Raw genomic sequence first — 143474 nt, 5'->3', positions numbered from 1 at the left:
TTTGTGTTTCAGTTTTAGAAAAATTATTTTATTTTTTATATCAATTAATAAATATTTTTTATATTAATAATTCTTGTCTAATTATATTTTCTTTTATTAAAAATCCATAATAAATAAATAAATAGGTAATTGTGTTAAAGTTTTATATAGAAACTCTTTTAAAAATTCTTTTTAAATCAATAAATAATTATTTTTTTATGTTAATAATTCTTGTCTAATTAGATTTTATTTATTAAAAAACTCCTAATAAGTAGATAAATAGGTAAATTGTGTTAGATTTTTATATAAACACTTTTGAAACCTCTTTTTTATATCAATTAATAAATATTGTGTTAGAGTTATATAGAAACTCTTTAAATATATCTTTGTCTAATGTGATTGAGTTTTGTTGGAAAAAAAAATAGGTAATATGTGATAGAGTTTTATAACAATTATTTTATTTTCTTTAAATATATCATTGTCTAATTAGATTTCCTTCTATTAAAAAATCATAATCAAAGGTAATTTGTAATAGAATTTTTGAATTTTTTTTTATTTTATATATCAATTAATAAATATTATTTATATTAATAATTTTTGTCTAATTAGATTTTCTTTTATTAAAAAAAATGCAAAATAATAAATAGATAAATAGGTAATTTATGTTAGAGTTTTATAGAAACTCTTTAAATATATCTTTATCTAATATGATTGAGTTTTATTGGAAAAAAAAAGGTAATTTTTTATTGATTTTATTGAAATTATTTTATTTTCTTTAAAAGTATCCTTATCTAATTAGATTTCCTTTTATTAAAAAATCATAATAAAAGGTAATTTGTGATAGAATTTTAGAAAAATTATTTTACTTTAAATATCAATTAATAAATATTTTTTATATTAATAATTCTTGTCTAGTCTAATTAGCTTTTCTTTTATTAAAAAACTTATAATAAATAAATAAATAGGTAATTTGTGCTAGAGTTTAATAGAAACTCTTTTTATTTCAATTAATAAATATTTTTTATATTAATATTTCTTGTCTAATTAGATTTCCTTTTACTAAAAAAACTCATAATAAATAGGTAATTTGTATTAGACTTTTATAGAAACTCTTTTAAAACCTCTTTTTAGATCAATTAATAATTTTTTTTTTATATTAATAATACTAATCTAATTAGATTTTCTTTTATTAAAAACCTCTTAATAAATATATAAATAGGTAATTTGTGTTACAATTTTATAAAACTGTTTAAATATTATATCTTTGCCTACTGTGGTAGAGTTTTATTGAAAATAAAATATGTAATTTGTGATTGATTTTTATACAAATTATTTTACTTTCTTTAAATATATCTTTGTCAAATTAGATTTTGTTTTATTAAGAAACTCATAATAAACGTTAATTTTTGGTAGAGTTTTAGAAAAATTATTTTATTTTATATATCAATTAATAAGTATTTTTTATATTAATAATTCTTTTCTAATTAGATTTTCTTTTATTAAAAAATTCATATTAATAAATAGATAAATAGGTTAATTTTAATTTTATTAAATAGATTTTAGAGTTTGATAGAGATTAGTATTTTTTTATTTTTTATTTTTTTTATAAAAGCTCTTTTCATATCAATTAATAAATATATTTTTTACACAAATAGATACATAAATACGGAAACTCTTTGCACATTTAATAATAACTAGGAAAAGGCGCGTGCAATGCACGTGATTAATACTTAATTTGTGGTAAAGTTTTGGTAATTTGTATTACACTTTTATAAAAACTATTTAAATATATCCTTATCTAATGTGATAAAGTTTCATTACAAATAAAATAGATAATTTGTGATAGAATTTTATATAAATTATTTATTTTCTTTAAATATATATATCCTTGTCTAATTAGATTTTTTTTCTTATTAAAAAACTCATAATAAAAGATAATTTGTGGTAGAGTTTTAGAAATATTATTTTATTTTTTATACCAATTATTAAATATTTTTTATAATAATAATTCTTGTCAAGCTATATTATATTTTATTAAAAAATTCATAATAAATACATAAATAGGTAATTTTTATTACAATTTTATATAAACTCTTTTAAAATAATATTTTATTTTCTTTAAATATACCGTTGTCTAATTAGATTTCCTTCATAAAAAAACTCACAATAAATAGATAAAAATAAGTTATATGTGATAGAGTTTTAAAGAAAATAAAATAGTTAATTTGTGGTAGAGCTTTGTAGAAATTATTATATTTTCTGGAAATTTGTTTATAATAAATAAATAAATAGGTAATTTGTGTTACAGTTTAATAGAAATTCTTTAAAAAACACTTTTTATATCAATTAATAAATATTTTTTTATATTAATAATTCTTGTCTAATTATATTTTCTTTTATTAAAAAAATCATAATAAATAGATAAATAGGTAATTTGTGTTAGAGTTTTATAGAAACTCTTTTCAAACCTCTTTTTATATTAATTAATAAATATTTTTTTATCTTAATAATGCTTGTCTAATTAGATTTTCTTTTATTAAAAAAACTCATAATAAATAGATAAATAGGTAATTTGTGATATAGTGTTATAGAAAATCTTTTAAAAGCTTTTTTTAGACCAATCAATAAATAATTATTTATATTAATAATACTTGTCTAATTAGATTTCCTTTTATTAAAAAACACTTAATAAATATATAAAGAGAAAATTTGAGTTAAAATTTTATAGAAACTCTTTAAATATTATATCTTTGTCTACTGTAATAGAGTTTTATTGAAAATAAAATTTGTGATTTGTGATAGAGTTTTACAAAAATTATTTTATTTTCTTTAAATATATCCTTATTTAATTAGATTTAATTTTAATAAGAAACTCATAATTAGAAAAATTATTTTATTTTATATATCAATTAATAAATATTTTTTATATTAATAATTCTAGTCTAATTAGATTTTCGTTTATTAAAAAATTCATAATAATAAATAGATAAATAGATTAACTTAAATTTTATTAGATAGATTTTAGTGTTTGATTGAAATTTTTTTTAATTTTTTTTTATAAAAACTCTTTGCATATTAATTAATAATTAATTTTTTTTTATAAAAATAGATAATCAAATACTGGAACTCTTTGCACATGCAATAATACTATAAATAAAAACTTTTTGCATATCAATTAATAAATATTTTGTTATATAAATAAATAAATACTTAAACACCTTGGCACAACTTCTGTATTTTACTCAGGAAATTAGGTTTTCTTTTATTAAAAAATTCATAATAATAAATAGGTTAATTTGAATTTTATTAGGTAGATTTTAAAGTTTTATAAATATTTTTTTTCTATAAAAACTCTTTTCATATCAAAAAATAAATATTTTTTTTATATAAACAAATAAATACTGAAACTTTTTCCACATTTAATAAATATTTTTTAAATAAATAAATAAATACTGAAACTTTAGATTTACTTTTATTAAAAAATTCATAATAATAAATAGATTAATAGGTTAATTTGAAATTTATTAGGTAGATTTTAGAGTTTTATAGAGTTTTTTTTTTCCTTTATTTATTTTTTTTATAAAAACTCTTTTCATATCAATTAATAAATATTTTTTATATAAATAAATAAATACTGAAACTCTTTGCACATTTAATATTTTATTTTCTTTAAATATATCCTTGTCTAATTTAATTTAATTTTATTAAGAAAGTCATAATAAAAGTTAATTTGTGGTAGAGTTTTAGAAAAATTATTTTATTTTATATATTAATTAATAAGTATTTTTTATATTAATAATTCTTGTCTAATTTAATTTTCTTTTATTAAAAAATTCATAATAATAAATAGATAAATAATTTAATTGAAATTTTATTAGATAGATTTTGGAGTTTGATAGAGATTGTTATTTTTTTATTTTTTTTATTTTTTATTTTTTTTATAAAAGCTCTTTTCATATCAATTAATAAATATATTTTTTACATAAATAGATACATAAATACGGAAACTCTTTGCACATTTAATAATAACTAGAAAAAGGCGCATGCGATGCACGTGGTTAATACTTAATTTGTGGTACAGTTTTGGTAATTTGTGTTAGACTTTTATAAAAACTATTTAAATATATCCTTATCTAATGTGATAGAGTTTCATTACAAATAAAATAGATAATTTGTTATAGAATTTTATGTAAATTATTTATTTTCTTTAAATATATATATCCTTGTCTAATTAGATTTTTTTTTTATTTATTAAAAAACTCATAATAAAAGATAATTTGTGGTAGAGTTTTAGAAATATTATTTTATTTTTTATACAAATTATTTAATATTTTTTATAATAATAATTCTTGTCAAGTTATATTATATTTTATTAAAAAATTCATAATAAATACATAAATAGGTAATTTTTATTACAATATTATATAACTCTTTTAAAAAAATATTTTATTTTCTTTAAATATACCGTTGTCTAATTAGATTTCCTTCATAAAAAAACTCACAATAAATAGATAAAAATAAGTTATATGTGATAGAGTTTTAAAGAAAATAAAATAGTTAATTTGTGGTAGAGCTTTGTAGAAATTATTATATTTTCTGAAATTTGTTTATAATAAATAAATAAATAGGTAATTTGTGTTACAGTTTAATAGAAATTCTTTAAAAAACACTTTTTATATCAATTAATAAATATTTTTTTATATTAATAATTCTTGTCTAATTATATTTTCTTTTATTAAAAAAATCATAATAAATAGATAAATAGGTAATTTGTGTTAGAGTTTTATAGAAACTCTTTTCAAACCTCTTTTTATATTAATTAATAAATATTTTTTTATCTTAATAATGCTTGTCTAATTAGATTTTCTTTTATTAAAAAAACTCATAATAAATAGATAAATAGGTAATTTGTGATATAGTGTCATAGAAACTCTTTTAAAAGCTTTTTTTAGATCAATCAATAAATAATTATTTATATTAATAATACTTGTCTAATTAGATCTCCTTTTATTAAAAAACACTTAATAAATATATAAAGAGAAAATTTGAGTTAAAATTTTATAGAAACTCTTTAAATATTATATCTTTGTCTACTGTAATAGAGTTTTATTGAAAATAAAATTTGTGATTTGTGATAGAGTTTTACAAAAATTATTTTATTTTCTTTAAATATATCCTTATTTAATTAGATTTAATTTTAATAAGAAACTCATAATTAGAAAAATTATTTTATTTTATATATCAATTAATAAATATTTTTTATATTAATAATTCTAGTCTAATTAGATTTTCGTTTATTAAAAAATTCATAATAATAAATAGATAAATAGATTAACTTAAATTTTATTAGATAGATTTTAGTGTTTGATTGACATTTTTTTTTATTTTTTTTTATAAAAACTCTTTGCATATTAATTAATAATTAATTTTTTTTTATAAAAATAGATAATCAAATACTGGAACTCTTTGCACATGCAATAATACTATAAATAAAAACTTTTTGCATATCAATTAATAAATATTTTGTTATATAAATAAATAAATACTTAAACACCTTGGCACAACTTCTGTATTTTACTCAGGAAATTAGGTTTTCTTTTATTAAAAAATTCATAATAATAAATAGGTTAATTTGAATTTTATTAGGTAGATTTTAAAGTTTTATAAATATTTTTTTTCTATAAAAACTCTTTTCATATCAAAAAAAAATATTTTTTTTATATAAACAAATAAATACTAAAACTTTTTCCACATTTAATAAATATTTTTTAAATAAATAAATAAATACTGAAACTTTAGATTTACTTTTATTAAAAAATTCATAATAATAAATAGATTAATAGGTTAATTTGAAATTTATTAGGTAGATTTTAGAGTTTTATAGAGTTTTTTTTTTTCCTTTATTTATTTTTTTTATAAAAACTCTTTTCATATCAATTAATAAATATTTTTTATACAAATAAATAAATACTGAAACTCTTTGCACATTTAATATTTTATTTTCTTTAAATATATCCTTGTCTAATTTAATTTAATTTTATTAAGAAAGTCATAATAAAAGTTAATTTGTGGTAGAGTTTTAGAAAAAATATTTTATTTTATATATTAATTAATAAGTATTTTTTATATTATTAATTCTTGTCTAATTTAATTTTCTTTTATTAAAAAATTCATAATAATAAATAGATAAATAATTTAATTGAAATTTTATTAGATAGATTTTAGTGTTTGATAGAGATTGTTATTTTTTTATTTTTTTGATTTTTTATTTTTTTTATAAAAGCTCTTTTCATATCAATTAATAAATATATTTTTTACATAAATAGATACATAAATACGGAAACTCTTTGCACATTTAATAATAACTAGAAAAAGGCGCATGCGATGCACGTGGTTAATACTTAATTTGTGGTAAAGTTTTGGTAATTTGTGTTCGACTTTTATAAAAACTATTTAAATATATCCTTATCTAATGTGATAGAGTTTCATTACAAATAAAATAGATAATTTGTTATAGAATTTTATGTAAATTATTTATTTTCTTTAAATATATATATCCTTGTCTAATTAGATTTTTTTTATTTATTAAAAAACTCATAATAAAAGATAATTTGTGGTAGAGTTTTAGAAATATTATTTTATTTTTTATACCAATTATTTAATATTTTTTATAATAATAATTCTTGTCAAGTTATATTATATTTTATTAAAAAATTCATAATAAATACATAAATAGGTAATTTTTATTACAATTTTATATAACTCTTTTAAAAAAATATTTTATTTTCTTTAAATATACCGTTGTCTAATTAGATTTCCTTCATAAAAAAACTCACAATAAATAGATAAAAACAAGTTATATGTGATAGAATTTTGAAGAAAATAAAATAGATAATTTGTGGTAAAGTTTTGTAGAAATTATTATATTTTCTAGAAATCTGTTTATAATAAATAAATAAATAGGTAATTTGTGTTACAGTTTAATAAAAATTCTTTAAAAAACACTTTTTATATCAATTAATAAATATTTTTTTTATATTAATAATTCTTGTCTAATTAGATTTTCTTTTATTAAAAAAATCATAATAAATAGATAAATAGGTAATTTGTGTTAGAGTTTTATAGAAACTCTTTGCAAACCTCTTTTTATATTAATTAATAAATATTTTTTTATCTTAATAATGCTTGTCTAATTAGATTTTCTTTTATTAAAAAAACTCTTAATAAATAGATAAATAGGTAATTTGTGATATAGTGTTATAGAAACTCTTTTAAAAACTTTTTTTAGATCAATTAATAAATAATTATTTATATTAATAATACTTGTCTAATTAGATCTCCTTTTATTAAAAAACACTTAATAAATATATAAATAGAAAATTTGAGTTAAAATTATATAGAAACTCTTTAAATATTATATCTTTGTCTACTGTAATAGAGTTTTATTGAAACATAAAATTTGTGATTTGTGATAGAGTTTTACAAAAATTATTTTATTTTCTTTAAATATATCCTTATTTAATTAGATTTAATTTTATTAAGAAACTCATAATAAAAGTTAATTTGTGGCAGAGTTTTAGAAAAATTGTTTTATTTTATATATCAATTAATAAATATTTTTTATATTAATAATTCTAGTCTAATTAGATTTTCTTTTATTAAAAAATTCATAATAATAAATAGATAAATAGATTAACTTAAATTTTATTAGATAGATTTTAGTGTTTGATTGGCATTTTTTTTTTTTTATAAAAACTCTTTGCATATTAATTAATAAATATTTTTTTTTACAAAAATAGATAGTCAAATACTGAAACTCTTTGCACATGCAATAATACTATAGATAAAAACTTTTTTTATATCAATTAATAAATATTTTGTTATATAAATAAATAAATACTTAAACACCTTGGCACAATTTCTGTATTTTACTCAAAAAATTTGGTTTTCTTTTATTAAAAAATTCATAATAATAAATAGGTTAATTTGAATTTTATTAGGTAGATTTTAGAGTTTTATAAATATTTTTTTTCTATAAAAACTCTTTTCATATCAAAAAATAAATATTTTTTTTATATAAACAAATAAATACTGAAACTCTTTCCACATTAAATAAATATTTTTTAAATAAATAAATAAATACTGAAAGTTTAGATTTACTTTTATTAAAAAATTCATAATAATAAATAGATTAATAGGTTAATTTGAAATTTATTAGGTAGATTTTAGAGTTTTATAGAGTTTTTTTTTCCTTTATTTTTTTTATTTATAAAAACTCTTTTCATATCAATTAATAAAATTTTTTTATATAAATAAATAAATACTGAAACTCTTTACACATTTAATATTTTATTTTTTTTAAATATATCCTTGTCTAATTTAATTTAATTTTATTAAGAAAGTCATAATAAAAGTTAATTTGTGGTAGAGTTTTAGAAAAATTATTTTATTTTATATATCAATTAATAAGTATTTTTTATATTAATAATTCTTGTCTAATTCAATTTTCTTTTATTAAAAATTTCATAATAATAAATAGATAAATAATTTAATTGAAATTTTACTAGATAGATTTTGGAGTTTGATAGAGTTTTTTTTTTTTTTTTTTTTAATAATACTTTTCATATTAATTAATAAATATATTTTTTTATAAATAGATACTTAAATACTGAAACTCTTTGCACATTTAATAGTAGTATAGATATAATCTTTTTTTATATTAATTAATAAATTTTTTTTCATATAATTAAATAAATACTGAAACACTTTGGTAGAACTTTTGTATTTTACTCTGAAAATTAGATTTTCTTTTATTAAAAAATTGTAATTTGTAATACGTGTTAAAGTATTATAGAAAATATTTTTTAACTCTTTTTACATGAATTAATATATATTTTTATATTTGAATAATTCCTATCTAATTAGATTAGCTTTTATTAAAAAAAAAAACTCATAATAAAAGGTAATTTGTGGTAGAATTTTAGAAAAATTATTTTATTTTTTATATCAATTAATAATTCTTGTCTACTTAGATTTTCTTTTATTAAAAAACTTATAATAAATAATTAGGTAATTTGTGTTAGAGTTTAATATAAATTTTTTTAAAAACTCTTTTTATATCAATTAATAAATATTTTTTATTTTAATAATTATTGTCTAATTACATTTAGTTTCATTAAAAACTAATAATAAATAGATAAGTAGGTAATTTGTGTTAGAGTTTTTTAAAAACTCTTTTAAAACCTCTTTTTGTATCAGTTAATAAATAATTTTTTATATTAATAATTGTTGTTTAATTAGGTTACTTTTTATTAAAAAACTCATAATAAATAGATAAACAGGTATTTTGTGTTAGAGTTTTATAGAAACTCTGTTGATAGAGTTTTATGGAAAATAAAATAGGTAATTTGTAATACAGTTTTATAGAAATTATTTTATTTTCTTTAAATATATACTTGTCTAATTAGATTTAATTTTTTTAAGAAACTCATAGTAGAGTTATATAAAAATTATTTTCTTTTATATATCAATTAATAAATATTTTTTATACTAATAATTCTTGTCTAATTAGATTTATTTTATTAAAAAATTGATAATAATAAATAGATAGATAGGTTAATTTAAATTTTATTATGTAGATTTAAGTATTTTATCATATTATTTAATAAATATTTTTTTACATAAATAAATAAATACTGACACTCTTTACACATCTAATAATAGTATAGATAAAAACTCTTTTTATATCAATTAATAAATATTTTTTTATATAAATAAATAAATATCGAAATACTCAAACTCTTTGACAAAGTTTCTGTATTTTAATCTAAAATTCAACTCTTTTTATATCAATTAATAAATATATTTTTTATATAAATAAATAAATACTGAAACTCTTTAATAGAAATTCTTTATTTTACTCTGAAATTCTAGATTTCTAGAATTCTCAATTTCTGTACCCCTTCCTCCTTCCTCATGCCTCTATTTATAGGCTTCTTGGATGAATAGGATAATGACATGTGTCCTTTTCTGATAATGACATAATCATAACTGGACCGGGCCGGTTATATTGTGATAATTATCTATAAAAAATAACTAAAAATAAGAGTTTTATATAGAATATGATTGATTTTATTAGGTAATTTTTAAATTTTTATAAAATTATAATTATCCATAAAAAAACTAAAAATAAGAGTTTTATATAGAATGTGATTGGTTTTATTAGGTAAATTAGATTTCTTTTATTAAAAAACTTGTAATAAATAAATAAATAGGTAATTCGTGTTAGAGTTTAATATAAACTCTTTTAAAAACTCTTTTTATATCAATTAATAAATATTTTTTATTTTAATAATTCTTGTCTAATTATATTTACTTTTAGTAAAAAAAAAACTCAAAATAAATAGATAAATAGGTAATTTGTGTTTTAAAAACTCTTTAAAAACCTCCTTTTGTATCGGTTAATAAATAATTTTTTACATTAATAATACTTGTCTAATTAGGTTTCCTTTTATTAAAAAACTCATGATAAATTGATAAATTGGTAATTTGTGTTAGAGTTTTATACAAACTCTTTAAATATATCTTTGTTGATAGAGTTTTATTGATAATAAAATAGGTAATTTGTAATAGAGTTTTATTGAAATTATTTTATTTTCTTTAAATATATACTTATCTAATTAGTTTTAATTTTATTAAGATACTCATAATAAAAACTAATTTGTGGTAGAGTTTTATAAAAATTATTTTATTTTATATATCCATTAATAAATATTTTTTATATTAATAAATCTTGTCTAATTAGATTTTCTTTTATTAAAAATGGATAATAATAAATAGATAAATAGGTTAATTTAAATTTTATTATGTAGATTTTACTGTTTTATAGATTTTTTTTTTTTTTTTTTTTTTTTTTTTTTTTGTTTTAGTAAAAACTCTTTTCATATCATTTAATAAATATTTTTTTATATAAATAAATAATGAGACTCTTTACACATCTAATAATAATATAGATAAAAACTCTTTTTATATCAATTAATAAATATATTTTTTTTATATAAATAAATAAATACTGAAAACTCTTGACAGAGCTTTTGTATTTTACTGAAATAGTGAAACTCTTTGGTAGAGCTTCTGTATTTTACTCTAGAATTCTGAATTTCTAGAATTCTCAATTTTTGTACCCCTTCCTCCTTCCTCCATGCCTCTATTTATAGGCTTCTTGGATGAATAGGATGACATGTGTCCTTTTCGGATAATGACATAATCATAATTGGGCCGGGCCGGTTATATTGTGATAATTATCTATAAAAAATAACTAAAAATACGAGTTTTATATAAAATGTGATTGATTTTATTAGGTAATTTTTAGAGTTTTATAGAAACTATAATTATCCATAAAAAATAACTAAAAATAAGAGTTTTATATAGAATGTGATTGATTTTATTAGGTAATTTTTAAAGTTTTATAGAAACTATTTTTATATCAATTAATAAATTTTTTTTTATATAAATAAATAAATACTGAAATACTGAAACACTTTGCACATTTAATAATAGTATAGTTATATATTCGGCTCTATATGTAAATGAATAATTCTTTTTTTTTTTTTTTTTTTGCTAATATCTCAAGTATTTTATTTTTAAAATAAGATTGTTGGAATAAATTTTAGATTGCTTATTTATCTCTGGTTATGAAGGTTTATTATACAAATTTTATATTTCTAGAATCCTTATTTCATAAGCTTTCCGTGCATATATTATTTATAATTTTTAAATATATGATTTGTGACATATAAATATTTGAAGTTAGGGAAAATTAAGATTTAAATAAAATGACATTTTGGTCAAAATATAACTCTTTTATCCCATTCGGATAGTTGAGGGGGGTTCTTTGGTAAAAACTAGATAAGAGAGATTTATTGGAAAAAAAAAGGTTATAAGTCGAGGGGGAGGGGGGGAGGGTTCTTGGTAAAAAAATAGATAAGAGGGTTTCCTAGAAAATACTACAAATCGAAGGGATTTTGTGTACTTTGCCCATGCATGTATACAAGCATAACTTGAATCGATTAACACAGCAAAAAAATATTGATGAATAGACTGATCACACATCCAATATTTGATTAATAGAACAAGGAAGAGAGCACAGGAGATGCTTAATTGGATGACATTGGTTAATTGAAGACTAAGGAAGAAAGCACTAAAAGCTTTTATTATACTTCAAAATTAAAATACAATTCATCTAACTTCATTGATTTGGTCTGCGAGCCCACCAATAATTTTTAAATAATTGATACTACAACCACAAAAAATACTGACTTTTTTTTTTTTCCTTCTCATTTTCCCTCTTTGTTAGAGAACTCGATCATTTCAATTCAATTTCCTAGACTCAAGGAAGTTCTTCTTCTTGGGTTCACAAGATGCAATGTATTCAAGAAATGCAGAAAAATTCGTGTCCTTGTAACGTCTTGGATTCGCGCCATTGATGAGTTTGGACGATGGCTGAATCATGCTCTTGAAAGGAAGACTGTGCAAAGAAGCCACTGAAATGCGAGATTTCATTGAATTCACTACAACTCTGTGTAACACACTCTTGTACTTCCCATTGCTAAATATCTGATCATACATCATCAAATTAATCATCACAATCACACCAACTAGGAAAAAAGGACACATATAATTCAGGTTGAAGGTAATATACTAGCAGGTGGATAAATTTTATGCCCTCAAAATAAAGCGCAATGAAAACATATAATTCATGTAGCAGACCTCAAAATTAAGAAAAGACTACGTTGTTAATGTTGTAAATTGTGATACTTGGCATATAGTATACCTCTAGATGATCGCCTACATTGATGACAAAAGCATTAGGAATTGGTTCAACCGTGGCCCATTTTTCTTGGAACTGTATTTGCAAACCCTCAACCTCGTCTTGGAGAAGAAGTGTGAGAAACCCATAATCAGAATGGGGCGGTATGCCTAGCGTCAGGTCTGGTTCTGGGCATGGCGGGTAGCAATTGACCACCATTAGCTGACTTCCATCTTCGAATTCTTCTAAAATATTATCATCCTTGTCATCATCATGCCCTGTTTTGTTCTTGGTGGTTGTTAGCTCAAGGCTCTCTAGGATGGCCTCCATTACCATTAGAAACAAAAATTTGGTCTGATTCGCGTAGGTAACCGCCAATTCCCTGTTCGAGTATTAATTTTTTTTAGTAAAATTGCCATTCAATAATTTGTTGTTAGCATTATTAATATATACTATAATATGTTACAGGTAATTAAACTAGTTATATATATATATATATGTTGACATGCATGTTGGTAATATATATCATAACATGCTTAAGGCACGCAGCTGATGCATGTATGTGTGTGTTTTAGAAAGAGAGAGAGAGTATTAATTCAATTGTTAGGTGAGGTGTCTGACCTGAAGTGGAAGGGAGAAGAAGGCCAATGAGGAAGGACATCTGATAAGGGATGACATACTAACTTCAAAAAGTCTCTCCAACAAAAGACACCATCTTTGCTTTGGTTAAAGCTAGTCCCATATCGAACAGGCGACCCCATATCCGCAGACATGTACTTCTCTCTCTCCTCCAATGGAAGCTCAAAAAATCTTCTGCTCACTTCCATCATACTGCTTAGAACATCGTCAGCAATGTTGTGATTCACCAGCTGCATCAATCCACAAATTAAAAACCATCATCATTGAAATTTGAGTTCAAATCGTGGATTTGGTGCTCCTAAACGTAATATAAGCTTAACTTTAATTGAACTAGGACAGACCTGGAAGAATCCATAATGTTGACAAGCGTGAGCGAGGGACTTGAGAACTTGGGACCGGTTGGAGCCTTGTAATTCAGCGAAATCGATGATGGGCAAATTAAAATTAACATTAAGGTTGGGCTGATGATCAAATATTGTATTTGGTCGTTCAGAAACAGGCAAAACGTACTTGTTAGGTACTTTAGTAATGCCATGTTCACATAAATTCTTCACTCCTTTCTGGTATTGGCTTTCATCATCCTCCCTATTAGTCTCACTTGACATTACCAAACCAGCAGGAGACATCTATATATATACACACAAATGGCCTGTAACATACATACAATATATATATATATATATATTAGAGAGAGAAGCTAGGATTGGAAGAGCTAGTACCCGTGTTCTAAGAAGAAGCTAGCTAGATATTGATATACATGAAGCTAGTGAGGATTTTGATGGAGAAGGGATTGGTGTGTATTTATAAGGGATACTCAAGGAATTAATTAAGACAATGGTAGCTAACCAGTTTTCCGAAACCGGCTTCGGATTAATTAATTTGTGAAATTTCCATGTACTGTTGGTTTCCATATTAACGATGCGTTGACAATATTCAGTCAGTCATACCACAATTATATTATATAAAGTTGTGGAATTTATAAAAATGCTACATTGTCCTCTTTCCCATGTAAGTATTATGTATATTTGTATAAATGATGGGATAGTATGGCTGACTTTTGGTGATCACCTCAGCTAATGAAGTGCAATCTCTTTCTAACATTTTGTCATTACACATATAGTCTAACTATTGAACTCCCAAACAGTATTTGTATTCGAATTTCTCTCCTCTAATTTATCAAGAAAAAAATAAAAAATAATTGAATCAAAATTTTGATTAATTAACACATGAGATGAGAAATTTGATTAAGCTTAATTTTAGGTAACTTTGGTACTACTTTTTTTCTTTTTCCCCAAATAGTCAAGTAAGTATATATCTGTTGCTTTGATTTAAAAAAAAAAAAAGTAAGTAAATATCTGCTAAAAAAAATGGTAAGTATATATACTGAGTAAAACATATACAAAGGCGCGAGGTACACCAAAGCGGGCTCCATGCATTACATGAATATCCTCCTCTTTGAGCAACTACAAAAAAAAAAAAAAAAAAAGAAAAAGAAAAAGAAAAAGAAACATGTATTTTTTAAATATCAAGTGACTAGGTGTAATATGTGGGCGCTGTCGATTTATTCAAAAGATTAAATAATTGAATAATATTATATAATCACCTATTTATATTATTTTTATTTTTCATTCAAATTCTACGCGAGACAAATACTCCTTTTAACATTAGGGTTTAACAAACTACTTCTTCCCCTAAAAGTAAGATATAAAATGGGGATCACTACTGTATACCATTAAAGTTGTCACTTTCAAGTTCATCTATTCTTCACGTAATTTAAAGTAGAACACATCACTGGCAATATCAAGACCGGCACCTATCTTTGCAATACACGTGGATTTATATATATATATTCACTACATAAAAATTAAAAATAATTATTTAAAAGCGTTGAAATTTATCCTCTACACCACCCTAAACATAAAAACTAAGATTATCCGTGCATCATTGCAAGATAGCCATTGACCTAAACATTTATTCATACTTTATTGTATAATAATAATACAATATTGGTTGTATGATAATAATACAATAATTAATGGTATCTAATAAGTTAGTCTACTAAAACCTATTTAATTTGAAAACCATAAAACCTATTGATAGCAAAGCATTGTTTGTTGTTAGGCCCTCGCTTGTTGGATCTATCAGGGTAAGACTAAGCACCCTCCAACAAATAGACCAAACTTGTCCCCATGGTCTCGTGGAGTCTTTTGTGTGACAACTTTTTTTATACTACCACTTGTCAAAGCAACATTACTATTGTTAGAATCAGCATTCACTCCAACAGTGAAGTGTGTGTGTGTGTATATATATATATATATATTTTGGGCAATGAATTTTAATTTTTGTCACAAGTTTCTTTTCCGCCTATTCGACAACGCCAAACATTTTGTGATAACTTTTTATGATGACCATATTTTATTGCCAAAGTCACGAAAAAATTCTGCAACAATGTTTGCTTTCTGGGAAAAATAATTCAAATATATGTTTTTGAAATATTTTTGTTCTTCACTAAGAATGTCATAGTAAGGTGATTGTTGTATAACATAGCTTTCTTCTTTTGCCGTTATACATTATTACTAGCTATTACACAAAGAGTGAAGAGTTGACAATAAAAACAATAACATTTTTAATTCAAAACAACTAAATTAATACCATATCACCTCTCGGCGGTTGGTTTAAGAGACTGAAAAAATTGTCACTACGTAGTATATTATTTATTTTTGTTCAGCCGTTGGTAATTATGTTTTTAAAATATTCAATTACAACACGAGAGACCTAACTGTACCCTCTTCACACTTTCCTGGCTCATATATAATATACGTATATACTCTGTACTACTTATCTATATATATAATACGCACACTCTGTACTGTTGTTATTAATTAGTATATATAAGTCCTAATGGTTCGTTAGCTAGCCTTTGTTCTCTGAATGGCTGCTTTTATAATTTTATTATCAGTAATTATTGTACACAGTACTCTTGTTATCATCAAAGTGTCGTTAATTAATTAGTAATACATTAGATGTATATTTAATTATAATATTGCTGTCTTAGCACGAGTGACCTATATATATATATTTTGAAAGGTGAGTGACCTATTATATATTGTTGTGCAAAAGCAACGTCTTTTGATAAAGTTGATGATGAGCTGGTCAATAGTCCAACAGTGTTCTGCTCACGTGTTGCTTGATTTGTCCTTTGTTCTCTATTCATTGCATGGTTTAGGACCAGGTCAGCTTTGCAATATTGTATGTGTTGTACATGTAATCTACATGTATTCCTACGTATTCTTTTGGAAAAATTATATAAAAATGGATTTTGAAAAGTTTTATTATCTAAGAGATGAAGTCAAAGTCGAACACATTTTAAATTTATAGACTTTGACCAAAATCTAATATAGATATGAAAAATCACTGTTTATTTGCCCACACTATTCTTAGAGGTTGTTTGGCATGTGTTTTGTTTTGTTTTGTTTTAGACTTGCTATAGTAGCCATTTTCAAGCCCAAAACATGTTTGATTGGGTTTGTTGTGTTTTAAACAATTGCAAAACAATTTCGAAAATGGGCCCAAAATATGAAACACCATTTTGGTGTTTTTGGTTGATTCTGTACTGTTTGGGCTATATTACACTGTGGCGGAGGAAATAATTTGCTCATTCAACTGTAGCGGAGGAAACAATTTGCTCATTTAACTGTACCGGAGGAAACACATATAAAAGCCAAAATTGGTCATTTTCTAGGATTTTGGGTGCAGCTTCTCTTTGGGCGATTTTGGGCGACTCGTAAATCATCTCAGTCTCCCCAATCGCCTCCAACTCTATTGTTGTTCTCAACTCTGAACTTGCCATCTCTCTGTCTCTGCAACTGCAAACTACTGTAGTCCACAAGAATCAGAAGTTCAAAACCCATTTACTTTAGTGCATGAATCAAAAGTTCAAACCTATATCAAAACCCATATCGGCATATCACTTCAGATTGTTTAAAAAATCAAAACCCATATCTTTTAGTTTCCATCGCCTGCTGTTCCAGTTCGAGTTCGCCGTTCGCAAGTTTCCGCCGCTGGCTCGCTGTCTCTCAACTCTCAAAACCCATATCGACGTATCATTTCAGATTATTTTAATTTTTTTTTCTATGTGAAATCAAGGTCTGTAATTCTTGTTTTAATTTTTTTTTTTTTTGGCTAAATTAATTAATCTATTGAAATAAAATTTTTTTTTTTTGGCTAAATCTATTTGAAATCAAGGTCTGTAATTCTTGTTTTAATTTTTTTTTTTTTTTTGGCTAAATCAATTAGTCTATCGAAATAATTTTTTTTTTTTTTTTGGCTAAATCTATTTGAAATCAAGGTCTGTAATTCTTGTTTTAATATTTTTTTTTTTGGCTAAATCAATTAATCTATTGAAATAATTTTTTTTTGGCTAAGTCTGTTTTAATTTATAATCTTTTTTATATAATTTTTTATTTTTATTTTATGAATTTTAGTTATAAATATTTGTGAAGATAATGACTGAAACAAGATTTCCTAGCAGGATTTGCAAACAATTTGTAAACAGGATAATAAAATTGAAAATAGGTTATTGCAAAAAAAATTTAGGGCTTTTATATGAAAAAAATATTGACAATATTTGAATTATTAAAATGTGTTTTTTGACATTTCTGTAAATAACTTATAAAATTTAATGATATAAATTTATTATTTCATAAAATGTGACATTGTAACAGTTAGAGTGACAAACATGTTTTTGTTTCTTACATTTCCACAGCATAACATAGTTCCCAAATGTGCTTCTGAATTTTTTCCAAAACACTCCTACAACAAAAACACTATTTCTGTTTTAACCAAAAATAAAACGCCAAAAACAAAGCGCATGCCAAACGGACCCTTAGTATCTTTGGGTATTACTTTTGTGAGTATAACTACTATTTTTGTATATAGAGGTATCACTTTTGCACACATAGGTACCATTTTTTGTGCAAATCAAATAATCAAAATGTTCTGCACAAAAGTGGTACTTGCATACACAAGAGTGGTACTTGCATACATAAACGTGATACCTCTGTACAAAAGTGGTGCTTACCTATATAAAAGTGGTACATATGTGCACAAAAGTGGTACTTCTAATCATAAGACTACATTTGATCACAAAAGTAGTACTTATATGCACAAAAATAATACCCATATGCATAAAGGTAGTACTTACATGCACAAAAGTAATGCCCATATGCACAAAAGTAGTACTTACATGTACAAAAGTGATATTCGAAAATACTAGGCAAAAGTGCAAAGAAACCCCTGAACCATTCACTTTGTTGCAGTACCCCCCTGAACTAGAAAAGGTTGCATAAAGGACCCTGAGATTACTGGATTAACTTTTCCGGTATATGTTGATTTGAAATGACCGAAATAATCTTACTTATTACATTATATTAAAAAAAAAAAGCCTAATTATAAAATACCAATTATATCCCCACTAACTTAAGTTGCCCTAAATTCTAAATTTGTTGATTATGTTAGAGAGAGAGAAAAAAAGAGAGAAATATAGAGAGTTAGAGAAAGATGGAGGCATAGATCAAAACTTAGGGTTTTTTTTATATATAATTTAAAGGGAGATGTAGCAAACACAACTCGTGTGATTTCCTCTGCTTGTTACCGGCGATTTCAAACCTCAACACAAACACTGCAGCGAAAAAATTGGTAGAGATTTATACAAATTTATTGAGGGAGAGAGTTTAAAGAGAGAAAATATTGTTGGTTCTAAAACCGAGAGTCGATTAATTTGTGGAATTGTTACAGAAACTCCAGAGATGAAATTTCCCTAATTTTGAATGGAAACCCTAGCCCTAAACCCAATCAAACCTATCGGATCTTCCGAATGTGGCGGTTTTCGAATCATCTGGACATATCGTCACTTCTCTCTCTTCTTTTTCAGTGGCTAAGCAATCGCTATCTCTCTAGTTTTTCAAGGATATCGTCTATAATTCGTTCTGTTTAGATTTTAGGGTTTTGATTTTTAGAGAAAGAAATTAGAGAAATTGGGCAACTGTGTCTCTGAGCTCGTCAAGGATCATCAACAGTAGTAACAAATAGAGAGAGTAGAGAATTTTGATCGGAGAATCGAATTAGAGATAGCAAAGTGAATTATATATAGAGAGAGAAGAGATGGGAAGTTCGGATAAGGGAACTAGTGTTGTCGATTGAATTATATATAAATTTTGATCTGTGTCTCCATCTCTCTCTAAACTAAAAAACCCTAAATTTTGATCTATGCCTCCATCTCTCTCTAACATAATCAACGAATTCAGAATTTAGGGCAACTCAAGTTAGTGGTGTATAATTGGTATTTTACAATTAGGCTTTTATTATTATTATTATTATTATTATTATTATTATTATTTTATATAATGTAATAAGTAAGGTTATTTCGGTCATTTCAAATCAACATATGCCGGAAAAGTTGATCCGGTGAATCTCAGGGTCTTTTATGCAACCTTTTATAGTTCAGAGGTTATTTGCAACAAAGTGAATAGTTCAGATGTTTTTTGCACTTTTGCCAAAATACTAAGGATAGTTTAGGCAAATGAACAATATTTTTTCATATCCATATCAGATTTTGGTCCAAGTCCATAAATTTAAAAAAAAATTGACTTTGACTTCATTTACGGGTAATAAAACCTCCCAAAGTCCACTTATTTATAATTTTTCCTATTCTTTTAGGAAGCCCTCAAGTTTTGTACTTTTTTATTTATTTATTTATTTATTTATTTTTATGGTAGTTTCTTGTATGTCTTTAAATTTGCTTGTTGTCAACTGCACCACTCCCATTGTTAAATCATTTTGATTTGTTTTTGTCGCTCATGATTTACGTTTGTCGAAATGTTTGGGCTGCTCTTGCATAAAGAACTCAAAAAATAAATAAAAAATAGTTTTCCAGAAAATTATAAAAATAAAAAATAATAAAAAGACGGAATTAGAGTTTTTGTACAATTTTTTGATTTTTAGTTTTGTAAAAAAAATTTAATTCTCTGAAATTAGAAAATATATTGTTTTCTAAATGACAAAAACAATCTTCTACTTTGCTTTCAGTATACTTTAAAAAATCATATGGTATTTTGAAAATGATAAAAACAATAAATTAAAGATTTAATCTTAATCTTAATTTTTTATTAAATACAAATTTATTATTCTGAGTCAATTCACCTCGTTTTGAATTTAATTGCAGTGTTAAATATTCTATATGATATCAAATGAAATGAAATGGCAAAACTGCAGATATTTGATCTCCTATCAGAAATCATCTGAAATCAAACGAAATGCTGTAGAATAAGACATTCGACAGCCAATTAACTAGCAAAATGGTTTAGTTACAAAATGGTTTACTGGTGATGGGTGAAATTCACATGTACAATAATTCACCTATAGGATTATGTCACAAGTTCTCAATCTCTTGGTCTCACTCGGTTTATTACACTTTTGATGGTGGTAGCTTGTTGGTTACAAATGATATCCATATCTTATATATAGGACTCTTGTTTACTCTCTAAAGCTTTCTAAACGAATATCACGAATATCTACAAAACTTCGTACGCTTCTAATATATGTAGTATATTTTAATATATTCTATACATACATACAAATTATCCGATGTTGTAAAATCTTCCAAACTTTCCCAGCAATAATAATCTACAACCTTCGCATCAATGTGGAATACTCGTTTCTGTCATTTTTCTTCAAAACCCTTTTTGTTATTTATGTAACACATTTATTATATCTATATTTTTTTGCTTGTAAATTAATTAGATTAAAATTCATGATTTTTTTTTTTTTTTTTTTAAATGCATTATATCTACTAAAATACGAGTATATAATTGCAAATTCAGGTCCAACCCATGAGCTGACTTCATCTTGGGTGGCCCAGCCCAACTTACAACTAGGAATAATTTCAATTTCTCTGACGCTCAGATCTAGAAAGGTCATTTGGGCCTGTTAGCCATGGTCATCAATTTACAGTGAACCCAAGATTCAAAAACTTCTAATGGACATGCATTATAAAAGGAGACTTGTCCTACAACGGAGTGAGATTTTGGATAAATGAAAAAGCGATCACCCCTTTGGTATCAGAGCCAGAGCCAGATCCAGTCCTTGATCCAATGTCAAGCCAAGTGTCCGGCCCGAAGGGCGTCCAAGTCTTCACCCCGGGTAGGCAAGGTGGTCTGATCGCAATGAGGGTGTTGCGTGGATTCAGGTAGGGGAGAATGTTACAAGGCGAGAATTGTCCACATCAGATCAGGATGAGAAGTGACATGGATATAAAGGGATGGGTTTGCATCGCTACTTAACAGTTTGAGTTTTTGAATAAATAGACAAGCGTCCACTCGTTACTACATGCTTCTAGTATTCGGGTGAAAATTTCTTTCACCTCGTCTACCTACTTCTAGCAGAACATATTTGGTAAGCTCCTAAATGGAGTAGTGAATATGGTAGAAATTAAAATTAGTCTCGAGTTGGCCATGGGGTAGATTTAGTATTTAACCCAATTCGTTCTAAACTCAACTATATATATATATATATATCATTTTCATGTTAGAGTCGGTCCGATGCTATACGAATTAAAAACATTCTGATTCCTTGATGGAGCACATTATATTCCTTGATGGAGCACATTGGTGTTATAACGTGGCATAATATGTTGAAACACAAAACAATTATATTGAAAATGAATTGATGACACGCAGTGAAATTCACGCACTCGTCACGAGTGTCAAATATTTTGAAGAATTTCAGCTAGGATCACGTTTCTTCCCATAAATGCAAGAGGAGAGTTTTTCACAAAATATTATAGTAGCTGCTGGATTAGCGTATATCACCTGCGTGAGACCAGATGTGACACAGTACACGTGCAAAATGTGTTATTCTCTCTTTCCGGCACATTATTACGTGAAACATTAGGCAACACGCACATGTACAGTTCATCAATTTCTCGTTACACTAACCCCCCATTTTATTTAACCAAATTGAAGATTAATTTCTTTTTCAAAGCACTGTTATTTTAAGAACAACAACTACTATTTTAACTGTTGTTTGAGCATGTCGCCAATTAAGGGAAGCATTAACCCAATCACATTATATCTGGTTATATAATAATATAAACTAGTACCATACTACCATGTGTTAAAAACTTCAAAAACAAGAATATAAACTAAACTGGTTGACTTTTTGGAACCATTTCTATTCTGATATGGTGGGTGTTCACCAATTTTTCTGCCGTACTCCTACTATAACTTGCCATTACAAGTTTATTTTCACTTTATCTATCTTGCACCACCATATTATATTTCCATTTTATTTATTTATTATTTAATTATAATCTATGAATTAACAATCAATAACTCCTACTACTATATGCAGAGCTGATGAAACTGTTTTGATTGTCCATGTGGTCTGTCTGGTTTTATTTATTTATATATCTCTTTAAAAATTCATGTAATTTTTACAAATCACAAGAGAGTATTAATATCATTATATATATATGTGTGTGTGGAAATGCTAATATACGGTGTATAACACCAATTACTTAAGTATCAATGGGTCCTTATCCTAGGCTGTGAAATCTATATGCAATATTCTTTTTATACACCAACTTGTTCGGCTCCAATCTCTCTCTCCACATACCTATCATCTTAAATATTAAAAAAAGAAGGAAACAATAAAGAAATGGAATTTCATTGAGAAATCCAAGCTAGGTAACAATCATATAAAAGTTGATTTGCCCCGTTACGTGTATTTAACAATAAAAAGTTGTTTCCTTTTGTAAACGGCCCATGTGGGTTGGTGGGCCAATGAAAAGTATAAAACGGACTCCACAAAGACTTGCTTTTTATATTTCTTAATTAATTGCATGTACAACCTTGCAACTATCAATAACAATGTTGCATTATTATTGCCTTTTGTTTCTTTAATTTTGATTTGGACCCCACCCCACCCTATAACAAAAGAGAATTAAACCTTTATCACCCTTTTGTTCATCCCTATCCCATAGGGTGACCTACGAATACAATTGTTTTGGGACAGTAACCCCCCCAAAAGAAGGGTTAATATTTGTGCAACAAATAATTAACAATGAGTTGTGTATATATATATTTATATATATATATATATATATATATATGATTAAAATAATTAGGAGGCAAAGGGTGCTCTATGTGGAATGCCCTTTCTTCTCCTTGCAGTAGAAGGAGGTGGAGGTGGCGTGGGCGGGTACATGTCTTGTTGTGAGCCTTCACGCAATTCTTCATCCTCTCTTGATGATGATGATGATATCACTCTTCTTGACATCCCCCCTTCACCTCCCATTAATGTAAATCTTGCATCCCCATTTCTCTTTATTCCTACAAGCTAACTCATTTTATTAAAAAAAAAAAAAAAAAAAAAAAAAAAAAAAAAAAAACCATTTTAGTAAATTTTAAAAAAAAAATGGCAAATAATTATTAACATAAACATATGATGGTGATGATGATAATGATGGCTATTGGACGGGTTAATTATGTGATAATAGTGATGGTGAATAAAACCCATTCTATATATATATATATATATATATATATATATATGAATGTGGATCAATATACATGATAATGGGTTGTGACCATTTGATGATGATGAGAATTATTGTGGATGATAATGACGAGGATGGTGACGGTTTTATGAGTCTTATGCCTTTATGACCACATTATGTATGATGATTTGTGATGATCAATGTATGTATGTATGTATGAAGATACATGGAAGAGAAATGCTAACCTTACAGCCCAAAGAACAGAAACGAAAAGGGTCCAAGAGGCTCCTCCCACAGATTTCACAAATGTGAGAAACTCCTTTCCCTGTCTTTGGTTGAGGCCTCTCATTCAGAAACAAAACCCTTGCACTGTTTATCACATACGTTTGTACTCCACTTATATCCAAAACCTTCTCAATCTCTGACACCCTCACCACATCATGATATGAAGATCTCCTTATCTGATCCAGGAATTAAACAAAAAAATCAATTACACCAAAATCGATCATATATATAATGTGAGTGATATAATACACCAAAATCATTGTATATATATGTACCCACCTGTATCACTTGATGCTCCTTGTGTTTTGATGATCTGCAATAAAAGCAAAATGAATTTTCATTGCAATTTAAGCAGTACATGTTGCACTCACTCCTGGCGGCGTCACCGTGTGTCCGGCAAATGGAGAAGAAGGCTGTGTTTAGCAATCGTTCTAGCCATGGAGGTACCAGCATTGTGTCCTGTAATTAGATACACACAATTAGATACACATAATCGATACACAGATATATATATATATATATATATATATCTTAACACAACATTACCAATAATACTGTATATATATATATAGGACTCACTGTATATATAGATAATCAACATTACCATTGTCGGATTTGGATTTGGATTTGGATTGGTGAAATGGTTATCGAAACAATGTGTGTATTGGTTAGGCAAGTGTTAGATTCTGCTAATGATAATGGAGAATTTGCAGGGAAAATTACAGATGAAAATGCTAGAGAGAGAGAGGGAAAATGCTAGAGAGAGAGACTAAACAACCTGCAACTTAGAATTCAACAACACAACAACGCCTAGACTAGATTAGAGGACAAGGCTACTAAACAAAATTTTGCTAAGACAACCCATGAACGGTTGAGATCAACGGTGGTGGCTGAGGTTTATTATCAGCCATCCGATTGGTGTGGAGAGAGAGGAAGGGTTTGGCGCTTACGCTACTTTGGTGTTTTGGATCTTCTTTGCGTCTCTACGTTGGCACATAGGTCGGCCACTATGCTACGCCTCTTATAAATAGACCTTTGATCTTCTGCCACGTGTACATCACGACACTTGGCGACATCGCAGATGGACCGATGGGTCCCACAATATTGTTGATGACGTATTTGAAGCCCGGAAAAAGGTAAAAGCTTTTCTATTAGCAGATAAACCCTTCAAGTTTTGCAAAATATTACAATGTTTTAACTTATGTAGTGATGTGATGCCCACAGTTAACTCAATTTTTAGTTTTTATATTTTCTCATTAGGTTTTTATGTTTTGATGTGAAAATTTGTTAGGAGGATTTAAATATTAAAGTTAAGTTATATTTAATGTTTAAGTTTTTAAAGTAGATAATCAATATATATATATATATATATATATATATATATATAATCTATTATCTGAATCATAAAAGTCATTGTCGGATATAATTGTAAAAATATGACTAATAACAATTATTTTATAAAAATAAGAATAAACTATTAGGTCTAATTTATTTATTTATTCATTTTCATGGTACACCATAACCATAAGTGATTAATTTATTAAAAATAAATAAATCATGTACACATAAATTTCTGATTAACCAGTGGAATAATTTAAAAAGAATAACTCAATTTTATGAAAATATCCTTGTATATATCTAAAATATAACTGGCATAAACTAAAAATAATAATCAGAAAAGAATAATAGATCTATCTTCCTTCCCAACACTTTGCTTAAGCTTGACATAAACCCCCTTTTAGTGAAAATCATTTAGAATCTCTCAATGACATAAATTTGTTACCAAGAAGTGAAATATTCTAAAAAGTAGTTGACATCAATTTAAAATACTAACCAATAAGATTTAAAAAAAATTATTGATTCCATTCATAGGAAGAATGATTTTCATATGACAAGGGTATTCTTGTAAAAGAATTTATCCTTCAAACAATGTATCAACATCAAACTTTTTAATTTTATGTTGAAATGGATAATGAGTCGTTTAATTTTATATTTTATTTATAAAATATATATATAACAAAAATAATTAATAGACATACAAGTTGTACAACATATATGTATGGGGGAGCTGCCGGCATTATAAAGTTTGGTGATTGGGTGCGTTTGGGCATTACGCAGAAAGTTCCATGTGCTAATACCATATTAATCTTTAGTGGGACCCTTGACTATTAATATGATCCACAATTAAAGAATCCATAAGCATGCAACTTGACTGTTTAAATAAACAATGGAAGTATCAGATTTCTAAATCTAATAGGTCACATTTATCTCTGTAACATAAGAATATCGTTACATAGTAAAAAAAAGAATTAAAATCTAGATTGACTGGGTAATTAAATGATATTCTATTATTAATTATACTACTGACCCAAAAAAATTAAGGACAATCAATCGAGTTTAAATATTTTCTGGTTTACTGGTTTCAGTAATTAATTATTTATTCAATTTATTTGAGAAGGGACAGTATGTATTTGGAAAGATTAATAAATACTTAAAAAAATTTAAATACCTCATTAATTGAAAAAAAAATTATTGGTTACAACGAGTATGCCAAGTCGTTGATACAATCAATCAATATAAAAATTTCATTCATTTCACAATGGTTCACAAAAGCTTATAAATTATTTGTATTGGTGTAAATAGGTCCCTCTGACAAATTTAAACCTAAAGTTGACTAAATTACCTTTATTGAACCATTTTATAAAATATATAAAAATAAATAATTTTGTAAAATGACTGAAAATGACACTATTAAAGGATACACATCTCGTGCAAAAAATATCCCTAAAGTTTCAATCTTGTACAAATAGGTCCCTCTGACAAATTTAAACCCAAAGTTGACTAAATTATATAGAAAAAAAAAGGTAATGTGTACATAACACCCATATACTATGAGATTAGTAGCATATATACCCCTCTTAAGTATTTTCTGAAGAGTAAAAGAGCAAAATGGGTATTAACGCACTAATTTATATCAAAGGGAATATTTTTGCATAATATGAAAAATTAGGAATATTTTTTGCATATTTTTTTAAAATAAAAGGTAAAATTGCTACATAGAGTATTCTTTAAGAGTGTTATGTACACTTGTCCTTATATACATAAGTTGGATGAAGTAAATTTCAAAGCACACGCGACTTGAAATAGATTGGAATCTTGTTCTATGCAATATTTGCATCAAATGGCAAGTTGCTTTCTACATTTGGAGAGTTTAATATTCTTTAATTCTTATCCAAACTCCTATTGTGACTATTGTCTTTAAATAACACATCAAATATTGAATAATAATAATAAAATAGTGCATCAAATGTTTTGTTTTTACATGAACTCCAACCTCAATATTTATTTCGGTCCATCTATTTTAGGAGTATCGGTGCTGAGGGGGGCATATTAGTTTTCCACCTTTATAAATATAAAGAAGCATGTCAAGGTAATGGATTGGCGCGATTAAATGATTTAGCGTAGCTCGCTTCTATGGTGGTGTTGGACTAGCTATTTATATTACATTTTGTATTTTTAATTTGGTTTTAAAGGAAAAAGGGTAGGGAGGGAGAGAAAGAGGAGGGAGGGAGGTAGGCGGACTAGCCATAATATTCTCTTTGTGTGGTGAGTGTTTTGCTAGACAAGGGACTTGATATGTGGCAAACCCTACGATAACAAATATCGTGGCAAACTCCACTCACCGCATTATGTGTGTGCAGAGTGTTTCGCTAGCCAAGGGGCTTGCCATGTGGCAAATCCCACACCAACAAACTCCACTCACCACATATGCATTCGCTCATCCATTATGAATATATTAAATTTTCACTCACAGGTTTAAGTCTCACAGGAGATATGTGAATTTGATTTCCCTCTTGAGAAAGAAAAAAAGCTTTTTGTTCCCAACCTCCCCTTTTTGTGTGTGTGTGTACACTCCATTATTTAGTACTAATAACCAATTATAAAAAATGATAGAAAATCCTAAATATTTTGTCTAACATTACAGACCTAGATTTGATTAGGTATGACTCAGGAGAGGAGAACACATTATCCCAATTCCCATGTTACTACACTTCATCAAAATTCAAAAACGAAAAAAGGCCATCTATTTTAGTAGTAATTATTTGCTTTCATTGGGATCTGCCAAGATTGTAAGGATAGTAGATACATGAGTGAATGTATTGTAAAAGAATCACAAGCTTTTAAACTAGCGTAAAAGTAACAAACTTAAAGCATGAATGAAAAGTCCCAAAAAAACGAATGAGAAAGAGAGGACCTAAATTAGGGGGGTGATTGTATTCCTCTTGAGAAAGGCATAAGTTTTCCGTGATAGAAGGAAATGATAAAAAAGAAGAGAAAGGTGAATTTGGGTTGATTGACCGGGAAACAAATGCACATGAAATGAGATCCGAAGCTTTGTATCCAAACAAAAGAAAGAAGAAAAGGAAATGGAAGAATGACACATTTTGGGGGTTTCGGATTAAGAAATGCTTTGCGTTAATAATGGAAAAAGGAATATGGGTAGCCCACTCCACCTTTACGTCATTATTAAAGAAACTCACATGTTTTAACTTATTATTTTATTATTTTTCATGTACTTTTCGAATGCATGAGCCAAAAGATTTTTATTATTTGCTTAAAATATTATTATTATTATTATTATTATTATTATGACAGCAACAGGATGTCCCTATGACTTAGAGGGGAAGCTATTAGTTAATTTATTGTAAGGTAAATTACATTAACCTTCTATATTTACGTAGACCGTTAAAGATTTTATACGTTTAACCTTTTTTAAATCCGTTATTTGATTATCAAAAAATAATTTAAGTGTGAAAAGTCAGTAATGTTCTTATATTATAATAATATAATATATTACATTTTATACCAGAGATAAATAACATTATCATTTTATAAAAATTAGTCAACACTATGTTTGTTAAGGATGCAATTGAGCATATCTGTCAAATATCATAGGATGTTAAAATTATAAATGATGAATGATTGATCCTTTGTGTAAGCCCAAACCTAAGTGGAAGTCGGTATAATTTATCCTTCATTAAAGTAAATATATAGTGTTTGATTGTTAATTATGATAGTGATAGATTTAGGTACTGGAATCATCCCCCGTCTCGTCATTTTTTTGTAATTAAAAAATTTTATAGATAAATGATAGAATTTTATTTCTATAATGGTGATAATTCATAATTAAACAAATAAAAATATACATTATTTCATCATTATAATAGTAAAATTCACCATCATAAAATTTATCAACGGCAAAGATCAAACGGTACAAATGTAATCCTTATTGCGGTGAATCTGGTGATATGGTTGCTAGCTACAGTTGATTCCTAATGCAAGTGAGGTGAGAAGACAGGTGATCGATAATGGGAACAATACACGTGCATCACAATACACTTTTTATTTGGTTCTATAAGTTTACCTAGGAGCAGGATTGCATATTACTACTATTTTATAATACTATGATTTATTCATAAAGCTAACATTTATCATATCAAGTAGCTAATTCTGTGGGATATGACTCATTGTCGTGAACCACCACTTGCACTTTTTATCCTAATCATGGTACAACTTTAAGGAGCTTTTGAGAGCCCTAAAATAGGCTTTTCAATCTTTAGGAAAAAAATCTTAGAATTCCTTTCTCAAAAAAATAATAATAAAATCTGTTTTTTGTAATGTCAAATTGAAGGAATTCTACAAGCAAAAGTGATTTAATTGATAATAATCTTCAATTAAATCTTAATAATAATAATTATTATTATTATAATCTTATTATTGTTATTATTATTAGGAGTGCATAGGCTTCTTTATGGTTGCAATGTATCCCAATATTGAGAGTTCATTTCTCAATTTCTTGCGGCTGAAAAAATGAAAATGTTGACACTGCAACCAACCACATGGCAGGACTGAAACAAGCTAGCTTAGACTATCTATTTATGTATTTCAACTAGACTCGTTAACGGATCGAATTCAGATCGGATTGGATTTAGCCTGAACCGGTCTAAATTTGATAAACATTTTACTCGATCCGATTCGATAATTCCACGAATTTTCTGCAAGTGAATTCATATCTGATTTGTTACTTAGACTAATATAAAAGGCGCAACGTGGAAGTCACATAATGAAAGACACCTAGAGACACTTGAACCTGGAGTGCTATGATACCAACTGTGATACCCCCTAATTTTAGAGATATGGATTGATCAAGTTCATACTAAAAAAACAGGGGATATCTACAAAAATATACAAAGGAGACTATCTCTTTGAAATGAAAAATCCTAACATAGTCGTTTTGCATAAATAATGTACTAAAATAATAGGTAAAAAGATTTAGAAAAATTGTTAGGCTATGTTTCGCAGATATGGAATTAGAGTTTGAAATTGAGATTTGTGGAATTAAAGAAAAGTACCTCATAAAATTGAATTAAAATTTTCTTCAATTTCAAAATTTCAATTTCTTGCCGCTTATTAGAAAATGGTTATTTTGATCTTTCAAAAGGGAAATGTGACGTTTCACATCACATCGTTCAGGGGAGATATTGTGACTTATATGTGTTAATATTTCTTAATTATTTTTACGCATCTTAAAAATTATTAACATCGAAAGATAAATATGCAAACTTGATAAGAATAACACATTCTTAAACGACAAGAGCCGGTTATTAGATATTATAATCTTACAATAAAAAATACAAACAAATTTAAGTGATAATACAAATTGACTATGAAGATAAAAAGTAAAATAGAATTGATCCTTTTGTCATCATTCATTTGTTAATTAAAGACCATTCTTATTTTTGACTAAATCACCATGTTGTTTGGAAATGGATGGTGTGGTTTGTATTTAGTAATACGTCAAAGTCCTGAGGTCGTGACCGTGACCCAACAACTACCTTTTCCTGAAGGCTAGGATAATGAAACCAAGTCAAAAACACCTAATTTAAAAGAGACTTTTCAATAAGACCATGTGCCACAAAATTAATTATCAGGATCAGGATAATCATTAGATTCGAACCCAACAAATTGAATCATATATATACATCTAACAATAACAATTTTTTAAATCGTATGTATTTACAAGATCTCGATCAGATTGATTTTAAGATGGACGGCTTGATTGATTTCTAATGTGCCACAACAGAAGAAGACCCTACCTCAATTTGTATTTTGTTCTGCTCAATTAATAACCAGATGCCACTATCCATTTTTACACGTCTTGCAAATGCTGATTCCAAATTATTTAATATCACTATAAGGGCTATATATATATAGAAATAAATTAAAGTAATTAAAGAGAGTATGTGTTTTATTTGACCAGATAACAAATAAAATTAATTAAATAATAAATACTTACCTATTCACCCGTAATTGTAAATTAATAACTCTTCCTCACTATTACATTTGGTGTAACATAGAGATTTGTTTTGAATTTAACATATACACACACACACATACGAGAGAGAATTAAAAAAAAAAATCATTATTATTTTGAAATATATTTTAAGATTAATTTCATTGACACCCCTTCAGCTTTAACTAAATATCACATTAAAATATTTTTCTAAAATTATTATTACTAACAGCCCAAATCATTTTTCCTTTATTAACATTGTCATAATAAATGTGAAATAACATTTTTACCCTCATTTTTTTAATATCTTTAATTTAATCTAAAATATCATAATTATAAAAAGACGAAATTACCCCATTAATTACCCAACACCCTCACCTCACCACCATTGCCAGTTGAAATTTTGTTGTAAGTTTTGGAATTGGGAATTGTGGTTCACTCGATTATCATTGGAATTTCATTGGGTGCCTCTAAAATTCCCAAAACAATAAAGCCTCTTGTAGCTGCCCTCACCTTCCATCAATTTTTTGACGCCATGGGACTTGGTGGATGTATCTCTCAGGTAGTACCCAATTTCATTACTATTTGAATAAAGATGTTGGTGGTAAAACTGGTGCATATCTATTTTTATATTTGATTAGGCATAGGATTTCGTAGAGATGGTGAACAATCACCAAATAAATAAGATATTTGTTAACAACACTTTGCCTTGATTGATTCTGAAGTGTAGTCAAATGGCTTGTTTTATCAAAGTCTACATCTCTAAAGAAGTCAACTGGTAAAAAATTTCTCTTCTTTACTAATTACGTGCAAGACTTTTTTGAATTTCATCTTTTAAAATATCAAGCATAAATAAATAAATATCTTTTAAATAAAATAGTGTTGCTAACTTGCTATTGTTAAATCTGGATCATATTGTTGGCCAAAACAATCTCAACACCATTTAGGAGAAAAAAAAAATTGATGCCACATTAGGAAAGTGACAAAGGATGGAGGAGTATTTCCAATGGGTGGTGATTGGTGAAGGTGTTGGGCTTGTGTGATCTCGACATGATGAATCCACTTATTTGGAAAAGGCAAACTTGCAGTGGGTATTTTGGTCTTTTAAATAATTTTTTTAGGGATAAAAGTATTTTTACAAAATCAAATAAATAATAATGTCATTTTGTACTCTGACATCGTTGAAAAGGAATGTTTGAAATATGATTATATGAGTGAAAAAAAAACAAGAAATGTTATGATAGTAATTTTTGAAAAATATTTAATTAAATTTGAAAGAATGTATGTAAAATTAACCATATATTTTAAATTCAAATAGACACGTGCCACATTAAAAGTGAGGTCCATGAAGAGTATCCAGTCACCCTCACCCAGTAGGCACGCAAGAGAATTTAATGCGTCATTAAGAAAGGAGGATATCTTCTCACCTTGTAGCCAAAATATATACGGAGTCTTAGTGAAATTATATAATGGGGCACACTCAACGTATCTCACACGGGTGGGGCACACTATGGGCCTTACATAGCAGTTCTGTACAGAAAATGTAAAACCAAACAAATCTTTGAATTAACTGACTTTACTATGTTCCTCTTAGATTTCTTCAATTTGGAATTTTAATCCGATTTTGTTTAAATGCATGGTCGTATATATGCCTAGTCATTCTTAGTTTCTCATCCAAATCTGTTTTCTTTTTGCTGTCATTTTCTTATGCCATGTCTTTGTCTATATAATCTTGTCCTAGCCATCTCAATTGGACACTACAAATGGCTGCTACTGACGCCCTTTTTCTTCTTCTTTTTGTCTCTCTACTGTTCTCTTCTTCCTTGGTTCATGCAGACTTTGGTATTACTGCAGGAACAGATGATGGGTCTGAACAATGGGGTTATGTTGAAGTTCGACCTAGTATGTCTTAATCTTATGTTGAGTTCACAAACAATGTCCCATTTTTGTTGCTATGAAATGTGAAAATACTTTAGTTCTTTTAATAACTAGTACATTTGTTACTTTCTTGCGTTTTATTGTAGAGGCCCACATGTTTTGGTGGCTTTATAGAAGTCCTAATAGAATTGAAGATCCATCCAACCCATGGCCAATACTTCTATGGCTCCAAGGAGGTCCCGTGAGTACATTGCAACACACGAAAAAACATTAAAAAGACTTACATATACATATATATACACACACACACACACACACACACACACACAGAAATGATCTCTTACTTGCTTTAAATTTTGATTTGTGAATTCAGGGCGTTTCTGGAGTTGGGTTTGGAAATTTCATAGAAATAGGACCATTAGATGGGAATTTGAATCCCCGGAATTCAACTTGGCTCCTCAAAGCTGATCTCTTATTTGTGGTAAAATTTTATGTGCTTTTGTAATAAGAACTTATTTTGGTAGCCTTTTAACACAAACTGAACCACATTGTTTCTTTTATGTAATTGTAGGATAGCCCTGTTGGAACTGGTTTTAGTTATGTGGAAGATAAGAATTTGTTGGTTAAAACTGATGAAGAGGCTGCAGCTGATCTAACTACATTGTTGAAGGAAATCTTCAATGGAAATGAGAGCCTCCAAACAAGTCCTCTCTTCATTTTTGGAGAATCGTATGGAGGAAAATTTGCAGTTACCCTTGGGGTTTTGGCACTTAAAGCAATTCAAGCAGGAGAACTAAAGCTTCAACTTGGAGGTAATGAGTCTATTTTCTACTGTTTGGGTATCACAGAGTCATCTTTGGCTTGTAATTTAATTACTTTTCTTGCTTTAAGAACAAAATTTCTCAAATTTCACTCTCTGAAAAGGAACAAAAAAAAACCAATTTTAGGCAGGAGAAATCATTTGACTTACCTAGTAATCAAGCTCCACACATAACTTTTCTATGTCTAAATCTATGCTTTATATGTTCCAAGTATAGGAGTTGCTTTGGGAAACAGTTGGATTTCTCCTGAAGATTTCGTGGTACATTTCTGTGTCCAAAAAAGTGTTTCTACTTAAAATCTTGTTATTTCACAATTGGACAATTTTTTTGGTTTCATATCATTTAGGCTTATGAACTGAAATGCAGTTTTCATGGGGACCACTTCTTAAGGACGTGTCGCGGATTGACAACAATGGTTTAAACAAATCAAACAGGTTCGACAAATGCTAATTTCAAAAACTCTGTATACGCCACTGTGTAATTGGTAATTATAAATTAAAAACGAACAAAAGAAATATGAGAGATTCTGACCAATTTAACATTAAACTTTGGAAGAACAGCTTAGCCCAAGAGATTCAGCAGCAGCTTGCCGAAGGGAAGTATGAAGATGCTACAAACACATGGGATGAGCTAGAGGGTGTGATTTTAAGCAGCAGTAACAATGTGGTATCTCTCTCGCTCTCTTTCTATATATATATATATATATATCAATGGCAGTCAGAATATTGGAAGAGTTGAGTGGATTACTTGCAATGTTGCAGAACTTCTATAACTTCATGTTGGACGATTTTGGAGCTGAAACTTTCAAAACAGAGAAAGGACTAATGGCAGAAAGGTATTCAAAACATCTTAGCACCAAACTGCTTTCATCATCATTTAATGGTGTTTCCAGCTTGATGAATGGACCTATTAAAGAGAAGCTAAAGATTATTCCCAACAATGTATCGTAAGTATCTATTTATTACATATTTGTAGTCTGTATCGATAATTGACTAGGCAGCATTTGATTATTAACATTCTCCTCTAGACCGCTGACTAAAATTGTTTATGATTATGTCCTTGTATCGCTGTTATGTAGATGGGGAGGACAGGAAGACATTGTTTTTCTAGCCATGACTGGAGATTTCATGAAGCCGAGAATCAAAGAGGTAACAATGACTCTGTAAATGTCTCTAATTTTCTCTTTAACATCGAAAAAAAAGAAAAGAAAAAAAAAAACAAGGTATAGGAAAATGAAATACACTACTAGGAGTTGTTTGTTTGTCTGCAGAATTTAATCTTTCATAATATATTTCCAGGTTGATGAGCTCTTAGCCAAAGGCATAAATGTAACAGTATACAGTGGACAGGTATGAATACCTAATAATGTGTCTCTCAATGGATCTAGATGAACATGAAAGATAATAAACAATGAGTACACATGATGATCAATGAACCTAATTTTAGTATCTTAATGTCCTCGAAATGTCTAAAATGATGTTTGGTGTCCTCCAATTCATTGTCTTGAACTATCTCCTATAAAATATGATCTGATGGTTGCTAATGGCAGCTTGATCTCATATGCGCAACCAAAGGAGCAGAAGCATGGGTCAACAAACTCGAGTAATTTCATGCTTCTCCGATTTACATCTACGATTAGGTTAAGTTGGAATGAAATTTAAAGTTAAATTGATTAAATTTTCAGGTGGGATGGTTTGAAAAATTATTTGAGCTTGGACCGAACTCCTTTGTACTGTGGAAAAGATGATACAACTACAAAAGGGTTCGCGAGGTCATACAAAAACCTGTTCTTCTATTGGATTCTTGGAGCTGGCCACTTAGTAAGTAATCCCACATTGTTTTTGTCATGATTATTGTCTCTTCTCATCGGTAGTATTATTTTGCCAGACACTAACAACATCAGTTCTTTAATCAATAAATTTTAGGTGTATTAGGAATTTAGAATTAGAAAACACATATATAAAAAACCAGAAAACAAAGATCCAAATTATAAAGCATTAAAATTATAAAGCATGTCTACACCGCAAGCATGAAAAAGTGGCACTAAAGCCAAATTCAACACACTACATTTCCAAACTGATATTATGCATTAATGTGAGTGAGGCTTACTAAAATTCAAATTATATGACTTGTTCTGTTTTATACCTTCAGGTTCCAGTAGAACAGCCCTGTGTTTCCCTGCAGATGGCCGGAAGCATTACTCGATCACCAAATATTTGTAATAAATTGTGAAGACAAAGAAGTATCGCAAGGGACAACCCGGAGACAGTCATGAATGAAGTTTAAGTAAAAAAGCCAATGTTATGAAAAATCTCTCAACTTGTAGATGATAAAATGCAAAATTCCAAAGAATGAGAATTTATATATTAATTGCACAAAACTTTCTTCAGATTAGGGTTTAGGGTTGAAATTGAAAATGATTCTAAACTTCTATATGTGTCACTTTGTCCTAACACCGCAAGTTTGCAAACTAGTGAAGGATGCGAAAAGAAAGGGAGGTGTAATGTTAATCATCAAATCAAAAGCTTACTACATGAGTTTGAAGTTCAATCCCAAACCATTGTTATACAAGTTAATTAACGCATTTCACTTTGCCCATTTTGGGGTTGAAACTCATAAAACCAAGACATTAGCTTTTATAAGATGGTGATCAAAATTCAAATTATTTGGCCACACAATAGAGGATACAAATTGAAGTGATAAAACAAATTGACTATGAAGATTAAAAAAAAATGGAATTGCTGTTTTCATTATCATTTGTCAATTAAATAACACTCTTATTTTTTTGAGGTAGTAATAAATTAAGGTTGATCCAACAACCACCTCTTCCTGAAGGCCAGGATAATGAAAGAAAGTGAAAAAAACCTAACCAAAGAGACTATTCTATAGACTACAGCCACAAAAGATAACTAGAGTTAGTTAGTCTGTCTTATACCTATGTCCAAAGTACATACATATATGTATAATTTTCAATAGACATGGCCACCAATATATGCTAGTACTTTTCAATAGACCTTACCCACAAAAAATTATTTAGAATCATTTTCAATTTCAAAGGACAACTTATCTTTGGAGCCAAAATATAGAAGTTGACCAAACTAAGCTTTGAAATTAACGATTTTACTATGTTCCTCTTTAGTTTTTCAGTTTGGAACTTATGTTTACATTCATGGTTGTATATGACTTGCCATTCTTGGTTTTTCATCCAAATTTGGTTTCTTTTTGGTGTTCTTTTCCTAGTTACTTAAAGACAAACAGGTGAAGCTTCTTATGCCATGTCTTTGCTGTATATATAATCTTGTCCTAGCCATCTCAATTGGACACTAAAAATGGCTGCTAGTGACACCCTTTTTCTTCTTCTTTCTGTCTCTCTACTGCTCTCTCTTTCCTTGGTTCATGCGGACTTTAGTATTGCTGCTGGAACTGATGATGGGTCTGAACAATGGGGATACGTTGAAGTTCGACCTCGTATGTCTTAATCTTCTATTAAGTTCACAAACAATGTCCCATTTTTTTTGCTATGAAATGTGAATACTGTATAGTTCTTTTAATAACTAGTCCATTTGTTATTTAGATTTATAAAAAAATAACTAGTCCATTTGTTACTTTTTTGTGTTGTATTGTAGAGGCACACATGTTTTGGTGGCTTTATAGAAGTCCTAATAGAGTTGAAGATCCATCTAACCCATGGCCAATACTTCTATGGCTCCAAGGAGGACCAGTGAGTACTTATTCTAACACAAGAAAAACATTATACAGGCACAGTATATTACTTAAATATGGATATATAATTCATCACACTTTGAATTTTTATTTGTGAATTTAGGGTGGCTCTGGAGTTGGGTTCGGAAATTTCTTAGAAATAGGACCATTAGACGGGAATTTGAATCCCCGGAATTCAACTTGGCTCCTCAAAGCTGATCTCTTATTTGTGGTAAAATTTCATGTGCTTTCGTAGTAGGAAGTTGTTTTGGTAGCTTTCAAAACAGAGTGAACATTCATTTTTTCCTTTCATGTTATTGTAGGATAACCCCGTTGGAACGGGTTTTAGCTATGTGGAAGACGAGAATTTGGCAGTTAAGACTGATGAAGAAGCCGCAACTGATCTAACTACATTGTTGAAAGAACTCTTCAATGGAAATGAGAGCCTCCAAAAAAGTCCTCTCTTCATTTTTGGAGAATCATATGGTGGAAAATTTGTTGTTACTCTTGCTGTTTCGGCTCTTAAAGCTATTCAAGCAGGGGAACTAAAGCTTCAACTTGGAGGTAATAATTTTTTTTTCTACTGTTTGGGTAATAATTTAGATACTTTTCTTGCTTTTAAGAACAAAATTTCAACTTCCAAGCACTACTTTCATTTTTTAAATCTATGTTTATATGTCCAAGTATAGGAGTTGCTTTGGGAAACAGTTGGATTTCTCCTGAAGATTTCGTGGTACCAATCTCTACGCAAATTTGGTTATTTAATAGTTGGACAAATTTTTGGTTTCATCTCATTTAGATTTATGAACTGAAATGCAGTTTTCATGGGGACCTCTTCTTAAGGACGTGTCGCGGATTGACAACAATGGTTTGAATGAATCAATCAGGTTCGACAAATGCTACTTTCTAAAACAAAGTTTAAATAAATAATTCAAAAATTCTTTACATGACACTGTATAGTTGGTAATTATGAATTAAAAATGAACAAAGAAATATGAAAGAGATTGACCAGTTCGAGGAATCAGGACATTCAAACAGAAGGAATTGTACTAATTATAAAATCCCGCAGCAATTAGGCCATTACAGTTGTCATAAATGTCTACTAGTAGCTCTAGGCAGCAACAAGAGAACTAACAATCAAGTTACTAGCAGCAACAATAGTTTAAGCCTAGGGGGATTAGAAGATAAGTTTATACATTGAACGTGTTATATTCTTCGCACATTGTCAAGAAGAAAATATTGGATTTTATCAAATTTAACATTAAACTTTGGAAGAACAGCTTAGCCCAAGTGATCCAGCAGCAGCTTGCGGAAGGGAAGTATGAAGATGCTACAAACACATGGTCGGATCTTGAGGGTGTGGTTTTGGACAGCAGTAACAATGTGGTATCTCTCTCTCTCTTTATGTGTGTGTGTGTGTGTGTGTGTGTGTGTGTGTGTGTATCAATGGCAGTCAGAATATTAGATCAGTTGAGTGGAGTACTCGCAATGTTGCAGAACTTCTATAACTTCATGTTGGATTCTGGAACTGCAATTGTGCAATCAGAGGAACAGAAAGGACTAATGGCAGAAAGGTATTCAAAATATCTAAGCACCAAAATGTTTTTGTCATCCATTAATGGCGCACGGACTGGTGACTTTGCTAGCCTGATGAATGGACCTATTAAAGAGAAGCTAAAGATTATTCCCAATAATGTAACGTAAGTACCTTCATACTTGATAAATAATATAAAAAAAAACAGAATATTTGTAATCTATATTGTTTTATTGTATACATATATGAAGAAACAAATTGACTAAGCATTGATAATTAACATTTTCCTTTAGACTGATGACTAAAATGGTCTATGATCATGTCTTTATATCGCTGTTATGCAGATGGGGAGGACAGGGTAACATTGTTTTTCCGGCCATGACTGGAGATTTCATGAATCCAAGAATCAAAGAGGTAACAATCACTTTGTAAATGTCTTAGTTAATTCTTACTTGCACACACTAGGAGTTGTTTGTGTCTGTCTGCAAGAATTTAACTTTCATAATATATTTCCAGGTTGATGAGCTCTTAGCCCAAGGCATAAATGTAACCGTATACAGTGGACAGGTATGAATATCTAATGTTGTTTCTCTCAATATATATATATATATATATATATATATATATATATATATATATGAACATGAAAGATGATAAATAAGTACATATGATGATCGATGAATGTAATATTGGAATTAACTATGAAATAAAAATTAAGTACGGAGTTGTCTAGTGCCGGATTATTTCAGTGTATGAATTTCCTTGAAATGTCTAAATGGTGTTTGGTGCCCTCCAATTCATTGTCTTAAACTGTCTCCTATAAAATATGATCTGATGGTTGCTAATGGCAGCTTGATCTCATCTGCGCAACAAAAGGAGCAGAAGCATGGATGAACAAACTCCAGTAATTTAATGCTTCTCTGATTTATATCTTACAATTAAGTTCAGTTGAACGAAATTTATAGTGAAATCAATTAAATTTTCAGGTGGGATGGTTTGAAAAATTACTTGAGCTCAGACCGAACTCCTTTGTACTGTGGAGGAGATGATACAATTACAAAAGGGTTTGTGAGTTCATACAAAAACCTGTTCTTCTATTGGATTCTTGGTGCTGGCCACTTTGTAAGTAAACCTGCATCGTTGTTGTCATTATCATTGTCTCTTTTCATTGTTAGTATTTTGTTATCGTCAAAGATGCTAAACAACATCGATTATATAATCAATTTATACAAAAGTTTAGGTGCATTAGGAATTTAGGATTCCGAAACTCATATAAAAAAACCAGTACACAAAGATCCAAAACATTTGCTGGCCGTGTAAACAAATATTGTTCAGTCTTTAAAAACTTGGGTTCCATTTGGTAACCATATAAGCTGAAATTGAATACATTGCCACAGCATAAGAGGATTTTTTTATTTTTAATTAACCCTTTCTTCCAATGGAAGGTCACTTTTGGAAAGAGAATGCCACTTTTTATAATAGTAAAAGATTTCAACGTACACAAAAAGAATAGGAGTTCATATTCTGTTGGTGTCAACTCTTAACACTTATTCTTCAACACTAAAATCATGAAAACAAAGTGGCACTAAGACCAAAATCAACACTACATTTCTAAACAGATATTTTGCATTAATGTGAATGATGCTTAATAAAGTTCACATTTTATGACCAGTTTTGTTTTATACCTGCCAGGTTCCCGTAGAACAGCCCTGTGTTTCTCTACAGATGGCCGGAAGCATTACTCGATCACCAAATTCTTCACCATAAATTATGAAGACAAAGAAGCACTGCAACAGACCACAAAGAGACACTCATGAAGTTTTTTAAGTAATAATGCGAATGTAATGAAAAAATCTCTCTAACTTGTAGAAGGCAAAATGAGAAATTCCGAAAATTTAGAATTTATATATTTATTGCAGATTACTTTCTTCAGATCAGATATGCCTTTGTCCTGAGACTGAAAACTAGTGAAGGAGGGGAAAAGAAAGGAATATGTTATGTTAATTCTTTAAATTGAATGCTTACATGACAACTAATTCACCAACCTGGGTTTGAAGTTCAATCCCAAAACTCTTGTTCCAAATTGCTCATAATGAGGTTAGGTCAGGGTAGGCTAAATGAGTGATTGTCACAGTGAATGAATCTGCATAAGCAGGCAATGATAAGTAAACTGACACAGCCCATGAGGTACCCCATGAATAATAAGTTTCAGAAATCAAAAAAATCTGCAACTCTCAAAATTTACAAACAATTCTCAACACTCTATTTTACTTCTACTTTTGAACTCTGTTACACTTGAGTCTGTTAAGTTTTTTCTTTTCTACACATCTCTTCTCCCAATTCCAATGGCATCTCTCTCTGGCAGTCTGGCACTCAACAATTTCTCACAGTGAATGGTGCATTGAGTAGAATTGAGTAATTACAATAGCCGGCCAAATCAGTTTAACGTTACTTTATTTGGATACTGCCAAGGAGATATGGGACAAATTGCAGCAATTGTATTCTGGGACAGGTAATATCACTCGTGTCTATGAACTCTGTAAGCAGTACTTCAATCTTGAACAAGAGACTCAAAGTATAGAAGAGTATTATTCCAAAGTTATGGGAGTCTGTGAAGAGCTGAATATGTATTAGCCCATTACTACTGATGTTTGCAGTATGCAACAACAGCGTGCGGACTTTAATGTTGTCCGTTTTCTTACTGGTTTATCATCAGCATATGAGCCTTTTCGTGCACAGATTATGGGCAGTCCAACACTTCCCTCTCTTGCTGAGGTGTTTTCTCGCCTTCAGCGTGCTACACTAGCAATTGATACATCAAATTTGAATGCTAGACAGAGTAGTGAGCGTTCAGCATTGGTAGTTTCAAAGGGTGAACATAATGCTTACCGTGGAGGTCGTGAGGGACGCTCCACACGTGGTGGTCGTGATTCACGAGGAGGATGTGGCCATGGCAAGGAATTAAGAAAATGTACTCATTGTGGTCTTTCTAATCATTCTGTGAACTTTTGTTGGGACCTTCATGGGAAACCATCTAGTTATGCAATCAAGTTTCCTCTTCTCCGAATGATGTTGCTTCTGGATCTCACAACGTGGCTGAATCAGATACGGTCCCTGTTCCACGGGATGAGTGTACTCAGTTTTTGTCTTATAAGCAAGCATCTAATTCATCTTCCACAGCTACCTTTGCCCAGTCAGGTACTGCACACACATGTCTATTGTCTTCCACTCGCAGTCCTTGGATCATAAACACTGGAGCATCTGATCATATGACTGGATGTTCTTCTCTTCTATCTGGTTTTCATTCTGTACCTCCTTCTCAAGGAGTTACTCTTGCTAATGGTTCATCCACTCAGGTTTCAGGTTTGGGGACAACTCAACTTAGTGATTCATTGTCTTTCTCGTCCGTTTTATATGTTCCGCAGTTTCCCTTTAATTTAATGTCTATCAGTAAGCTTACTAAATCTCTCCAGTGCTCTGTTACATTTGATCCTACTTCTTGTGTGTTTCAGGATCTCAAGACAAAGAAGAAGATTGGTACGGGACATGAAGCTGGTGGCTTATATTATTTTGATTTCGAAACCTTATCCTGTGGCTCTTCAGTCTTCTCTGCCTCCATTCCAGTGGCACTGTCGACTTGGTCACCCGTCACTTCAAGTTTTGAAGCGTCAAGTTCCTAGTCTTAGTCATTTGAAATTCTTATTATGTGAAGTTTGTCAACTTAGTAAGCACCATCGCGTGTCTTTCAAGTCTAGGGTTAATAATCGTGTCTTTAGTCCTTTTCATTTGGTTCATTCAGATGTTTGAGGTCCAATAAAACATTCTTTAATCAATAAATTTCATTATTTTGTGACATTTGTGGATGATTATTCTCGCCTGACTTGGTTGTTTCTAATGAAAGATCGTTCTGAGTTGTTTTTAATTTTTCAAAAATTTCGCAAAGAAATCAAAACTCTGTTTGGATGTCCAATTCGTATTCTACGTTCTGATAATGCTAAGGAATATTCGTCAACTCCATTTGATACATATCTTAGTGATAAAGGAATTATTCATCAAAATTCATGTGTTTATACTCCTCAACAAAATGGAGTTGCAGAACGTAAGAATCGACATCTCTTAGAAGTAACTCGTGCTCTTTTGTTTCATATGCGTATGCCTAAACGGTTTTGAGGTGATGCTGTTCTTACTGCCTGTCATCTTATTAACCGTATGCCGTCATTTGTATTAGATGGCAAATTTCCACATTCTATTTTATTTCCTGATTCTCCCTTGTTTTCTTTTCCTCCTAGGGTTTTTGGATGTGTATGTTATGTCCACAATCTTGGTCCTGGTTTTGACAAACTAGACCCACGTGCCATAAAGTGTGTATTTCTTGGCTACTCTCGTTCTCATAAAGGTTATCGCTGCTATAGTCCTGTTTCTCAACAGTAGCGCGGATGTCACATTTTGTGAATCCATCCCATATTTTTCAGATACTGATTCACTTCTTGATATCACTCTTGAGTCATCTCTTTCTGCAGTTCCTCTTCCCTCACTTTCCCTTCAACCTCGATCTCTGGTTCCTTCGCCTGCCCCGTTACAGGTGTACACTCGAAGACCAAAGCCATCTGCTGTCGTGCCTCCTCCATCGTCTTCAAAGTCTTTGGATCCTACAACTTCCACTGTGTCTGACTCCTTACCTATTGCACTTCGTAAAGCTCCTCTCTCGTGTGTTACTAAACATCCCATTGCTCAGTATGTCTCTTATAATTCCTTATCGCCATCTTTCTCATGTTTTTCCTCTAAGTTGTCTACTACATTTGTTCTTAAGACTGTGCAGGATGCTTTGTCTGATTCGGGCTGGAGGAAAGCAATGCAAGATGAAATGGATGCTTTGCATAAGAATGGCACGTAAAATCTTGTTCCATTACCTCCAGGTGCTAAACCTGTTGGTTGTCGCTGGGTATATACTGTGAAGTATCTTCCAGATGGGTCTATTGAGCGTCTAAAAGCACTTCTTGTTGCCAAAGGTTATACCCAGACTTATGGTATTGACTATGATGAGACATTTGCCCCCGTTGCTAAGATTTCTTCTATTCGTGTTTTGATTTCTCTTGCTGCTAATCGCCATTGGCCTCTGTTTCAGTTAGACGTTAAAAATGCTTTTTTGCATGGTGACTTAGCAGAAAAGGTTTATATGGAGCAACCACCTGGGTGTGTTGCTCAGGGGAGTATCTTCACACTGTTTGTCGCCTTAAAAAGGCCCTGTATGGATTGAAACAATCTCCACGGGCTTGGTTTGGGAAATTCTCTGAGGTGGCATTAAAATTTGGTCTTAACAGATGTCAGACCGACCATTCGGTGTTTTACCAGCGCACTAAAGCTGGCTTCATATTTCTTGTGGTGTATATAGATGATATTGTGATCACAGGTGATGATTCTGAAGGCATTGCTAAGTTGAAGTTGTTTCTGCAATATCGATTCCACACTAAAGACTTGGGTAAACTTAGGTATTTCTTGGGTATTGAAGTTGCTAGATCCAAGAAGGGTATAAGTTTATCTCAACGGAAATATGTGTTGAACTTATTAGAAAAAACAGGTATGTTGGGTTGATGCTCCTATGGATTCAAATACAAAACTTGTGTCTGATGAGGGTGATCTATTTAATGACCCGGGCAGATTTCGTCGCTTTGTTGGGAAATTAATTTATCTCACTATGACTCGACCTGACATTTCATATGCAGTTAGTGTTGTAAGTCAGTTCATGGGAGTCCCTAGAATGCCACATTGGATTGTTGTTCTTCGGATTATCCGATATCTCAAGCAAGCTCCAGGTTTAGGGTTACTATATAAATCAAATGGTCATCTCAGGGTGAAAGGTTTTACAAATGCTGACTGGGCTGGTTCTCCTTCAGATAGGAGATCTACTACAGGATACTGCACATTTGTAGGAGGAAATCTCGTTACATGGCGAAGTAAAAAGCAAACGGTGGTAGCTCGATCTAGTGCTGAAGCTGAGTATAGGGCAATGGCTCATACCACTAGTGAGTTGACATGGATATAACATTTTCTAAAAGAACTTGGGTTGACAGTTGAAGCTCCTACTCCATTGTTCTGTGATAATCAAGCAACAGTTCACATTGCATCAAATCCTGTGTTTCATAAGAGGACCAAACATATTAAAGTTGATTCTCACTTCATTCGAGAAAAACTATTAAGTGGGAGCATCTCTACTCCATTTGTGATTTCTGAAAATCAATTAGCTGATATGTTTACCAAAGCATTGGGTCATAACCGGTTAAGAACTATCTGTTCCAAGCTGGGATTATTTGATATATATTCTCCAGCTTGAGGGGGAGTGTTCGAATGTTATATATATATAAGTGTTGGGTCATTATGTAATTACAGAAAGTTGATAGGGCCCTTGTGTTATTAAGTAAGACTTGTAATCATTATATAAGCCTGCATAGGCTTATTAGGTCTGTTATGTTGAATATACAAGATACAATCTCTCTCTCTCTCATATGATTATGAACAGGAACTTATGTCTGTCTATGTTTACATGCATGGTTGTATATGCCTAGTAATTCTTCTTGGTTTTCCATCCAATTTTGTTTTCTTTTTGGTGTTCTTTTCCTAGTTAATTAAAGACGAACAGGTGAAGCTTCTTAAACCATGTATTGGCTCTATATATAATCTTTTGCTAGCCATCTCAATCAAACACTAAAAATGGCTGCTAGGGACACCCTTTTTCTTCTTCTTTCTGTCTGTCTACTGGTTTCTCTTTCCTTGGTTCATGCAGACTTTAATATTACTGCTGGAACTGATGATGGGTCTGAACAATGGGGATATGTTGAATTTCGACCTAGTATGTCTTAATCTTCTATTAGGTTCACAGACAATGTCCCATTTTTGTTGCTATGAAATGTGAAAACTATAGTTCTTTTAATAACTAGTCTATTTATTACTTTCTTGTGTTGTATTATAGAGGCACACATGTTTTGGTGGCTTTATAGAAGTCCTAATAGAGTTGAAGATCCATCTAACCCATAGCCAATACTTCTATGGCTCCAAGGAGGCCCAGTGAGTACTTATTCTAACACACGAAAAACATTGTAAACGCACAGTATATTACATAAATATAGATATATAATTCATCTCACTTTGAGTTCTGATTTGTGAATTTAGGGCGCCCCTGGAGTTGGAATCGGGAATTTCTTAGAAATAGGACCATTAGACGGGAATTTGAATCCCCGGAATTCAACTTGGCTCCTCAAAGCTGATCTTTTATTTGTGGTAAATTTCATGTGCTTTTGTAGTAAGAAGTTGTTTTGGTTGCTTTTAACACAAACTGAATCTTCAATTTTTCTTTCTTTTTATTCATGTAATTGTAGGATAGTCCTGTTGGAACCAGTTTTAGCTATGTGGAGGATGAGAATTTGGAAGTCATGACTGATGAAGAGGCTGCAGCTGATCTAACTACATTGTTGAAGGAAATTTTCAATGGAAATGAGAGCCTCCAAAAAAGTCCTCTCTTCATTTTTGGAGAATCATATGGAGGAAAATTTGTCGTTACTCTTGGGGTTTCGGCTCTTAAAGCAATTCAAGCAGAGGAACTAAAGCTTCAACTTGGAGGTAATAATTTTTTTTCCTACTATTTGGGTATCACTGAGACATCATTGGCTTGTAATTAAGATACTTTTCTTGCTTTTAAGAACAAAATTTTAACCTCCAAACGCAAATGGTTTTGTTTAAACCTAGGAGTTGCTTTGGGAAACAGTTGGATTTCTCCTGAAGATTTCGTGGTACGTTAGTGTCAAAAAAAATGTCTACTCAAATTTTGTTATTTCATAGTTGCACAAATTTTTGGTTCCATCTCATTTAGATTTATGAACTGAAATGCAGCTTTCATGGGGACCTCTTCTTAAGGCCGTGTCGCGGATTGACAACAATGGTTTGAATAAATCAAACAGGTTCGGCAAATGCTACTTTCTAAAACTAAGTATAAAGAAAGAGAATTCAAAAAATCTTTACACTATAGTTGGTAATTATGAATTAAAATTGAACAAAGAAATACAAAAGAGAGTGACAAGTCTGAGGGATCAGGACATTCAAACAGAAGGAATTGTATTAATCCTCAAATGCCCAGTAACATAAATGTCTACTAGTAGCTCTAGGCAGCAAAAAGAGAATTAACAATTTAGTTACTAGCAGCAACAATACTAAGCCTAGGATCGGAGGATGAGTTCATACATTGAACATGTTATAATCTTCACATGTTGTCAAGAAGAAAATATTGGATTTTATCAAATTTAACATTAAACTTTTGAAGAACAGCTTAGCCCAAGAGATTCAGCAGCAGCTTGCGGAAGGGAAGTATGGAGATGCTACAAACACATGGTTTGTTCTTGAGAATGTGATTTCGGACAGCAGTAACAATGTGGTGTCTCTCTCTCTCTCTTTTTATATATATATATATATATCAATGGCAGTCAGAATATTAGAACAGTTGAGTGGAGTACTTGCAATGTTGCAGAACTTCTATAACTTTATGTTGGATTCTGGAACTCCAATTATTAAATCAGAGAAACAGAAAGGACTAATGGCAGAAAGGTATTCAAAACATCTAAGCACCAAAATGTTTTCGTCATCCATTAATGGTGCATGGACTGGTAACTTTGCTAGCTTGATGAATGGACCTATTAAAGAGAAGCTAAAGATTATTCCCAGTTATGTAACGTAAGTACCTTCATACTTGATACAAAATAAAATAAATAGCATATTCATAGTCTCTATTGTTTTATTTATATATACATATGAAGAAACAAATTGACTAAGCATTGATAATTAACATTTTCCTTTAGAATGATGACTAAAATGGTTTACGATCATGTCTTTATATCACTGTTATGCAAATGGGGAGGACAGAATTACCTTGTTTTGATGGCCCTGATTGAAGATTTCATAAATCCAAGAATCACAGAGGTAACAATGACTTTGTAAATGTCTTACATAATTCTTACTTGCACACACTAGGCAAATAGTACTTGGTTATTTTCCTCTGATATGTTCCCACTGCAAGAATTTAACCTTCATATATAAATTTACATGTTGATGAGCTCTTAGCCCAAGGCATAAATGTAACCATATACAATGGACAGGTAATGTTGTTTCTCTCAATGGATATAGATGAACATGAAAGATAATAAATAAGGACACATCATGATCGATGAATCTAATTCTGGAATTAACTTTGAAATAAAAATTAAGGACAGAGTTGGCTGGTGCTGGATTATTTTAGTGTCCTTGAAATGTCTAAATGATGTTTGGTGTCCTCCTAAATCCAATAAAAATATGATCTGATGGTTGCTAATGGCAGCTTGATCTCATCTGTGCAACAAAAGGAGCAGAAGCATGGGTCAACAAACTCCAGTAATTTAATGCTTCTCTGATTTATATTCTACAATGAAGTTCAGTTGAATGAAATTAAAGTTAAATCGATTAAATTTTCAGGTGGGATGGTTTGAAAAATTATTTGAGCTCAGACCGAACTCCTTTGTACTGTGGAGGAGATGAAACAATTACAAAAGGGTTTGTGAGTTCACACAAAAACCTGTTCTTCTATTGGATTCTTGGTGCTGGCCACTTTGTAAGTAATCCTGCATCATTGTTGTCATTTATCATCGTCACTTCTCATTGTTAGTATTTTGTTATCATCAAAGACGCTAAACAACATCGATTATATAATAAATTTGTACAAAATTTTAGGTGCATTAGGAATTTAGGATTCCAAAACTCATATATAAAAACCAGTACACAAAGCTCCAAAACATTTGCTGGCGGTGTAAACAAATATTGGTTGGTCTTAAAAAACTTGAGTTCCATTTGGTACCATATAAGCTGAAATTGAATACATTGCCATAGCATAAGAGGATTTTTTTATTATTATTATTATTATATATATTTTTTAACCCTTTCTTCCAATAGTAAAAGATTTCTACACAAAAAGAATAGGAGTTCATACTCTCTGTTGGTGTCAACTCTTAACACTTATTCTTCAACATCCTTTTTTCTATTTTTTTTATTTATCTATAAATATGGATATGCATCACACTAGTGCAAAATCAAGTGATGACTTGAGATATGATTCAACTATAGCAGTAACAGAAGTCTTGTTATGACCTAAAAATTCAGAGAAAGAGGGAGGGAGTGAGAAAGAAGGATGAACAACTAGCTAATGTAATGGAAGCCCTTAAAATAATAAAGCATGCCAACACCAAAATCATGAAAAAGAGGCACTAAAACCAAATTTAACACACTACATTTCCAAAATGATATTCTGCATAAATGTGAACGAGGAGGCTTAATAAAATTCATATTTTATGACCTGCAGGTTCCCGTAGAACAGCCTTGTGTTTCTCTGCAGATGGCCGGAAGCATTACTCGATCACCAAATTCTTCACCATAAATTATGAAGACAAAGAAGCACTGCAAGGGACCACAAAGAGACGGTGATGAAGTTTTTTTAAGTAATAATACAATGTAATGAAAAATCTCTCTAATTTGTACAAGACAAAATGAGAAATTCCCAAAATTTAGAATTTATATATTTATTGCAGATTACTTTATTCAGATCAGATATGGACGTGTCACTTTGTCCTGAGACTGAAAACTAGTGAAGGAGGGGAAAAGAAAGGAATGTGTTATGTTAAAATTCTTTAGATTGAATGCTTACATGATAACAAATTCACCAACCTGGTTTTGAAGTTCAATCCCAAACTCTAGTTATACAAGTTTCAAATCCTCATCATGAGATCAGGTCAGAGTAGGCTAAATGAGTGATTGCCACAGTAAGTGTGTTTGAATAGGGTAAATTTGGAGCGATACGGAGATAAATGAAAAGAAAGGATGGGGGAAAACTTATCCCTCCTTATCCCTCATTTTCTCTCTCTTATTAAAGAGAGGATAGGGAGAGAAATTATATTATTTAAGTAATATATTTATAATTTTAAAATTATTCATAACAATTAAAAAGAAGAATATCTCATCTATTTAAAAGAATATAATAATAATTTAATTGTTATATTTTTTTCTTTTTTTCTCCCTCACCATCCAATCTATGCTTATCTAAATAAGAATATTATCATTTTTTTTTTCTTTCCTATCCATCTAAATATAAATAAAAATTATTATTATCCTTTTTTCTCTCGTAATTAATACTATCTTTTCTTTTTTTCCTATGCATCCAAACAAAGCTTAAATAAAGGATAATATTTAGACCCTCACTAATGAGAATCTATAATATATTCACCATTGATGTGGATCAATAATAAATTGATATGTGATCTTTAATTAACAAATCAAAGATAATAGGTAAATATTTAGCTATTAAATTGATTATCATTTATAAATTGGTAATTAAAATAGGACTTATCCATTTATTATTGGCCTATATCACTAGTATGTTATAAATCCTCCCTAACGAGGACCTATTGTCCCTAAATAGATCTGACTTTCTTGGTCTGACGGGCATGCCCCAATTAACCGTTAGCTTCTCAACGGTACAATAACGGCAGGGGGTTTGCTAAATAAACGGAATAATTTAAGGTCTAAAATGTAATTAAATATAATTTAGAGCGTTATTTGCGGTAAAGGAGGGGGTTTGTTGCAATTAATCCTATATGATACACACACGTAACGTAACTATGAATATGTTGTTCATACGCGCTTATTACAACATTGAGAAAAACACACCTGTATAATTTTTTTTTCGAAATTTCACACATCTTTATAATTACAACGCGAACAAAATCTGAGAAAGGGAGCTCTGATCATCTCGCCTTGTGTGTCTCTGTTTCCTTTCGGCGATTCGCATTAGTTTCGATTCAGATATATATTTCGATTAATCGGACGACCAACGATCTCTTCAAGTCATGTTCAAATCGTTCTGGTAATTTTTTTATAAATAATTAATTTTTCAGTTATAATTTAGGGTTTGCGTTAGTCAAATCGTTGTATCAGTTATCTATTATGAAATTCTACTTAGGGCTATTTGCATATCGTATTTGTAAATGGCGGCTCTTTAGTTAATTGTTTAGGTTATATGGTTGCCTGTTTTGTTATAAATTTATATTGATAATTTTTTCAGATAGAAATTTGAATTGCTGCTGTGTTATTGGACAATTTCGTTGATTTTATTCCCATTTTTAGTATATTACGGTTCTATAGTTTTTATTTATCAAACCGAATGTTTGTGCTTTAGCTTCTGATGCATATTATATAACCCTGGAATCAAGCATAGTGTTCAATGCCCTGGAAGTAAATTGTGCATGTGCATGTGCATCTGCTAGTTCATCTATGTTTGATTGGGCAAAAAAATGAACTATTCTAGAGCATTAAATATTATTTTTGCTGCTGTGAGTCTATGACCCCAATTGAGTTTTAACTGCACTGTAATAGATGAATGGCAGATTGCTCAGCACTTGTATAGACGTTAGTGTTATGAATTCTGTATTACTATTTAAATTCTACAGTCCATTCGTATCGATAAACACTATCTAAACCTTGGGTTGCTTACAGGGGTTCACAAGAGCAACAAGCTCAGCCACCTCCTCAGGAGATTTCTACAGGCTCATGGTATCCTCCATCTGTTGTCAATTCACCAAGTTCTTCCCGCCCCTCAACACCTGGTAGCAACTCTTCTAGCAACTTTGGTCCACAAAGGCCAACAGATCAGCCTTCAACTCCATCTCATGTTTCGCCTGCGGAAGCTGCAGGCATCATTGCTCTATTAAAAGACAAGAAGTAAGTTTCCTGGTATTTAATGTCTTTTGTTGTTATCTCAGCATGAAGTAAGTTTCCTACTTACTTCTTGTTGCTTTGCTTATTGAAATTGGATTATCACCATAAGGCTCTGGATGACATTATTCATTTTCTTTTCCCAATTTACCTATTGTTTCACTTTTTTTCCACTTTAAGAAGTTGTGAACTTTGTATAATTTGCCATTATCTATCATCAGATCACTTGATGTCAACTAGATCTATATGATTATATCCATTTTTTGTCTAGGAAAGTAGCTGTATTTTTGTAAGACTAGTGGATCTTTGATTTAATTTTTTTCTTCATTTGGCTATGTAATGTGGTTGTGAATACTATTTCAAATTCTGACATTGTTATGGAAGTTAAACTCAGAAACCCTTCAAAATTTATGCATCGGGCATTGCTACATATCTGCTTCATAGCAAGCGTTTTTTATGTGTGTATATTGATTTTGTGCATCTGTGGTAAGATTTTGATGATCATATTAAATATACTTATCATATGATAAGTTAGAGAACATGTACCTGTTTGGCATTGATGCATTATAAAAAAAATAATGCCTTTATAACAAGTTCCATTATGGAATATTATCTTACTCATCCGTTTGCTCTTTGAGGGTGAACCCTTGTATAGATGTTGAAACGTGTGAAAAAAATCTGGTATTGAAAAAGATTTCGACATACCAGTGAGTGATTGACTGGAAGTGATGCCATTGAGGAAAAAGATGGTCATCTACTGTTATTTTCCAAAGAGAGAATATGCTTAGCATTTCAGTTGCAAGTGAAAAAGGGCGATTCAAAGACACTTTAACATGTATATTGAATGATGGAAATATAGATGGTCAACATTAGTTGTCAGTTATTTTATATGCGGTCACTAGGCCAGTGGCGATGTTTTTTTTTTTTTTTTTTTTTTCTTTCCCTTTTTGATGTGGGAGTTTTGGAATCATTGAAATTAGAATTCTGGACATCAAATTTCGAAAGCTAAATTCTTAGACTTATTTTTTTCTATTTCTATAGTGTGTGATAATTTTTTTGCTTTGTTGTCAATTCATTTAGTGTTGATGAGTTACGAAAGCTTCTATCTGACAAGGATGCGTACCAGAAATTCTTACTTTCACTTGATCAGGTGAAAATACAAAACAATGTGAGTGGCAGTGTTTCCTTTTTATGCTTTCACCCAGTTTTGTACTTGTTGCAATTGTTCATTGTTTGCTTTAATGTACTGTATATTATAAGCCATTTTAGACGGCTCATTATAACTAGAACTAGATAGTCTGGCCCTATGAAGAAATGTGAGAAAGATATATACTCTCTCTCCCTCTCTCTCTCCCTCTCTCTCTCTCTCTCTCTCTCTCCTCAATGCCAACATGGCTTAATCGAGTCTTGGTTATATAGATTGTGGACACTCATGTGCTGGGATTATGTAGGTAATAGTGCTTTGAGACATGTTGGTCTAGAAGTAAATGGTAGGAATTGTAGGAGACTCTAAATAGCAAGTACATAATGTAAAAAATTTATGTGCAGTTGTTCGTGAGAGGTGGTGAAAGGTTCTGTTGGAGATAGAACTAGGATTGAAGAGTTGTAGACAAAGTTGGTGAGATTTTAAAAAGTCACTAGTCTGTGTTGGTGTCCATTTATGTGGAGTGTCGGGAGGGCAAATTGATCACTAGTCCATCTAAAAGGTCACTTACTGTAAGTTACTCCAAATGATCATCTGTTTGCTCCTGTGACTTACATGAGGTGGTGCCTCATAGAATACTGCTAATTGTGGATGTGCGGGTTCTACATGTAATATACTCATTTTATTTTAGCCATTTTTCCTAGTTGACTTCCCCTCCTCCTCCTTTCGCAGTTGTTTCTAATCATTTTTCTTATTCTTTGTTTGATTACATTAGGTAAGAGATGAACTTCGAAAGGAAACTCTGCAGCTTGCCAGTGAGTTCATATCTAATTTGTTTCTTATATGTAATTGTCTTTTTTATCTTGACACATGCACGCAGAGACATACATTATCACGTCTCACAGGCAATTGAACCATATATAGAATAAGGTTATAAATAATTGCTTTCTGCAGGAGGAAACTTGGAGAAAGAACCCCGCATACTGGAGCTGAGAAATCAGGTAAGATTTTTAATCCTTTTTTTTTTGTACCCTGAATATTTGTAAGCTGTCTTTCATGTCCTCTACCTGAAACCCTTCCACGAAACTGCATTGTAAAATGTTCTCTCTTTGCTCCCCCGTTTTTTTTTTTGTTTGTTTGTTTGTTTGAATGGTAACAGTGCAGAATCATCCGGACAACTGAATTGGCTGCTGCTCAAGAGAAGTTGCATGATCTAGAGAAGCAAAAGCAAGAGACTTTGAAGTTCTACTCCCCAGTATCCTTCCTCCACAGGCTTGAAGGTAATAAATAATGGCAACAACAATTACTGCTTCTACTACTATTGTTGTTTTTGTTGTCGTCCTCGCTATTATTATTAAGGCAGATTTACCTGACATCCAACACAGTTAGTCCTAATTACAGGAAACTTGGCTCTTTTTACCTCTTTTTTTTCTCTTTCTTCTTTTATTTTTTTATTTTTTTGAAATTTTTGCATGTTGTCGGCTCAATCCTTTTGGTCAACTCCGGGACAGATCTAATGTATAGTCAGTTCCGATTTTTATTTTTAGTATTATATAATAGTAATTTTTTCTTTGTTGACGTCGTCTCCCCCCCCCCCCCCCCCCCCCCTCAAAAAAAAAAAAAAAAAATCCCACTTTTGCCCCCTCACAATTTTCTGGATCCGTCCCTGGGTGAACTGATTGATGAACAGACTGGAACCTTATACGCCAAACCGATTTGGGTATAATGTTTCAAACAAATGGCTACCTGTAATTAGTCCTAAGCACCACCGCCATTACTGTTACGATTTTCCACACCGTCTTTGATTGCTCATGATTGAGTTTGAGAGGACATGTAGAGCTTTCTGTTGCATCATTGATGTAAAGATGTTTGTTGTTTGCAGAGGCCATGAGCAAGACAGAAGAGGAATCTGAAGCCCTGCACCAGCAGCTTCTTGATAGAGAGATTGATCTTGGGGTTTTTGTGCAGAAGTACAAGAAGCTTCGCAACACTTACCACAGACGTGCAAGTATCCATCTTGCTGCCAAGACATCCTTAACAGTGTAAGTAGAACTTTGTTTGTACATGTGTATGCTGAGAAAGGAGACATAATCGCAGTTAGAACTGTGAAATTTATTGTTTGGCACTTGTTGCCCTCTTCCTATTTCGGTGAGAGCTTTTTAGTTGAAGATATTTTTAGCAGATGAGAGTGCCACTGTTATGGCAATAAAAAAACGTATTCATTTTGACGATAGTCTTGTATTTTCCAAATTTGGTGCAAAAACCAAAGCCCAAATTTTCTTCCCTGGTTCTCTTGAATCCCTCCTCCCTCTGCAGATTTCATGATCAATTGGCTTTGATCTCTGATTGTTCGGGTTAAAATATATGTGCAATACTGTGGGAGGAACAATGTTGATTTTTACCAAATTGAACACCCTTGTAGATGCATGTATGTAGGTGGGGGAGACAGAAAAAGAGTGAATTTTTGGCGTCTAATTTGTGAGTGTTATATATGTGTATATATATGCGTTGCCGATTTTCCAAAGCTGTGAACTTTTTTTGGATTGCGAAATTGAAATTATGACACTTTTTTATGCCCAGAATTTTTCTAAGAATTCTGTACAAGTTAACACTTCTGCTTATGGATCGGAACAATTCATACCAAAGAAATGCATTTTCATATGGAGGAAGAAAATCAAAGGCTTAAATAAATTAACTCAATTAGAAACGAACAAGAACAAAACAATGAAGAAAAAATAAAATGATAAAACTTTAGTAGGTGTTTCCTTTGCCATGAGATTCGCTCACATCAGGTTCATCACACATCGGGGTTGTGTAGTAGAATGGACCGAGCACATGTTTGATGATGTCTCTGTACACCAAGGTAGGTCTGCTGAGTTTCACTCCTGACCGTCCACCGGCAAAGTTGGTGGGAAGGTTGCATACAGGGTCCGGTGATGACACCAGCCTAACGGAGCATTTTTTGGCATTCAATTCCTTGCCATTGATGAATTTGTTAATGGTCATCTCAAAATCGCCGCCTTCATCAGTTTGATCACTTCCATAGTACACAACTCTGCTCCTATCATCCATGCATGTTATTGATACCTTGCACCCTGCATGACACCAGCTACATTATTTGATTTGTCCCACTAGACGATACCAATTTTCTAAATAAATTAATTCATCCCTAGCAAATGAAAAGTTGTGTGTGTGTGTGTATCGTGTGTTTGTTTTTTTTTTTTTTTTTTTGGCCATCTTAGTGGATAAATATGATAAAGTATGATCATATTCTACAAAAGAAGATAAATATGTAATTTCATAATCGGACTAATTCGGCTCTTTTATATGAGTAGAGAGGAGTAGAGAGGATGATGTCATGACGATCTTATAATAATGGCAATTCCTATTTACATATATGTCAGTCCGATGCGTCTTAACTTTCGAACAATGTATCACGACTCTTCTACAAATTGTTCACAGGGACAAAAATACCTTTGATAGGCTTAGCACCATGGAGCCATTCATTCCAGCCCTGGGTGCAGTCTTGACACAGCACTTTCCCGCCCACGTGTATGACTTTAGTTTCCTCCTTCCAAGCTTCTGCAACATTGATGGAACCCATCAAAAGTGAAGTTGCAATTATCATCAATACCGCTGCACCCATCTCTCTTAACTTCTTCTTCTCTCTCTCTCTCTCTCTCTCTCTCAACAAAATTTAGGGAAAATGAATACACAAATCCACACATAAATATTCATAAACACCGCATAGTCTAGGACCAAGGTGGAAGGGCACTACTTGTGACGTGCAAACCACTTGGCATATCTTTTTAATATACTCCAATTAAATATTCCACGTTCCTAGTAGGCCAATTGGCACTCATTCCATGAATTAAAAATCTTGTTTCATGACATCTTGGCCTATCTTTAAGAATGGGAAAGTCCCTCAACTATGAACAGTGTAAACTTATTCTAAAATCATACCTTATGAATTTAAATTTGAAATTTAATTATATTGTCACCGTTGAAGTAGGTAAAAATAACTAAGCACGGGACTTCCATCACTACAAATTCTCAAAGAACGTACACATTTGTTTCTCAAAAAAAAAAAATACACAGTTAATGCGTTATGATTAAGTACACTTATATCCCCTAAAGTTGACCCTAATTACAAAAACAAAATTTATTATGCCCATTGCAAAGTGCAATGGAGTTACGAGGGCACCCAATCGGTTTTTACCACGCGTGTATTACACGGACGATCCGAACTTGCCTGTTGCACTGTGCAACGAGGCGCAAGGAAGTTTTTTTTCCCTAATTACACACAAATAAAACTTTTCGAAAATCTTCTACTTGCTTCCCTTTTAGAGTGATTTTGCCATTATACTGGAATAATTTAATAATAAAAAGAAGGGTTTAGTATAAAAAAAAATCCCTTAATTATGTCTGAACTTGCTAATAATCCTCTTAAAATATATTTTGTACACAATATCCTGAACTATCACATTTTGTTACAAAATGCCCCAATACCTAAACTATTTATTATTAAATGACCATAATACTCAATTTCACTTCATCTAGTTTTTTTATTAAGATAAATTATGAAAAAAATATATATACTAATTACCTTTAATTTTTTATATTAATTGCTTAAATAGAAGTCCTAAGTAGAAAATTTAAAACAATTTATGTAATTTCTTAATTTCACGAAAGAGAAAGTAATTTTTATTGGAGCAATTTATTAATTTTTTCATGGATATATTGTATAAAAAATAAGGTATTTTTTTACTAAATATATTTATTATAAATATTGAAGTTGTAATAATAAATTAATAATTTTAGAAAATAGTAGTTCAAATCTATTTATTTTTTTTTTATTTTGGTATAATTAATATTTAGATAAGTTAAGAGAGAAAAAAAATAATAAGAAATGATAAATTTAATGAGCAAGAGTAAACAGTGTAATAAGTTTGTCCTTAATGGACAATACTTGCATCCTTACACCATGTTCATTTGCTATTGATCCACATCTGATTGATGTTCATTTGCTATTGGTCCACATCTGCAATCAGATGGCGTACATGATCCAATCCAACCAAGGTGAGAAGCCAAGTGTTGTCCAACCAAAATACATAGCAAACATGACTTTTAAAAATGTGGGGAAAACTGTTCTATCAATTCTACAATGGGCTTGCATTCCAACCAAATATAGAAGAGACTAGATTAAATGTAGTCCACAAATAAACCACATAACATCGACTTCAAATTGCTATACAACAAGATCAATCATCTGTTTAAACCCAAAATCAACATCCAAAAACTGATTTGGGGGCTGATATTTATATCCAACGTACCAGATAACCGAATATCCAACAGTACCAGATAACCAAAACCACATGTTGTTTGGAAGAATAATCTTTCCCAATAACACACAAATCTTTAAAAGAGACCAGCTTTTTTTAAAGCAGCCTCAAAATCCTCCTCGCTGTTCCAGGACGGGACCTGCATTACATAGCACCAACATAAGCATAAGGTGGTGATATAACTTCTATCAAAGTTTCTCATACCCATCTTACAACTACTACATTTATACTGTATTATTACCAGAAAAGTATAGGAACATAAAACTTCAAATCTTACTACAGCTACTCCTACAACTAGTTTCGGATTCCAAAGTATTCCATAATCCTTCCCCACATTATTTTAAGTCATAAAAGGAGTCTCACCTCTTCCACATGGGTGTTAAAGTGCTTCTCTATCTTCTCCATTAGCATAACATCTCTATCAAAGCACAACAAGTTGAATACGGCTCCTGTAGAATTATATACAAAACAGGAAACAAATACTGCTTAATATTCCATTAGAGGCTTCAAATCTTCTAATAATATTACATTATAGTATTATACTTGAACAAGGAGAGCATAAAAAATAAACAAGCCGCCAACAACTAGCTGCAGTTTATAAATGTTTAAACCAGAACCATATATATATATATATATATATATATATATATATATATTGTAAGACCTCATTTCATATACAAGCCTACAAATCCAACCTACAAGGTTGGAGTCAACCTGTGAGGCTTTGACAGCTAGCTAGAAGCAGATTCATGACTCCAGGAAGCCTAGGTAAAGAAAAATCCTAACCAAGAGGAGACTTAATCAATATGAAGTTCTTCCTTAATTCCACACAATGTTTTGGTTAGGCCAGGCTGATCATGTGGAATGTCCACAAAAGAGGGAACTCACATACCAAAATATACTCCCCAAGTTCTGGATTGCATGCAGGAAAACAAAAATACAGCTGAAGTTCTTTAGGCAAGACTGAGCAAAATCATAGGTTAGTATAATTTCAGCATTCCAAATCCAAGGATCTGACTGTCAAACAATTATTCAAGACCTGGACTTCCCAGAAGTTAAAAAAACACCACACTTGATATTTACCCCCAGCCCAATAAAAAAATAAAAATGACATTGATATCCATAGCCCAGAAAGTTTTCTTTGAAGAATTCCAATCACAGCTGCAGTTTCAAACACCTTAAAAATTAGCCACCGAACAATATTTAACAGTGATTACACATTGAAGCCACTGGTTCAGTTCACTGATTATTCCAATTTCCACGTTAAGATTCAGCTGCTGTACTACTTGATTGGTAAAAAGCTTCTGCAGGATCTGGAAGACCCTTGCTTGTACACAAAGTAACACTCCTTTTCATTATTGTTGGGCTTTTGCACATAAAGGGCAACAAAATATATGTTTCTTAGCGAGTTAAGCACCCAGCTCTCTCTTAGCAACAGAGGGGCAGCCCTTAAACAAGTTCAGTTGAAATCCTAAGCCAATTTACAATAAGAACACATGGGCCCTAAAAAGAAACCAGGTTTTATACATGCAACTAAAAATTTCATTCACTTCAACAAGTTCCTAGCCTCTACAGCTACTATAAAAGAACATTACCCACAAGTAGAAATTTTCATGCATAAAATTTTTATTTAACAATTTCCGACGTATTTATATCATACAAACACAGTAAGCTTAATGTAGGAATTGCACGGTACTTTGTATATGGTGTATCTCGAGGAACCTATGTCATGCTTTTAGACACGAAATTATAATCAGTGATCAATCTGAACGTCTCTAGGAGGAAAGTACGCTAAATGAGTCAACAGTATTTCTACGACCACACAAAAAAAAAAAAAAAAAGATACTCCCAAGTCAAGAGACTTTACCCTTGCGGCCGAAACGTCCTGCCCTGCCAATCCGATGCAAGTATACCTCATAGTCAGGCTCCGATGGAGTTTCGTACTTCACGGGAAGATCATAATTGACAACCAGATTAACCTGAAATAAAACATGTTATGATGTCAATATTTTGTGCAGTAAAAAGAAAAATAAAAATAGGTAAAAAGAGATAAAAGTGAGCACCTCTGCTTGATCAAAACCCCGGGCGAGGAGGTCAGTTGAAATAAGAACTTGAGTCAGTCCCTTTTTAAATTCCTTGATTATCTTGTCTCTGTCATCTTGCTTAAGAGCACCTTGAATGGTAGTCACCTCATAGCCATATTCCACAAGTGCTTGATGCAACATGCTCGCGCTATTTCTTGTGCGAACAAAAATAATTCTCTGCCCCACCTTATTTCCCAATTCAAAAATTCTGTCTTTAATTACCTTTATCTTTGAAAGTTCATCGGGACAGTTCACCTTGTACTGCTTCACAGACTCCAAGGACAGCTCTTCTTTGTTCACAAACATTTGATTGTAATCTTTCTTGAAGAGATCTTTAACAATTTTTGATACAAAATTTCTGACAGCATCATCAAAAGTTGCAGAAAACAAAAGCACCTGGTAATAATTTGCGACAAAAGGTAGAAGGGTGTCAGACATGCAGTCCCATCTTGAAAGCACAAAGAAATTATTGGGGAGGGTCAGTGTAATTTACCCAAAATAACATAATATAGTATAATATAAATATATTTGCATTAATAAAGGGAAGAATAAGACAATCTCTAAATAATTAAAACATGTGTCAGCAACTTATTTTTTCTGCAGCAAACCACAATGCACTAAAATTCACTCATATAAACTCCTTTTTCTCTTTGCTTTAACAAGAAAGAGAATTATTACAGCAAAGAAATACAAAGAAAGGGGCAATAAAAGGAGCAAACCTAAAAAATAAAATACTGTCACTTTGGCTGAAGAAAAATCTCTATTCGTTCTCTATATTTTCACACATGGATTTCATTTTTCCCCTCAAATAAGAAATGATATTGAAGGGGATATAATCATTTTCCAAAAGCTCTAAAGTAATTCAATTAAACAAATACATTGTAAGTTGCACGAAGTTCATAATTTAAAATCTATAGAAGAAGACATGTACCACGGGAAACAAGCATATCCTTCTATATCACAACTGGATTGAAAGATATATAAGATCTTAAAACCTACACAACTGTTGAAAAGAGAACTACATCTACTTTAATCCCAGTCATAATAAACTGGCCCTCTCAGATACCACATTCAAATCAAATCTGAAATTATGGAAACAAGATCCATCATATGTGCATGATTATATATTTTCATTTATTATTAAATATTGTGACTACATTATTTTACAAATTTATGAAGTTTTATAATAGAATTTTAATGGTGTTAGAACAGTTGGTTCCCCTTAACTACCGTTTGAATATTCAAAACACAACTCTCAAAAAGTTTCGTTTCAAAAAGTACCATACTGAAATATCCAGAAACTCTCAAATATGATACATATGCATATATATTCCTATCCAGATCTAGAAACCATCATATTTTACCGTTCTTAGTTTGGGTCAACACCTCTTTTCCAGAATCCTATTCTACGAAATCAAAAACCTGTACCATAAAATACAACAAAAATACCATTTTTCCCAACAACTTGAGGTGTACATGAATTCTATTTTTTCATTTCCCTCTCTAAGGTCATTGCCCAAGTCAAACCACGTTTTATCATATCCTACCTTGCTAACTCTACCCACTTAACTTTGGACTTCCCCTTCACTTAGTATTACCTTCAATGTTCACTATGCCATTCTTCCTAATTGGCACACTTATCCAAACCATCTTAATCGATTTTCTCCATCTCCAATTGGTGCTACTTTAGCCATTTCACGAATCTATCATTTCTTGTCTAGCCGTACGTCCATCTCAAAGTTTGCATTTATATCACACTCGCTTTATGCATATATTGTTCTTAGTTGCCCAAAATGTTTCTCCAGTTGTCCAATATATGTTTCGTTTGAACTGAAAAACATTTGCGCTAGCCTCATGAAAATACGAGGAAGTAGAAACTAGTTGGTGTATTGAGCCTTAACTAATTACATTGAACTTAGTGTTCATCCCCTTTATTTCTTTAGTTAAAGGAGTTTTGATGGAAGTAGTCTTGACAAGAAGTATATAGAACAAAAAGTAAAAATTCAAGCTAAGCTCCCCCTCTAGCATCATTTAGACTTTTAAAACAAGATTCAAACTACAATATGTTCAAACTGTCTGTGACATGAAATATAACAAGCTAAGTAGTCATACATCATAGTGCGTTCGAAGTGAACTAGCAGTATATTTATCTATCCGTATTATTCTACTCAAGAGTCATCGCTACTGTTTCCAACTCAGAGAAGGCTTTACCATATATCCAAAAAATACTCTACTATTGTTGAGCCTCTTTACCCAGCCAATGAGAAGAGGGAAAAGGGGGGAGAGAGAGAGAGAAAGGGGAACTCAAGATCATATTTTTCCAATTACACCATAAAGTAGAACGTAAAAAAAAAAAATTACAAGTGGGTGTGCAAAAAGCAAGCTTACTATTAAATCACTTAGTTCAAGAAGTATAATAACAGATAAGTGCAACAAACCTGGCAGTCAGAATTGCATCTAACAATCGCCTTCATAATCCTCAAGGAGTCGTCTTTAAAGCCAGTCTGCACAGAAACAATCTTGATAAGTAATCAAGGATTAACAGAAAGTTTATAGAACATAAAAATTATTTTGCTAGTCAAACCCATTTTCATATACAACTTAAATTTTCTGCAGTGTGTAATTACTTACAGAATTAACAAAAAGTAATGAATCATTACTTGAATAATAGTTAGGACCATTGATTGGTGTGGTGACAAACGCTAGGCTGCCAATAAGCCAAAGGTCAATCATATACCTTGTATACCCAGTCCACCAATCCCAACACCCATGACAAATGTGAACCACGTTAGGAAATGGTCTTTATTCCTTATATAAATACATTTCCTTATACGATAAATCAATCAAGGTAAAAGCATCTTTGCTTAATGCTACTAAGCAACTAATAGTAAGTGGACTAAAATTGCATGCTAACCTAGATATAAAAGATTGGGTATCATTCCAATATCGATGACATATTCACTTTCACTATATTCAGCACCATGCTCTAAGACAATATAAAATATACATCAAATAACTTGGCAAGCTCAGCCTAACTCTAACAAACCACTTAATTGTTCAATAAGACCTAAAGGTTTGTAACATTAAATTCTTGTTCAGGCAATGAGATACAACCAGTACAATTTGGCACAACACTTAAAGAGATGCAAAAGATTGCTCCAAAACAGCAATTCAAGAGATAAGTAAAGGACGGGTTGAACCTAAGAAAAGTGTGTACACCATATCCTGTTCTTGATCCCACGTGCTCGACTCAATGATTGAAGAAGCAAAATACTTGACACACTAAGGAATTCTTCTCTACAGGTACACTTCAACATTTATGAAGTATAAAGAACCACTTGACTATGTGTGTCTTAAAAGGACACACAACCAATAGCATCCATTATTAAAATACTTTTGGCTGTTTCAAAGCCTTGAGAGGATTGAAGGTTGAAAAGTATAATGATTTCAATAACACATAGTATTACCACAGTGATGACTACCAGGGACAAATCATGAGGGCCTTCCACAGTTCCACTAGCATATTTGTTTCTTCCTGTTCTAAATTATGGACTTACTTTATGCAATAAAATATGTAAGGACTACAATTTCAATCAAGTTATCTAGTTGCATGTATTTGTATATATACAAATATATTATATAGAAAGTTTCTAATTAGAATTGCTCTGTAGAGAGGAGAAGATGTTGACAAGATAGGGAAGACATGAACTTGGGATGATTGTAACCCCAAAAAAAAAAAAATGCAGGGGATAAAAATGGGCATGACAAAAAAGGGTAATATTTTGAGGATGCACCAAGCAATATTCTTTTTTTTTTTTTTTTTTTTTTTTTTGACAAAACAATAAAGGAACACTATCTAGATAACATTACTAAAGAAAAAATTATACAATAAACTCCATGTATTAATTTCAGCCTCCTGGGATAAATTAGTAATTAAAGCTTATCCTATTTAAATCTTACATATTTACGTAATATGGCAAAAATTGGGAAAAGATGAAGACAAGATCGAAGTTAAGAATTCCAGGAACATCACCAAAGGGATACATATGCAATCATGCATCTGGACATCTGGGAAAAAAATAAAAAGAGGAAAAAAAGGTACACTATCTTAAATTTCTATGGTTTTTGTCTTTCTTGGATGTCATAACATATTGATTGCTAAATTTTTTTGGTAATGAATCAGTGCATAGAACTCAGCATTTACAATTCTATGAGGTAGACATATTAACAGCTCCATAATGCAAAATCTTATTAGAGGGTCCACAATCCACACCAGTAGACACTGTGCGTGACTTATGCAAGTCCAAATTTATTAGAACTCGACGTCCCAACATAAAAGATGTACACTCTAGTTGAGTTGAGGAAGTCCTAATATACTTTCTAAAAAGGCCCCCAAAAGATTTGAATTTCATTATAAGCATTACAAATAATAGAATATAATTTTAAGAAAATGTGTACCTCAGCCAACATGTGGTCAGCCTCATCAAAAACAAGAATCTTCATATAACTCATGCCCAATTTTTTTGCCTCCACCCATTTATTTATAGTTCCAGGCGTGCCAATCACCACTTGCGCCGTCACTGGTGCGCGCTTCTTAATTGGAATATAATTAGAGCTATCCATTGGCACAGCACATTCGGCAGTAATTCCTGTGAACTTTCCCATCTTCTGAAGAACTTCCATGTTCTGCACCATCACTCGCTACCATTAATAAAAATCCAGACCTCATAAAACTAAAGAAAACAAGCAAAATTATATATGCATCCATATGGTATACATATACACCAATCATCCCTCCTGCTACTACTGATTAAAACCTCAACTCAAACCCTAAAGAACCAACATCAATTAAACCGTGAACACACAAATATCAATTAAACCGTGAACACACAAATATGCCAAAGAACCATCTACGTTAATTAAATTCATAAACATTTCAAAGATCCAGCAGAATTGAACTATACATTATGAATCACACATTACTGCACTGATAATAAATCAACACTGAAGTCTGAACTCAGTGTATTAAGAGTACATCCTGCGCACAAAGAGAACCATCCACCCACTAGAATTAATTAAAACACATATATCTTATCTTTAAAATATCATCATTTAAACCATAAACTTGCAAAACCAAAGATCCATGTAGTCCCTTAAAACATAACCAAGAAATACATATATTTATATATAGAAAGAACACGTAAATGAAGTGCAATTTAAGACTGAAATCTGACCTAAGGAGTACCATTAACTAATAATTTCACAAGCACTTCAAGGAACAATCAGGATTCAAACACAAATACCATATAAAGATCAATACGTATTTACTGTGTATATATTCCAAACCTGAATGGCCAATTCTCTGGTAGGGCATATGCAAAGCGCCTGGGGAGCATTAAGCTTCGCATCTATACGGCTGAGCATGCCGAGCACGAAACAAGTGGTTTTACCAGAACCATTGTGTGCCTGAGCGATCAGGTTCTTGTAAGGCGGGGTGAGAATCATCGGCAGACTGATGGCTTGAATCTTGCTTGGCCTCTCGAACTGCATCCCCACATATAAACCTTTCAACAATTCTGGCGATAGATTCAAGTCCTCGAACTTCTTTGCAGACGAATACATTGTATCGCCGGTCGTGACCTGAAACGAAACAAACCCTAAATTAATCAAACTCGAAATCAAAAACCCCAAAATTAAGGAGATAAAGGAAAAATAGAGCATACGGCTTTGATATTGGAATCCTCGGGTTCCTCGAGGAACTTGTTCACTTTCTTCGAGTCGTCGATCACCAAGGAGTCGATCTCGAGGGATGAGCCGACTTTGTCATCGGAGGTTGAAGGAACATCCGGTTCTTCTTCAGCTTCTTCACCCCATGACCGCTTTATCTCTGGTGCGGCGGGCTTTATCTCTGGTGCGGCGGTGTCGGCCATTGTAGTTTTTGGCGAGTGTATTCCCGAATCTTACTTTTTCGGCCTTCTTTGGTCCTGTAAATAAGTGTTGGGGGTTATGAGATCCGGATGGTCGTCGTCGCCGATGCTTTGCTTGAATCGGATTAGGTCGTGACTGAGGAAATAGAGGGATTAGGGGTTTAGGGTTATGCAAATGGAATATCTGCCCTAACAAGCAACTTTAAAAGGTCAAGCATAAAAGTGCCACAAAACAATATGCTCAACACGCTTATATTATTTATACAAGATTAAATCTTGGAAAGTTGATGTATTCTTCTACAATTCTTCCATATAGGAATACTATATAAAGGCAATTAAGTCGGTGAATTTACACCGGTGAGCTTTCTTTATGGCAGATTATGGATTGGCCCGAGGATGAGCAAATGGCATGCTTACTTGTTGGGCTGAGAGATGAAATTCTCCCACTCGGCTTACTTCATTGGGCTTTCAGGGTCGGTCGCCCCAAGAGAATTATGGTGACAAAATGTCTCGTGATGAGGTGGTTGATTCTAATTGGACAGCGAGATTTTTCCTCAAATTTATTATAGTCTGAAAAAAATATATATATACTTTAAGAAATATTATTTATCTACTTAAAATCATATTTATAAAATTATTATATACATATGTTTTCGACTCAAAACTAGCATGTTTGCAAGTTTGTTTAGGAACGACGATTTTACAAAATAACGATTTGGGAGATTGATTTGTTTATTAATAGGGTTTATAAATTTTATTTAAATTTACTTATCAAAAAAAAAAAAAAAAATTATTTAAATTTAGTTCATTTATTAAATAACCTGATGTGAAACGAATCCTTAACATATCAAGCTCAAACTAACTGTTTGGTATAGTTACAGTCATGGACACAGACAGTTGAATTTTTTTGTTTTTTTAATTCTTCTTCTTTGCCCTTGAAGTTTAACGTGATTGTGTTCAATGCAAGTCCATAGATGAAATTTGGCTTGATCAAATTTTTTTTTTTTATTGGCAAGAAATGCAGAATCACTTTGTCACTTTGTGGACTCTAATCCCACAATTCATTTTGAAAGGAAATGAGCCACTAAATTACAAGTCTTGGACTATTAATTAATTAAATGATGATTAGACTATTAGTATTTAATGTATAATAAAAATGTGTATACAGAGTATACATATAAATAAATAAAGGGTAAATTACACCTAGATTCCTTGAAGTTAGGTTATTTTACACCCAGACGATTTGGGTTTTAACTTTCACTTACACTTCAAGTTACTTTTTGAATTCTGACCCATGTGAATTGACCATTTTACCCTTAATTTTTTAATACAAAAAAAATTCTGCAACTCTAAAAGACAAAACTACCCCTCTCATTGTATACACGTTAAATACACACCAAACAAACACCCAACACACCTCTCTGCATCTCTCTCTCCGAGCCAAATACATACCTAGCCACCAACCGACGCATGAAGAGGCGAAAAGAAGCAACTGGACCGGGAAGATCAAAGCAGAATGTGTTCCGGTGAGGAAGAAAGCCCTCACTAAACAATAGCTAGCTGAATACACTTTTCTCTCTCCGTCTCTCTCTCATCGGAATACACCTCTCGTTCTCTCTCTCACTGGAGTTCATGGATGTTGACCTTGTAGCAGATTGGGCAAATAGTCTTTGCCACAAATGGAGATGGATTGGAGATGTATACTGCTACTGATTATTGAATAGATCTCAGATTCTAGTTCTGAAGGTACAATCTCCATATTCATTTTCATTCTTGATATGTTAGTCTTCTCTTTCTAGGAACTCATATTAATATTTTTTTTTTCTTTTTTTTTTTGTTCAATTTTTTGTATCCTTCTCTTCCGATATCACAATTTGATTTGAAATTTTTTTGTTTAAATTTTTGGTATTCTCTACTTATCTTCCGATATCACAATCTGATTCAATTTATTTTTAATTTTTGAACATTGGTCAACAATTTTCTAATATATTGCGTGTGTATACTTAAATATATATATATATATATATATATATATATATATATAAAGCATAGCAACATTGGTCAATATAATGGCTGAGGAAAATGAAAACAAGATAAACTTTTGCAATTTTTTTATGCCATTAAAGTATCAATTTTCTAAAATACTTCTACAGTGTAATTTAATATAAATTAATCTTTAATTTAATATAAAATATAAAGATTAATGAAGTGTTTTGAAAATATTTTGTGAGTGTGCATAAATTTATATCTATTTTTTGTATTATAGGATTGCAATTCGTCTTCTTTTTTTTTTTTGGTTTCTATCAATTTGAGTGTCTGCATTTCATATGTTATTCTACTTGTTCATGTGAGGTTTTTTTTTTTTTTTTGAAAGATATTATCTGACATGTTTGTTGTATGTTATTCCAGTTTGAAATGGCATATGACAGATTACATGATATCATTTTTCACTTTGAGGTACACATACATGTAATAGGGAATGTTCATCCAGATAAGTTCAGTTATGTCATGCTGTATAATAATGTTATTGTATTGCTGAAATATGATGTTCAGAAAGGTGCGACATTGAATTTTTTCTTTAAATTTCTTAGAACTGATCAGAAAGGTGCGACATTGACTTTAAGTTGGGAATGTATTGATATATTTTGAGACTTTAAGTTGGAATTATTTATGTATTTTGAGCCTTAAAGTTGGGAATGTATTGATATATTTTGAGATTTTAAGTTGCTGTAACAAGTTTTCAAAATTGGATTACAGAAATAGCACATATTTTAGCTTATTAATTGCTGTAACAGGTATTAAAAATTTGTAATCCTCTAATAGGTTTTAAAAATTGGACTATAACAGGTTATGATTTTAGAGGCTTAAAAAAAAAATTACAATTGTTCTACATGTTTTCAATTTAAACTAAACGTTGTTGGCCAATTATATTACAGGATTGTAACTAGGTGCCGTTTCAAAAAAAAAAGGGGGGGGATTGTGCAAGATACAAGAATGCTAATATGATTATAACAGCTGTTTTACATTCTAATATGCAACCAATTAAGAAAGAAATAAAATATGCAAGCAATTAAGAAAGAGTCTTAAACAATTAAGAAAGAGTCTTTCTTAATTAAGTAATTAAACAATTATAGTCATTGTTAGGGAAAAAATAAAAAGAATAGCAAAAGGCAACAGTTATATGTAGTAAACAGCTGTGGCTTGTAAAGTCATTGGGGTTTTTTAGTCATGAAAATTTTGAGGGGTTTTTTAGTCATGAAAAATTTGAAATACATTTTTTTTAAGTTAACAAATTGTCAAAAGGTAAAATAGTCATTTTATACCTAAAAAGTATTTCACTTACCCCCCAAATTGACATTTGGGGTGTAAGTGAAATACAAATCACTCTTTCAAATATGAGTGAAAATTAAAACCAAAATCTTCATCTGCGTGAGAAATGATCTAACCTCAGGGGTCTAGGTGTAATTTACCCATGATCTCTACATTGTGAAAAAACAGAAAATAATAATAATAATAATAAATAGGTGCTTTTAAGTGTTGTTCACCTTGCTACACAGTAAGATATGGTAAAAAAGTAAGGCTATGTTTGGTGTGAGCGAATGGAATCAAATGAAGGTGGAATGGAATGCATTTGTTTCCATTCTCTTGTTTGGTGTGTCACATTAAAAGTGGAATGGCCATTCCTAAGGAATGCCCATTCCATCAAAAAGGTGGAATGCCCATTCCACTTATTGAGAGGTGGAATGACCATTCCATTCCCACTAAGAATTAATAAAATAATAAAATAATTTAAAAGAGATAATTCACGCATACACACACAATATAAAATATTTTATATAAATATATATATATATATATATTTGCATACTATTGGGACTCAACTTGATAAGATTGAGCTTTCCCTCACTCAGTCCTCTATTCCTCCAGTTACCACCACCCCATTTGAGTCACCAATTATTTCTATGCCTACACAAAGAAAAGGCCTTCCCAAAGCCATTCCTAATCCTTCTGTCATTCTCCAAATTGAGGCTCTTCTCAAACACATGGAGAAAGGCAAAGCCATTAAAGAAGATAAAACACTCACTGTCATCAATAACACTGATGATTCTGATAGTCTTTCTTCTACCTCTAGTTACTCCTATGATATTCACCAACTTGAACATGCTTTTTCTAATATAGAAATCAATCGATTAGTCAACAAACGGGTTAATCCTACTAGTCTTACCAAAAATTGGTATCCCAGGCCAACACCTCCTGATCTTCGATATGAAGAAAGAAATATTCAAAATCAATTTTCTGTATCCTCTGATAAACTCTATGAATGGAATATTGATGGTTTATCTGAACAGGAAATTCTTAACAAACTTAGTCATATTTTCATGGTGGCTAATAACTATGTTACCACACATAATCTTAGCCAACCCGAAATAGTTGATCTTCTTGCTTCAGGATTTTCAGGGATGTTAAAATCTTGGTGGGAAAAACACATCACTGAAGATTCTCGAACAGGAATCAAATATGCTATTCAAAAGGATAATGATGGTCTTCCTATTTTTGATGAAGCCCTAGGACGAGCCATTCCTGATGGAGTCAATACCCTTGTTTACACCATAGCAGACCATTTTATAGGTACTCCTAGTAACATCACCTCTCGAATAGATGACCAGCTTACCAATCTCTCTTGTCCAACCATGAGTGATTTCCGGTGGTATAAAGACGTATTCTTGTCCAGAGTTATGCTGAGAGATGATAGTAACAAACAATTTTGGAAAGAAAAATTCATTAATGGTTTACCTAACCTTTTTGCCCATAAGATTCATGATACTCTTAGTAAAGCCACAAGTAACATTGATTATGATAACCTCACATATGGCAATATCATCAGCTTAATCCAGAAGGAAGGATAAAGAATGTGTATTGACATGAAAATTAGTAACCAGTTACAAGATGATAGGAAAAGAGTTAAGTATGAAATGGGAACTTTTGTGAACAATTCATTATGGTCTTCCACCCATAGCTCCCTCTAGACAAAACTCTAAATCACACCGGCAACATTACAAAGGTCGCCATAGAAATTACAGGAACAGGAAACCAGTCTTTCCTAAAAATGAATATTATTCTCAAAAGTCTAAACCTAAAAAGAAATTTAGGAAAAAGAGCTTTAAAAAGAATACCCCTAGTAACCCAAATATTAGTAAAGATAAATGCCACAAGTGTGGACGTCAAAGTCATTTTGTAAAAGATTGTTATGCAAAAACAAAGATCAATCAGTTACAAATCCCTAATGATATCAAGGAATCTATTTACCAAATTCTTCAGTTAAAAGACACCGATGACAGTAGTAGTGATCCAGAATTTGGCTCCTTCTCACCGTCATTTGATGCTTCTCCTAGTTCACCCAATATTACATTAGGATGCAAAGATAGTTGTTGTAATCCTAATAATTCACTTAATGTTCTCACGAAAAATGATGAACAAGAACATTTACTTATTGATTTAATCAGTAAAGTCGATGACCCTGAGTTAAAAAACTTGTATCTTAAAAAACTTAAAACATTATTAGGTAACTCAGAACCTGAAACCCCGACAGTTAGTAAGCCTAATTTTAGTCTATATAAAACTCTAGAAAGATTTAATAACAAACCAAAAGAAGTTATTATCCAAGACTTGCAAACAGAAATTAACATAGTAAAAAATGAGATAAAAAACCTCAAAACAGATCACCAAGTCATGAAAAATGATATATAAGAACTAAAACAACATTCTACTTTTTCTTTTACAGGAAAAGACTCTTCTGAGTCCTCTGATGAAGAAACCTCTACTCACTCAGCAGAATCAAAACATTCAAACCCCTTTGGTTCTGAATCTTCTAACAAACTCCAAACTTTGAGTCACATTTCATTTCAAAAATGGTATACTAAAGTTACCCTTATCATCAACAAAGATTTCAAACTTGAAGTCATTATTTTGGTTGATACAGGAGCTGATCTAAATTGCATTCAGGAAGGTCTCATACCAACTAAATACTATGAGAAAACCTCTGAAAGACTGAGCTCAGCTAATGGTAGTAAGATGGACATAAAATACAAACTTTCTAAAGCGCATGTTTGCCAAAATAATGTATGTTTTAAGACATCATTTGTCTTGGTCAAAAATATGACCGATAAGCTGATATTAGGTGTTCCATTAATCTACCTCCTTTATCCATTCACCACTGATAACGAAAGATTAGTCACTCGCCCTTTTGGACACACAGTTCAATTCAAATTCCTTAGTCCTCCTTATAGGAAAAAATTGAAATCAGTAATTGATTCCTCTGTGTCTAAATCAATAAATCTACTTCAAAGTAAAACTTAACAGTTGAGTTTTCTAAAGGAAGAAGTTAATTACAAGAGAATTGATATTCAGTTAACTGAACCAGTTCTCCAAACAAAAATTCAAAATTTTGAACAACAAATTAAAAATATAGTTTGTTCTGATCTACCCACTGCTTTTTGGCACAGAAAAAGACACTCTGTGCAGTTACCTTATATTAAAGGATTCAGGAGACGGCATATTCCTACTAAAGCTAGACCAATTCAAATGAGTCCTGAAGTCATGGAATTTTACAAAAAAAAAATTAATGATCTTCTACAAAAGAAGATTATTAAGAAGAGCAAGTCACCTTGGTCATATCCAGCTTTCTATGTTCAGAAAAATTCTAAACTAGAAAGAGGTGTTCCTCGGCTAGTCATCAATTACAAACCTCTAAATAAGGTCTTAGAATGGATTAAGTATCCTATTCCTAATAAAAAAGATCTTATTAGTCACCTTAATCAAGCAGTTATTTTTTTCAAATTTGATATGAAATCAGGATTTTGGTAGATTCGTCTCTGCAAAAAAGATAGATACAAAACTGCCTTCACTACTTCATTTGGTCATTATGAATGGAAAGTAATGCCCTTTGGATTAAAAAATGCTCCTAGTGAATTCCAAAATATCATGAATGATATTTTCAATCCTTATAGTCACTTTTCCATTGTTTATATTGATGATATTCTTATCTATTTCAAGTCCATTGATGAACACTGGAAACATTTGAAATCGTTTCTAGCAACAATTCAAAAAAAATGGTCTTGTTGTTTCTGCTACAAAAATCAAGTTATTCCAAACCAACATCAGGTTTCTTGGTTACCATATCTATCAAGGTCAAAATCATCCCATTGATAAGTCTCTTCAATTTGCTGATAAATTCCCAGATCAAATTTTAGAGAAATCACAGTTACAGCGATTCTTAGGATCTCTAAATTACATTGCTGATTTTTACAAAGATCTTCGCAAGCAATGTAAACCCCTATTTGATTGACTTCAGAGTAACCCCCCTCCATGGACTTCTGTCCATACTGATATTGTCAAATCCATTAAGCGTTATGTCAAGTCTTTGCCCTGTCTTAGCATTCCAACTACTGCTTCTTTTAAAATAATTGAAACCGATGCCTCTAATAGTGGATATGGTGGCATCCTCAAGCAACGAGTCAGTCCAAATGCACCTAAACAATTAGTTCGATTCCATTCTGGTGTTTGGACAAAAGCACAAAATAACTATAGTACTATTAAGAAAGAAATTTTATCTATTATTTTGTGTATTAGTAAATTTCAAGATGATATTTTGAATCAAAAGTTTTTACTCCGAGTTGATTATCAAAGTGCAAAATATGTTTTAGAAAAAGATGTTGAAAATATTGCTTCTAAACAAATTTTGCCCGGTAGCAAGCTATATTAAGTATATTCGATTTTGATATAGAATATATCAAAGGAAGTAACAATTCTATTCCAAATTTTCTTACCAGAGAATTCTTGCAGAAAACTGATGGCAGAAAGACAGCCTCCCCAGAGGCCCCGAGTTAAACCTTTTGATATTTGCTCCGGTAAAACCCCAGTTACCAGATCACAATCCCAGTCACAATTTTCTGCCCTAACAGTCACCAATAGATTTCTACCACTTACTTCTCAGTTGCCAACTTTCAAGTCTGCCCTAGTTAACCCTGCCCCTGATCCCTTCGAAGTCGTTCCGACACGCTCCCCCCAGTCATTTACCCCAAGGCCTACCTCAAAAGCACCCAGTGACTACATTGAAAAACCAGTTCATCCCTTATTTTACATTGAGCCCTCTCTTAGTCACATACAGGACCCCATTAAACTAGCCCGGTCCTTCTTTCCTTATAATATTCATTACCTTTCCAGTCATCCCTTCAAGTTACTTCTATATTACAGAAATATTCTGTATTCCACCAAGTCCATCCGTATTAACAAAATTTTTGATAAAATTGATAAAACAAAGGTTCTTTACCATTCTCTCTATATACAAAAAATCATGTCCTTAGAAAAATTGGGTAGTCATCCTGTTCTATGCAAACCCTTACCCGATAATGATTATGTGTTTAATTACCATGACTACATGAATGCCTGGTTCATCATCCTGCTTCACCAAAATGAGTCATTTACACATTCTTGGTTTCTCAATTTTGATAACCAATTCAATTACAAAACTCCACTCCCTACCTGGTTTTTGAAATGGTGGTCTCAGTATGGCTTAGTTCCAGAAACTTGCCCCTAACTCTTTCCAACCAAATTAAATATTTCCACACTGTGTACAAAGTCAGTAAACACAATTCTCAGTTCCCTATCCTCCTCCTGTTCTCCTGCAAATACAAAATTCCATGGATTTTCAAATGGCAATATGATATCCAAGGCACACTAGTTATCCGTCGTCACTACGTTAAATGGTGGGACGCATTCCAAATTGACAGAATCATTGGTTACATTGAGGGAGAATTTCCCTAGCAGTCACCAACACCAGTCACAGTAGTTTCACAACCACAACAAGTAACTCAACACAAACAGGCCTCCTCTTCTGCAACTACCTCCAAATCCAAGAAAACTCCCAAATCAGAGATTGAAGAGCTCAAGAAAATTGCTGCTTCCTTAACTGATTGCCTCCAAAAGCTCTCCTAAGAAGAGGAAGAAGCTGATGATGCATCTTCTGAAGCTGAGTCTAGTTACCCGGTTAATCTATATGATGACTCAGTCTTCCAAGATAGTCAAAATCCCTATGATGATCCTTACTAAGGATTTTCAGGAAAAGTCAACAATGCTACAGTAACAGGGCAAAATCACTATTTCAACAATGCTCCTGACAAAGAACTATTCATCTATAGTAACCGTCGGCACAAACGACAGGAACAGTAACTCACTATTCACCAACAGTTACAAGCAGTCCGAAAAGTCAAAAGTTACTTTTTGAAAGCCGGGAATCACGCCTCAGATGTCTCCAGCCTCGCCTATAAATGCAGTGGCCAGTCCCATTGTTATTCAGGCTTCATTCAGGCTATTATTCGAGACTTAGAGAGAGAGTATTCAGGCTTCCCTATCCAGTTCAGATTGTAATATTCAGTTCTTGTTTATTTACCCTTTCTGAGTGTCATACTTCACTAATATGTTGTATTCTTCAGACTTCTATCAGTTACATTAATTTGTAAGTTTATTTCAGTAACCTTTTGTTGTAATTACTTTCTGATTTTAATATCAGTTTAATATTCAGTTATTTATCTTGTTATATATCTTGGTCGGTTATATACCGCCTTAATTAATTTACCCTGTTATAAATATATATACTTGGTCGGTTATACACCGCCTTATCTACTTTAATGTTTACTCTATTTTAAGTTATTGTGCGCTTCCCTTTTGGTATTAGAGCCATTTATTGGCGAATATTTGTATAATCTATTCTGTATCTTCTCTCTTGCTTATCTTGATTGATTGTTCTGTTTAAATCATCCTGTTTATTGATTCTTAAATCGTTGTACTCTTATTCCTTTCTATAAGTCCTGATCCAAACAATAAGACCCGAGCCAAACAGTAAGACCCGAAAGAGGCCTGAGCGGGACGGCATGAGCGGATGAGAGCGTGGATAGGAATTAGATACCACTTTGAGAGAATCATGAAAATAGTATGTTTTATTCAGTCATTCAACCATAGATAGTTCGAGATAAGTAACCATGAATAGGTTATTCAGGTCTTCCTCTTCAATGAGTTTTAGATCCAGAACCAGCCTACCCCTTATTCCGAACATAGTTAATGAAGAAGAATACCAAGTTGAAGATATTAGTTTAGATTTTAGTGATTGGAGTATTCCTCGTATTCCAACCAGAGAAATCTATAAAACCAGTTTTTTCAAGTCAACCTTTCTTAGTGACTACACAGTTAAAACAGTAGAACAAATCTACTCCTTGTCTAAAGAACATGAAAAATGTCAGTTACTAACTAGTAAGGCAATTAAGAAACACAAAGATCGAGGATCCAATTTTATTCACATAGGCTTAGTACAAGTGGCTATTAATCCATTTGGTGGTACTGGCCTCAATGCCTCAGTACTCTTAGCTCTTCGTGATGCTAGATTCCTAGAATATGATGATAGTCTCCTAGGAATAGTCAAAACCAGTCTCTGTAATGGCCCAGTTTATTTTAATTGCTACCCTGACCTAACCCTCAGTCTCACTGATCCTAATGTAATATTGGGTGAACTAGAAGAAGCATCAGATGACGGTAAGGAGGAGCCAAATTCTGGATCACTATTACTGTCATCGGTGTCTTTTAACTGAAGAATTTGGTAAATAGATTCCTTGATATCATTAGGGATTTGTAACTGATTGATCTTTGTTTTTGCATAACAATCTTTTGCAAAATGGCCTTGACGTCCACACTTGTGGCATTTATCTTTACTAATATTTGGGTTACTAGGGGTATTCTTTTTAAAGCTCTTTTTCCTAAATTTCTTTTTAGGTTTAGACTTTTGAGAATAATATTCATTTTTAGGAAAGACTGGTTTTCTGTTCTTGTAATTTCTATGGCGACCTTTGTAATTTTACCAGTGTGATTTAGGGTTTTGTCTAGAGGGAGCTATGGGTGGAAGACCATATTATTCACAAAAGGTTCCCATTTCATACTTAGCTCTTTTCCTATCATCTTGTAACTGGTTACTAATTTTCATGTCAATACACATTCTTAATCTTTCCTTCTGGATTAAGCTGATGATATTGCCATATGTGAGGTTATCATAATCAATGTTACCTGTGACTTTACTAAGAGTATCACGAATCTTATGGGCAAAAAGGTTGGGTAAACCATTAATGAATTTTTCTTTCCAAAATGGTTTGTTACTATCATCTCTCAGCATAACTCTGGACAAGAATACGTCTTTATACCACCGGAAATCACTCATGGTTGGACAAGAGAGATTGGTAAGCTGGTCATCTATTCGAGAGGTGATGTTACTAGGAGTACCTATAAAATGGTCTACTATGGTGTAAACAAGGGTATTGACTCCATCAGGAATGGCTCGTCCTAGGGCTTCATCAAAAATAGGAAGACCATCGTTATTCTTTTGAATAGCATTTTTGATTCCTGTTCGAGAATCTTCAATGAAGTGTTTTTCCCACCAAGATTTTAACATCCCTGAAAATCCTGAAGCAAGAAGATCAACTATTTCGGGTTAGCTAAGATTATGTGTGGTAACATAGTTATTAGCCACCATGGAAATATGACTAAGTTTGTTAAGAATTTCCTGTTCAAATAAACCATCAATATTCCATTCATAGAGTTTATCAGAGGATACAGAAAATTGATTTTGAATATTTCTTTCTTCATATTGAAGATCAGGAGGTGTTGGCCTGGGATACCAATTTTTGGTAAGACTAGTAGGATTAACCCGTTTGTTGACTAATCGATTAATTTCTAGATTAGAAAAAACATGTTCAAGTTGGTGAATATCAGAGGGGTAACTAGAGGTAGAAGAAAGACTATCAGAATCATCAGTGTTATTGATGACAGTGAGTGTTTTATCTTCTTTAATGGCTTTGCCTTTCTCCATGTGTTTGAGAAGAGCCTCAATTTGGAGAATGACAGAAGGATTAGGAAGGGCTTTGGGAAGGCCTTTTCTTTGTGTAGGCATAGAAATAATTGGTGACTCAGGTGGGGTGGTAGTAACTGGAGGAATAGAGGACTGAGTGAGGGAAAACTCAATCTTATCAAGTCGAGTCCCAATAGTATGCAAATATTTATTTGTAAAATTGTTTTGTTCAATGGTTTTTCTTGTGTCATTATCAGTGACTGTGGTAGTAACTTTTAAAGGGGAGGCAGGAATTTATGTTCCCATATGATCTAGAACTACAGAGTCTAGAGGAGGATGGGAAGAGGAAATTACTGATTTATCTGATTTTTTCCATTTGACCTTAGTTAACATATTGACTTGATTATAACAGTTTTCTAGATAATCAAAAAATTGGATTTCTAGTTAATGTTCTGTCATAAATCTTTGCCAATGACGGAGGATTTTTTGTTGTTCCTTCTCAGTATGATTTTTCTGAATTTTTTTTCTTTTTTCTTTGTTTTGCTAAGAGGAATATTCATCATGTAACTTGGGGAGATTATATTTAAAGGGTTTACTAATGGTGTTTAATGAAGGGTCAACGGGATTGATGTTACCAATGAGATCTGAAGGTGTAGGTGAATTAGGTGCAAATTGAGACTTGGCTGGAGGAGTCTGCTCATAACAAGGATGACTAATTTGTTCTTCAATGTGAATACCTTTTAATTTAAGATCTTTGAACTGAGAATTAAGTCTTGAATTTTTTCTTTTAAGAGGAGGAACTGAGTTACTTTCTTTGTCCTAGTCTAGTCTGGAGGAAGTAGAAAGACGAGAACGAGTTAGAAGGCGTTGTTCATCAAAGCTTATTCTAACTGTTCCGTCAATATATTCCTGGGTTCTATCAAGACTACAGATATCATTTTATATTTTTAATGGATGATTTTCATTCTCAAGGAACCACTCATTTGGTAAAGAAATATCTTTTCAAGCAATAGTTTTCTTGAGTTGGATATTAGCATCAGCAGAGCTACTTTCAATTAAGAGAGTATGACCCTTAGCATCTTTTTTGATTGCTTTAATATATATATATATATATATATATATATATATATATCCCTTCTCGTTTATTTTTCTTTCTCTATTATCTCTTTCCTTTTTATTTTTGCAAATTAATTTTTTTTAGTTAATTTTTTTTACCAATAATAAAATGTAATTTAAAGAAACAATATAAATTCATTCTATTCCAACTTTTTTACCAAACACAGGAATGAGAATGAGATTCCATTTTTACACATTTCATGTTTACAACCAAACGGTGAAATCTCATTCCATTCCATTCCCACCTCCATTTTCATTCCATTTCAATTCATTCCACCACACCAAACATGCCCTAAGGGCATTTTAGTTCAATTTTATCGTTAAATATTTAAGGAGGATTTATTTGTACAAATGTCATAATTTAGGAATTTTTTTTGCGCCAGATAAATGCAATATGCACTGTACTTCGGGAGTGATTTATGCACTGGACCCTTTTTTTTTTATATATATATATATATATATATATATATATTTTCACCAATATATATATATTATATTGTCTCAGGTATATTAGTGACACATTTTATAAAATATATATAAAAATAATATAATGTGAAATGACTAAAAAGGTACCCAATACACCGGCGCATCAAGACCCACCGGCGAAGCTTCACCATCACCCACGTACAGAGCACTTTCTGTTCAGATTCTTCTTTGTTCCTCTGTTCCTTTTGGGGGAATTACATGAAAACTCTTTTTCAAAACCTTCATGCTTGTTCTGGGCCATCTCAAAAGTAGACAAAAGGCTCATTTGGTGACGAAAAAGCAAGCCCCTCAATCCAAGGTGTTCTGTCGCCTCATCAAAGCTCCTTACGGTACAGAGGGCTTCGATCGCAGATTAAGACCACGCAAGACTACTCTTCTAGGATTAGACGAATCGTCGAGTCGTTTAGAGGACGTTTCCGTGGTCAGAGAACCGGCGGGATCCGGACTGGTTGTTGTTAAAGCGGTGTTGGTCTCTTCATCATCAACGCCACCAAGGCCCACAGACACCGCTGCCCTCTGCCGCTGCTTTCTGCCGTTTGCCGTAGATCTCTGAAGCCATCGCCGGCGCCAGAACAGTCGCCGCCGCCGCCAATACCTTCGGTGGCGCTAGAACTCGCCGCCGTCGTTCCACCATCTTCCTTGCAGCCGTTGATGTCCAACAGCTACAATGGCCATCACATAAGCTCGGTACGTGAAGAAAGGGTGTAGGAGAACAAGGGCGTTTGGTTACAGTATTTCCTTATCCTAAACCAATTTTAAATTGAATCAGTTCAATATTTGATATGGGCATTTTTGGAAAAGTAAAATAATAAAATTGACATTATAATACTAATTTATATCAAATTTTTTATTAAAGGGTAATTTCGCAATATAAAAAGAAGGGTAAAGTACAGTCACACCCCCTGAGGTTTGGCAAAAGGACACTCAAAGGAAACTTACCTCTTTTTTGGACAAAGACACCCAAAGTTTAAAAATGGACAAAAACATCCTTTTATATGAAAAATTGACCAAATTACTCTTTGACCGTTTATGAGACTTTTTTAACTTTAAAATTTAATAAATTTGACCAATCTACCCTCATGAATAATTTATGCATAAAAAAAAAGTAAAAAAAAAACTTTATATTGTTCACTTTTTTTTTTTTTTTTGGTTATTTACTTTATAAATGTCCCAACTTCTTAAAAATGTAGACGTCTAAAATGATTTTTTGATTCAATACATATATTTCAAATAAATTATATTTTGTTATTACTTCTTTCCTTTTTCTTTTTTATTTTTAAATTAAGATGCTTAATTCTTTCATCTAAAAAAATTAAATCAATCTTTTTTCCTTGAAAATAAAAAATACGGTACATGTATAACTTTATGCATCTTAAATTATATATCAAATATTATGCATTTCCCAATATAAAAGAAAATAGGTACCAGTATAACTTTATGCATGCCTTTGTTTTTTTTTTTTTTTTTTCCCCTTTGTTTTATTATTTTTTTTTCCTTTTTATGTTGAGAAATGCATAATATTTGATATATAATTTAAGATACAAAAAGTTATACTGGTACCATATTTTTATTTTTAAGGAAAAGAGATTGGTTTAATTTTTTCAGATGAAAGAATTAAGCATCTTAATTTAAAAATAAAAAATAAAAAGAAAAGAAGTAATAACAAAATATAATTTATTTGAAATATACGTTTTGGATAAAAAAATAATTTTAGACATCTACATTTTTTAGAAGTTGGGACATTTATAAAGTAAATAACAAAAAAAAAAAAAAAGTGAACAATATAGAGGTTTTTTTTTTTTTTGTTACCTTTTTTTTTTTATGCATAAATTGTTCATGAGGGTAGATTGGTCCAATTTATTAAATTGTAAAGTTTAAAAAGTCTCTTAAACGGTCAAAGGGTAATTTGGTCAATTTCTTATGTAAAGGGGTGTCTTTGTCCATTTTTGAACCTTCAGGGGGTATCTTTGTCCAAAAAATAAGTTAGTTTCATTTAAATGTCATTTTGTCAAACCTAAGGGGGTGTGACTGTACTTTACCCTAAAAAGAATATGAACGTTTTTTGTATACCTTTTCAAACGGGATAAAACCCCTATTAAGAATAAGGGTGTTCATTTTGAAAGGTGATGAGCCACTAAATTACAAGTCCTTGACTATTAATTAATTAAATGATGATTAGACTATTAGTATTTAAAGTACAATAAATATGTATATACGGAGTATATGTATAAATAAATAAATAATTGATCTCTACATTGTGAAAAAAAAAAAATAATAAATAAAAAAAGAATAATAAATAAGTGCTTTTAAGTGTTGTTCACGTTGCTGCACACTAAGATATGGTAAAAGAGTAAGATAAAAGACAAATTTTACATGTGACAATTTAATATATATATATAATGTATATAATAATTACTCTCAAACTTAGATCTACATAGGGGCGGGATCTCATTCCCCATTCTCATACCCGCTGAATTTTTCAATCCCCATCCCCGCTCCTATCCTTGCTTAAAATTTCACCACCACCCCCATACTCGCCCCCGCCCCCGACCCCGACCTCTTATCCCCAGCCCCAGCCCCGATTAATATATATTATTTTTTAAAAAAAACATAATTTTTCTTATTTTCATATATATAATAAATCTAATTTAGTAATAAATTATTAAATATAAGGGTATATTAGTAATTTAATACTTAATCGGAGCGGGGCGGGGCGGGTTTTCAAAATTTATCCCCATCCCCATCCCCGTTTACATAAAAGGATCCCCATCCCTATTATAAACAGGGCGGGACGGGGCGGGGCGGGGACCTGGCGGGGATGGAGATTTTGCCATCCCTAGATCTACATGGTTGTACTTGCGAACATACACGTGTCACACGCATTGTAGCATCCTAATTAATTGGAGACGTGGTTAATTTCATAAACACGAAATAAGTTACTGAATTAAAATTGGGCGGTGAAGAAATAAAACTATAAATGTAGTACATATATATTAATAAAATAAATGAAATCCCATAAATAGTGTTATACAGTATCAATATGACACTGTATAGTGTATGATGTTCATTAAGAATATGACGTACTACTCAAACTTCCAAAGCGTAAAGTAGGCCTAACATTAGCGAAGGAAATGAAGGGTAAACGCCAATATTGTAGTTGGATTTTTAGTTTAAAGTATTCTATTTATTTATTTATAATTTGTATGGTGCTTTAATATAATATTCAAATGGATTTTACGTATGATATCCCATTTTCCTCATAATTGTAGGACGAGAAAACTACTTTTCAACCAGATAAAAAAGTAATTTATTTATTAATGAAATCCATACCTAATAATAGTTGACGTACTCAACTAAAGATATCCCATTTTGTATATATATATATATATATATATATATATATATATATATATTGCAATTATGTCTTTTTATTTTATGTAAAGTGCATAAAATGAAGGAGTTAGATGTTTTTTTTATTCTTTTCGGCCATCCTTAAATTTGAATAAGTGACTTCACCATGAAATAAATCATCACATTTACGGTCCAACCAAATGGGAGAGAGGAATTCACCCTTCCCCTACATCGCTGAACTCCTATTTTGGCAGTTAACCCCCTAATTTTTTATTTTTTATTTTTCTAAATCCCCCAATTTGTTACTCTTCTGATAATTTGACCAACTAAATTTTTTAAAAAGATAATATTACTGTGGAGGGAAAAATCTCCCTCCAATGAGAACAATACACGTCATCATAAATATAACTTCATTTTCAATAAAGGTCAAAGCCCATTTCGTCAGAAGACCAAGTTGAATTGGTCATTAGCCCAAAACTACCGCTATCTAACTACGGGCTTTACTAAAGCTCGAATCAAGACACCAGCAGTCATGTATACCAAGTTAGATGTGGCCCAAATCCATTTAAAAAAGGAGCCGGTCCTACAAGAAAAAGGATTCATCAAAGGAATAAGTACTGTGTAAGGAAAATCCGGAAAGGGAAGAATTATAAAGAGGAAATAATTCTATTTGTAAAGAAATTGATATATGGAAAGAATTAGAGGACAAGCAACGCGAGTCCTGCCATAATTCTTCTAACTTTTGTATATAAATAGAGGCCCAGACCTCCAATAAAAGGATCCAAGCAATTCTACGATTCTCTAGACACTGTTCTTATTTATTTTTATTGTTCTTGAGTGTGTTGTATTATTTTTCTCAATTGTTATTGGTTGAGTAGAATTTTGCACTTACACTTTGGCGCCGTCTGTGGGAAACGTGTGTAAATATATTCCCATTCTTGTTTTTGTTTTACAAGTGAATCCTGCAGCTAACCGTCCAGAATGTTGAACGGAGGATCTTCAATAGATCAACAGACAGAGTTGATGCAAAAGATGCGTGAAGAGTTTCTGCACCAATTTGACGTACTTCGTCAGGCAAACGAAGCAAGCATTGCTCAGATCGCCTTGCTTCAACAGCAGAATAACGCTCTACAAACGACGCTGGCTCAGTTGGCACCACCGCCACCAGTGGGTGACACAGCAACACCCCCTAGTCAGAATATTCCTCCGATTACTGGACTTCCGCCTAATGGGGTTCCGCCTAATGGGGTACGACCCAATGAGGTTCACCCGAATGAGGTTCAGCAGCAACGGAAGGCAAGATCCGAGGCTGCGGCTTCAGATAACGTCCCTCGTCCACGCAGGATGAGCAGGTCGAATCCAGCCATAAGCTTACGGTGTAGTTCAATGGAATCCCAAATGGTGCAGGCGTCCAGGATACCTTTGACGAGAAGAGACTCCTGAAGATTCAAACACCTGCCGAGATGGCTAGAGAACACAAAAATTCATTAATCAAAACTCCTTTCACTGACGATGTGTATCTGGTAGAGAGGCCCAAGAAATTCACCATGCCTTCTTTCACCCAGTTTGATGGAATAGGGGATCCTTCTCAGCACCTAGATCATTATGCTCAAAAGATGGCTTTGGATGATCGTAATGACCCTTGGATGTGCAGAGTTTTTCCTACCAGTTTGACAGGAGCAGCACTAGAGTGGTTTAGGAATAGACCGCATAAATCCATCCCGGATTACGTAACTCTATGCACCATGTTCCTGGCACAGTATTGCAGAAATAAAAAGCAAAAGAAAAGCATTGCCAGCCTCTTCACCGTAAGGCAGAAAAGGGGGGAAACATTGTAGGATTTCTTATCAAGATTCAACATGGAGGCATCAGAAATAGCAGATTGTCATCCCGTAACTGCTATAGAGACATTTAAACTTGCAATGATTCAGGGGACGAAGTTCCACACTTCCCTAGTCAAGTATTCCCCTCCCGACATGCAGACTCTAAATGCCAGAGCCCAGATCTACATTCGGCTTAAAGAAAATATAACCCACCAAGCGCAGCACGCTACCCTCGTGACAGTGGAAAACAAGTCTCGAGAAAGAATCCCAACTCCAAAGATTCAAAAAAGCCAACGTTCCTCAACGCCAGTCACCCAGGCACCTGAAAAAAGGCAAAGGGTAAAGGAAGGATTTAGACCTCTCCGAACTACCTTGGCTCGGCTCTTCCAAGATAATAAGACGAAGTTCACAACTCCGCAGCCAATAAAGCAACCCTTGGAGCAAAGGGACAAAAGTAAGCATTGCGCTCATCATCGAGATATGGGCATTCAATAAACGATTGCCGATCCCTCAGGCGACAGGTGGAGAATATGATCGCCAGAGGTGAGTTAACAAATTACCTCATGACAAAGGAGCATGCAAAGCCCCGCGAGGTCTATCCCCGCAAGGTAGAAGGTACGCAAGTAAAAGTCATCCATGCAATACATAGCAGGTCTGAAGATGATCAAGAGTCCGATGAGGTGTATAAATCTAGATTGAGGGCGACCCACAAGCTCAGGAAGATATCCTCGGTCAATGCTATCAATTCTGGTAGCATTAGTATTGGATTCGGAGATGGCGACCTATCCAGAGTGCAACTTCCCCATGAGGATCCATTGGTCATCAGTCTTTTAGTGGCCAATTGTATGATTAGGAGGGTTTTAGTAGATTCAGGAAGTAGCGCTAACATAATCACAAAGACGGTCTTTGATTAGTTAGAGATCACGTCATCATCTATTCGACCTACCTCTAGCCCGTTGATGGGATTCGATGGCACAAGAGTAGATCCCCTTGGAGTAATAGACTTGTCCGTAACCGCGGCGAAGAGGACTTTGAAGGAGAACTTTGTTTTAACAGAGATCCATCATTCTTACAATCTCATTATGGGAAAAGGTTGGATACATCTGATGAAAGGAGTTCCGTCCACCCTCCACCAGGTGATACGGTGCTTATCTCCGGATGGGAAAGAAGTAATTAATCTGTGGGGCGATCAAGTCGCAGCGAAGGAATGTTATATGCTGACACAAGTTAAGGCGAAGAGGATGTCGACTCAACAGCAACCAGGTGAGGCTTCCAAAACTGGACCCAAATAGCAATTACAGAGCCCACTGCCCAAGTATCTTAAGGGAAAGGAGGAGGAGGAAATCGTGAAGCCCATAGAGGAGACCCTCGAAGCCGTGGAAGTTATCTTTGGTGACCCTCAGAAGGTTACTTATCTAGGCTCTTCTTCCACGTCCGAAGAAAAGGAGGCATTAATTAATGTTATCCGGAGCAATGCAGATGCCTTTGCATGGGATCACTCGAACATGGTAGGGATCGATCCCATAGTTTCCTGCCATAGCCTGAAGGTAGATCCGGAGTTCAAACCGGTCAAGCAGAAACATCGAAGGTTTGCCCCTGAACGCAATCGCATTATAGCTGAAGAAGTAAACAAATTATTGCAAGCAGGTTTCATTCGAGAAGTACAATATCCGCAGTGGTTGTCGAACGTGGTAGTCGTACAAAAGAAGAATAGAAAGTGGAGGGTTTGTATAGATTATACCAACCTCAACAAAGCCTGCCCTAAAGATAGCTACCCTCTGCCCAAGATAGACCAGATGGTTGATGCTACCACCGGCTATGAGAGGTTGACATTCCTAGATGCATACTCGGGATATAATCAGATTCCTATGGACTCGAAGATGAAGAAAAAATGGCTTTTATTACAGAAAAGGGGACTTATTGTTACAGGGTCATGCCCTTCGGACTGAAGAATGCTGGAGGTACTTATCAACGCCTTGTCAACAAGATATTCGATAATCGGCTGGGAAAGACAGTTGAAGCATATATAGATGACATGGTGGTTAAAAGTGTGAAAAAAGAAGATCATCCGAAGCATCTACAGGAAGTTTTCAATACTTTGAAGAAGTACAACATAAAGTTGAATCCATCTAAATGCTCATTCGCGGTATCATCAGGTCAATTCCTCGGCCACATAGTGAATAAAAGAGGGATAGAGGTAAGTCCGGCTCAGGCTAAAGCCCTCATCCAGAATCAGGAACCAAAAAATTGCAAGGAGGTGCAGGTACTTACTGGTCGGATCGCAGCACTCAGCCGGTTTATATCCCGATTGTCAGATAAGTGCAAACCATTCTTCGATACTATATGATCTAAGAATAAAGATATATGAGGACCTCAGCAACAGGAGGCCCTCAGTCGGTTGAAAGGTTACATGGATGAACCACCCATTCTATTCGCTCCAAAACCCGGGGAGGTTCTTATTATGTACTTGGCGATTTCTAATACATCGACAAGTGCAGCATTGATTAGAAACGATGGAAAGAGGCAATATCCAATCTTCTATACAAGTAAGACCATGACAGATGCAGAGACGCGATATAGTAAAGCAGAAAAAGTTATCTTAGTTTTGATCTACGCCAAGAGGAAGTTTCGGGATTATTTTGAATCTCATAGCATTATGGTACTCACCAACTATCCTATACGGGGTATACTCTCTAAGCCTGATTTATCTGGGAGAATTACCAAGTGGGCTATCGAGCTTAGTTCCTTCGACATAACCTATGAGCCAAAGGTGTCGCATAAAGGACAAGCCGTAGCGGATTTCCTTCTCGAGTATGAAGATACTGGTGCGACCGAGCGTGTGCACAAAATAATGCACAACACTTTAGGTTTAGAAATAATGTCAAGTGGGCACCATATTTTAAAATTTATAAAACCACTAAACACTTATACTATGGAGTATGAAGTGAGCAGGGATCGTCCCAAGAGATCTAAACAATTATAGGTTTTCCAGAATTGAATTCTACTTTAGTGCTTATGTGATTGCCAAAAGAGTTTTGTTTGTGATTAAAACTAATTTTAAACTAAATGATTGCAATAAAGAAATATAGTTTAAGAGATTGGAAAGAGACTTAGGGTGTAGGATTCACCACTAAGCACATTCCCTAACTCACTCACTTTCAACTAATTGGGGAAATAATACTATGTAATCTATATGTGGCTAACAAGAGCAATGAAAAGTGTAAACCATCAATTTCAAGCATGAATCAACTACCTAATGACAATTAAACTAAGTGTAGTGCAATTCACCCATTCAAAGCATGATTTATCAATCCAAGTTACAAATTTAACACACATTAATCTAGAAGATAATGCAATTGTGACAAAAAGTATGGAATTCAAACATAAGTATGGATGGTCTACTTACCTAATAATTGAATTGCAATTAAATTAATTAAACTTAAATTAAACTAATTAAACATGAAATTAAAACTAATTAAATAACAAATTAACCTAAACATGTAGTACCATCCATCAAATGTAAGCATTTTTCATCAATTTGAAACACAATTACAACTAAGCAATACAATGCATAGCCATCACAAGAATCAATTAACAAAGAATTCGTGTGTAAAATTTGTTTATCAATCAACCGCACATAAGACAATATGAGATTAATACAGATAATCAATTGGAAGAATTTAATTCATAATATTCAAGACTATACACTAATTACATAAATTAATCCCCAAAAAGTATGAAAAGAGAGAGAGAATAGGTTACATGCTTAGGGTTTATCCAACCCTAAGTAGAAGAATCAGCCACTCATGGTTGATGGAGTCGAAGATAGGACAATCCCCATCATCTGCTTCATCTTCTCTGAACTTTTCTTCCAAATCCTAGCCTGTTCTTCTTTTTCCCTTTCTTCGCGTGTTTTTCCAGAGAGAAAATACGATACTACGATACAGAAAAAAAAATAAAATAAAACTTTCTTTTTTTTTTTTCTCTAATAATCTTTACTTAAATAAAAACTAAAACTAACCCTAATCTAATGGCTCACTGGGCCTTAAGTAACAATCTCATTAAAGCCCAACAGTTCCCAAAATGAGCCCAAAAATTAAATAAAAACTGTAATGTTGCTAAGTCCTAGGGGATCGATCCCCCACCCTGGGGATCGATCCCCCCAGAGTTGACAAATTCCTTTAAGCCTTATTCAGCTCCATTTTTGCCCCGGGCTATTTGGTTTGCTTCTCCATCTTTGGGAACATCATCAAAGGCCCGAAATTGACCGCTTTGTGCCATTGTCTGAAAATCTTTGCTTAACTCTAAAAAGGCTTAATTGGACCGTTCTTAGCTCATTTTAACTTTATTGCCCTGAAATACACATAAACATAAATTAGGACTAAAACATAAAATTAAGATAGATGCAAAGACTGAAATACCTTAGCTTAGGTGCTGAAATGTGCAACATTTAAGCACTTATCAGATACTCCTGAAGAGCCGGCACACCCAGAACCACAGTGGGAACTTCGAGTCGATGGTTCCTCGAATCAAGCAAGTGCAGGAGTAGGCGTTGTAATGTCAACTCCCGAAGGCACTAAATTGCAGCAATCTATCTGTTTGAAGTTCCCAGCTACAAATAATGAGGCCGAGTACGAAGCATTACTTGCTGGTCTTCGGTTGGCTTGTAGTCTCCAGGTACGTTGCTTAAAGGTTTTTAGTGACTCACAGCTTGTTATAAATCAAGTAACAGGTCAGTACCATCCCAAAGAGGAAAGAATGAAAGCATATAAAGAAGCTGTAGAGAACGTTGCACGGGGATTCGATCAGATCGAATTCTATCAGGTACCTCGTGTTGAGAATGCCGAAGCAGATCAATTGGCCACATCAGCGTCATCTTCAAATGAGGATCTGATTCGGATTGTGCCGATTGACGTTCTGGACGGGCCCAGCATTAATCCTCCGCAGGAAGTAATGGTAATTCCAGTTATTCCTCGAGAACCATGCTGGATTGATCTATTGGAAACTTACCTCAAGCATGGGGCTCTTCCAGACCAGAAGTCCAAAGCACGGAAGCTCCGTATAACCGCAACTAAATATGCCATCATTAACAATCAGTTATACCGAAAGTCATTTTCAGGTCCTTACCTGAAATGTTTAAGCCCTACTGAGGCTCTTGTGGTGTTGAGACAAATCCATGACGGAGATTGTGGTAACCACTCCGGGGGCAGATCCCTCGCGCATAAAGTCTTGACTCAAGGTTACTTATGGCCGTACTTGTCCTGGAATGCAGAAGAGTATACACGAAGGTGTGATAAATGTCAACGTCACGGTCCTATGAAGCATCAGTCTGCCGAAGATTTGCACGCAATGGCGAATCCGTGGCCATTCGCACAATGGGGGATTGATATGGTAGGCTCGTTACCCAAGACTGTGGAACAAAAGGAGTACGTGCTACTGGCTACAGATTATTACAATAAATGGGTAGAAGCCGAGGCCTATTCAAGTGTGACCCATGAACAGGTAAAACGTTTCCTTTGGAATATCATTTGCCGGTTTGGGGTCCCAAAAGTCATTATGATGGACAATGGTAAGAACCTCGATAATAGAAGTACAAAAAAATTCTTTGCTGAGCATGGAATTGTACAAAAGTTAGCTGCGGTTAGTCATCCATAGGGGAATGGACAGGCTGAAATAACTAATCGGACAATTTTCAGTTGTTTAAAGAAGAAATTGGAGAAACTCAAAACGAAATGGTACGAGAATCTCCCTCGGGTGCTTTGGGCATACCGAACCACACCGCGGCGGCCTACGGGAGAGAGTCCCTTTGCCATGGCTTATGGATCTGAAGCTGTGATCCCAACCGAAGCGGCAGTTCTGTAATACCCCTAAAATTAAAAAGGATAAAATTAGAATTTAAATTTCATTCTATGTGCATTTTTGTCTATTAATTTTGTAATTGTTGTATTTTGTTTGTTTTATTTTAAATGCCTTATTTGGTTAATTATTTAATTGTCTTATTTTCTTTATTTGAATTATGGTTTGTTTAGTTATCTGAGTTATTGTATTGTTTGTTTTATTTTAAATTGTATTTTAAATGCCTTATTTGGTTAATTATTTAATTGTCTTTAATAAGTGCTTAAGTAGAAGTTGAATTAACAGTTTTCAGTTAGGGTTTCTTGGAGCCGTCATACAAGTATTTAACGTGTATGTGACTTAAGTTTGTGGGCCGACTCTAGTTTAATTAGGGTTCTGCCTTAGCTCTAATTTAATTAGGGTTTTCTAAAGGCCTATATATATTCGTGTATGAGTTTCACTAAAGGTTTTGGAAGAACCCTATTAACGGCACAGTAAAAATAGAGCGTAACAGAGAGAGAGTTGAGAGAACAGAGGCAATGGTAAGAGCTACCAAGGACAAAAACAGAGAGGGTCAAAGGAGTGTTGTGGTGGATTAGATCACACCCATAGGAGGCTTGAAGGAAGTTAGTAGTTGCCGGAAACTTAGAGACGACGCAGGGATTTCATAACTGAAATCACAGGCAAGTTCTTCTCTTTCTCCTTCTCTTTGGCTCGTGTTCTGTGCACCTAGATAATCTTTAGGGTTTAATCAATCAATAACTGGAAGTTATATGTTTAATATATGTTATATGAATGATCTGTTTGTTGTAAATTCAAATTTGTTCACAGTTCATGTATTAACCGCTCCCAGTTTTGTTCTTAAAAGCATATTAAGTTCTGTTGTAATGTTTGTTACTGTACTTGCTTCCATCTTCTATAAACGAACCATGGGGATATTAATGGGGTGATAGAAGACCTTAGGTTCAGTATTATTGAGGAACAAAGAGGTTAGAATGGAGCTGTGATTGCAAAATAGTTTCAGTGTTGTCTCTAAAGCATGTCTAGTTCGGTAGCAAATTTGATCTATGTAATTGATTTAAATGGTTAAAATCAAACCTTTGGGATGCTAGTGGATATTAATAAGACCCTTAGGATCAGTTTTTGAAACCAACTGAAGGGCAGAAACATGCCGGAGAAGAAGTAGAAAGTCAGAACGGAGCAGAACGGGGACAGAGGCTCTCAAAGGAGGTGTGTAATACCCCTAATTTTAAAAGGATAGTCTCGGTATTTATTTATTTATTTTAATTGTATTTTTTAATTATTTAATTAATTATTTGACTAATTACTTATGTGTTTAATTGAATTAGGTATTACTTGATTATTTGATTATGTGTCTATGTATTATTTGTATTTGTCTATGTGTTAATTGTTTAATTAGATTATGTGCTTAAATGGTGTTTTGATTAATTGTAAATTAAATATTTTCTTTTCTTTTATTATTTTATTTTATTTTTCTTTTATGGTTATGGTTAGTAGTAATGGGCCAACCAATTGGGTCCCATGGACTACTTGGATAGGAGGTTGGATGTGTATGAATTATTACCCATGGATAATGTATGTGTATATATATAGATATATATTATATACATATATAAAAAGGAAAGTAATTTATTAATTATTTTTATGGTAACTTGGGTAGTAATATTTAATCTGATATATATGTTTATATTTAAATAATAAAAATATACATTAATTTGATACGTGTTATGTTTTAAGTTACTTTATAATATTATGGTAACTTAAGTATTATTGGATAATCCGTTAATAAATAATGGAATGTGTATAATTTATTTATTTAATAAACATATACATAAATTATATGCGTAACATATTTTACTTACCTTTTTTAATATATATATATAAGAGAAAGTAATTTATTAATTACTTTTATGGTAATTTCGGTAGTAATATTTAATCTGATGTATATGTTTATTTAAATAATAAAAATATACATAGATTTGATACGTGTTATATTTTAAGTTACTTTATAATATTATGGTAACTTAAATATTGTTGGATAATCCATTAATAAATAATGGAATATGTATAATTTATTTATTTAACAAATATATACATAAATTATATACGTAACATATTTTGCTTACCTTTTTAATATTTTTATTTTCATTTTTTTTTTAGTTGACTTGGATTGGGAAAATGGTTAGGGTTATTTTATTTAACTTATAAATATATAGCTATAGGTTGTAAAAGGGGGTTAGAAATATTCACGTGATATATACTGGAGAGATAGTATTAGAGAGGGAAGGAGGAAAATGAAGGAATGAGGAGAAAAACCCCGTAGAGAGAAGATCAAGGAAGAAGAAGTTTAACTTTCGATCCGAAAGTTTAAGGCAAGTTCTTCCTCTATCTCTTTCCCTTTGATTCGTGTTTCTGTACATGCCTAGGAAATTCCAGGATTTATTAAACACATAAAATTAAATAATTATGCATGTTTAATTGGGTTAGAACATAGGTTTTATGAAATTGGTTCATATCTGTTATTGTGTTATGAATTGATAAAATGCATGATTTTGATTTGATTTCTTATGTGAATTTTTACATGTTTAAATTATGTATTTTTCATATCTGTGGAATGATGGAACGTAGAAACATGCATAGGATTCCTGAACATTAAATAGGAACTAGAATTGGGTTTTAATAAATTTAAATAGACTCAATCATAATGATATTTGCTATTTGAATGTTTTAAACAAACGAATGGATTTAATCTTTTAAAATATTTTAGCAATTGAGATTAAATGTGTAGGATGAATTGGATATAGAGAATCCTTATTTAACGGTATAATAAAATATCATCATGTATAAGATTCAGTTTGTGTAGGACATATGATATAGGAAGTTTAAAGAAATAATGAGTCATTCCTATTATGTGATAACTTGATATCATATTTATCATAGTTATTTATGGAATGTTTGATGTATTTCCTTAATTGTTACATTAATTGTTGGATTGTGTGGTTTAATGCACCGGTATGGGACGGTGGCATTTTAGGGATGGATTAACTTATCAGTTAAGTCCTACCTATTTTATATAAGGGAATGGATTAACTAAAATGTTAAATCCTACTTATATTTAAGTCAAATCAGCTGAACAAGTTGAATGACTTATGGAGGATTAATTTATTATATAAGGGAATGGATTAACTAAAATGTTAAGTCCTACTTATATTCAAGTCAGGTCAACTGAACAAGTTGAATGACTTATGGAGGATTAATTTATACTGGATAGGATGGTTACTAGATTTTATATATATAAGTATGGTGCCATGATATGAGCTTGAGTCTCAGGATCAATGGTTAGGGCGCGTATATCGCCAGGGATGTGTAGCTAGATATAGTGTAGTTGTGTACCTGGTAGGTCTAGGTACTCATGCCCACTATATGTGCGTTTTGCATGTTGCCTACTATTCAGGTTGAGACAACCCTATAGTCTAGTGAGGTTCCTTTAGTGTGTATATATATATATACGGACTACTAGTTACTGTTGGATTGACTAGGATGTATACAAAACGTTAATTCATACCTTATGGATTTTAATTGGTGAACAATTTTATCTGTTTAATCAATTATATGGATTTTGTGGATTGTATGCACCGGTATGGGACGGTGGCATACTAGGGACAGACTGATTCAAAATAACTCAGTCCTACCTATTTTGGATTAAGGGTTCGAATTATAAAAATATAATTCTCCTTATATTTAAGTCTGTGAAGCTGAATAAGCTGAACGACTTATTGGATTTTTTGTGGATGGATATGAATGAATTTTAAATACATGTTTATGGTACCACGAGAGGAGCTTGAGTCTCAGACTCGTTGGTTAGGGTGCGTATATGCAGTGGATGCGTAACTGGCTATAGTAGATTGAGGTGTACCTTGTTAGGTCTAGGTACTCATGCCCACCTTTGGGTGCGTTTTCGCATGTTGCCTTCTATTCAGGTTAAGACCCCTACTGTAGTCCAGTGAATGTCCCTTAGTGTGGATATATCTATATGTATGGACTAGATAGCTATTGTTGAGATATCTAGGGTGTATCTGCGTATCGAGTCACTGTTTGGATTGTAGTTAGAGAAGAATTTGCATGTGGGCCTGACCCACTCTTATTTTTACAGGCGTTTGTTAGTTCCAGACTTGGAGCTGGATCGTGCTGAGCAGATATAGTTATTCACTCCACTGATGACCAGGGTTTTATTTTATATTTTAGACTTGGGTTTCATTTCCAATCTTTTGAGTTCAGTGAGATATTTTAGGGGTCCATTAGATGGATTCCCGAGTTGTAATAGAAATGGAGAGGTATGATGTATCAGAATCATTCTTTGTTAATTAAATTTTATTCTGAGGTTTTTGGATTATTATTCTAGTTTCTTTTCAGCAATTTATTTATTCTTGTTTTTCTTATTTGTATTCTGTGTTCGATTATTGCTAATTGATTTGATATCCTCGAGTTATCGGGCGTGGGCCTGGCCAACCCGCATCCGGAAATTCAGGGGTATCACAAGTTCCGACCTTTTGGACATTCTTATTGCTTGAAGGAAACAATAGTCAGCAGCTCGAACATAGTCTCGATCTCCTGGACGAAAAAAGGGATGCTGCAGCAATTAGGCTTGCTTCATATCAGCAACAGTTATAACAAACGCGTCAGATTCAGGAGCTTTGTGGTAGGCGATTGGGTTTTGAAGCAAGAAACAGCTCATGTAAAGAAACTTGAACCTAATTGGACCGGACCCTACAGGGTTACCGAAGTAGTGGGGAAAGGAGCATATCGTTTGGCCGAAGCTAACGGGCATCCCATTGCGCGTCCTTGGAACGCAATACACCTTAAAAGGTATTTCCATTAGATAAGTTTGTCAATTTTGCTACAAATTCTTCACAAATAAGGCTGAGTATGTCCACAGTTAGCCAAACTTTTCTTTATTTTGCTTCTATCATATTCAGTACAATTCTACTCTATTTATTTCTTTCCATAAAAATGGGGGCTATACTACTCTATGATTTTGCAACTTTTATGCATGTGTCGCATTATGCAATTTTTATGCAGAGATATTTTCATACTACTCTATGATTATGCAATTTTTATGCATGCCAAGTCACACTATGCAATTTTTATGCAAAGCAATGTTAGAAGCAAGCTGTTAAAAAAGCATTCATCACAATGATTTTTAAAAAAAAAAAAAAACATGAGTTATGGCCTATGTTTAAAACTTTCTATCCCACATCGACAAAAAAGTATGTGCTACATTATGTTATATATGGGAATATTCAAATAGTTAATTGCGGTGTAAGGAGGGCCCGCTGGTATTTAAGGCTGTCAAGCTTAATACCAGAGACATTCCTTACACCGACCTTTTTGACAAAATTTAGTTTATGTCCCACATCGGATAAAAATATAAAAGAAATGCGATTAATATATGCGTAATCCACTACATTTGGTTGCCAAGAAGGTAGTATCAATGGAGGAGGAAAGTCTCCAAAGTCAACAAATAGGAAACTTCACAGCCACTGTTACTCTCTTTCTTGGCCTCTTATCATTTTTGAATCCTCGGCCTCATGATAAGTTGTTTGAGAAAAAATAAAAACAAACCTCTCCTCAAGCTCAGCGCTGGGGAGTAATTCATTCGCCTCAGACCCTAAGTGTCCGGCTCGGCAAAAATCTCGCCTCGGACCCCAAGCGTTCGGTTCGGCAAAACTTCCCCTCAGGCTCAACGCTGGGGAGTAATTCACTCGCCTCGGACCCCAAGCGTCCGACTCGGCAAAACCTCCCCTCAGGCTCAGTGCCGGGGAGTAATTCATTTGCCTTGGACCCTAAGTGTCCGGCTCGGCAAAAATCTCGCCTCGGACCCTAAGCGTCCGGTTCGGCAAAACCTCCCCTCAGGCTCAACACCGGGGAGTAATTCACTCACCTCGGACCCCAAGCGTTCGGCTCGGCAAAACCTCCCTTCAGGCTCAGCGCCGGGGAGTAATTTATTCGCCTCGGACCCTAAGCGTCCGGCTCGGCAAACCTCCCCTCAGGCTCAGCGCCAGGGAGTAATTCATTCGCCTCGGACCCCAAGCGTCCGGTTCGGCAAAACCTCCCCTCAGGCTCGACGCCAGGGAGTAATTCACTCGCCTCGGACCCCAAGCGTTCGGCTCGGCAAAACCTCCCCTCAGGCTCAGCGCCGAGGAGTAATGCATTCGCCTCGGACCCCAAGCGTCCGGCTCGGAAAAACCTCCCCTCAGGCTCAGCGCCGGGGAGTAATGCATTCGCCTCGGACCCCAAGCGTCCGGCTCAGCAAACCTCCCCTCAGGCTCAGCGCTGGGGAGTAATTCATTCGCCTTAGACCCTAAGTATCCGGCTCGGCAAACTTAACTCTTACGCTCATATTCACTGATTCTAAGTTCGGTAATATAAGCCACGAGATTGTCCCACATTGAAAAACTACAAAAAGAAACAAGTATAAATATACTTGCTTCACACAAATTCGTTTCAAGAAGGGTTTTCTTAACGGTTAAATCACCAAAGGAAAAAACAATCCTCTATTATCAAATAAACCATTAGAGGAGATCTCTTCTTCACATCTTATTTATTTTGCTTCGGAATGGAACAGATAAGGAACTCTCAGGCAGGGTACTTTCCTTAGAAATAATCTCATCTGACAAAGTGTATGCAATATTAAAAGCATACAAGCATACTCAGTCGAAGCAGAATAAAAATGTGATACCCCTCGGATCCGAGACACGGGTTGATCAGGCCTAGGCCCAAACCCGAGGGAGTATCAAACAATTAAAGTATTTTAAAGCGAACACAGATGACAAAATGAAATAATAAAGATGGAATAAAACTGAAAGAAACATTAATTATAAAACCCTCCATGCATAACTGAAATAATAAAACTCCAATCCTCCCAAAACTTCAAGGTTACAACTTGGGAATCTACTGGTGGACCCCTAACCAAAAGTTCAACTGAAACTGAAAATTTAAAATAGAAAATGCTAGAAACATCGAGAAAATCCTACGAAATCAGATGAATGTGATACTGTCCTTGACAAACACGATCAAGCTCTAAGGCTGGAACCGTCCTGTACCTGAAAAGAATAATAAAGGAGTGGGTCAGACCCATGAGCAAGTTCTAATCTAACTGCAATCCATATAGTGACCCGATACGCAGATACACCGTAGACAACTCACAATATCTTTCTAGTCCATACGTATAAATATATCCATACTAAGGGACATTCACTAGTCTATAATAGGGGTCTCAACCTGAATAGAAGGCAACATACGAATACGCACCTAAAGGTGGGCATGAGTACCTAGACCTAACAGGGTACACCTCAACCTATTATAACTAGCTACGCATCCACTGCATATACGCACCTTAACCAACGAGTCTGAGACTCAAGCTCAACTCGTGGTACCATAAACATATATATAAAGTCCGTCCAAATCCAGGGTATGTAATTCAACTATTTATTAAACTGACATACAATAAACCAACTAGTTAGTCGCTCAACTTATTCAGCTGATATGACTTAACTACCATCCGTTAATCCAGGAAGTCATCCAACTTGGTTACAGCTGATCTGACTTAGTCACAATTAGGATTCGATATCTTTCAATCCATTCTATTAATCCATTAGGTTAGGTTTTTGCGTTTTGAGCTAAACCGTCCCTAGTATGTCACCGTCCTATACCGGTACATACAATCCTCCATATCCATGTAAATTACAACATATATAACAGTTCAATAATTTACAGACCAAAAACCACCATCCAAATAATTGCAGAAGGAATCTTAACAATCTAGCAATTAAAATCCAGTAGTAATCCATGTAATTGCATCGAAGAATTAACTATTCTAACAATTAACATCCAACACATGCATAGTTCAAATTTAATAAAACAATGACCCTATCATGTATTTAAAATTAGTTCTATAATAATATTATAGTCCAACAAATCGCTAAATTAATCTAAGCGATCTAGTTCCCTACATCCGGTAACAGAGTATTAAGTCATATACTTATATTTTGTTGTATCCTTTAGCGCAGAGCCCCCACTATGCCACAAGTCCAATATATTACTTTAAAAGACTTCATCGTGCATCTAAAATAAATTTAAACTCATTTTATAGCACCCTAAACCATCAGATTAAAATTAATCAACAAATCTCCTTTCAGCCGTTAACTGTACGCAAAGTTGTCAAATAGCGTACTGTTAATTCCATTAATACCAAGAGGGTATTTGATGCAATTCAAGACCTTAATTACATCAATGATTATTTATTAAAAAGCCTATTAAAATTTTAAAACTGTTCAAGAACCACAAATGCCCAAACAGTAGCCATAAACACTATATGCATCAAAAAATGAAAGAGCCTGCTCTAGAAAAATAGAGCAGGCTCTAATTCAGCATAGAGCCGGCTCTACCACCACCTTGGAGCCGGCTCTAAACAGGTGGGAGCCGGCTCTTGGTATTCCAGAGCCGGCTCTCTCTCCCCCTGCGAGCTTCCCCTCCATTTCAGCTTCGTTTTGACCTCTGTTCCAATTCCGGCCAGTTGCAATCTTTCTGTTGGGTTTTAAAACTAATTTAAGAGTCATATTTAAGCCTAATAGCATCCCCAAGATTTTATTACAATAATTTGAAACCAATTACAGAGATTAACCGAAGCCATTAAATTGGTATGCTTGAAGAACAACACTGAAAATTAATTTAAGAAAATTTCAGTTCTCTTCCAAACCCTCTGTTCCCCTTTACCACTGAACCTAAAGATCTTATATCAATCCCAATAACATCCCCATGGTTCATTTACAGAGATTAAAAGCAATTCCAAAGACTAAAGTTACAACAGAGCAACATGCTTAAAGAACAGAAAACTGAAACGAGATATGCATGAACTGTAACAGATTGATTTTTCAACATAACAGATCATTCACATGACATATATTAAACATATATCTTCCAGTTATTGATTGGTTAAACCCTAGAGATTATCTAGGTGCACAGAACACGAGCCAAAGGGAAGGAGAAAGAGAAGAACTTGCCTGTGATTTCAGTTATGAAATCTGGGCGTCGTCTTTAAGTTTTTTGGCAATTACTGCAACACTGTCTAGCCTTCTATAGCTCCGTCTCTAAACCTTACTCAACCTCCTTGATCCTCTCTGTAAAATTCCCCTCCAGCCTTGCTCTGTTTCTCTCACAACTGCTCTCTATTTCTCCCTCCGTATCTTGGGTACGTGACAATGCTTTTGTATTTTAAAACCCTAAATCCATACACTGTTCTATTTATATATAGAGATGTAAAATAAACCCTATTACCTGTACGTGTAGAGACAGAGCCCTAATTATAATCCCCGTTGGCCCATAACAAAACCTACGTCGTAAAACAGTGTCGGCTATATACGAACTCTATTATACAATTAACACTATAACCTAATGCAATAAATAAAACCTTAAACTTAATCCAATTAAAATAACCCACGAAATTGAAATAATTAAACAAAAATAATTAACTAAAACAACCAACCAAACTAACACAAAACAAATAACAAATAATTAAACAAACAATCAAAAGACAACAATTAAAATTATTAAATAAAACAAACAAAACAAAACAATTAACAAATAATTCAAATTCTAATTAACACAATTAAACAAATAATTACATAAAATGCAACCAATAATAAAATAAATTCCAGGAATATCATTTAAAAATTAAGGGTATTACAAAAAATGACACAGCTTAAAGAAACATGGATATATCATTCATTTCCAATGTTTGTTTCATTACAAAATATATATATATATATATATATATATATATATATTTATTTATTTATTACTCGATCCTACTTCCTCTTCGGATCAAACGGGGTAGATTCAAAAGCATCTACCATAGCTGGACTTACAGGTGGAGGATTTGATGAGCCAGTTGCAAGAGTAGAGACATTTGGAGCTGAAGGGACCTCAGGATGCGCTTTCACCATCTCGGCAAAAAGAACTTCAGCTTCCTGAGCTTTTAGACCCTCATCATAAGGGAACGACACTCCCATTTGGGCATCAAAAGTCTCGGGATCTGTTGTCTTTTCCCCTGAACCCTGATTGAAGCCGAACCTGAATGCCTTGGCGCTAGACAAGCGCACCAAACTGGTGTAACTACCTTGCATCTGTATCCCTGCAATGATGCAGGTGTTAAGGGCATCATTCAAACGCTAGACTTCAGCCTCCAGCGACTCAACTTTGGCATCAGAGGCAGCCAAACGCTTCTTGTAAACATCCCGAGCCTCGTATGCAATTTGTGCATTGGCAATGGCATGGGATGCCTTTTTCTCTGAATTACTGAGGTCCTTCTCCAGCTTCTTAAGGGAAAGAGACTGGGCCTCAGCAGTAGCACAGAGGGCCATAGTATGATACAAGCCCGGCATTATGAGATAATAACAATGTAAGAAAGTGTGTAAGGCAATTATGACAATGGAAATGAAAGACGGGGCAAACCTCTACGGCTTGAACGAGGGCAGATGAGAGTAGCTGTTCCAGCCCCATTCTGCCGATAATTTCTTCATCCTTGGGGAGCCACATTCCCCGAGCAACGGCCAGTGCTGCAGATGGGTCAGTGATCATAGAATCACCAACATGGAGGATGCACTTGTCAGCCCTCGAGAAGGCAGGAGTCCAAGGTGCTCCAGCCTCGGCAAGGACGTAAGCGTTGACCTCATCCTCAGGGTTAATCTTTTCGATTTTCTTCCCTTTGCTTTTTGGGTTGGAAGCACCCTTGGTTTTCGCGGTTGAAGAGGAGTTCAGCCTTGTCCTTTTGTTCAAAGGGACTTCGTCAATCTCCTTTTCCTGCTCATTTGTGCGCAGTATAGTCAACGGAGCATTCTCTGCAGTTTTCCTCTTCAGGGCTTCAGCCCTCTGTTTTTCTTCCTCAGTCATGGGGAAGCTATCAAAAGATGGAAGTGAGAGGTCCATGAGATCAGCGGTTACAGCTCTGGAAGCAACTGCTTTAAGACTTGTAGAAGTGAGTAAGCTCTCGATCGAGGGAGGGTTGCTCCAGACTCGTTTTTCCAGGAAGGAAAGCCTCTTCTTAGCAGCCAAAGAAGGAAATGTTGCTGAAAAAACACCAAGAAACTCGTAAATATATCGAAATAGTAAGACTCGACATGGGAAACAGCCCGAGCATTCTTCATGAAGAAAAAAGGGATGTTCTATACCTAATTTTCTGAACTTGCGAGGGATTGGGAGTTTGCTCGATTGGGGCACGACCCATTTCCCTTTAACAACTATCATCCTCTCTTTCCACTTCTTCTCAGAAGTAGGAAGGTCTGTGCATATCCTTTGGTGCAAGGGGGAAGTGAAAAAGAAACAACAAGGTTCGGTTCCATGCTTAGAAATAGAATAAGTAATCAGCAAGTCAGCCAGAGTCAGGTCAAGACTCTCCTGCCACCGGCGAATGAGGAGTGCTGAGATTACTTAAAGGAAGTTAGGGTTTACTTGCAGGGGTGCAATCCCCAATTTGTTGAAGGCTAAATGATAGAAGGGATGAAGGGGGAACCTAAGAGCGTTGAGATGCCCAACAGAGAGGAGCAACTCGTCTTCTCCAACGCCCTCGCCGGCGCAAAAATCAGCGCCTCTGGGGTACTCTGCGATTTCTATCCCCTCGGGAATCTCAAATTCTTCCATTACGGATTCAATGGAGAACGGAATGCGTCGAATAGATAGAATTGTAGTCCTCTCTTCCTTGGTGAGGATATTGTCTGACCCGGAAGTGGATGTTTCAGCCTGGATCGGAGAAACACTTGGCTGATTAGCCGAGTCACTTACAGGTTTAGGAAAGTTCGAAACCCTAAGTGGGGGAACCCTAATGAGATTAGGGGAAGACGAGGGAGTGGACTCATAATCTATGATATCTATACGTTCAGGAGTAGTCGAAGTACTCATAATGCAAGATCGAAGAGAAAAAGATGGAGAACTAACCTGATAAGACGACGGAGTGAAGAATGCAAGAAACGTAGTGAGAGCAAAAGTAACCCTTATAGAATCTCTTAAGGCAGAATGACAATAGGCAATCTTCGAAATGTCTTTTGGTAAAAAAGACAACCGTGCAACTTTAATTCCCTTTTTAATAGGAACCGCAATCCAATTAAAAAGGGAATTGGGGGCAAAGTGTTGAGGGAAAAATCTCCCTCCAATGAGAGCAATACACGTTATCATAAATATAACTTTATCTTCAATAAAGGTCAAAACCCATTTCGTCAGAAGCCCAAGTTGAATTGGTCATTAGCCCAAAACTACCGCTATCTAACTACGGGCTTTACTAAAGCTCGAATTAAGACACCAGCAATCATGTGTACCAATTTAGATGCGGCCCAAATCCATTTAAAGAAGGAACCGGTCCTATAAGGAAAATGATTTATCAAAGGAATAAGTACTGTGTAAGGAAAATCCGGAAAGAGAAGAATTATAAAGAGGAAATAATTTTATTTGTAAAGAAATTGATATATGGAAAGAATTAGAGGACAAGTAACGCAAGTCCTACCATAATTCTTCTAACTTTTGTATATAAATAGAGGCCCAGACCTCCAATAAAAGGATCCAAGCAATTCTACGCTTCTCTAGACACTGTTCTTATTTATTTTTATTGTTCTTGAGTATGTTGTATTATTTTTCTCAATTATTATTGATTGAGTAGAATTTTGCACTTACAATTACCCTTTATGACATTTAGGGCATATCCATATCTAATGGGTGGTTAATCCGTTTTTTAGTTGGTATTCCTCCACCCACCTTCTTCGATTTGGCAACTCTCTCTCTCTCTCTACAATTCTGCTACCAGACCACCACCATTTTAAAAAAATCAGAACTCTAATTCAATAAAAAAATATCAAAATCCTAATTTCCCTATTCCAACACAAACTTTATGGAAGAAACAGTCTAAATTAGCAACCAGAGGAAGGAAAAAAAAAGAAGAAGGTAAGATTCTAACTCTAGTCGTCATCTTCATCATTCTTGTTTACTTTGTCTTGAATTTTTCTACTACTAATTTCGCAACAAAATTACCAAACTATTAACAAAGATGGACACGTGACATGTAAAAAATTCAGCGGAAAGGCTCTGGACAAAAATGGTCATTCCCACTAAATAAGTATATGGTTTAAATTTACCCTAATTAATAACCCACCACAGCCGCTTGTATTGACTCATTTTGACTTTTCACGACCGAAGCCGTTTATAAAAGAAGAGAAACAAACAGTCCAAGTCACCTCACCAAAAAGGTTAATCCACTTCTTAACCTCACCAAAAAGGTTAATCCACTTCTTAATCTCCCAATATTTGAACTCTGTAATGAACCTATTCCGTCTTTTGTCTTCAGTCTCTCTCTAAAAACAAATGCCGGAAAGCATCCACTTCGATCTTTTATATATTCTCGCCTATAGTTCACATTCTATCATACATAAATACATACGCATCACGCATGTCTGACGATTTGCCAGCGATGGCTGGCGTGGACTTGTTGATCTTGGCCTTCTTCGCGGTAGTAGTAGTGTCGCCGTCGGTAGTGTATTGCGGTGGCTTTCCGTCGAGTCTTCTGACCTTGGAGAGGGTTTTTCCGGCGAACCAGAGGGTCGAGCTCGAGGTTCTCAGAGCTCGGGACCGAGCTCGGCACGCCCGAATGTTGCAAGGGATTGTCGGCGGCGTCGTGAATTTCCCTGTCGATGGTTCACCCGATCCCTACCTTGTTGGGTAAGCCTATCAATCAAACCCCACTAGGTCATCTTTTTCTGAGCTGGTAAATTGAAACTTTTGGGTCTTTGTTCATCAATGCCGTCATCTTTTATAGTCTTTACAAATGCTATGTACTTATTTTATCTGTGAGATTGAAAGTTTGCAAGTTATGGGCTTAAAATTTCTATTGAGATTGATGTTCTTTTATTTATTTTCATTTGAAATAAGTCCCTAAATATTTGTGCTATGTTGGTCTCATTTTATCAAAATCCATACGGGTCCATTTTTTAATTAAATTCTTGGGTTCTTGTTTCTTCTTAATTCTTTTTTTTTTTCTTTCCAACATAACCATTTGGGGTGACATTGATGGGTGTATTGTGATATCATATTGAATACATGGTTATTGACTGTATTCTTTATATTTGGGGCTTTTGGATATATGTAGGCTTTATTATACAAAAGTGAAATTAGGCTCTCCACCAAGAGAATTCAATGTGCAGATCGATACTGGAAGTGACATTTTGTGGGTTACTTGCGGTTCCTGTAATGATTGCCCCCAATCAAGTGGACTCGGAGTAACTTTCTGCTAACTCATTCTTCTTGTTGTTGTCCCTTTTGATCTATTGAGTTTGTGGAATGAAGATGAAACGTAAAATTCTTTATTTACTGTACTGTTTTGTGTTTGCAGATTGAGCTCAAATTCTTTGACACTGCCAGTTCGTCAACTGCTTCTCTGGTTTCATGCTCAGACCCAATATGTTCTTCTGCAGTGCGAACTGCGGCTGCTGAATGCTCTGCTCAAAGTAATCAATGCGGTTACTCGTTTCAATATGGAGATGGCAGTGGGACATCCGGTTTTTATATATCTGATTTGCTGTATTTTGACACTATTATGGGAGTGTCTCTTATAAACAATTCTTCTGCTTCTATTGTTTTTGGGTGAGCTGTTATGACCTTCTTTAAACAGTTTGTGCGGTGTGCGATTTTAACATCAAATTGAAGACAATAAAGGAGAATCGATGGGCAGTAACATGAACAAGAACCCAACTATATTAATAAATCTAGGAGTTCCTCGCTAGCAATAGTTAATATAGTTGAATCACTCATTCTCATCAAGATTTAGGAAATAACACAAGACTTAATAATGACTATTTCATGCTAGCACAATCTTATACTCACATTAAACAGTAAAAGGTTGTACAAACCTTCTTAAGTTATTTCTGGAAGGTTTTGCTAACTGGGCGAAAGAAGGATGAGCGTCAGAGCTTTGTCATCACCCTCATCCTCATCCTTGCCTTAATACCATATGGGCGGGGTGGGCCAGAGTTTTATATGGCTAGAAAAAGAAGAAGAAGAAGCTATCTTTACAAAATATGTTCTATATTTGTGATTGCTCTGCAACATATGAGGAATTGCATCTTTATTGAATACTACACCTTCCTCTTCTCTTCATTTTGTTATTGTTGCTTTTGTCTCATGTCAACGTTGAATCTGATTCTATTGGTTGAAGCTTATAGTCTTCGATGGTGGTGTTTGAAACAGGTGTAGCACCTATCAGTCTGGGGACTTGACTAAAACAGATAGAGCAATTGATGGGATTTTTGGTTTTGGTCAACAGGCTCTATCTGTTATATCACAATTATCATTGCAAGGGATTACTCCTAAAGCGTTCTCTCATTGCCTGAAAGGAGAGGGCAATGGTGGGGGTATACTAGTTCTTGGTGAGATTTTGGATCCAAGCATTGTTTATAGTCCTCTTATCCCGTCACAGTACGTATTCTTTGTATTGTGGGTATTTCTTTACTATTTTTTTGCCCTTTTCATGGGAGATCATGCTTATATTTTGCTGTGAGAAATTCAAGAAAACTACAATCTCATTTTTTGATTCAATATAAATACAATACTTCTACTTATTTTAGTCATGCAGTTACCTTTTCAGTTTAAATCTGTTGCATTTTGATTCCTATTGTCTCTTTTATTAAGGATCCAGTTGGCCATTGTCATTTCTTTTAATGTGTCTAGCTTATTTATATGTATGTATAAATTATATTAATGCTGCAATGATTAGTATAGTGCAATGATTAATGCTGCAATGATTATTGGTCAAACAGCTGTTGGCTGTGTTTTTTAACTTGAGTTGATGGAAATTCAGTTTATGCTCTTTGTTTAATCCAGTCTATTGAAACTATAATCAATAGAAAAGCTTCAATTGATTGACCAATAAAACACATTAAAGTTTGTTAAGGTATGGTAGAATGAGCACTGACAAACTGTTCCATAATCTACACACCCTGCCCCAAGTCAGGAAAAGAATAAAGAGTTCCTCACTTGGTGCTGTAAAGTTGCAAAATTTGTAGGAAAGAGTCTACCTCCTTGCATTTACACTCTCCTAGTGTCTCACTTTCACAGGAGAGCAAAGTTCTCTCCAATAGCTGGTTTTTATACGTTTTGTGGGTATAATCAAGTAAAAGACATTTCTTTGTAATGTTTTTAGATTTGTAATCAACTAAAAGACGTTTCTTTGCAATCGTGAACTGTCCAAATTCCTCCTGCTATGAACGCTCTCCTTTAAGATTTGTAAAGAATTAGTTTGCATTTAGTTCTTTGTTTTTCTATGCTTCTTTAGAAATCATTAGTAGGAAGAGTAACTTAGCAAAAGAGAAAGAAGGAAAAAAAGGAAGTCATTGCGAGGTGGTTTATTTTGTTTCTTGTAAATCAACAGCTCCTCCTTTACTTATCGTGAAACTTAATTTTGCTGCACTAAGCTTCTGGTTTTTGTTTCATTTTTTCTTTTGCACAATGATGCTTGAATTCATAAATCTTCTCTGAATGAAAAAGACCAAAATCCAGTAATTTCCCATTACTCTTTTGTATTAGTATGCATAGAATAGGGTGGTTAATATCAAAATATACATAATTTTTTTACTGTAAGTTCGATCGATTATAATTGGTCTCAAATCTTTCAGGGCTCATTATAACTTGAATCTGCAGAGCATTGCAGTTAATGGGCAGTTGTTACCAATTGATTCAGCAGTTTTTGCAACATCAAGGAACCGAGGAACCATCATTGATTCTGGAACAACTTTGACATACCTTGTAGAAGAAGCTTATGATCATTTTGTCACTGCTGTATGTTTGCTTTTACTCTTGTGTTTTCTTCAAATTTCACGATGGTGACAAATTAAGGGATAATGGTGGCAAGTACCAATTAAACTGGATTGAACTTGGCAGCATAACTAAAGACCTGAAAATAAAAATAGGACCTTCAATATTTCACTCAAGGTAGATACACGACAGTATAAGGACCTGAAAACACGAGCAGGTTCCATATTTCACTTTGGAAACTTGATTGCTACAGTAAGATGCGTCTTGGTCTTGGAAAGGACATGTGGTCAATGAATACCTTTTGTATATGTTAGAGGGCTCTCTAAATAGGCCATTTTGAGAGTGCCTCCGACTTTATTAAATTCATTCCTTGGTACATATGAGGATTTTATATATGGAAAGCCTTTACTAAGGTGTGCTCAGTAACCTGACTACTCGAACAGTCTAGATATTGGTTCCTTTGCTAAGTAAACAACGACCTGGCTATCCAAACAGTCTGTCTTAACATATTGATCCACTTAGAGTTTATTATGCATAAAGATGACAAGTTTACTCATCTGTAACGTTTTGAAGTGTAGAACAAGCCGCTTTGTTGCAATAATTTTAAAATTTTGTCACATGTCTATATGCTTATTTGCCTTATTGACTGTGCAGGTAACTGCTGCTGTTTCTCAATCTGCCACTCCAATCCTATCAAAAGGAGACCAGTGTTATTTAGTCTCCAGCAGGTTCATCCCATAAACGATTTTTAGATGTTTCTTTGAAATTTATTTTTGATATTAAGAATGGTTAGATTACACAATTGTTGTCAACACCTGAATTAGATCCTTGTATGTTATGTACAGCATAACCGATATATTTCCTCCAATTGCCTTTAACTTTGCTGGTGGTGCATCCATGATCTTAAAACCAGGAGATTACCTTGTACATTTTGGTTTTGCTGCTGTTAGTTCTTCAACTTTCTTCTTTATCAAGTTCCTTTCCTTACGTTTCAATTTCACTTGTTAATAGTAGAATGTATCTAGCTATTTTAAGTACTTGAGCATAAATGGGCTTTTCTCTCACAGGATGGTGCTACAATGTGGTGCATTGGCTTTCAGAAATATCAGGATATAACAATTCTAGGAGGTTGGTTCCTGGACTCTGAAATTATTTCAGTGGACAACATCTGCTGTGAAAGTGGTTATTGCATAATGCTTGCTCCATCCCCCTATTTTGTCATGCTATATCAGCGGTAATAGTGGGTCTGTTAAGGTTTTTTAGTAACTCAATGTTTTCACACACGTATCATACTGTCATACAGAATGACGCACCCTGTCCCAAGTATGACATGTTTTTATATTCTTTGTCATATTTGATTGGAGATGCAACAAATTGCTTTCGGTAATCGTGGAACTGACTCTAATAGTTTTCTATAATTCACCGCTGCCAGGCTTTGTTTATGGGTAAAAAAGCCAAAGTAAGTGATTTTAGCCCTTATAAAAAGAAAACTCAGGCTATAGTTGATAAGTGATTTAATGTGGTTAGATCCCCGGCGGAGAGGTCTACAGTTGGCCCGTGGACTCAGGCTATGATGCACTTTTCTGATTTTATTGATGGCCACTAGCTTATTGATCTCCCTCTTGAGGGAGCTTCTTTCACTTGGTCCAATGGAAGGGAAGTTCCAACTTTCTCTCGCATTGATAGATTTTTGATTTCAGGTGAATGGGAGGAGAAATTCCCGGATGTTGTTCAAGCAGTTTTGGCTAGGGTGACGTTGGATCACATTCCCTTGGTTTTGGACTGTGGAGGTTTGAGATCTCGCAGTACTCCTTTCAGATTTGAGAACATGTAGCGTCGTGCGGATAACTTCCAGGAATTTGTCCATTCTTGGTGGGAGGAGAATCTGGTGGTGGGTACATCGAGCCATATTCTTGCGGGAAAGCTTCGAATCCTGAAAACAAATCTTAAACGGTGGAATAAGGAGGTGTTTGGGAGCTTGGTGTGGAGGAAGAATAAGGCTTTGGTTGATTTTGCGGAGATTGATAGATTGGAAGGGGAGGGTGCTTTTACGGAATTTCAACGCAGTAGAAGAGCAGCTTGCCAAGCAGAATGTGTGGAGATTGCTCTTTTGGAGGAAATCTCGTGGCGTCAGAAATCTCGGGCACTATGGCTCAAAGAGGGGGATCGAAATACGAAGTTTTTTCACAGAACTGCTAATGCTAATAGGAGGAGTAATCATATTGGGCGAATGTGTGTGGATGCTGCAGTTTTGTTTTCGGAGGAAAAGGTGCGAAGTGCTATTGTCTCTTTCTATCAAAGACTTTATTCTGAGCCTCTTCGTTGGAGACCTCGTCTAGATGGTCTTCACTTCGATTCTATTTCTGCCTTGGAGAGAGATGGGCTGGAAAATCCTTTTTCGGAGGAGGAAGTGCTGAAGGCTTTAAAGAGTTGCAATGGTGATAAGGCTCCAGGTCCTGATGGTTTCACGATGAGATTTTTGTTGGAAAGCTGGGAGGTGGTCCGGTACGAGATTATGGGCACTTTTCATGAGTTCCATTCCACGGGGCAATTTGAGAAATCGCTTAACGCATCTTTTATTGCCCTTATTCCTAAAAAGGGTGGTGCTTCTAATATCAAGGATTTTAGACCCATTAGTCTGATTGGGTGCATTTACAAGATCATTGCAAACGTCCTTGCCTTTAGATTGAGGGAGGTCCTGGATGGAGTTATCTTTGAGTCTCAGAATGCTTTCGTTGGGGGTAGACAGATCCTGGATTCTGCTCTTATTGCTAGCGAATGTGTGGATTTTAGACTTCGTAGTGGGACTCCTGGTGTTCTGTGTAAGCTGGATATTGAGAAAGCCTATGATCATGTCTGCTGAAATTTCCTGTTCTATCTGTTGGAGAGGATGGGTTTTGGTGAGAGATGGAGGAAGTGGATTGTTTCTTGTGTTTCCACTGTCAGGTTTTCGGTGTTGGTGAATGGCTCTCCTTCGGGGTTCTTTGGCAGTTCTCGTGGGTTGAGGTAGGGGGATCCTCTCTCCCCTTTTCTTTTTATTATTGTTATGGAGGCCCTTAGCAGGCTGATGAGAAGGGCGGTGGATTTGGGTTTTATTAGGGGTTTCAAGATTGGCCCTGAATCAGTTAGCAGTTGGAGATCTCTCATTTACTTTTTGCGGATGACACTATTTTTTTTTGTGAGGCTGATATATCCCAGTTGAGGTATTTGAGATGTGTTTTGGTTTGTTTCCAGGTTGTTTCTGGTTTGAAAGTAAACGTGGGAAAGAGTGTGATTGTTCCTGTGGGGGAGGCTCAGGAGGTGGACACTCTGGCTGCTGTTCTAGGGTGTGGGACGCAACGCTTTCCCATCTCGTACTTGGGTTTGCCGTTGGGGGACTCGGCTAGGAGGGTGGGAAGTTGGAACCTGGTGATCGAGCGGGTCGAGAGAAGATTAGCGGGTTGGAAAAAACAATATCTGTCAAAGAGCGGTAAAGTTACGTTAGTGAAGAGCACTTTGTCAAGCCTTCTAACGTACTTTCTTTCGCTTTTTCGTATTCCAGCCTCTATTGTTGGAAGACTAGAAATGCGCCAACGGAATTTCCTTTGGGGGGGTCGCGGAGAAGAGTTCAAGTATCATCTTGTCAAATGGGATCAGGTTTGCAGGCCTATTCGGTTGGGAGGGCTTGGAATTAGGAGATTGGCCCCTTTCAATTGTGCTCTTCTTGGTAAGTGGCTTTGGAGATTTGGTAAGGAAAGACACAGATTATGGAGAAGGGTTATCTCATGTCGCTTTGGGGAGGAGAGAGGAGGGTGGTCAGTTAGACCAGTCAGGTCTGTTAGCGGAGTGGGGGTGTGGAGGGCCATTGGTAAGGGGTGGGATGCCTTTTCCAAACATATTAGATTCAGAGTTCGGGATGGAAGAAATGTCCGGTTTTGGGAGGATCCATGGTCTGATGATAGGCCTTTGGCCCTTTTGTTTCCCAGGCTTTTCAGGATTGCTGTTGACAAACATGCTATGGTTGCTGACTACTATCGCCTTGATAGTGGAAGGTTGTCTTGGGATGTGCGTTTCCGGCGAGCTTTTCAGGATTGGGAGCTGGATGATGTCACTGGGTTTTTGGCTCTCCTTTACGGACAGGAGGTGGAGGGGTCTGGGGCAGATTCCTTGATTTGGGTGCCTTCTTCTCAGAGGATGTTCCAGGTCCGGTCCCTTTTTGTGTGCCTTTCTGGTTTTCATGGTACCTCATTCCCATGGAAGATGGTGTGGATGTCTAAGGCGCCTCTTAGGGTGGCCTTTTTTGTGTGGACTGCAGCTTGGAGTAAGATTTTGACTTTGGACAATTTGAGGAAGCGAAGGCATATCATTGTTAATAGGTGTTGTCTTTGCAAGATTAATGGGGAGTCGGTGGATCATCTTTTGTTGCATTGTCCTGTGGCTCATGATTGTTGGAGTTTGATGTTGGCCTGTTTGGTAATCATTGGGTCATGCCTCGGACCTCTCGGGAGTTGTTAGATATGTGGAGGGGCCAATGGGTGGGGGCTCAGGCCAGAGTTTTTTGGAGGGTGACCCTTTTTTGTATTTGGTGGAGCCTTTGGAGAGAGCGTAATGGAAGATCTTTTGAGGGGAAGGAATCCTCCATTGGGGTGTTAAAATTTTCTATCATTTGTAATTTGTTTTGTTGGGGTCAGGGGAGAGACTACTCCTCTCTTGAGGATATTGTTGATTTTATGAGCTCTTTGAGTTCATAGGCTCCGTTTTGTCTTTGTATAGTTTGGGACGCGTTCCCCTTTTGAACGCTTTTAATACAATTTACTTATCAAAAAAAAAAAAAAAAAAAAAAAAAAAAAAAAAGGAAAACTGAAGAAGAAAAAACTGCAAAATCTGATAAGGGTCTGTCTGCAGTCAAGAGAGAAATCAATTTCAGGAGACTTTGCAATTTGCTGACTAAATGATGCTTTACAACTCTGAATCATGAGGCTCATTTCTTGTGCTCTTTGTTCTAGTCTGGACACTAAAACATGCATATCATGCTTAAGCCAAGGATAACTCATTGAACTTGTATGATTAAATTTAATGCATTAAAGGTTTATAGACGTTGATTTTCTTCTTCAATTAGTTATTTTCTTAGTTGTGCTTTCTTTTGACTTGGTAGAAGTACTGGTTTAAAACATGTAAAGGGATAGGCTATCAACCTCAAATTTTGCTTGAAAATGTTGATGGGCTTTCATAAATTTTTATTCATTTATTTTTAATTTTATGTTCTACACTTTTGCCTCCAAGCTTACGAGTTATCAGGCAACCAGAGGTTCCCGTGCTTTTTTTCACACATTCACCTTTTAGGACATTGAGATTAGTAAACTACATGATGTCTTCTTTTTGCAGATCTTGTTCTTAAAGATAAGATCTTTGTTTATGATTTAGCTCGTCAACGGATTGGATGGGCCGACTATGATTGTAAGTTTTAATCTATTGCATGCAAATCATACTCTTTTTTCCCCAATGATGAAGCTCTCTTAGCACATCCTCATATATATATATTTTTTTATCTTCTGCCCAGGTTCATTAACTGTAAATGTTTCCATAGCTTCTAGTAAGGATGAATTCGTCAGTCCAGGACAGCTGAGTGTGAGCAGCTCATCAAGAAATTTGCTCTTTGAGTTGATTCCAATGAGCACTAATGCTCTGGCTATGCCAATATTAGTGTTCATCTGGTTCCCATTTTTGATTTTTTGTAACTTCCTCGGGTTCGAAATCTCAGTTTTCATTTGATGTGCGTTGTCTTTGCCGATTCTTATTTATACCAATCGGCAGGCCATTGTTGTATGCCTATATATATATATATACACACACTCACACACATACATTTCTTACATTATAATATACACTGAATAGGCTCCTTTCTTTCATTCCTGCTCTGACTAACGATTTGGCCTTCTCCTCATAAAGAGTAATCCATCTTGAGCATTTATAGCATTCAAATTATCTCCACACTTTTCAAATGGAAGTCGTAGAACTAAACAGTGGTCAGTGGACCCAGAGTGAGACTGTTCCTAGCTGTTACTTTTGAGTTAGCATGAGTTGTAGAAATAAGGCAGTATTTTTTAAATCTGGTTTGTTATATTGCAAGTCATTCATGGTTGTAAACTGTTTTCTGTTCCTGAGCCAAAAAATGCAGTTGTAACTTTTCCCCCGCTTGCACCAAATCCAAACTTATTTCAGGTGTTACTATATCTGAAGAGAAATAATATGTGAAATGTTTTCCAATGTAAAATACGTGCCCAAAATGGATCGTGGCTGGTGGTCTTGGTCTTGGTCTTGGTCTTGGTAGGTTTGAGGATCTTATTCCTCTACTATGTTTAAATTCCTGACACACAGCTTCTCAATTCCATGGTGATGCATATGCTTTTATTTGGATGAGCTTATGCAGTCGCTAAGGCTTAGCCCGAGCTTGGCTTGAGTTGTGTGAAAAGGTTGTCTTGAAGATGTATATATTAGGAACAAAATTAGGTTTAATTATCTCTATTAAGAAAGCAGAGACATCATATCAGGACACAGTTTAGTTATGGTATCCTCTGCCCATGGCTATCGAGCAGTTGGAACCATATGGTTTGTGGTTAGTCAATTGTTTTTTGGCGTATTTTGGATACTTTTAGAGGGTCAAAATCGATTTGTGGTTAACTAATAGTGTTTCGGGGGTATTTCGGACACTTTAAGAGGGGTCAAAATCGACTTAAAAGTCCGTTCTGTTTCTTCAGCCCCATCATGTTCTTCCCATCTATTACCCTGCCACGCTACTGAGCATTTATAGGAATGCGTGTGTACTTGACACATTTTGTAAACCCGCCAGGACAAAATCATTTCTTGGAAACATATTCGGCAATGCGGGGTGGGTGTTACTAAGACAATGTCATTTTCTTTTCAGAGTTTTCTGTAATTAGTTTGACTATTGATTAAAATGGAAGTTTCTTTTACATCGAAATATTAATATCTGGATTCGATTTGATTTTTAATGAATGAAACAAAATATGAAACTATTGTGGGCCACTTGACTCTAAAATTTCTTTTCCTAATCTATTTTTTCATTCCATTATTACACCTTCCAAAATCTTGTACTATTTCTTAAATATTTAGGTTAACTTGAAATTTTAAAATAAATGACATTTATTTGTTAATACAATTTACTTTCCAATAAACAAAATGTAGAAATCCACATATTTTATTTCTTTTAATAAAAGGATTTAATTACTTCTAATAGAAAAAAATAATATATTTTCATGGATGTTAGCTATTATTAATCTCTCAAGTCTCGCCCTTGTCCCCTGACTCCCCCATTTTATAAATCCTTTTTGCAACCTAATAATTAATTATGCTATGTTCCAAGCATCAACAACATCCTAATTGATATATATATATATATATTACTAGCATCAACTCGGCATTCTGAATATAAAATTTTAAAAAAAAATTAATAAAAATTTTGAACTAAATTTTTTCAAATTTTAAATCTAAACACACTAAAAAAACGTAACACGTTAATTTTATATTTAGAAATGCTAATAAGAAAAATGAAATATATGTACATAAAAGACATTAACATGGCCGGGGCATGTTTGGACGTACTATGCCTTTATAAATAGATTACTCCGTAAAACTTATCATCAATAATCACTTTAGTATGTATGAAGTTGAAGTATGTGTGTCGGATTATTCTGTATTGGTAACATTAATAATGTGTGAGGTTTTGTTTATATATTAAGAAAAAAATTAAATAGGCAAATAAGTAGAATAGGACACGTAAAGCGTTGATGTCCGTGGATTAGGGCGCCCAGGATGGTGAACGTCTGGCTGTGCAATAAAAGCCGATCCATTTATATATATATATATATGTATAATAAGGCCTTGTGAGTTTTGAAGTGGTCTTTTAACCTCATGTGTCCAATTGTTTTGTTACCCCTTTTTACCCGCTTCTCTCTCTAACACTCTCTTTCTCTCTCTAGGCTGCCCTCTTCTCTTACAATTTTCAATAAAGCCCACGCTCCAAGAAAGAGAGTGTGTCCACAACACCCGACCCGTTTCTGTACCATAATTTTGTAGCCCCCTGTTTCGCATCTCATTAACCAAAAAACAAAAAATTCTGCCATAAAAAAAAAAAAACTTTTAAAGAATATGAGCCCAATGGTATTATCACATTTCTTTTTCAATTAAAAAGGATGAGCGTTCAAGTTTTACTCGGGATACATGAATAATGGATATGCAAGTTTGCTTTAACTTTTAAAAAAATAAAAATTAATATTGCTGTTTTATTTCTTATAGGACCAAAGATTTGGTTATAAAAAAATGGTACCACTATTTTTTTTAAATTTTTTTTATAAAGTGATATATTTTTTTAATTTATCAAAATTTGACATTTTGCTTGTTATACCATATGTACAATGTGAATTTTGTAGCTTTTTTTTAATGGGAAGAATTGATTATTCTCATGCATGACTTAGAGTATATTGACTAATTTACGTTTGGATGAAAAGAATTTTGAAAAAAATAATAAAAAAATAGAAAAACAAAATTTCACATTTGATTTAAAAGAAAAATTAAGAAAATAATATTTCATATTTGACTAATAAATCTTGCATTAGACGTGGTTCTTGGAAGAAAATAATAATAATAATAAAAAAAAAAAAAGAAAAAGAAAGAGGAAAAAAAAAAAAAAGAAGAAGAGGAGATCAAAACATTGAAATTTGCGGGTTATTTAAACCAAAAAATAGTAAAATTTGCGGGTACTGTGGAAAGTGTTTCTGACGCGCGCGTGTGAGCGTGCAAATTGTCTTCCTCTCTCTGGCATAACTCCCGCCTCCATGCAAATCCGCACAAACGCCTCTTCTCTCTCTCTACACTATTCAATCCATTCTCCTCTAGTAATCCCTATCTACAAATTTTTCCATTCCTCTCTCTCTCCTTAATTACTCTCTTTTCAATTCCTCCCCAGAAAGGAAAAAGTAAAAATCTGTCCGTTTAGGAACGCATTTGTTTGGTGTAATTTCTCAACAAAGGAGGAAACGAAACTTTTCTCTCTGTGTTTTGAAGTAGAGAATCAAATACCCCAAACGAAAACGCCAATTGGTTTTTCATCTCTCTAAACACTTTCTCTCTCTACAAGTATACATTGTGTAAGCATTTCGGTGGTGCTGCATCGTCATCGTTTTGGTAATGGAGGTTCCTTCGACGGTCCCCGCCGTTCCGGCGTCGCTGTACGTCGGGGACCTCCACCACGACGTAACCGATGGCCAGCTCTTCGACGCATTCTCCGAGTTCAAGAGCCTTGCTTCCGTGCGCATCTGCCGTGACTCGTCGACCGGTCGCTCCCTCTGTTATGGCTACGTCAACTTCATCTCTCCTGAAGACGGTACAGTAATCGCAATTCTCGTTCTTTTCGATTGATTACTTTAATTTATCTAGGAATTCGTCGTTAAGTGTTTTGATTTATCAAGAACTAATGGTAGGTTCTTTAATTACAATTGAAGACTGAATAAATTTGTTTAGGGGATGATTAAATTTCGTTGTCTAGGATTATTATTGTTTAATTGGTTTCTTTCTTTCTTTGGGTGAATCGGTGTACTCTGTTATGGATTATATTGTGCGAGGATAAGGGTTTTGATGTTTTGAGTAATTTTATTTTATCTTTATATGCACATATATGTACTTTTATACATTTTTATATGTGCATATATATATATATTTATATTTATATAATTCCAAATCCATTCCATAAAATGATTCAAATTAATGAACTTGCTGATAAATTTGTTGTTTATGGGATGGTTAGATTTTGATGTTTAGTGTGATTTATTGGTTATTGCTTGGTTTCTTTGGGTGGTTTCTGTTATTGGTTTTATGGTATGTTGTGTGATGAAAGGATTTTGATTGTTGAGAGTGAAGAAAACGAACTTTTATTTTTAAAATGTTTGGTTTCTATTAATCTATTCATTCTTTTTTATCTTTTCTCTTTGTAATTTGAGTAGGGATTCATGCTATTGACGTGGAATTTTAGTTTCTGTAATTTTTATTTTTATTTTTATTTGAGTGTATTCATGCTATTGGGGTGTAATTTTACTTTTTGTAATCGTGCTTTCTCTTTTTCTTTTGATTTGAGTAGCGATTCATGCAATTGAGGCCAAGAATCACACTATTCTGAATGGAAAAGTGATAAGGGTTACGTGGTCACATCGTGATCCTGATTCGAGGAAGAGTGGAATTGGAAATGTGTTTGTCAAGGTATATCTGCTCTCTCTCTCTAATCAAACAATAGTTTAGGTCAGCTTTAGTATTTTTCTCGATTTTGGTTTTCAATGTAAAATTGATTTTGGGTAATTGCAGAATATAAGTGAATCAATTGATAATGGGAAGCTTCAAGAAATGTTTCAGAAATATGGGAACATCTTATCTTGCAAAATTGTCATGTCCGAGGATGGGAAGAGCAAAGGATATGGTTTTGTCCAGTTTGAGTCTGAGGAATCTGCAACTGATGCCATTGAGAAGCTTAATGGCTCAACTGCTGAAGGCAAGCAGATGTAGGTGCAGCTTTCTTTTCGCCGTTCCACTCTCATTTATCACACTTTGTATGAATATTCATGTTCATGGTTATGCCTTATCGACCATTTTCTAATAATTTATGGCATAGGTATGTTGGTAAGTTTGTGAAAAAAAATGATCGGGTTTTACCAAGTCCCGATGCTAAATTTACAAATCTATACATGAAGAATTTGGATCCAGATGTCTCAGAAGAACTTCTTAGGGGGAAGTTCTCTGAGTTTGGGAAAGTTCTTAGCTTGATTGTATCAAAGGACGAGAATGGGGCCTCAAAAGGATTTGGATTTGTGAACTTTGATAGCCCAGATGATGCCAGAAGGGCAATGGAAGCTATGAATGAATCACAGCTTGGTAGGTTATATATTCTTAATGACGTTAATTTGTTGAACATGCCACAGCTTCCCAATTTTAAACCCTTTCTTCCACACTGTGGCGTGTGAGTAGGCTCCAAGGTTCTGTACGTAGCTAGGGCACAGAAGAAAGCAGAGCGTGAGCAGATTTTGCGTCATCAGTTTGAGGAGAAACGGAAGGAGCAAATTTTGAAATACCAGGTGGTCCTGTTGTCCATTTTCTCCTCAAGAGTTATTTACTTGTATTTGTATTTTCTTTTTGTAACTATTTGATTTGATTAAAATTTTAGGGTTCAAACATTTATGTCAAGAATATTGATGATGCTGTCACTGATGATGAGCTACGAGAACACTTCAGTCAGTGTGGCACAATCACTTCTGCGAAACTTATGCTAGATGACAAAGGAGTGAGTAAGGGGTTTGGATTTGTTTGCTTTTCTACACCCGAGGAGGCCAATGAAGCTGTGAACACTTTTCATGGTGAGTTCATAAGCTTATGTTTGTGATTCAGATGCCATGGAATAATGTTCAGAAGCAGTCAGTCTGCAAATCTTATGTTTGCGAATTAGTGTTTCACTAAATAATTGCACACTTAGCACATGCAATACCTTTTTATGCTCACAGAAAAATGATGGTTCCTTATGCAACGCTCACTTAAGTGACTCTTTAAGGATTTCAAATAAATGGGATATTTCAAATTGTTTTGATCTCATTTGGGTCTTAGTGCAGAGAGTCAGAATAGAATGAAGAATTCTTTCAGTTATCAAGTTTTACTTGATTGACATTCGGGGAATTTTTATAAACGAATATTTTTACACTAGGGATTGGGGACTTCCATAGATATGGAAAAGTTTACAATCGGATGAATAAAAAACAGAATGCTCTCTCCCTCACTATCGTATAGTTAGGTTCAGTTATGTCTTGTAAAAAACCATTCTTCAATTTCTGTACCTTTTTTTAGTGCTTGTTAATATTTGTTTTGTAAATGAGGGCACACATGTTTGAATCACTTATATATTGAATGGTGGCTTGGCTTGGAAATTAGTTATTGTGCTTGCTCATGTTCATACATACAAACCAAGATACTGGCATACGAGATTTGCTGCATCTAGAAATGAGAATTGACAATGATATTACTTAAGTATTATTTTCAGAATGTTCTGAAAGGTTTATGTATTGTGACACTTTGCTTTTGTCTTTCAATAATTTTAAGAAACAGCCTTTCTTATGGGTTAGAAGCAGTTATTCCTCTTGTGACTAACAATTATTGTCCATGAATTTTTTGCAGGATACATGTTTCACCAAAAGCCGCTATATGTGGCTATTGCTCAAAGGAAAGAGGACAGGCAAGCCCAGTTACAGCTTCAGTATGCGCAGCTAATGGCAGGACTTGCGGCTTCTTCTGCTGTTATTCCTGGGGGATATCATCCTCTTTATTACACAGCTCCTCCTGGGGTTGTTTCACAAATACCTCCACGACCAGGGCTTATGTATCAGCCTCTGGGGTTGAGGCCAGTATGGAGGGCTAATGGTTTTGCACCTCCAACCCGACCGGGTTTTCAACAGTCTCCGCTTCCCATGGTTAGTACCTAGTATCTGTTATGGCAATTAACTACTCTCAATAAAACATTTGCCCAATTATTTAGGTTTCTCGGGTCTTCTATACTTTTTGATCTATGTCCATGTCCTCCATAACCAATGGATTGACTGGGAATGGTAGAGAAGTATTTTGGCAATGGCAAATTTTCCGGTGTTCAATATAGACTCACATTGATATACTCCTAAAATCTTCTTCAGATTTCTAATGCTCCAAGACAACATAGGCAAAGCAGAGGCCGGATGAATGGACATATACTTTCACAGGGTGCTGGTCGCACTGTTTCATATGTGCCGCATTTGCAACAGCACCCTCAATCAAAAGATTCAAGCAATCCACAGGTGTGCCCTCTCTTCCTTCCTTCTCGTTGGCATAATGCCCTGACGTTTATTGTGTTTGTTATGCAATACGTACCTTACATTTTGATGCACTAGTTACTTTGTCTAGTGGCCATTAAATATATACTGCATGTGAATGACTTCTTGTTGTACTTGTTCCCTGTTCCCAAATGTTCTTGTGATGGTGGTTTCATGCATTATTGGAGCCATACTCTAAGATGTGATTGTGGATAAGAGGGACTTGTTGTATTAAGGTTTCTCATGACATAATGTACCATTGTCAATGCCTATATTTGATGTATTTATAGCAAATTGGTGATTTTAGAAATTGGGCTGAAATAGGCATACTTCCTTCAATCTTGATGTGAGATGGTAAACTGCTCCATTAAATAATGGCATACTGCCCTGGAAAACACTTCATTTTCTGGAAAAAAAAGTAAAGTAAAATAAAAAAACAAATGATGAAGAATTGTAATTACATTGGATTCTTTGTTTCTTCAGTCAATAGTTGTTGACCAATGGCCACCCTCTTCACTAATATAATTGATCTAAGCTAGATTTATCTTCAATTTTATCAAACAAAGCCATGAAGAATACCTTGTTTAGAAGAATCGGCCTATGCCCTTCCTAATTGGGTAATAGAACTTGCCCGTGCTCTTCCTAACATGCAGTTTATTTAGATATCTCTCTTATTACCTACCATTGACAGCCTGTCTGCATTCCTTCTTTTATAATTTTCTGTGAATGATGAGTGAGGGCGACATCGTCTAGCTCGATTCTATAGCTTGCTTTTCCACCACTTTAAAGACCTGAAATGCCTATGTTAAAGGGGCATCACCCCACGAAAGATTCCAAAAATTGACCCTTTGTTTTCCATTTTATTTTATTTTTTCTAATTTTTTGCTGCCTGCTTCTTGAATCAACAACAATGTTATTGTCACCACTTGTTTATATTCCATTCCAGTGCATCATCATGGCCATCTTTTGTTTTTTAACTGAAGCAGTGGGCACGCCCAAAGAACATTTCATTCAAACTCGTAATTACTATTTTCTAAAGCTAATTAACCTAATTTCCTTCCTTTGGAATGAAACCTTTTTTCCTTTCAGTATCATGAGATTCGTGAATTATTTATCCATTTTTGCAGAAATTTTGCCCCAGCAGCTCAACATTCTTTAGAATATCTTGTAGGATCATTGAAATGTGTTTTAATGCATCCTTTGGATTGGTAACCTGCTTGTAACTTAGTTCTCACATCTGAAATTGAGTGCTTATCTGGTTACAGTGACAAATGATTTTGCTATCTGAGTTCCTGACAAAAATATAATGATTGCAGTGTGTTATGTGGTTTGGTCAACATAATAACCATTTAGATTAAATCATCCATCTTTGGATTTTTATGGATGGAAATGTGCATGAATGAATTACTTTGGTGCAGCTATGAAAGTCAATTGAACTATACGTGTATTAAGCATGATAAATGAAAGTATATAATACAGTTAGACTTACCACCGATATGGTTCACATATAATATCTGAGCAATGGTTTGCAGCGGGCTGGGCAGGCTAGGAATGCGACACACGGGCGTCCACGTGACATAAATAAAGGATCTGGAGCCTCATTGGCTGCTTCCAGTTCTTTTGGATCAGGTTCCGAGGGATCAGAGATGTTGAGCAGCAAGCTTGCTGCTGCTTCCCCCGAGCAGCAGAAACAGATACTAGGGGAGCGCCTCTACCCCCTCGTCCAGAATCACAAGGTAACACTAGTTTTCTGGTGCTCCAGGGTATTTTATTTTTTATTTTTTATTTTTTGGAGTGAATACAATATGACCCCTTTAGGTACACATTTATCTTAAATTTGTATATGGGATAATGTTGGGTTTCCTGGTCATGCTTACGTTCATTAGTACCAATTTTGGTGTGAAAATAATTTGTAAAACAATATAGTCACACTATACTCTTAGGAGTTAGAGCCGTAGAGGCGCTTCTTGATCAGAGATGTTTAGCCGTTAGTGTTTACTAGTTCCAAGCACACCATGAGATGCCCTTTAGAACTCATCATAATCTAAAACTCTGCATAATTTGCTTTCAGCCTGATCTTGCTGCAAAGATAACCGGAATGCTTCTGGAGATGGACAACTCAGAACTGCTTCTGTTGTTGGAGTCACCGGAGTCACTAGCTGGCAAGGTAGAAGAAGCTGTTCAGGTACTCAAGCTTTCCAATGCCAAAGTATCAGGTCAAGATGCACTTCATTCTAGTTACCTATCGGCCGAGGTTGCAGTAAACTGAAAAAGGAAGCTGTCCAAGAATATTTAATTTTTTTTCCAAAGACAAGAGGGTCACTCCACCGATCTGGTTTCAAGTGAGCATGATTTTTGATAGATACCATCAGCGAACCATCTGAGATTCTCTGGCTTTTAAAATTTATGCTTTTTAGTCTTTATTTATGGTATAGAATATTTCTAACTTTAAACATCTGGTATTTCCTTGCTATTTATGGATCTGACTTTAGAACTTGAGGTTTTGTCAATTTCTGAACATTAGTTGAAAATTTCTGAACATCTTCAAGTTAAGCTCGAAATCGAACACACAAAAAGGAAAGAATTGACGTGTTAAGCTTCAAATCCAACAAGCACAGTCATCTGGGGATCTGGGAGGTAAGTCCCTTCGTATAGCTGCAAATTGCAGGTTCAGTTTATGAACTGCTTCTTATGCTGAGGTCCCTCGACCCAGGAAGCTTTTTATCGGCACTGCTGCAGACTATGTTGTGATAATGGTTCACTATTCACTATAAAAATTGGTTTTCATATTTCTGGTATATGTGGTGTAAATATGGACAAAAATATTTCTCTCTCTCTCTATATATATATATGTATGTATATAAATGGCAGTCCAGTCCTCCAACCTTACTTTATGTTTGAGGTTCTCGGCCCAGCAACTGCTGGTTTAGGTTCCTTGAGTTAAGTTTTAGTTTACCCCAATGATGCATCAACTTTGACATGGAAAATGAGTTAAGTTGATTAGTTTACCCCAATGATGCATCAACTTTGACCTGGAAAATGAATAAAGGAAAGGTGAAAAAAATAAACAGTCGAATAGTTACTTTTACTTGCTTTTTTAATTACGAATTCAGGCACCAAATAAAATAAACGTGTAAGAAATTTATCCAAGAGATAAATGAAGGAATTCTCGAATATCCAGATACGTGAAGGGATTTTTATTATTGCAACAAATACGTAAATATATATATATATATATAATTGTTACTGTAATGTAACGTAATTGTTATACATAGTTGAAAATTGAAATGGCGGGCCAAGAAATTTACGTGCTTGGCGGAGATGCTAGAGTAGGACTCGTCATGCTTATGTAATCATGCAAGGGAGAATTCGTCATTAGACACCATTCCTGGACCATCAATGGGAAAGAAAGACACGATGTCCCCACAAAATGGGTGTTTAGGAAGCAATAAAAACAACAATGATAACATTCACCGGAATGAAATGTGTTTTTCTTTTTGACTAATCCCATTCCTGAAAAGTCACTATTTTACTCTTAATTTTACATCAGGGAGATTGTGACACTTCTTATATTCATCGGTTCTTCCTTTCGCATCAAGGAGATTGTGACACTTGCTATTTTCGTTGGCTAAGAGAAAGGGGCACGATGGAATATTTATTTATATATAATATACACTCACAAACACGTTAGAAAAGACGAAAGGACATACCACTCAAGGTAATAACTTTGATTAAGTTTTGTGTTATATGGAGTCATGATTTTAAAAAATGGAATCGGTATCACTCAAGTCAAAAACTTTGATTAGGTTTTGTGTTGTATGGAATTTGAAGTCATGTTTTTAAGAAGTGGAGTCTGGTGCGGCGTACTGCATTGAACGACTCACAAACATTACACGTGTCTCATAAGTGTGATGCTTGTGAGCTGTCCAATATGATGCGCACCATCGGATTCTTTGGAAAGGAAAAAAATGTGTTCTACATTACACACGTCTCAATGCTTGTGAGTTGTCTGATATGATAAACATCAAAGGATTCTTTGGAAAGGAGAAAATGTGATCTAATTCAAAAAACAATATTAATTTTAATTTTTAGTGTAAGCACTATTGAAGACTTGGTATTTTCATTGGTTAAGAGAAAGGGTCACGATGGAATATTTATTTATATACAATATACTCACGAACAGGTTGGAAAAGGCGGGGAGGACGTACTACTTAAGTCAAAAAGTTTGATTAGATTTTGTGTCATATGGAGTCATAATTTTAAGAAGTGGAGTCCGGTACCACTCAAGTCAAAAACTTTGATTAGGTTTTGTGTCGTATGGAGTCATGATTTTAAGAAGTGGAGTCCGGTGCGGCGTATTGTACCCGAGACCCACAAACATTACAAGTGTCTCATAAGTGTGATACTTGTGAATTGTTCAATATGATACACTGTAAAGGGTTCTTTGAAAAGGAGAAAATGTGTTCTAATTCAAGAAACAATATTAATTTTGAGCGTAAGTACTACTGAAGACTTGATTTCAAACAACAATATGGAAAAATAAAGCATAACAATTGTAATTAATACATAGAACTCACAAAACATAAAGCAAAAAAAACTCAATATGCAACATCTTGAAAAGTTGCATCCGGTATGATCTCCCTTAATCAAAGGGTGTTGGGATTATTGATGACAAAAATACAAAAAGGAGGAAAAAGGCAACAGGATAAACTTGATTTTCTGCTAAAAGATCTGAAATATGATCTAATACATACAACCTAATTAATATATATATATATATCTCATCCAATGAATTATAGCAGAACCTCAATTTTGTATTTCAATACTTCCCAACTATTTAATTTTCTTCCCTAATCACGTACTTTAAATAAATCATTAAGCAGTGAAAATTTAGGAAATGAACGACAATTTAGATAATAGATCAACAATCCATTTAGTGCATGCAGCCTGAGTAGATATAGAGAATCTGCTGAAATATACATCTGACATTGATCTTGGAACTAGTTTTTCGCGTATGAACGACTATTTGTGTGTTTGTGTGTGTGTGTGTGAAGAGAGAGAGATAAAGAGAGATCTTTTTATAAAGGAGAAAGATATGATAACAACCAAGTAATGCTAACAAGTGAATTTTTTTTATACCTGACAACTTTGTATGCAAATGCTTTCCCCATTCTCAAAAGCTGGTTTGCTTTTTCTCCACTGTAAGCAATCCATGATAAGTCCAATCCCATCAGATTCCAATCACCCCATACTTGGAAAATCATGTCTTTTGTATCATTCATACTTTCTGCACAAAGCAAGTATCTGATCCCTACCTTTTCTTATTAATTTATTTCTTATCATCTTTCCACTCCCACTCAAATTCATCCTTAGAATCAACTTTAGCTTCTGTGGGCAATACAAAATTAGGGCCCTTTATTAGCATCATTTCAACTACCTTCACATCTACACTTCTTTATCTTTATAACATGAATATTCAAAGGTTATACAAATCCATATGTCAACCTTGCAAGCCACACTAAAAAGTATCATAATACCTTCATATAATTTCAACACTCACCTCCTCAGAAGCCTTTTCTTGATCTACTACTATTTCCATTATATGTTGGAGTTGTTGAACAACATCCCTCATGCTAGGTCTCTCCTCTTTCTTCTCCTTTAGACAGGCAAGTGCAAGGTCCGAGAAGTGCTTCACACTTCCCATTATCTTCATGGAAGGCTCCTCGCCAACCAACCTTTGGTCCACAACTTCCATGATTGCACCATTGGTAGCCCGTTGACTCACATAAATGGCCAGGTTCACATCGTCTTGTTCCCGTGAGAAGTCAATTGCCCTCTGGGAAGTGAGAAGCTCGAGCAACACAACCCCATAACTGTAAACATCACTCTTATCTGTTAGTTGGTAGTTGCGGTAGTACTCAGGGTCCAAGTATCCTAATGTTCCCTGAGCACAGGTGGACACATGACTCAACCCCGGGCAAGCCAATCTGGACAGCCCAAAATCTGCAACTTTCGCATTGAAGCCATCATCCAGGAGTATGTTAGTTGACTTGACATCTCTATGATAGATGGGTGTGTAAGCAGCTGAGTGCAGATAAGCCAATGCTTCAGCAGTTTGTAGAGCAATTTTTAGCCTTGTTTTCCAGTCCAGAAAGGTAGAGCACCTGCCATGTAGATGGTCATGGAGGGCACCATTTGATATGTACTCGTAGATCATCAGTGGTTGCTCAGCTTCCACACAACAACCCAAGAGCCTGACAAGATTCTTGTGATTTACTTGAGAAAGTATCCGAACTTCGTTGAGCACTTGTTGGGTGCTTTTGATGTTGCCCACTTTAGCTGACTTAACGGCCACAACAGTCCTGTCTTGAAGTTCACCTCTATAGACTTCTCCAAAGCCACCACTCCCTAATATCCTGTCTTTAGAAAAGCCATTTGTTGCTTTCTTCACTTCTTTCAGGCTAAACATCCTTGCAGATTTCCCGCCATTGCTTGATTTTAACATGTCTTCTCTTTCCTTGGCAAGCTTCACCTGGTTAGATAATTTGATGGACTTTCTCACTGTAAATGCAGCCATTATTACAGCAAGAAAGACAACTGAGACAACCCCAATTGAGACCTTTAAAGTGAGGTCAGACTTTGAGTTCTTCTTTTTCAAGCAAATTCCACGGTCATGATCCCAGTAGTAGCCTCTATTGCAAAGGCAACGAAAGAGGCCATTTTTACTGGCAGGTGAACACCTGGAAGCCCCAGAGCAATCAAGTTGAGTTTTACATACCGGTTCAAGTGAAGGAGCCCATTGAATTTCTAACCCCTCTTCCCACTGGTTTGTGGGGTTTTCTGGATCCAAGTCAAGGATGCTTCTGAATGCTCTGCAACCTGAACTATGCAGCCGTATCTTGTATGCTGACGGCATGCCACCAGCAACAAAGGTGCAACAGGGGTCAAGACCACTCGCACACTGAAGTGCGCGTTTGGTGTCCACATGTCCTGAGCTCTCAAGGTAACGGTGGCAAAGGCTGGAAGTAGTGCAGTTGAGAGGAGAGACCAAGAGACGAGGCGAACAGTTGAAGAGGAAGATTGTGTTTGATGAAGTGATGTTAAAGGGGAGTGTCTGGTTCAACCAGATTCCCTCACTTACAGGCATGTCTTGAGTAACACATGTACCAGGAAGCCAAGGTGATGGTTGCACCACCATGCGTCGAGAGGAAGCCATGATCCTGAGGACGAGATAAGAACTTCCATTTAGGGCATCAAAGTATAGTTTCTGAGAGTGGGGATCACAACGAAGAGAATAGTCTAGATTGCCACAATTGGGGTTTGTGCTTAGAGGATATGGGATTTCTGTGGAGCCACAGTTTGGGCAGGTCCTTTGTGAAGAACAGTAATTAAAAATGAAAAGAAGAAAGAAAAGGGAGCTAGAAAGAAGTGGTGGTTTTACACTTGATTTGGTTGCAGTCATTTTGCAAGAGCAAGGGGAAAGAGTTGAGAAGATTATGGTACAAAGAAGAACGAAGATGGGATAAATAAAGGCTAGCAAAACAGAATAAAGTGGGTGAAATGAGATATGAGTTAGCTGCAGGAATCTATGTTAAAAACAATGGAACTTTTGGTGTTTATTGGACAGTTGGATTCCTCTCATATGATGGTGTCGATAGGGAGAAATTTTCACCATGTTCGCTATATAAGGAAGTGTCTAACTAGAAAGACTTGCACTGCTAACTAATGGGTTCTCTGATTTTCATTTCCTTTCATTTGGTTGAGCGAAGACTTGCTTAAAATACGCATGAATTATAAAAAAGTGGAAATAAAAGAAGGAATTCAACAGTTCATTGGCACTCGCACAACAAAGAATTTCATATTCTTTTCCTCTTGTCAAAAGGAGCACGAATCACTAAGAAATGAAAAAAAAAAAAATTAACAAAGATAAAAGAAAGAATTCCACAGTTCATTACCACTTACACTATAAAAAAAACTTCATATTTAGTTATCTTATAAGCATAAATGCGGATAATTTAAAACAACTAATATATTCATCTGCTGAAGGCAAACAAAAGCACAATACACTTTTACACAATACAATCTGTCTCATTTATCATCACATTATAATTGTAAGGTGCAAAGAATTTCGTAAAGTAATAGTATGAAAATACAATAATAACAATCTATCAACAAATAAAAAGTAATGAAGAAGGAAGTACAAACAAATGTAGTCACATGCTCTACAATTTCATGGAAAATAGATATCAAATCATCAGCATGAACAGTAATCTGTGTGTATGTTTTCTAAATGTCCCATCTAGGCAAAGGAACCGTGCATAGAAGTAGAACAAAAATTATAATTGATGAAATTTGTCTTTTGTGAATTAGATGGTTGTTGCTGAAACAACACTTCAAGCTGAATCTATCAAAACTCAACCATCAAATTTCATTATTTTTTCTTTCTAATTGTTATAGTTATTGAAATTTTAATAATTTTCATGACAATCTATTAAATAAGATATTTTACTTTCTATGGCACCTTTATTACTCATGTATCCCACCAGAATAGCATTTTTATAACTTTTCGAGATGCTAAAAATCTTATCAAAAGATACAACTACTAATTACAGTAATATGAATAATATGATGTCAAAATGTGCTCACACACTTTTTTCCCAGTCCAAGAACAACCGAAAGCAGCTTCATTATCCACAATAAAGGTAAAACAGGGCAGTCTTCCAACTTTGCCAAAAGCTGTTGGCTTCTACACTGGTTAAGCAAATGACAAGAAGTAGAAAAACATGACCAATTCATCCTTCAACAATTTTTACAGGAGACCTGCACAATGGAATAATGAGTTTAAGCCCAAGAGACGTTCAACTAAGGAAATCACTGTGGAAATACATGCCACTCAGCAAAGAGAGATGATGCTTCTCAGAACCCATTACATACCCAAATGGGCTTTGTTTGATGGCCAGTAGTTCAACGTCCAGCTGTCGATCCACCAAAAAAAGAGAAAAACGACAAAAAAAGGGGCAGAGAAAAAGATTACAATGTAATAAGATAAAATGTAAATGTGTAAAAGGGAAGTTACAGAAGTATAACAGAAGTTAAAAGAATATTAAATTCAAGTGAGTATAAAAATAATGAGAGACTAATTGCACAAATGCATGGGAATATTACTGATCTTATTATTACACGATAAAGACAAAGGAAAATGTCTGTGAAACTAAAGTGCTGCAAAGCATTTAAACAGTGTCAATTCAATATTAAGAAGATTCTGTCTGTTAAGTTTGGAAAGCTACTTTCGGACATGGAAACCTATTACAGAAAATTTGAGTTTCTGACATTAGTTTACTGTGACTGGGTTTACTTCTACTTAACCAGGCATGAGTGTTTTCCAATTCTTCATCCAGTCATTGTCAAAAGGGATACTTTGATATAATATTGAAGCTCAAAGCCATTCAGTTCTCGTCTCCTCTCTTCTTTTTTTTTTTGTACATTAGTACCCTAAGAATCTTATACATTTTCTTATTATTTCTGTACACATCTAAAGAATCTGATGCAGCTCTCTCTTTCTCTCTCTCTCTCTCTATAATAATATATAATCTATCTAACTCTAATTTATTATTCGAAGAACCAAATATTTTCAAATAGGTTTACCGGAAAGAATTAGACATTTGTGTTTAAGTTGACAGCATGGGATGGTCCGACTAGATTTAAGTGGAAATAGGGCTAGACCATCTAAAATCAGATGACTAATGCAGTGTAAAGAACTAAAAAATCAACCAGTCCATCCCAACCAGTTGGACTTACCAGGTTTGGAAAAATCGAAATGGAATTGGTCAAACAATAATATCATTTAGTGAAGGAAAGGCTACAAGACTAAATACGGAGCCTGTATATTCCATTTCTCACTAGAATTGACACTCACAAGCATCAAATCAGATGCAGATCTCATCTTTTAGAGTTTTGTACCTTCACTAATAATTTAAAAAATTAAAAATTCTGAATAAGATATAGCATATATCAAGAGCTGATAATCAAAAAATTTCTAGATTGAGATTCCAATTCAAACACTCGATAAATGAACAAAAAAATTTAGGCACTATGTCTTGAGCTGTGCCTTACTGATTTCACTATCTTAGGAAATAGACCACTTAATGTGTTTAGTGACGACATGATAGCTGGTCCATCCAATAAAAGACTGAAACCTAATTCAAAGTGGATTATACCCTTGTCCAATTAGATGAACATTCCAGAGAAAAAAGTTTTATATATTGATAAGTAAAGAAGGGAAGAGGATATGGAGAATCGAAAATACTGATTTATAAAAGTATAAAGCCTGAGGCTTGAGCAAGTCACAATTGATAATGTAAAATTCAGAATTTTGCAAAAAAATCATCAAAAATGAAAAATCAGCTCAATTAAGTTGAACTGGCTCTGAGAAGAAGTAGAGGGTGGCATGCTGGTTTTCAATTGGTTTGACAATATGAATAAATTTTTCTAGCTCCCCTAGCTCTTGATATGTGTGATTTACCAAAAACAGCCTCTGTAACCTAGCTTTGCAAGTCTGAAGCTGCAAAGGAATTCATTAGGTAAATCGACCAAATGTATTTTTAGCAGCAAATATGAGAGAAAAATCAAATCACTCCCTATACTTTTAAGGTGTTATGAGAGATCTATTAGAAGCAACTTTGTTAAAAACCACCATTGAGTATAGATTGTTGCTGATATTGGGAGCCTTCATAAAAAGCATCAGTAAAAATTGAAAGAATTATCCATAAAAACATAAAGTTGATCTGCCATAATCAGCTACATCGACTCCCTTTTTCACGGATGATGAATTTGTATCTTCATATTTCTTTACAGAACATTCTGGATCCATTCTATTTCCCAACAACATTTAAATTCACTATTTCCCTTTTCAAACCAAAACTGAAGTAAGGGAGAAAGGTGTATTACTTCAATTGTAGCATTTGGAGGGATTTCCTGTACCCCTTTGCTTCCATAAGCTAGCTCAGGAGGAACTATCAGCAGCCGCTGCAAGAAATTGATGAATTAAACAATTGATATAGTAAGTAAATTAGGCCCCTACTAGCAAATTTGTCCAAGTTTTAAACATTCATAAATAATGTGAATAATAAGTGCTCTTGGACTAAGCTCAATTTTCTGACATGATGACATCAAACTTCCACTTACTTGTGCCTTCTAAAACAGAAAATTGAATTTAAAGACTGAAAGAAATTGGTACATAAAATTTCACTTTATTTGATTAAATGAGATCAAAGTAAAATCATGTTACTTTTGAGACTAAAAGATTCTCTTCACTCAAGCTGTTTGGATGAGTATCAACTTTAGGATTGTTACAAAAGAACAGAAATGGTGAATGACATGATTAGCTCCTTCAAATATTTGAAATCAAGGTCATTCTACACAACAGGATTCTGCAGAAGAAACAAGGAAATATCATGCCAGTGACTGGTCTCACCTGACCTCCTACCCGCATCCCTTGAACACCAAGGTCTAATCCTTTAAGGACTGAGCCCCTCTCTGATTGACCAACATCAAATCCATAAGGCTGCAGCAACTCAAGCATATATAAATTAGTTATGGCTAAGAATTCTTCAAAAGATAAGTTACACAAGAAATTAAGATAGGTAACTATTCTTTAATGATAGCGCAATTGATTGGTGCAGTGGTAAAGCTCGGCAGTTAAACGTTAAGAATCAGCCACTTTGCAAAAGTAATATCAAAAGTGTCAAAACTAGAGAAAAATAGGGAGAAAAATCTTACCATTCTTTTATTCTTCTCACAAGGAGGTATATATACCATGCACATATTAAACATATAAGGTAAGTATTAAGTTTACCAAGTCAGCTCTAATCAACTACGATAATTATGCTGATAGATGAAAGGTAAATCCTAATCAATCACGTTAACAAAAAGTTAGGTGTGTACCCCGTTTGCCCCTCCCAAATTCACAATTAAAAAGACTACACTAGGTAATATATTCTTTTGTCACCTCTGCCCAGGTGGATATAAATGAAAACAATAGAATCAAAAGAAATAACTGCTATTTGTATAATAGACACCTCAAGAAAAGAGTAAAATAAAATAAATATATTTTAAAGACAACATAACAATAATCAAGAAGCTGAATAGAACACCGGTGCACACACTCTGACACTAGTATAAAAAAAAAAATGTGCACATAACTTAATTAGTTATCAGAATATTGGGGTTAAGCTGATTTGCTGGCCACCTGAAAGAGAAATGTGGACTGGAAAATGGAGTCTTTGCTAGATTTGTGGGTCTCCATCAAAGAAGAAAGTATTGTAGGGCATCGATGATGAAAACTGGTTTTGCTAAAGAAAAGAACATTTATAGTTTCCAAGTAATTAAACCAGCAACAGTTACCAAGGAGTGAAGAAGGCATTATTAACAAAATTAGAACAACATAAATTAAGAGAAGAAGCACACTTGATGTGGTTACTGTTTGTCTATAAACGATCAAATGAGATGAAAAAATTATAGTGTAGCTATAAATCCAATTGTACTTTATTGCATAGAATGTTTAAAAATTACATAGATTCATGAGAAACTAGATAATTGACCATTGGATTTTTGTTTTTTTTATTTTTATTGTTTTTCTCTCTGCTCTTTATTGGACTTCACTAATAGAGGATAAGATTGGAGTATGGAGTTTAAGATAATATGGTCACATACATTGGAAAAAGAATGTTTGTACCATTGAAAAAGAGTAAAGCATGAAGGTAACAAAGAAAATGTGCATCGCGATGTTGAGAATAGACATGGAGGCCAGTGATATCATTGGGATGTGGTCTTATATTAAGCTAAATGGGAAAAAGAATTCATGTAGCCAAACACAATTAGTAGGGGCATGAAGCACTCTTGAGATGAGTTGATTGTCTACAGAAAGAAAAATATATAAGAAAGGGAGTAACATCTGTTTTCGGTTTGAATACTAATTATTAAAGTTCCTCACCTTAGAGAAAGTCAAAAAGAGAGGACAACTGTAAGATAAGACATTCACTATGTGAAAAACAAGGGGACTCATTTTGTGACATTTTTATTCTTTGTAGCCCAGATAGGAAGATTTGTTTAATGATTCTTGATTGAAAGCAATAAGAATCAAACCCCTGACCCCATTGAATGCATTGCCAGCACCTTTATCGTTGCGCCACAACGGCTTTACTAGAAAGGTTCACACAATCTCTGGAACACCTTAGTTCCACCTCTCAATCTGCAATGTCTGGAACACCTTCTTTTTCCTTACCAATCTGTGATGTAATTCAAAATTGGACTGCAACCCCTAATTAGTTCCACTTGAAGCAGATAAGATGTGCAATGTCTCCACTGTCACCTGCTTTCAGCTTGTTGAAAGATGAGGGAGTGAAATTTTTCATAGGAAAACCATCTCATCTAATTCAATTACTAGAAGGATGAAGAATACAAATGTGTTTTGTCGCCTCAACAACAAACAGAACGCCGCCCTGTACAATTAGTAAAATGCTCTTCTAGATGAATCAATTTATTTGCTTTTTCATAGTACCGCCATGAAAGTTGAAATAGGGAAACCATTTCTTTCCGTATACATTGGGGCCTCTTACATTAGCCAGAATACACATGATATTAATACAGAAAATGAATTATAAGGGAAATGAATGATAAATGTACCATTGAATCTTACCGTTCCACCACCAACACCAAGCCCCTGTCTACTTGTCATAAAAGTGATGTTCTTCCATTTAGCAACATAATGAACCTACAACATGAATTTAACATCATTTAGTCCAGTTGCTTGAGAGAAAATAATCAGAAGAATCGTATATTCATTTTAAAATTCTAAAGAACAAACCCTAATGGAAAATTTGAAGAACCTTTGAAACACAAATACAATCTGCCAAGTTTTCTACTGGAGTGAACAAATTTACTGGCTGTCTTACACAGTTTCATACTTTATGCACTAAACAATTAACAATAATTCAATAAGCTTAACCATTCAAAAGAGATTTCAGCGTTGAAGATATTTTATTTGTTTAATTGTATCTGTTATAAATAAAAAAAATAAAAATAAATAATAAATAAAAAATAAAAAGTTTGTTTAATTGTATCTCATATCCGAGAATGAATGATACTTATTTGGGTTTATCCCCATCAAGAATCTTCTCTATCTCGGTTGGTTTTTTAATCTGAATTGTCCTGATTAAGAGGACTGCTCGACAATCTATAGAATTATAATCTGAGATTTATATTATTCCAATATGGAACACTTATATTATAATGGAATGTTTCTCAACATTCTGAAAATAAACTCAGCAATGAAGGTAATGCCTTACAGGACATACATTTACAAGTTAAAAAGAAAACAATAAACACTCTGCTCTAAATGGAAGGGTGTGAATGGGTGGCATAGGTATGTTTTATAAAATAATTTAAACCACGTAGGTAGACATTAGAAATTTAACTAGGCTACAACCATACTGCAACCCGAGATCCCTTCACAGCCTGAAGACCACTGCCAACCTTCAGATCATAGTACCTGAATGATGTTGCCATCAAAACTTTTGAGTAAATAAGAAAAGACATGCACAAAGTTTAAAAACTAGAAGCCAGAGACAATCAATGTGTTTACTTAACAGAGTAACACTAAGATTTAATCTGATTTCTTGAAGTGATGGAACAGTTCAATCAAAGTAATTATATTATTGAAAACAAATGTTAAATTCCACAGATTAAATTCTATTGATTTTCTTTCATGCACTAATGCCTTTTTGAAGCCATTGTTTATAGAGAATAAGAAAAGGCTAAATCACCCAAAAAAAAATTTATCTATAATATTGTAGAAGTTGTGGGAAAAATGCACTCAAACTGGTGAAGTTAGGTCAATTGTGTTGAGAGAGACAGAGATCTTGTGAGATGGAAAAGCAAAAGAAAAAAAAGAAAAAGAAAAAAGAAAAAAAAAAGGAAGACATGTCAGGATAGAAGATTATAGAGTTCCCATTCTACCCCCTACTGGCAGAAAGATAAAAAATGAACTTGGATCGGTTACATCCTCCCATTTCCAGAATCAGACAGCTTCTGCTAAAAAATAATCCCCAAAAATAAAAAACAATAAAACTAATATATTTTATATTAGAAAGATACTTCCTTTATGCTATCATGAGTCCAGATGCAGCATTAATGGAAGGCGAATTTACATGTAAAATACAAAGTTTATGGTACCATGAAAAGAAATTTAGGAAGATATGACGAACAAGATATATATTTCTATGTTTAATTGGAGTAACATGCAGATATTTCTGAAAGAAAGAATTTCGATAGGTTGTGATAGTTTACTAACTTTAGGCCATTGGGAAGGGTTGTATACTCGCTTTCAGGTATTTTTGCTCCTCTAAGCTGCAATAAACAAAATAAATTACTGTCTCTCCAATATATATTTAAGAAAGGAAAAAAAAAATCACTAGAATCAACAAATAATAATGAACATGTTAGAAGAATCTTACAGCTCTTCTACTCGTACTAGCAGCGCCAGCCACGTCACAGAGACAAATGCCAGTAGCTGACTCATAAAAGAAGTTAATTAGCCACTTAGCTAAACAATGATGCCTCCATTAACATGAAGAAGTATATAAATGAGTGAGACTGTGAAAGAAAACTGAGAAACAAGGCCACAAAAGAGCACAATAGATAACATTTTGGAAGTCACTAAGTGATAAGGTAGGGAAATGAATCAGCTGAGAATGGCAGTTCATATATGTGAGATTGGTGATGGTGCAAACGAAGAGCAAGCCATGTACCAGAGCACTAAATGGGGAAGGAAGGAAAAGAAGGAAATAAATAATAAGTTGATAATAGGGAAGTCAATGGTAACACAACTTGCCAATTAATTGACTTACCTTAAACACTAGTAAGCTTTAAGTTACCAATTGCCTCAAAAAAATTATGCAGTTAGAGAATGAGCCCAATACTGCGTATCAAATTCTAACACCTTTATTCAATTAGACGAACATACCAAACCAAAGTGCAAAATTGCACACCAAACCAGAGATCAAATGCAGAGATGGAGTTCTGAAGCAAAGAACCCCCATAATCAAAGCTATGATACCGTGTTAGACTACCAATTGCCCCCAAAGCTTAAACTGTTAGACAATAGGCCCAACGATGTATATTGAACTCTAACAAATTAGACCAGTTTGGAATCCACTATTTGATAATCATGATTATATCCGATTATGATCCACCATCGGGAGCATGACAGGTATTTGGTAGATAATATGTATATTCAACAATGACAAACTATTTTTTGTATTTGCAGGTTTTGGCGCAATAGTAAGGCTTTTTGATTGTGCCCTGGAGGTCACAAGTTCGATATCGTAGCCTCTCCATCAGAGGAAAAGTTGCGTACATTTGATTCTCCCTAGACCCCACAATGTGGGAACCTCATGCACCTGGCTAGCCCCTTTTTCTTGTCCTTGTTTTTTTATTATTTTTTTCCCGAATCTCCTTGTTTTATTTTGTTTACTCATAGTTTACTCATAATTCTTGATCTTTTGTTGCGAAAGGCAAAATCAATTGCTTTTCCTAATAATAGGAGTGAGCTATCTAATTCCAAAAAGCCTAATGCCCTTAAATTCCAACAAATAGGTGTTAGCCATATGGCCGTGTGATCTTTTTTAGCATTCATGTTATATAGGTGCTGACCAAAATGTTCAAATATACACGTTAATCAAATTGACTCTCTAGTCTCTATCTAGACTGAGAAATGGGAAAGCAATTCAGGGTTCTTGGATTGTGATATATTACAAACCGGCATTAGTACCGAAAATTGAGATCAACCCTGAACCTCTAAAGCAATATGACAACATACCCTAGTATTTACTAATCAAAATGTCTTAATCTGAAGGAAATATACTAGTCTCCCAAATAATATTGATCCTTGTAGCAATACAATCAACAAATTTGCAAGACCCATCTAATGAAGTCACAAGATTGACAAGAAAATGATAAGTGTGGAATCTAGAGAGAGAAAATGTGATGAGAGTAATGGACGAACCTGCTGCAAGAAAACAACCCATCAATCCCCTCCTTCCCTCATGCTGTAAAGATAGTGTTACTGGTTCTGCTGTCGCCTCTGAGGAACGTGACGAGCAGCGAAATGGCAACACAATACTCTTATTGGGAGGCCTCTTTCCTGTGGATTGAAATAATTCGGTAATATATACATATATAATGAAAATTTACAACAGTATATATTTAGAGAGAGAGAGAGATAGAGAGTTAACTTGTAAGTGTAATGGAGGGGAGAGAGTGGTTAAAGAATGCTGATTTGTGGTGCTGGTAAGGGAGAAGGGAAAGTTCCATGGAGTCGGTTGTAGCGTCAGTTAGGAAGAGGAATGAAGAAAACCAGTTGGTTGTGGTCTTGCTTTGGTGAGAGAGATAACATCTTAATTTCATCCACATTTGAAACCTTTATTTTATTTTATTTCTTTATTTTATTTTATTTCTTTTCCTTTTAAATTTTTATTATTTTTTAATTTTTAAGTTCAAGCAAACATTTTTTTTTTTTGTTGGGGGAGGGTTGGGATGGCAACCGCGCCCCCACAATCGTTTAAAAATCTCATTCCTGTCCTCGTCCAAAATCGCAAAAAGATGAATATTTTTCACTCCATTTCTGTAACTATTTAACATTTTTATCCCCGCGGGTACCCGCCCCACCCCATTTAAGACTATAATTTATTTATTGTTGAAATAGATTTGCCCTTTTGTTTTTTTTCCTCATCTTCAATTCGTCACCATTGCAAATTTTCTTTAATCAAATTCTTTTTTTACTTTAATATTGTTATATAGGGTACTTAATATATAGTATGAAATATATATACTAATGAAATAAGAGTATTTAAGTAATTTGCTTATCTAAACGGGGCGGGACGGGGCGACCTCCCCCACCACTGCACCAAACCCGCACGAATTTTTATTGCATCAAACCATTCATACCCAAATAAGCAAAACGATCTCCAAAATCGCCAAAAACGGTGTTGGTAACTGCGGGGAGAGCCAAATTGCCATCCCTAGGGAAGAGGGGTAAAAGGGTAACAAGAACACATAGTGGTAGCCAACTGATATATGCATCTGGTGGTCACCACCGCAAACAGTAGGCAAGTGATTGACAATTCTTGTAAAAACGGTGAAGTTTAGGGTTTGAGTTTATAATATGATATGTGAGTTTCTTGATAAGAAAAAATAATACTAATCGGTGAAATTTGATTTGTTGTGGATGTTGAGTCCCATAAAATGTTTATTGTGATTGATAATTTGCTACCCATTTGAGTCATAATTTGTTTGATACTTATTTAAGGTGGTGTGTTAAGGTAGGTGAATTTTTTTATATATACATATGGGCTTAAGAGATTACAACCCTTGCCATTTTCTTTGGTAGATTAGAAGTCACTATAACACAGCCTTTGTGACTACCTTCTAGGCGGGTATGTGTGTGAGGATTTGGATGGGGTAAATGTTATATGTAAATTTAATATCTTTTTACGACACAATGCGTTCTAAAGTTCTAAACTCACCAATTAAACGTACTTAACCTAGAGTAATACCAAGATGGGCGACCTCTTAGGAAATCTTTGGTTTGGGGAGCCAAAAGTGAACAATATTATATCTGGTTAGGGTGAGGGTCGTTACAACCTTGTGAGCAAGTGTGTGCGAACGTGTGCAGGTGGCACCAGTAGGCTACCACACTGAACGAGCTACATGTGAACAATCACATATCACTTGGGTGTGGAGGTGGCATGTGTTATATGTAGATTTAATACCCTTTTACAACACAACGTGTTTTAAAGCCATGATGACCGTGAACTCGCTAGAATTCTAAAGTTAAGCCTATTTAACCTAACGTACCAGGATGGGTTACCCACTAGGAAGTCTCTATCTTTGATCCGAAGTCAAAAACGGACAATATGGGATTCGATTACGGTGAGAATTGTTACAACATTTGGTTTATTAACATTTATTTTAATTAATGAAAATTTAAGTGATAATTTTTTCTTACCTAGTTCAACTTTAAATGTTTAGTTATTATTAATAAAGTCTCATTCACATAAAATTTATCAATTTCTAAACTAATTAATCACTTAACTTATTTAAAATTAGGCATTGAATTGGACAACTGAACACCATCTTATCTAATTGGTGTGGGTGAATGTAAATATGGTTTTGTGTAAACTAAAGTTTTCAATTCCCATTAGCAAGATTAACTTAGATGATACTTTTCAAAGGAAAAAGTATATATATATATATATTGAACAACATTTGTAATCGTTTGGATTACTTGGGTGATGCATTGTTTCAATGCAAATAATTTTTATTTATTATTATTAATAATGGTGGTGTCGAGTTCTTATAACATCCTATAATCTACCACATGAGCATACAATATCTAGTCCTACATACACATGAATTAGGTGCCTTGGATGAAAACATGGGGAAATTAGTTTTGACAATAAACTAGTTACTTTTCAGTTCTAAAACAAAATTTCATACTTCAAAAGTCACCATAATAATTTTTGAAAATCGTTAAAAAGTCCTTACGCTGTCAAAGCTAAAATAATGTAATAATTATAATGAGAGTTAGGATTTTAATAGGGGATATACATAGTAGTTTCAAACTCAAATGGTTTGGCAACTCATTTTCAATATTTAATTTATAAATTTAATGAATTACTCAAATTAAATGCATACAATTTGAATACTATTTAAAAGCACAATTTTCACTTAAAATTGGACAATATTTTGAGTGAAATAGATCTTCATTTATTAGACTTAGAAATGAACTTTTAAAATTTAAGTAACTATTGAGAAAGGATCTTGACATTGGGGGCCGAGAAAAATTGTGACACTCTCCTTATTGAATAGATTGATTATTGAGGAGCTTTTTGCAATATTAACTTTATTCTTCTAAAGAAATTCATAATTTACAAGTAAGACTTCAAATTTCATATTTTCAAACAACAAATTTTTTTTTTTAATTATTTTTTTGGCTCTTATAATAAAACCAATGTTTATTTTAATAAATAAAATAAAACCAATGCTTACATTTGTTTTGATCTAACTGACGGTTCACGAATCCTAATTCTTACACTAGCATATCAAATAATACCATATTATACTATATATATGTCTTTGTACTACACATAAAAGTGTAAGGTTTTTTTTTTTTTTTTTTAATATTATTTCTATGCATGTTTTTTTATAATTTTAATAAATTGTAAATTTTATTTTTATTTATTTTTAGTTCATTGATGCTGCTGTTCAAGATTAACAATTAAGCAAAGATATAGAATGGTTGTTTTATTTATGTGAAAGTCATTAGATACAAGTTATATGTGGCTTAAGTTTACTTGTTTAATTAATACACCCAACAATACGATGCTCACATTGAGTTGGTGAATTAAAAACAAATTCTGTTTGTTTAGAGCACGATTTTATTGGCCTTTGTTTTGTCTGATTAGATAGGAAGTAGTGGAAAGTGCAGGAATGGAAGTGAAATATTTTCTTTATGGAAAATTTATATTTTCCTATTGAGTGTTGCTGGCGAAAAATAAAAAACAAAAAACGATTTCATGATTTTCTATTGTAAAAGACAGGAAAATTTTGCTCTCCTGAAAAACTATACTTGGATTTACCATTCTACTAATTTTTATTATTTATGCATAGTAACTTAAGTGGATGGTACACTAATCTGCAATTCTGGTGTAAAGCACTTATTAATTATTATTTTATTTTCTAATTGTACTTTTCACGCCAACTAGCCGTTAGACTTAGCGTCATTTTTACTCGACAAAACACTTGAGCTCCCAGAAATCACAAAAGAGTCCCTATGTATTCCCCTCCAGAAACCCCACCCGTACATCCCAGATCTTTCTCCTCTCTCACTCACGCACTCCCTCACTCTCTCTCTCTCTCTCTCACTCTCACTCACACACACTCCGAATCCCTCATCGCCGGAGGTATGAGTTGCTATCATTTTTGTCCAAGCCGCCTCAATCTGCGTATTGTCGTCTCCACCGTTTATCTGGTGATGGTATTGTGTCCGGACGACACTCGGTTCATCGCCATTTCTCGTTTAACTAGTGGTTTTATTTATTTATTTATTTTTTTTATGATTAAATTGTCACTGTGATTTCCTATTTTATTTTTTTTCCTGAATTCTCAGTGAAAAGAGAGATTGGGTACGACTCCGACTGTTGTTCTTGTGGGTGGGGGATTCAGACGAGGGTTTCTTCGGAGGTTTGTGATTGATGCTCTGAAATAAATTATTTCCGGACGACATTGGGTTCATCGCCATTTCTTGTTTAACTTGTGTTTTATGTTTCTTTTTTCCATTAATTTTATGATTAAATCGTCACTGTGATTTCTTGTTCTTTTTCCTGAATTCTCTGTGAAAGCTGTTTGAGAGATTGGGTACGACACCAACTGTTATTCTTGTGACGAGCGTTTCTTTGAAGGTTTATGATCGATGCTCTGAAATAAATTATTTCCGCTTCTAGTTTTAGTATTTTATGTATAACGAATTTATGAGATTCACACGAATTTATGTCATGTTATGTAGCAAGACAACATGTCAAAGGCTCCGGAGAAACCCTCCTGCGTCTTGTTACATAACATGACATCATAATTAATTGTGTGGTTGTTAATCACAACTTCTATTTTGGATCTTGAACTTCATGATCATCACTAGTTAGTTAAACATTAATGTATATTTGACATGAATAATGTATAGTCATAAATACCTTGATCCATATGTGCGGAAATGTTGAAATATTTAATGAACAATAATCACCTCTTGGATTAATCAAGAAGATCTAGAAGATGGTTTCTCTCCCTTAATCCCTTCTACACACTTTACTCACTTATGTGTTATATCTATAATGTGTATAAATGATGGCAATTATACACTTGTATTGAATGGGCCAGAGAGAGGACCAACCTTCACTATTTATAGGCACAATTCCTTATTAACCATCAAGTAGAGGAATCTTGCCAAATCATGCTTTTAATTAAAATAGTAAGAAGATAATAAAGATGAAGAATAACTGAGATGTAAAGAGAAGAAACATAATAATGATGGATGAGTGGGAGATAAAGAGAATGGTATGGGTATATCATTATGAATGGTAGTGGAATACCATTAGTGGATGAGCCACTATTCAAAGAAAAAACTTACATTCTCCCACTTGGCTCATTCACTTATATTCTCGTAATTAGAATAGCATGATGCCTTCTCTTTATCCATTTTTGCTTAAATTATTAGCATAAATATCATTGGCAAGCAACTTACTAATGCGAGTCATGGCGGTTGTATACCAATATACGACATACTTCCTTCCATGCACTACAAC

General features: G+C 33.5%; 13 protein-coding genes, 1 long non-coding RNA gene and 1 pseudogene across 19 annotated transcripts; 9 read left to right on the top strand and 6 right to left on the bottom strand.

Annotated features, from left to right (window-relative positions):
* Window positions 1–12348: 12348 nt before the first annotated feature.
* Window positions 12349–14052, bottom strand: LOC132285195 (probable 2-oxoglutarate-dependent dioxygenase SLC1). The gene is made up of 4 exons (XM_059787368.1): window positions 13768–14052; window positions 13409–13656; window positions 12812–13169; window positions 12349–12594 (listed from the first exon to the last, which is right to left on the bottom strand). The coding sequence occupies exons 1-4, from the start codon at window positions 14050–14052 to the stop codon at window positions 12349–12351; spliced, it is 1137 nt and encodes a 378-aa protein (XP_059643351.1).
* Window positions 14053–23189: 9137 nt separating this feature from the next.
* LOC132293359 (protein RGF1 INDUCIBLE TRANSCRIPTION FACTOR 1-like) lies at window positions 23190–25248 on the bottom strand. The gene is made up of 4 exons (XM_059790807.1): window positions 24871–25248; window positions 24546–24725; window positions 24227–24442; window positions 23190–23821 (listed from the first exon to the last, which is right to left on the bottom strand). The coding sequence occupies exons 1-4, from the start codon at window positions 24871–24873 to the stop codon at window positions 23606–23608; spliced, it is 615 nt and encodes a 204-aa protein (XP_059646790.1). The 5' UTR covers window positions 24874–25248; the 3' UTR covers window positions 23190–23605.
* An 8135-nt stretch (window positions 25249–33383) lies between these two features.
* On the top strand, window positions 33384–36689 carry LOC132295607 (serine carboxypeptidase-like 51). Its single transcript, XM_059793914.1, has 13 exons — window positions 33384–33522; window positions 33645–33739; window positions 33872–33979; window positions 34070–34310; window positions 34536–34579; window positions 34686–34753; window positions 34880–34985; window positions 35081–35265; window positions 35398–35467; window positions 35618–35668; window positions 35869–35921; window positions 36004–36139; window positions 36471–36689. Exons 1-13 carry the CDS (start codon window positions 33384–33386, stop codon window positions 36549–36551), a joined length of 1377 nt encoding a protein of 458 aa, XP_059649897.1. The 3' UTR covers window positions 36552–36689.
* Window positions 36690–37329: 640 nt separating this feature from the next.
* On the top strand, window positions 37330–41537 carry LOC132293355 (serine carboxypeptidase-like 51). 4 transcript variants are annotated; one of them, XM_059790802.1, is made up of 14 exons: window positions 37333–37577; window positions 37729–37787; window positions 37946–38040; window positions 38146–38253; window positions 38345–38585; window positions 38711–38754; window positions 38841–38908; window positions 39302–39407; window positions 39519–39721; window positions 39900–39969; window positions 40072–40122; window positions 40407–40459; window positions 40542–40677; window positions 41248–41537. In XM_059790802.1, the coding sequence occupies exons 1-14, from the start codon at window positions 37477–37479 to the stop codon at window positions 41320–41322; spliced, it is 1410 nt and encodes a 469-aa protein (XP_059646785.1). In that variant the 5' UTR covers window positions 37333–37476; the 3' UTR covers window positions 41323–41537. The 4 variants fall into 4 exon arrangements, with proteins under 4 accessions (XP_059646783.1, XP_059646784.1, XP_059646785.1 ...); XM_059790800.1 differs by having other exon boundaries at window positions 37330–37577; window positions 39302–39721; XM_059790803.1 differs by having other exon boundaries at window positions 37333–37787.
* A 3636-nt stretch (window positions 41538–45173) lies between these two features.
* On the top strand, window positions 45174–50162 carry LOC132295606 (serine carboxypeptidase-like 51; annotated as a pseudogene).
* Window positions 50163–51249: 1087 nt separating this feature from the next.
* Window positions 51250–55759, top strand: LOC132293357 (vacuolar protein-sorting-associated protein 37 homolog 1-like). Its single transcript, XM_059790804.1, has 7 exons — window positions 51250–51484; window positions 52114–52338; window positions 53413–53500; window positions 54252–54291; window positions 54431–54477; window positions 54636–54756; window positions 55359–55759. Exons 1-7 carry the CDS (start codon window positions 51468–51470, stop codon window positions 55520–55522), a joined length of 702 nt encoding a protein of 233 aa, XP_059646787.1. The 5' UTR covers window positions 51250–51467; the 3' UTR covers window positions 55523–55759.
* A 357-nt stretch (window positions 55760–56116) lies between these two features.
* On the bottom strand, window positions 56117–57149 carry LOC132293358 (pistil-specific extensin-like protein). The gene is made up of 2 exons (XM_059790805.1): window positions 56951–57149; window positions 56117–56571 (listed from the first exon to the last, which is right to left on the bottom strand). The coding sequence occupies exons 1-2, from the start codon at window positions 57120–57122 to the stop codon at window positions 56228–56230; spliced, it is 516 nt and encodes a 171-aa protein (XP_059646788.1). The 5' UTR covers window positions 57123–57149; the 3' UTR covers window positions 56117–56227.
* Window positions 57150–58685: 1536 nt separating this feature from the next.
* LOC132293354 (DEAD-box ATP-dependent RNA helicase 38) lies at window positions 58686–67165 on the bottom strand. The gene is made up of 8 exons (XM_059790799.1): window positions 66626–67165; window positions 66249–66542; window positions 65361–65588; window positions 63341–63406; window positions 60882–61298; window positions 60686–60797; window positions 59182–59267; window positions 58686–58957 (listed from the first exon to the last, which is right to left on the bottom strand). Exons 1-8 carry the CDS (start codon window positions 66830–66832, stop codon window positions 58895–58897), a joined length of 1473 nt encoding a protein of 490 aa, XP_059646782.1. The 5' UTR covers window positions 66833–67165; the 3' UTR covers window positions 58686–58894.
* A 1065-nt stretch (window positions 67166–68230) lies between these two features.
* LOC132293353 (uncharacterized) lies at window positions 68231–69552 on the top strand. The gene is made up of 2 exons (XR_009477825.1): window positions 68231–68575; window positions 69239–69552. It is a non-coding gene; the product is annotated as an uncharacterized LOC132293353 (long non-coding RNA).
* A 16470-nt stretch (window positions 69553–86022) lies between these two features.
* LOC132295605 (uncharacterized) lies at window positions 86023–86406 on the top strand. The gene has a single exon (XM_059793912.1). It carries the CDS (start codon window positions 86023–86025, stop codon window positions 86404–86406), a length of 384 nt encoding a protein of 127 aa, XP_059649895.1.
* A 45-nt stretch (window positions 86407–86451) lies between these two features.
* LOC132295604 (uncharacterized) lies at window positions 86452–91354 on the top strand. The gene is made up of 6 exons (XM_059793911.1): window positions 86452–86755; window positions 86912–87317; window positions 87422–87755; window positions 87870–88317; window positions 89958–90994; window positions 91148–91354. The coding sequence occupies exons 1-6, from the start codon at window positions 86452–86454 to the stop codon at window positions 91352–91354; spliced, it is 2736 nt and encodes a 911-aa protein (XP_059649894.1).
* A 13299-nt stretch (window positions 91355–104653) lies between these two features.
* LOC132293352 (aspartic proteinase 36-like) lies at window positions 104654–114081 on the top strand. Its single transcript, XM_059790798.1, has 10 exons — window positions 104654–105106; window positions 105534–105663; window positions 105777–106027; window positions 106631–106858; window positions 108055–108217; window positions 108848–108921; window positions 109039–109138; window positions 109261–109321; window positions 113558–113629; window positions 113733–114081. The coding sequence occupies exons 1-10, from the start codon at window positions 104838–104840 to the stop codon at window positions 113942–113944; spliced, it is 1560 nt and encodes a 519-aa protein (XP_059646781.1). The 5' UTR covers window positions 104654–104837; the 3' UTR covers window positions 113945–114081.
* Window positions 114082–116580: 2499 nt separating this feature from the next.
* On the top strand, window positions 116581–123898 carry LOC132293351 (polyadenylate-binding protein 7-like). Its single transcript, XM_059790797.1, has 10 exons — window positions 116581–117575; window positions 118326–118444; window positions 118547–118740; window positions 118851–119110; window positions 119204–119310; window positions 119400–119589; window positions 120398–120690; window positions 120907–121047; window positions 122595–122798; window positions 123134–123898. The coding sequence occupies exons 1-10, from the start codon at window positions 117380–117382 to the stop codon at window positions 123329–123331; spliced, it is 1902 nt and encodes a 633-aa protein (XP_059646780.1). The 5' UTR covers window positions 116581–117379; the 3' UTR covers window positions 123332–123898.
* Window positions 123899–126406: 2508 nt separating this feature from the next.
* LOC132293349 (wall-associated receptor kinase-like 20) lies at window positions 126407–129521 on the bottom strand. Its single transcript, XM_059790792.1, has one exon. The coding sequence runs from the start codon at window positions 128522–128524 to the stop codon at window positions 126602–126604; it is 1923 nt and encodes a 640-aa protein (XP_059646775.1). The 5' UTR covers window positions 128525–129521; the 3' UTR covers window positions 126407–126601.
* Window positions 129522–129599: 78 nt separating this feature from the next.
* On the bottom strand, window positions 129600–138520 carry LOC132293350 (peptidyl-prolyl cis-trans isomerase FKBP16-4, chloroplastic). Of its 3 annotated transcripts, none has more exons than XM_059790793.1 (10): window positions 138354–138520; window positions 138125–138262; window positions 136575–136630; window positions 136412–136467; window positions 135553–135610; window positions 134759–134833; window positions 132536–132625; window positions 132010–132087; window positions 129997–130037; window positions 129600–129882 (listed from the first exon to the last, which is right to left on the bottom strand). In XM_059790793.1, exons 1-10 carry the CDS (start codon window positions 138430–138432, stop codon window positions 129855–129857), a joined length of 699 nt encoding a protein of 232 aa, XP_059646776.1. In that variant the 5' UTR covers window positions 138433–138520; the 3' UTR covers window positions 129600–129854. The 3 variants fall into 3 exon arrangements, with proteins under 3 accessions (XP_059646776.1, XP_059646778.1, XP_059646779.1); XM_059790795.1 differs by having other exon boundaries at window positions 135559–135610; XM_059790796.1 differs by having other exon boundaries at window positions 135595–135610.
* Window positions 138521–143474: the final 4954 nt, after the last annotated feature.

This window comes from Cornus florida, unplaced genomic scaffold (assembly GCF_030987335.1).
Source record: "Cornus florida cultivar Cherokee Brave unplaced genomic scaffold, ASM3098733v1 CherokeeBrave_3.0.0_Hap2_Chr02, whole genome shotgun sequence".
NCBI classification, from domain to species: domain Eukaryota; kingdom Viridiplantae; phylum Streptophyta; class Magnoliopsida; order Cornales; family Cornaceae; genus Cornus; species Cornus florida.
Note: the sequence above shows the minus strand (reverse complement) of the source record. Positions and strands in the feature narration are given on the sequence as shown.

Excerpts from the sequence above, each read along its gene's own strand:
- LOC132285195 (XM_059787368.1), bottom strand. The coding sequence starts at position 14,052 with ATGTCTCCTGCTGGTTTGGTAATGTCAAGTGAGACTAATAGGGAGGAT. Across the intron at positions 13,657-13,767 it reads AACATTATGGATTCTTCCAG|CTGGTGAATCACAACATTGC; the intron begins GTCTGTCCTAGT and ends GGATTGATGCAG. Across the intron at positions 12,595-12,811 it reads ATGTAGGCGATCATCTAGAG|ATATTTAGCAATGGGAAGTA; the intron begins GTATACTATATG and ends ATGTATGATCAG.
- LOC132293359 (XM_059790807.1), bottom strand. Across the intron at positions 24,443-24,545 it reads AGGAGCATCAAGTGATACAG|ATAAGGAGATCTTCATATCA; the intron begins GTGGGTACATAT and ends TTCCTGGATCAG. Across the intron at positions 23,822-24,226 it reads TCTGTTCTTTGGGCTGTAAG|CTTGTAGGAATAAAGAGAAA; the intron begins GTTAGCATTTCT and ends AAAATGAGTTAG.
- LOC132295607 (XM_059793914.1), top strand. The coding sequence starts at position 33,384 with ATGGCTGCTACTGACGCCCTTTTTCTTCTTCTTTTTGTCTCTCTACTG. Across the intron at positions 33,740-33,871 it reads TATGGCTCCAAGGAGGTCCC|GGCGTTTCTGGAGTTGGGTT; the intron begins GTGAGTACATTG and ends TTGTGAATTCAG. Across the intron at positions 35,468-35,617 it reads TGAAGCCGAGAATCAAAGAG|GTTGATGAGCTCTTAGCCAA; the intron begins GTAACAATGACT and ends ATATATTTCCAG.
- LOC132293355 (XM_059790800.1), top strand. The coding sequence starts at position 37,477 with ATGTTTACATTCATGGTTGTATATGACTTGCCATTCTTGGTTTTTCAT. Across the intron at positions 38,755-38,840 it reads TTTCTCCTGAAGATTTCGTG|TTTTCATGGGGACCTCTTCT; the intron begins GTACCAATCTCT and ends ACTGAAATGCAG. Across the intron at positions 39,970-40,071 it reads TGAATCCAAGAATCAAAGAG|GTTGATGAGCTCTTAGCCCA; the intron begins GTAACAATCACT and ends ATATATTTCCAG.
- LOC132293357 (XM_059790804.1), top strand. Across the intron at positions 53,501-54,251 it reads AGGTGAAAATACAAAACAAT|GTAAGAGATGAACTTCGAAA; the intron begins GTGAGTGGCAGT and ends TGATTACATTAG. Across the intron at positions 54,478-54,635 it reads TACTGGAGCTGAGAAATCAG|TGCAGAATCATCCGGACAAC; the intron begins GTAAGATTTTTA and ends GAATGGTAACAG.
- LOC132293358 (XM_059790805.1), bottom strand. The coding sequence starts at position 57,122 with ATGGGTGCAGCGGTATTGATGATAATTGCAACTTCACTTTTGATGGGT. Across the intron at positions 56,572-56,950 it reads TGGTGCTAAGCCTATCAAAG|GGTGCAAGGTATCAATAACA; the intron begins GTATTTTTGTCC and ends GGTGTCATGCAG.
- LOC132293354 (XM_059790799.1), bottom strand. The coding sequence starts at position 66,832 with ATGGCCGACACCGCCGCACCAGAGATAAAGCCCGCCGCACCAGAGATA. Across the intron at positions 66,543-66,625 it reads AGGATTCCAATATCAAAGCC|GTCACGACCGGCGATACAAT; the intron begins GTATGCTCTATT and ends GTTTCGTTTCAG. Across the intron at positions 60,798-60,881 it reads GGGGTTTTGATCAAGCAGAG|GTTAATCTGGTTGTCAATTA; the intron begins GTGCTCACTTTT and ends GTTTTATTTCAG.
- LOC132295605 (XM_059793912.1), top strand. The coding sequence starts at position 86,023 with ATGATCGCCAGAGGTGAGTTAACAAATTACCTCATGACAAAGGAGCAT.
- LOC132295604 (XM_059793911.1), top strand. The coding sequence starts at position 86,452 with ATGGGATTCGATGGCACAAGAGTAGATCCCCTTGGAGTAATAGACTTG. Across the intron at positions 86,756-86,911 it reads GTCGACTCAACAGCAACCAG|GCTCTTCTTCCACGTCCGAA; the intron begins GTGAGGCTTCCA and ends TTACTTATCTAG. Across the intron at positions 87,318-87,421 it reads GCTACCACCGGCTATGAGAG|GGTCATGCCCTTCGGACTGA; the intron begins GTTGACATTCCT and ends TTATTGTTACAG.
- LOC132293352 (XM_059790798.1), top strand. The coding sequence starts at position 104,838 with ATGTCTGACGATTTGCCAGCGATGGCTGGCGTGGACTTGTTGATCTTG. Across the intron at positions 108,218-108,847 it reads ATGATCATTTTGTCACTGCT|GTAACTGCTGCTGTTTCTCA; the intron begins GTATGTTTGCTT and ends TTGACTGTGCAG. Across the intron at positions 113,630-113,732 it reads TGGATGGGCCGACTATGATT|GTTCATTAACTGTAAATGTT; the intron begins GTAAGTTTTAAT and ends TCTTCTGCCCAG.
- LOC132293351 (XM_059790797.1), top strand. The coding sequence starts at position 117,380 with ATGGAGGTTCCTTCGACGGTCCCCGCCGTTCCGGCGTCGCTGTACGTC. Across the intron at positions 118,741-118,850 it reads ACTGCTGAAGGCAAGCAGAT|GTATGTTGGTAAGTTTGTGA; the intron begins GTAGGTGCAGCT and ends TTTATGGCATAG. Across the intron at positions 119,590-120,397 it reads AGCTGTGAACACTTTTCATG|GATACATGTTTCACCAAAAG; the intron begins GTGAGTTCATAA and ends AATTTTTTGCAG.
- LOC132293349 (XM_059790792.1), bottom strand. The coding sequence starts at position 128,524 with ATGACTGCAACCAAATCAAGTGTAAAACCACCACTTCTTTCTAGCTCC.
- LOC132293350 (XM_059790793.1), bottom strand. The coding sequence starts at position 138,432 with ATGGAACTTTCCCTTCTCCCTTACCAGCACCACAAATCAGCATTCTTT. Across the intron at positions 132,626-134,758 it reads TTGGTGTTGGTGGTGGAACG|CCTTATGGATTTGATGTTGG; the intron begins GTAAGATTCAAT and ends GAGTTGCTGCAG. Across the intron at positions 132,088-132,535 it reads GGATGCGGGTAGGAGGTCAG|CGGCTGCTGATAGTTCCTCC; the intron begins GTGAGACCAGTC and ends AATTTCTTGCAG.